A 144,179-nucleotide genomic window follows, 5' to 3' on the forward strand; every position below is an offset into this window, starting at 1 on the left:
TGTCTTTCCATCAGTGACATTCTTCAGCTAATTCCCACCCCAAGTCACAGGTGCTGGCAATGAATGTGGGACTCGAGTCTGGAGCTGGATGCAGACGGACATCTACACCTGACCGTCACTGTAGACACAATCCCTAATGTAGATGACCTGTGCTGCCACTCCAGACACAGGAAAGGGTTACTCTCTAGTAAGAAAGGCTCCATGCTAGGAACAGAGCACCCCTGGGGTGTGATTCTCTTAAGCAGCCCAAACTAGAAGAAAATATTTGAATTAAACTCTTGGTTAATAAAGATTATATTTTTTAAAATTACAAATATTTTTAATGCTAAATGACACCAAACTTGATGACATCTGTTTAAGCACACTACTTCCTAGCAGTCCCAAAGTAATTTTCCCAATCAGCATTATGATTCTTTTTAATCTCTTTCCTACCAATAAATAAGCCACCAGTCATTTGATCCCCAAAGAGTAAAATTAAGTTGGAATTTCTCATTAGATGAAGTTCTAGATATTTTCAGTATGCTGTGGGTGTTTTGTTCTGCTTTCCTATCCTCCTTGGGGTATCTATTAAAAAAAAAAAAAAAAAAAAAAAAAAAGCAAAAAAACCCCCCAAACATGTAAGCCCTGTAATTGCTAAGTGTCTGTTAAGCTGTGACCACTGCTCATCATGCTGTGGTTTCCTGCCAGACCTAGACTGTGAGCTGGACACTTTCTGTGTTGTGTATTTGTACAGTGGTAATCCCTATTCATGATGAGGCCTCAAAGGTCTTCCATGATAAAGATAATAACTATGAATAACGAGATGTTTCCTAAAGCATGCAAAAAGTGCCTGCTGGACTAGAATTAACGAATACCTGTAGATGATTTTGAAAATGCATGTGCCATGTCAATATCTGCTGCTATTCTGTCCCTCACTGGAAAACACAGAAATACAATTCTAAAACCATGTACAAAAGTGATATTTTAAATTTAGAGCTCCCCCCGTCTTACAGCCTACATATTTTGAGCATCTTTGTTGGATTTTTAACGCAGGTACTGGTATAAAGGCCAGATTCTGACAGACTGACTACAGAAATATTTACACAGATATCAGTATGAACATTTGTAGGGATAAAATGATTAAAACTTTGAAGTTCTTTGGGCACTGAATTGCTACTAGTTTCAATGGGAAGCACCAAAATAGCTTCGATGTTCCAGACCTAGGGCATTATTCAACATAAATTTAAGTCATTGAAATCAGGGGCCAAAACTCATTTGCTGATATCTATTACTCTGCCAGAAAAAAAAAGGTAGAAACTGGCAGTTGCAAATTATATACTAATTTTGGTCTTGTACATAAGTTACTTCCTCATGAATCCTTGTCAAAACCACAATTATTTCAAAATTGTGACATGCCTGACTCATTGAGGGAGGGTATGGAAAACAAATTACTCATGTGAAATTTTCTATTAGTGCCCATCTTGGTTTCTCACCAAAATCGCGAGACACCGCACTGTGAAGATTCTTCATGCGCTTTACAGGAAGGCCCGTAAGTAACACTTTATAGAATCATAGAATCATTAAGGTTGGAAAAGATCTCTAAGATCACCTGGTCCAAACATCCACCTACCACCAGTATTGCCCACTTTAGAGTTCATATGAAGTTACGGTGGATGCTAAATGTGGACTGAGTTAGCTCTTCTGAAGTAGAGGAACTTGCCCTAAGTTAGTTGTTATCACCTTACTGATTGGACTTTTCCTAAGGCTCATGAAACAATTCAGTTTCATGAACTTATGAATCTTATGAACTTATGAACCCAAAAATTATGTATAGAGCTATTATATGTAGGAGAAGGGACAATGTAATGTTCTGTAACAGTGGCACTTTCTATGTTTTGCAGAGTAGTTTTTGTCAATATGCAAACTACTATTTGAGTTTCTGAAACTGTGCCCTCATTCCTGCTGGTGATTTAAGTGAAAGACATCTGTGGGTCTGCTCTATCAGAACATAAAAATATAACACTGTCCACAGCAATATTAGAAAAGTGGCTTCTTGCTCTGTGTTCTTTCCATGGCTGCCCAGTTTCTACATCTGCCAATGGTATGTTCATTGTGTCCTGTTCTGAGTACCTGTGCCTACAATGGAGACACTTAGAGGGAAGTTCATCTCACCCGACTTTGAATAGGTGTCTCTGAGCAATCCGGAGTCTTTTCATAGTAAATATGAAGTCAAAGCTCTCATAGGATGCAATTAATCTCATGCAACGATAAACTTCTAAAACAGGTCTGAAGTATGCCCCTGGGAAGCTGCACTTTCCTCCTCATTGACGTAAAGACAGGTAGTTGAGATGTTGACATTACAATATAGATATCTGATATTAGGTGAGATCTAACTGACTTGTAGAATCCTAAAGACTTGGTAATATCTTGCGATGTTCAAAATTTTCCTGAGACAATATTTAAAAGAATTAAAAAAAGAGATCTTGATCAGTTATTATTTTTACTTGGGTTGTTATATTTTGTTGTTAATGGCGGTGGTAGTTTGGCCATATATTTTGGCCATATATCTTAGTCCTTGTATGCATTTATTTTGCTTTATAGCATTTACTCTCCTTCCCTCTGCAGTCAAAAACAAAGAATGTGAACACAAGCAATGACAGGGGTCTAACAAAGCCCTGGGATAGTTGCCCTAATGATGATGGATTTTTGATTGGGCTTTTATTTCTTAGCTGAATGCCTTGCATTGACTAAAAGAAATAATGTGGGTCTCCCTCCGGTATTTTTTTTTCTTACTAAACTGTAGCTCACCACTGTATTTTTCCAATGTATCCAAAAAAGGGAAGTAATTCTCTTACACTTCAATGTAAGTGATCCAGGCTGGGAAAGAAGGCTGATGAAACAGCCAAAAAAGGAAATATTTGTTTTTATATTCTTATTGTGTGCTTTCTCTTCTTTAATTTTTGTATAAAATCCAAATCAGATTTATGAGGCAAAGATCACCGTGTAGCTGAATCTTTACCATCAGCAGGATATGTTTCCCATTTCACCTAGTGGCTCTCTGGATCTAATTTTTGTGAAGGTCAGTGCACAGCGCGGGGCACAGGGCCTGCCACGTGGCCATGCTCCTCCTGAGCTCTGCTCAAGTAACGGGCTGCCTGGTGAAAAGACTCCATGCAAGGGTGCAAAAATGGGGTGGTACTCATCAGTCCTAACTCAATGTGACCTGTGGTCCCAAGGGTTTGTCTGGGTTAGGCCTGCGGCAAAATAGGAAGAAGGCTGAAATATGCGACTCTGTTTGTCATACTTTGCCAAATCAGCTGTGTCCCTACTGTCTACCTTCACTTATAATTTGCATCAACCTTCCAAGATACTTCATGAAAGCTAATAAATTCATAAATCTCATTTATTTATTTATTTTTAATTAGTAAATACAATCTTAGTAGATCCCATCTTAAAATAGTAAATCTTCTTTTTTGTTGTTGTTTTCTTTCTTTTTTTTCTTTTTTTTTTTTCTTTAAATTACTAAATCCCATCTATACATTTTTTAGGAGGAGGACATTATATTCCATTATATTAAAACTTGGATAAGGGTTTGCATTGGTGGATAATCCATATACTAGAAATTTACATCAAGTAATAACCTCTAATCAAGCAGAAGATAGAGTTTCAGACATACTCCCTGAAAATACGAGGATTGCCTATGTAACTGTAGCAAGTAATAGGCAGAGCAAGGAGCTAGGGCAGGACCAAACTGACAGTGAAGATGGCCATGCTGCTAGGACAATGACTATGAAAAAGTACCCATAGCAGGCAAGGAAAAAAATCATACATGGCATGAACAAGTGCTGTATGAAAATGACACAGCTCTAACAGAAAGCTTGTGGGTGAGCTGGAAAGATATTTTCTAGCGACTCTCAATGCCATGCACTTATCTTCTACTTAAAAACTGTAGCCAGTATCTGAAATAAAATAAGTATGATCTTTTTATCTCAGATCACTATTTTATCAAATCTCTTTTATCCCTACATATTTATTTATCTGAAATATAGTAAGTATGATCCTCTTTAAAATTCTCCTCTTTAATTTTAAAATGAATCTAGAAAAGGCATCTCTTAATTATATTGCATTAATCTCATTACAAGCCTTAAGAAGTATGGACCAAACTTCTTGCTGAAAATAATTTGTTTTGATAATTACTCCTGCCAGCATGCCATATGGTAGATGAACATCATGCTTCCAGATCTGAGTAAGCATTTCCTAGAAAGGGAAACTAAGGCTCAGAGATGGTTTCCCACAGGCCCTACAGAAAAATCAGATTCAAAGGCAGAGCTGGGGCTCAAGAATTTCCAGCTCCCCTATGTGGTGTACATCACAAGAAACTGTGGTGGAAAGACACTGACACTTAAGAACAAGAAACTGCTTTCCAAGACTCATTCTTTCTTTATGCTACATTAATAGTGGTAGCAGCTGCCACATTAGTACATGTTATGGGACAGAAGAAAAAATGCTTTGTTTCAGACTGCAATTGAAATTAAATTATTTTTTTTTCTTGTCACCTTCCTGATGGAATTTGTATCTACACCTAGCAGCTTCTGGAGAGCTTTTGTGAGTTATGTTTTCAAAAGGAATCATTCCAGAAGGCTCTCAAGGTTTACTCTTTCTTGAAGAATTAGCCTCTTTAGCTGAGCAAAAGATTTTATTTCTAACTCTGAGCCAGAATTTTATTTCCCCTTCCAAAGTACTCACAGCTGTTTAAGTGCATGCTGATACAAGAATTTTTGGTCTCCACAGTTTTTAAACCTCCTGTTTTCAACCTCTGTGTTCTTCTGTGCTTAGTATCTACTTCTGTTGCTGATGTCTTAGGGGGGAAAGAGGTACCAGAAAAGCCAGGAGATGTGTGCTGTGAGTCAGGACTCTGAACCTGTAGTTACTGAGCTCAGGAATGGGCTCTGCAGGGGTCAGGAAAATTTATAACCTTCAGTTATCATGCAAAAGCACCTGAGCATCTAGCTCCAAGAATCAGTGGCTCCTTATGATGCTTTTTCTGCATTAAAAATTTGGGTTCAGGCAGGTTAGGGACAAACCTACCACATTTTTGCTGAGTAGTGCAGTCATCCCTTATGCAAGTGTGTAACAGGACTAAATCCATCTATTAAAGGAGGCTTTTTGAATACTTTCAAATTCTATCCATCTTTTGCCAGTCTCCAGCTTCCTGGTCCAGCAGTATGGCTTTCGTTAATTCTGCAGCTTTGTTCTCAACTCTTTTTTGTCAGTTCTTAGAAGCAGTCATGTCAAACTCTGTCACAATTTGCAGCCTATTTACCATATGCTTATAAACATTGACAGGAATAAACAATAACCATACATACAAACACACAAGACCATGCAGAAACTATACTTGAGAACAGCTGTGAAATCAATGCTGCAAAACAAAACTAGTAATGTGTGATTTTCTCACACAGAAGTCTTTGCATAACGTTACATAAATGCTAGGGTTTTTGCAGTTGATTTTTTTAAGACCTGTTAAATCAAGAATTCACTGTCGAGGGTTACTTTCCTTTGACCTACAAGAAGACCCAGCAGCAGGCAGCGTTTAAGGATCCTGCAAAGTCGTAGTCCAGCGTCTTGTGTGCTACCTCCCCTCCCCACATTACCTTCCCAAAGAGGTGGTGACTTCTACCTACAGCTGCCTGAATACTTTGTGGACATTAATTAACTAATTTGTCTCCTGAGAAGGAGCTGCTAATTGCTGTTATTTACAGCCAAGGCCCTGGAGGGAAGCAATTTCCTTAGTCTTCCCAAACAGTGGCAGTGCCAGGGACTGAGACCACTCTACTGCTGCCCACCTTCTATCCCTGCAGAAACTATTAAGCACCAAAACCACCACAGAGCATCTTCCAGTACAGCCCTCAGCACTAGGGAGGATCTGCCTGGTCCAATCACCCTTCCCTCCTGTTGCATGCAGATCTGACAATAACAACAAAACAAAACAAATAAATAACAATAAAGAGAGGAAGGGGGAAATGGTACAGTGAATGCTAGCAGAATTCATGAAGTCAAATGCCAGGAAAACACAGTATGTGTATTAAATAATAGTTTAGTTCCTGGCTACCTGCTGTGTTCAAGCTAAACAAAAGACAAAGTAATATCTTCAGGATGTATTTGCGAAGACAACTGTTCCTTATTACAGGGCAAAATTGCAACAGTTTATTTTTTTTAATTAGTATTTTATTTGTTCTAGTATGTTAAAAGGCTAATATGCATACAAATTAGTCTAGCATATTTGGAAAGAAAAATTGCCTTATAAATATGTTGTAAAAGAAGAAGGAAAGATGTGAGGATGGGGCAAATACTGTCTTCAATCAAACTGAATAAATTTCCAGTATGGGCATGCTGGTAGGCAGGAAAAAAGGTGACAAGAACGAGCAATTAGAGTTAACCATGTATATGGGTCAATTCGTAGCTGTGCTATCCCAGGAGAGACCCAGTGAAGGAATGATGCTTCTGAGACACTATTTTCCCTCTGTACTGACCTACCTCCAGACGAAGGAGACCTTCATTCCCTGTCCCTGGGCAGCGTTCATATGCTGCTCTCCCCATTTTGCTGCTCCCCAAAGTTTCAAGCCACGTTGCCCTGCATGGGGTTTTATAGGGAGATTCTCCTATGGGGAGTTTCCACGCTCCCCTTTCTGTCTTTCTGGTGCTGCTGTGAAGCAAAGCAAGCATCTGAGGGGAAGCACTGAGGGCTGAGGTAGGCTAGGTAACCTAAAATTACAAAAACACTTTGAAAAGATAGAATAACTTTTATAATCATCTCTTGATGTATTTACATATGTGATACCGAGGACTAAGATTTGGGACTCATGTGGGGCAGTTCAGCACCCACATGAGTCAGACCTACATTTTTTGTAACGTGAAGCAGTCAGTCAGTTAAATGCACTTTATCAATAGTGTCACCCTGTAACTAACAGTATTTTCGTCTTCCTTTCTTTCCAGGTTCGGCCACTACAGTGTCAGCCACTACCAGAAGGAGATGCAAGCACTTGTCTCAACAGCCCAGGATGCCTGGAGAGTTTTTGTATCAGAAAGGAAGCCAGGCTGGAAGTATCTGACACAGCTCTTTGCTGTTTGCTCTGCAGTTGGCTTCCTTTCAAGCCTTCTCTTCTTCCTTGGCATCCGCTTCTCCCTGGCTCACCAGCCTCTGGGTCCCTTACTGGTTTCTGGCCTCATCTGGATCTCGCTTTCTGTCGCGCTCTGCTGTTTCAAGCACCTGCGCTGCTTCAGTGCCCTGTTCCTTCTCTCCTGTGGGCTGCGAGAAGGAAGAAACGCCCTTATTACTGCTGGTACAGGTGTCGTGGTGGCTGGCAATATCCAAAATATTTTTCACAACCTGAAGGTTCTGGCAGACAGTATAACCTGCCATTTAGAGTTTGAGCAATTTCAGTTGATAAAATATTATGTTGAGGCAATAAAATGGATTTATGAGGAGGCCAAGCGTTCCACTAAACTGCCTAAAGATATACTGTTGCTAAATCATGAGTTTACAACATCTAATTCAATTTCAGATGATGCATTGAAACAAGAGCTAAATGACACAAAACAAGAAATACAAAGAGTTGCTAACGAGATATCTTTTATGCTGACTATATTGCCCTATATAGGCCAGAAAGTACTGCCTATAGTAGGGATTTTTCTAGTTTCTTTTGGAACTGCTCTTTTTATCAAAAAATTTGTGGGCCCTCATGGTGTCAAGTTTAAGAATACTTATATCACAAAACAGTTCATTGCATTTGATGAGCTTCAAAAGCAACAGCAAAGACCAGGCCTTCTGCCACTTAACAAAAAAGAAAGAAAAGATTATGTGACAATCCCATCTTTCTGCCTCACAAGGAAGGAGAGAAAACACATACAGTATTTTTTTCTCCCTGTAATTGTTCATCTTTGCATCTGGCTTCTGTTTGCTGCAGTAGATTATTTGTTTTATTGGCTAATTATTTCTGTGAATAAACATCTCCAAGAACTACCAGATCTGGAGATTCAGATCAACCTCTTCCAGCAAGTAAGTACTTATCAGTACTTTGTATTTCTCAGTTTAACTTAGTGCTAAACATTTCTCCTTCATTTTCAGCAGCTGCGGGAGCAAAAGCACAGCCAACAAACTGTCATTTCTTCCACTGCACTGTAACTCATACATTTGTTTCAAAAAGGGCCATTGCCTTTATAGATATGTATATTGGATATAACCAGACAAGTCTCTGCACTCTTGAAAGTGTCATCATATTTCTCGAGAATGGTTAATATGGGAAGAATGGATTTAATATTTATATATGTGCAGAGAAAACAAGAAACATAAAATTGGAAGCTCACAATGATGATATTTGTGAAGTACCACTTTTAAAGTCAAAATACCACTCTAGCATTGATGTAAGAGATGACTGCCTTTCCTTAGCTGAGCAATGTGAGGAGATCATCACTTCAGAAGGCATGGCTGCATACACACAAAATAATAACAGATTGTCGAATCTGAAGATTTTTTTTAGGAGGAACAGCAGTGGCATGGATAACCATAATTAGGTTAGAAGGGATATCTGGAGGACATGTAGACCAACCTCCTGCTCAAAACAGGGCCAATCTCAGAGTAAGATCATATTGCTCAGGATCCTGTCTGGTCCAGCTCTGAATACCTCCAAGGCAGGAAATTCCAGCACTGGAGTGGGTGACGTGTGTGGTGCTGCATGGGCCCAGAAAAGTTGCCCCCTTTGAGAGCTTGCAAGTTCAGGTTTAAAGTATTTCCCAAAGGCATATGCATAATGCATTGTGATATATGTTTTTTTATTCTATCAATCTTTTCTTACATAGCATATTCTACTACCTCCTCTTAGACCTCATAATAACAAGAATGCATTCTCATTTCTCCCCATCCCCCAAAAATTCATCTGCCAAAAGCAGATCCAGAAAATAAGATTCCTAAGGTGCTAAATGAAATAAGGGCATATCTCAAAATTACAAGTTAGCAGAACAGTCCATTGGCAGAGAGATTCCCCTCCTCACTTTTGCATATGTGATTTTTTGTGTCTCTGAGCTGGCTTCCTCACACAGACCACTTTTTCTGTGACACACAGCTAAACCATTCCAGGCTTTGCTTTCTGTGTTGTGGCAGTCTGTTGGTCCTGTTGTGTTCATCTGGTTGGGACTGAACCATGAAGCAGAAGGAAGCCTGAGGCATGGGAGCACTTCAGGCAAACATGACTTGCTGAAATGAGTTGAAATGAAGTCAGATCTTTGGCCAGATTCTGTCGTAATTCAGACATTGACATTTTTTATGACATATCAAAATATCAAACATTCCCATGGGATAGAAGTTAAATTATTGAACAGTTCTACATTAACAAATAGTGGAGAAATTCAGAATTTGTGTGGCAGACATAAGCCAAAAGTTCCCAAGTTGTAACAGTGGAAAACCACTTGCTTCCAAAAGGACAGAGATTGCTAACTTCTAATTGATACCCAGACTTTCTTTAAAGAAAGTAGGTGCAAAACTATTGGATCGACTTTAGCTGTTTGATCAGCATGTGTAGGTCAGACCCAACCTGAAGAGGTCAGATGACCATGCAAAGCAGAGAAGCTTTCATCACTTCCTCAGTCAGTCTAATGTGAGATGTATTGTAAGGACAGACTGCTATGCATGCTAAGGGGGATGTACCCTTCATACAAACCCTGCTGCTACACAGCAGCTGTGCTCTCACATCACCAAACCAGATGTAGGAAATGGTCCTGGTCTCCTGGGATATGTTCCTTAAGAGAAGAAGGGTCCAGGAGAGCTCATTGATATTCAAAATCCACCTCCTCCAAGCTCAAGAATGGTCCATCCTGACAAGCAGGTAATCAAGCCCCTGACAAAACTCTAATGTATAAAAGAAGCATAGAAGATTTGGAAGCAGGAGCAGGAAACCCAAGAGGAATACAGAAACATGGTCTGATTGTGAAGGAATGGGGTCAGGAAAGCCAAAGCCCACCTGGAGCTGAAAGAGGTAAGGCAGGTAAAGGGCAGCATGAAGGATTTGTAGGTCTAGCAGCAGAAGAAGAAAGAGTAGGGGAAATGTAGGCCAACTCATAACTGCAGTAGGGATCCCAGTAACAAAGGACGTGGAAAAGGCCAAGGTATTTGATGCCTTCTTCAGCTCTGCCTTTAGTGGGAGGATCCCAGGCCTCCGAGACCAGAGAAGGGAAGTCTGGAGCAGCAAAGAACAGCGTATTATGCATTTAGTAAGGCTTTCAACACTGTCTTTCACAATACCCTCACTGACAAACTGATGAAGCATGCTGTAGATAAGTGGATAGTGAGTCAGGTGGACTGAAAACTGGCTGAACTTCTGGGTTCAAGTTTCCAGTTACTGGTACAAAGCCACTAGTGGTGCTCCCCAGAGCATGATACTGGGACCTGTACTGCTAAACCTCTTCATTAATGACCTAAATGGAGGGACAAAGCATAGTCACAGATATCTGCAGATAAAATTAAACTTGGAGGAAGTACTAAAACACCAGAAGGTTCTGCTGCCACTTCTGGAAAGGCTAGAAAAATGGGCCAACAGGGACAGCACAAAATTCAGCAAAGGCAAATGCCATGTCTTGCATTCCTTGGGGAGGAACAACCCAATGCATGAGTACATACTGCAGGCGAACTGGTTGGGAAGTAGCTTTGCAGAAAACCTTCCTGGTGGTCCTAGCAGGCACCGGGTTGACGACAAGCTCATAAAGTGCCCCTATAGAAGAGAAAGGGCTATCCTGTGCTGCACTGCAAAGTGCTTCCAGCAGGTTGAGGGAGGTGGTCCTTTACCGCAGCTCAGCCCTGGTAAGACCTTTCTGGAGTGCTGTGAACAGTGCTGGGCTCCCCAGTACAAGAGAAACGTGCATATACAGGGGTGATTTAAGAGTCGTGAAGATGATTAAAGGACAGGAGTATCTGTGGTACAAGGGCAGGCTGAAAGACCTGGGGCTGCTCAGCCTGCAGAAGAGGAGGCTCAGGGGAAACTTACCATGTGTCTAAATACTTAATGGAGTTTGCGCATAGAGAAGAGGGAGCTAGGCTTTTCTCAGTGGTGTCCAGTGAAAGAACAAGAAGCAATGTGCACAAATTAAAGGAAATTTCATTTCAAAGTAAGAATAAACCTTTTTATTGTACAGGTGATCAGACACTTGACCAGATTGATGAGAGATGTTGTAGAGTCTCCATCCCTGGATATATTCAAACCAACTGAATAGAGCCTTAAGCAGCTTACTGTAGCCTCAACTATCTTCCATGTATTTCTGTATGTGTTTTCACTTGTGTTTCTGTCCTTACCTGGAGGACAGTCCATTATCATGAGCTGCCTTGAGGGTAATCCAAGTCAGGGCTAAGAAGGAACTGATTCCCACCACTCATTGATTTAGGGCTCAATCCTGACCCTGCCGGGCTGATTCATGAGTTCTGTACCATGAATTTGCTCCATGTGCAGTGCTCACTCATGTGGAGAACTGCTTGACTATCTCTAAATCCAGAAAATTATGCCATCATCAGATAGTTTCTAGTTCCCCATTGAAAGCTAGTCACACTGAAAAATAAAATTTAATCTTCACAGATTTGTTATAACAAGCCTCAGGGTTACTGATTTCAGAGGAAGAGCCTAAAATGCTGCCTGGGTGAGCAGGACAGACTCAGCAGTGTCTTGAGATATTTATTATAGGTACAAAGAGTTAAGATCTGCACGTATTTGTACTCTGCTTCATATTGAGTTCCTAAAGCAGTTTTTCTTTGCTTATACATTGATTTAGTTAAGGAATGCAAGGGAATGAGATAGATTGGAACAAGACATGGCCTATTTCCCCTTAATTTTCCACCAGAAAGACATGGGTGGCATACTTTTGGGTACTGGTTTATCTAACAATTTTCTAACAAAAGTATGCGGCCTCTGTGAGATGGTTAGAGAAGCCACAGGGAAGAGCTATGTATACCCTCGATATAGTCAGAGGAGAGGTCTGGATGACTCAGGGTTCTTACTCACTGAGCAGAAAGCCACCTGCCAGTATGAAATCCCGGTCCCAGCAGCAATATTTAGTCCCTCTCATTCAGCATTTCAGTCTATAAGCAGTGCCAGTCATCAGCTCTTCTGAGCAAAGGCACCTAATAGCAGATGAGAAGTGGCTTTGTTTGTGTGATGACCCTGTAGTCAGAGCACCTATATAGGTAGATGTGGAAGGACTGCTGATCAAACACTGAGCCACAACCAAAGGAATGAACATGCTCTATGCTGCTATTTTACTTAGTAGGAGCAAAGGAAGAAGGAATGACCCTCTAACAGAGGATCTGAGCAGATTCATGAGTAGGAACATATTCATAAAACCGTAGAATCGCAGAATGGTTTGAGTTGGAAGGGACCTTAAAGATCTAGTTCCAACCCCCCAGCCATGGGCAGGGACACTTTCCACTAGACCAGGTTGCTCAAATATTAATATAAAATATAAAAATACAGAAAAATAAAAATAAAAAATGTTAAGCCACTACAACCAGATAAAGTTCTTTTTTCTGCCAGATCCACTGAGAAGGTAAGTTCTTAACAGTCCAAACAATGTGCCAAGAAAAATGGTGAAAAAGCAGTCTGAAACATTTTAAAAATAGCTAATATATTATTATGACCAGTCCTTCATAGACAATGGATGTACTAAACAATTAATGGTCCTTTGGAAATCTGAATATCCAATAGGAGAAATATGAAAAAAGGAGGGAACCTGTACTATAATCAACTCTCTTTTTTACCTTTTCTTGTACAGAGGAATGAGAACAACTTCATCATTGGGGTGAGAGAGTTTATTGTAAAGAACGATCCTTTCAAGATCTCCCTGTTTAAGCATGACTGCATCCCTCAGCCAGAGCTCTATCTTTCCACGACATGGATCCAGCTTGGAATCATCATCATTTTCTTAATAATTTCTGGGTTATTCTCTGGCCTCCTGACCCAATTTAAAATACTTGTGTCAACCTCGTTCTATCCTGATGCTGAGATAAAACGGATACATTATTTGCATGCAAAATTACTCAAGAAAAGAGCAAAGCTACAAGAGAAAACTGCAAAGAATGTGTTTGCTAGAACGGTAAGCCATCAGCATGAGGGAAAAAAGTCTCCCTCGCTCAGTATTATAGCCAGATTCATACCCAGGAAGTACTTAAACACTTCTTAAGTTCAGTTACGTTCTAATAGACTTTTTCCAGTGCTTGCCTGCAGAGGCCAGAGGCAAGAGATGGCTTGCCTATCCATAAGCTTATATCCCATGGTTGTTTGGTTCTGCCCTTCAGTACACATGTAACAGACACAAAATGGATGCACCCAAATGGCCATGAGCTGGCAAGAAAATACTCCTCAGACTTAGAGCTCTCCAGAGGATAAACTTGATTTTCATGAATGTTAAGCACCTCCAGCACAAAGTATGTTCCTACAGTCTAGTTAGGAAATGTTAGGCATTTGTGGGAAGCCCCTTAATGTTGAGAAAGTTGCAGTTATTTAGCAAAATGAAAGATATTATATAATATTTTGCCTGCAAAAACATTCACCCCATACATATATGTACATATGCAGTAATGGAAACATAAATACGCATGCATATATTTATGGTAAATCCAGGCAAACACCTGCAGACACATACATATTTTTTGTTTTATTTCTTTTTAATAGATTTCAATACTGACTATACAGGATGTTAGTGTCTGGGTGATCTCTAACTCAGTAATACTATGTCTTAGCATTGTACTTCTGTCTTTTCAGGTCAACTTTTGGTTTCCAATACTCAAGGCAAGAGAGGCTGTGAGGAAGAAAGAAAGGACTATGGTACATGACAATGTGGTGTGAAAGAGACAAAGTGAATCTTTTGATAAAGCTGAGATGCTGGAGCTCCACAGGGTCCTGTGCATTGCACCTATCATTCCTGAAAGTATTTTCCTGAAGTATTTCAATCTTAGAGCATAAAAATAGGATCACAGGCTAATGGTCAGCAGTGTTTTGGAAAAGAAGCCACAGGAGATAGCATGCTCTCTACCACAGAGAGCTCTGGGTTGCATAAATAGTCATTTCTCAGCTTGGGATTTGCATTGTCTGGTTCTTTAGATAGCCATAGAGGGTTTGTGTTTTTGTGCAGAAGGAATTGGAAGCTTGGAATGAACTGAGCTTGGAACTTTTAGGACTACAGAACAAACCTCTTTTGTTTGAGCTAACAGAGGACATGATGGAAGCAGCAGGTTTGTCTCCACACTTGCCAGACACTGAAAATGGAAGACAAAGCAGAGGCTATCCACTTGCTTTTGGGCTGGCTGAGAACTTCACCTAGTGGACTTACATGTTTCTTTCCCATCCCTGGCTTTATACACTTGTTCCAGACACTGTGGCTGTCTCTTCCACAGGGCCAATGCTCTATGCCCCGTCAGTCTCCTACCTCAGCTGAACTCTTCCCCCTACCTCAGCTCCCCCATTTAATTTTTCCTATTTTTCTCTCAGAAGTTTCTAACTCTAGTTTCCAACCCCTCTGACTTCCTCACTTCGTCTTATCTCCAACTTTCACATGTTGGTAGACTGTAGCACTAGTGCAGCTTGTCCCATATCTTTGATCATTATGAGAGAGGTAATGTGGCATGGGCAGAAGCAAGAAAGCTCATAAGGGTGAGAATACAAAGGAATCGGGTGCAGTGGATGCAAACAAGCTTGTTTTGAGTTGTAAGGACATACAAGCAGAGTTGAGCAACCCTTTGAATCTTGCAGTCTGGAGGAATTTGCAGAAGTGACAAAAACTGGCTTAATAATGGTGCTAAAGGCACCATTGATTTCAGAGAAACAAAACTGAGTCCTTTGCCTTTTAAACTACCATTGTTGATGTAACCTTCATATGGCATAAAAATAGAAAATCATAAAGGCGTAGGAATAGTTTACTGAAATGGTACCAGAGTTTTAATGTAAAACTAAAAATCCCCCCAAGATATAGTGTATTCTTGATTTCCAGCCACTGCCAACTTCCTTCTTTAGGTTGCATAAGATTAGCAAACTCTGTTCCTCTGTAATAAGTACACGGTCCCAAGACAGCCATTGATAGACATTTCTATTGTCTGAATGAATAAAGGCTTTAAAACTTTCTAGCAGCAAGTGTCAGAAGTTATTTTCTACATGAAAAACTGAAAAACACAAAATCTGGAGCAAAGCAGACTCGCTGTCAGTGGAAGATGATCAGGTGAGAGAGCACTTAAACTGGACACGCTTAAGTCCATAGGACCTGCTAGGATGCACCCATGGGTGTTGAGGGAGCTGGCTGGTGTCATTGTGATGCCTCTCTCAGTTATCTTTGAAAGGTTGTGGTGATCTGCAAGAAGTACTGGACGAAAGAAAATGACACTCCAGTCTTCAAGAAGGGCAAGGAGGAGGATCTGTGAAAAAAATGATTGTTCAGCCTCACCTCATCCCCTAGTAATTCAATGGAGCCACTTCCCCTGGAAGCTATTTCCAAATATAACAGTGAGGAAGATGACTGGTACATCACCTAAGCATAATAAAAAGAATTTTACTTTCAGAGTGGTCAAACACTGGACAGGGTGTCCAGCGAGGTTATGGAGTCTCCATCCTTGGAGATGGTCAGAACACAACTGGAATGGCCCTAAGCAACTCAGAGCAATGGGGCTGCAGCATATGATCCCCAGAGGTGGCTGCCAACCTCAGCGCTCTCTGACTCTGCAACTGTAACAGAAACCACTGCAGAAACATCTGTTAATTTGTGAATGTTCTGTGCCGGCACTAACACGCCATCTCAGAAATATAACCATCACACTCATATTGGAGTTATGCACTCGAGTAGCCTAATGTACTGTTTGCCTCAGTGAGCATACATGTGAGTAGACACCTGTGTGCTGAAGGTGAGCTGCATGGCAGGCAAAGGAGGTAAGTTTGCTCTTCTCTGTCTCCCTAAACCTGGGGTACCAGGAAAAATGGTGTATTCTAAATCAAATTTGCTTTCAGGGCCTTGAAGACATTCGGATTCATCTCAGTGGTAGAACAGTTCTTGCCCTGACCTACAGCACTAAGTCTATTCCTTCAGCTGCTCTGTGGTGGAGAAGAGAGAAAGAAATACCCACTAAGCTGAGGTCCTCAAGTTGTGCAGATGAAAATGCAGGCCTGTCTTTCCCCTGGCATTACACACAGACATACTTCTCATCCTCTATGGACCTTAAAAAGTTTTTTCCTCCCATTTGTTTCTGTCTTCTGAGCTTGAGAAGTTCAGTGTCTTGTTTATTTTCAGTTGCCTCCTCTGCATGTTGCTCAGCTATTCCCTTCAGCCTCTTTGTTTACCATAATCCTAAACCACATGATTACATTGCTCATTTTTCTTCTTAAAAAAAAAGAAAAAAAAAAGGCTACAAGTTACAATAAAAAGACAGTATTCCATCCACAATTATTTCAGTTCCGCAATTATTTCTGTTCCTCTTCTTGCCTACCTTCTCCTCACATTTCCTGCATCTTATTTTGGCTCTGTTCCCCTGTCTTCATCATTCAGAGTCCTCTTTCCTCTTTTGCCATGTTCTCTTCTGCTGCAGTAGATCATTGTTTTCCACAGATAAAAAGCATATATATTTTTTTTTCTTTCTGCTGAGAAAAAGTGAACTACAGGTACATTTGAAATTAAGGGCTTTATTTATTCATTTATAGGCTTAATGGAAAATTTTGACATCTTTCCTCTTACTGGGCAGTCTCTCTAACCACTGTAGGGCTTGTCAGAAATGTATCACACACCACCAGCACTCAAAAGTCCGAGGAGAAGTCTGGAGTTGACTTTTGACTCATTTATCCCTCTCCTTCCCCCAGCTCACAGCAGAACTCAACTTCCTTTTAAAACACCATTCACTAGTGTAGACCTTGTTTGATTTACTGTGAAAAATCTGCCAATTGGATCAAATCTGGTTTGCAAAATTAATGAAGGGCTGACCTGATTGTCTTGTGAAGATAATTCAGAGAGACATGCTAGCACTCCTGACCCTCCTGATGCACAACACAGACAAGGCCATTTCCTATCAACCTCTGTGCTTATGGAACTCTCCTCATTACCACCCCATACCCCGAATTTGGCTTCCTTCATAGCTAAGATGAAAGTGTAAAGGCTTTTTTTTTTTTTTTTTTTTTTTCCCATGCTGGGATTTTGTTGCAGCATTTCATGTGTGCAGCTGGGTGTGTGCTAAATCAGAGGCTGCATCAGAGGCTGCTGGATTTATGACTGCTTTCACCGTGGTCCCTGCCCTGTCAATATTGTGACATTGATTCACTTGGTTTTCATCATACAACAAATAAGAAAAGAACAGTCAAACCCTTTCTTCTAGTTCTGTTTTACGTCGCAAAAGGGGGAAAGTGAGGATCAAAGGATCACTGTTTGCTCCTGATGAAATAAAGCCTGATAATGAGGATGCTACTGCCTACTTAATGACCACAGACTTCAAAATATGCGAATAGGCTTCATGCATGCTGTACATAAGGGTAGCTTTCTCCTTGTGTCATTTCTGATACATAATACCAGCCCTGCCCTCCAGCGGCCCAGTAAAGCTACGCCTCAATATTTTTGCTGCTGTCTGCAGCAATCTGCCCGTGCTTCAGGCAGGAGTGAGATGTGCTGCAGGTGCTTGTGCTACAGACAGGAGCTCTTCCAGCCATGCAAGGACAGCCAGCAGAGAAGCAGGCAATAAACCCGTGCTGGCCATAGGAGGATTTCTGGAAAACTGTGGGGATGAAAACAATGTCAGCTATGCCAGTATCAAATCTCATTAAGTGCTATTTCCACCCTGAGAATCATTACTAGAGAGAATGGGGTACGGAAGATTTCTGGCTGGCTGGGGAGAGTGACAAAAAATAATAATTAAAATAAATAAATAAATAAATAAATATACATACTTGTAAAGGGAAATATATATATATATATAATATTTTTTTCCCTTTACAAAGTATTTGAATCTTAATCTTTCTGTACAAGAACAGAGAGAAACCACCAGAATCCCAATGAGAAGTGCCAAGCAGGGACAAGGTTGTTCTGTATTTCAGCCTTAGCAAAACAGATCCCCAGCTCCTCTATCTTGAGATCTAATGTTTCAGAGAAAAGGGGTTTTAAGGCAGCAATGCCACCTCTCAAAGCAATCAGAGATAATCTATTTTAGCTGAGTGACCAAGGGACGGAAAGAAGGATAAAAGAAATCAAACATTTTTCTCAGTAATGGCTGAAGACAGCTGAGGAATGTGCCTAAATGAGGCAGGATTCAAACATCTGCAGGAAAGCAATTGTTTTACTTCTCTGTAAAGGCCCGAGGAAACTGTGTGGGCTGCAGAAGTCATCTCTAAACCAGCTCTCCAAGCCACTGTGGTGCAGTCTTAGGAGAACAGTTACAGCACAGACCCAGCACAATTTTGTGCAAATGTAATTTGCAAGTGATAGCTGAGATGGGGTTGTAGGACAAATTCAGAAGCCTTGAGAGGGTACAGAAACTGAGGCAGGACTGAGAAACTATTCAGTACTCCTTCCACTGCTTCAGTTTGTACTGGGTCTGGCTGGAATGTTAACTTTCCCGGCAGCAGCCCATACAGTGCCGTACTCTGTACTTGTAGCTGGAACAGCAGTGTTATCACACCAGTGTTGTGTCTACTGCTGAGCAGCAGTGGCACAGCATTGGGCCTTTCTCTAACCCTCCTAGGGGGTGGGCAAAAAGTGAGGAGAGAAACATCACTAGGGCAGCTGACCTAAACCAATCAAAGGGATATTCCATACCATGTGGTGTCACACTCAGCAATAAAAGGTGGAAACAGGAAGAAGAGGGGAGGGGTGGGCTCTCGTTGAGAAGACGTCGGTCCTCCTCTCGAGCACCGGCTGCGTGCGTTGAGGCCTTGCTTCAAGGACGTGGTCAATCATCGCTCATTTGTGGGAAGTAGAGAGTAATTTCTTTCCTCTGCACTTCCATATAGCTTTCATTTATTTTGTTTGTTTGTTTTCCTCCCTTTTTCCCCTTTTCCCTTTTACTTCCCCTTAATTAAATTGTTTAGTTCATGGTAGTCTTTATTTAATTATTATAATTATTTCCCTTTAATTAAATTATCCTTATCTCAACCCGTGAGTTGTTCTTTGCTTTACTTCTCCCCCTCCTCATCTAAAGGAGGGGGAGTGAGAGAGCAGTTGTGGGGTTTAGCTGCCCAGCACGGTAAAACCACCACACAGTTAAGGAACTGTGCTGACATAAATGTGTTTAATAATCATATTTCATCCCAAATTAACTTGATACCTACCAGGAAAAAAAAATCTTCTACTATTCTGGCTCTGCTGTCAACCATTGCTGGTGTCTTGGGGATACAGACCTGGGGAGTTCCAAAATTATATCCCAGTGAAGATCCCACCATTATAGTGTGCCCATCATATGTGGAAAAAGAACAAAGACTGCAGGGATTTGAAGTGTGACAGTCTTAACTTTGGTAGTAGTGTCTGGATAGCACAACTGAAATTCTTCTGATATCACATTTTTTCTTAAGGGCTATTACTAGGCATCTTATTGCAAATGGCAGAATTCATGTACTAGGGCCAGCATGTGCCATCTGAAAATAAATGCTCATGCATTTCACAAACCTGACTGGCATCAGTAACTTTTTATGCTCAAGGATGTGTAGATAAAACAGATGCTTTGGTGTAAGTTCAGTACACATTGCACCAGTATTTTTTTCCACACCTGAACAATAATTAAAACAGTCATTGTATTTGAATAGTAGGCATTTGTTAAGAACAAAATCCAAAGGATTCTCCCTATAAGGAGTATAAAGCATGACACAGAGCAGAAAATAACAACTCTTTGCTAATGGTACAGGGAGAAGTTTTCTCATTTCTTATCTAATAAAAATGTGTAGGAAACCTTAATAGATTATGTACTTGTTCCATGGTTAATATACTTTCATGATTTAGAAAGCTCAGTTTACATAGTGGGTGTTTATATAACTCATAAAACTACTTGCTGCTATCATACTGTGAAAACATCCGTTTTTAGAAAAATCGCTACCTTTGTTCCTTTGGGCTGTAATGATTTGCAGTTTTTTGTATCACTTTCATCTCAGTAGAAGTCCCAAGAGCCAAAGGACATTTAAAAGTCCTGGGCACATCCACAGTATCCAAAGGGCTGGCAGCCTTTACTCCTGGGTTTCATTTCTGTGATAATTGAGTCATTGTTGCCTTGAGCAACACACTTAAGCCAACACTGGATGTTAAAACAACAGGCAACTACACATTTTCAACTTCCTGAGTGATTTCAGAGCTCTGAGCATGCATAGTTCTCATCAGTGGGCAATTATTATATTTATTTGTCTCACAGGTATACTATGCAATTGCAAGGCTCTAATAATTGTTAAACACTGGAAAGACTGCATACACATTTAAATTACCACTAGAAGTAGAAATGTATTTTTTCTCCTACCTGATTTTTCCCCTTTTCTCTTCTCAAATTTCTTGCACTCTTGATGAAACAAAACATATGCCAGGCATCCTTCTTACCAGAAAGTTTCAGTTCTGAGAGGCAAAGAGGAGGTGAATGAAAGGCAGCTGCAGGGTAGACATCTGCAGATCACTCATGCTGTATCCTCTTTGTAATCAGCGGAGACAAATTGGCATTGCAAGAAAACTACTCATCTCGTCCCAAAGGAGAACAACTCTGAACAGGTTCCTCTAGTCTGTTTTAGATCTTGCTGCAGGGATGAGTAGTGCAACACCTCGTTCTCTTTGTTGATTACAAAGAGAGTCTAGACAACAAACTCGGACAAAAGCCATTGCATTGCAGAAGTCTACACCAAGCAGTGAACCCCACTGCATTGTAACAGTCATTGTGATTGTGTTGCATGCCCAGTTCTGCTGTTCTGTCACCCCAAAGAATTGGGAACCTGTGGTAGCTCTTCCTGATCATCTCCACAATTATCCTCCATCATCATACAAATAAAAGTCTCTTTTGCTATTTAGAGGAACAAGAAATACTGAGATACAGTAGGAGTTTGTTTCTTTTTCAAGTTCATACATCATTGTATGCCTATAGATCTAGAAAGAACTACAAGTCTGCCTTCCACTGCCAAATTAAAAAAAATAATAGTGATTATCATATGCTTTCTGTGTATGTCTTACAAAGATGAATTTCCTTCTGTGCCTGTTTACTTTATGGGTTACACAGAAGTACAGTATAGTGCTGTGGTCCTAGGCATGAACCTAGGGATAACACTTCTACATATTGAACAATAAAATCCCTGTACAGATGTTTTTCTGTTCACCCCATTTCTCTCTTAAATATTTCTCAGGGACAGCTGCTTAAAAATAAGGGCTCTTGCATGTGAAAGTGCAACTTTAAACAGAATTTGAGGTTTCAAAACCTGTCTAGACATGGTAACATGCAGGTTAAGAAGATAAATTAATTTTTTTTTATTTGTTTGTTTGTTTGTTTGTTTTTCATCAAGAATCCTACCATAGGATTACCAAAAAAAAAAAGAATAAAAAAAAAAGAAAAAAAAAAAGAAAACAGACCCCCACAAAGTACGATTTACATTGGGAATAAACTCACTTTTTCAATAAAAATAAATAAATAAATCAAAATGCATTATTTTCTGGCCATGGTAACCTAACTTCATAAACCTTTAACTTATGAATGTGAGTCCTCCATAAAAGCCAGAACATGAGTTCACCAGTGTGGTTAGTATAGATTTAACCACACAGGTATAACAAAGTAAACGACCATAATAATAAACACGTGGCTGTATAGTTGGCAGTATTCAGAACTCCTTTAAAGACAGGGGCAGGGAGATGTAACAGCAGCTCTGAAAGAGTGACAGTTTCCCTGAATCAACATTTTACTGTTCCTGATCCCTTCCAGAATGGGGAAAAGAAAAATCAAATCCAGTATCTGGTATGAGAATTCTCTGCATCTCTAAATACAGAGATCTTCCTAATAAATGAATTACAGAATTAACATTCATGTCCTGTGAGCTAACAAAGCAAAAATGTCAGCAATATATTTAAAGGACACTGCTCATTGCTTTTATTTTATAAGTTAACCGATGCCCTCTAAAGACAAATATTAAGTAGAACTGCCCCCAAATCTACACAGTTTTAAGAACCTACAGACATGCTGCCACATTATAACTGTAATTATTATTTTACTTTTACGCCATTTTCTATAAAGAGCTTCTCAGCTCCAATAATAAAGTTTCTTTTAAAGAGAAATTGCAAGGCAACATTCATGCAGGAAGCCCAGTATGTTTATTGGTTACTGATGTTTCATGCTGGCTCTTGTGAAGTTGATTGTGAGCTGACTGTTGGAACCAGCATGCACTGCTTTGGTGAGGACAGCAGGGTCATTTTCATTTGCTTTTATCTACAGAGAAGAAAAAGACAATATGATATAATCTTTCAAAAGAAAATCTCTGCTTTGCAATTTGTCACTCAGAGAGGTAATAATAGAGAAAGAGTGCTAGGAGCTAGAAAGAATGATTATTTCTCCCTCACTCTATTGCAGCTTTAGCCTTTAGTCCTCTCTATTACAAAAGCTTTCTCCCTTATGACAGAGGAAAACAAATAGCACGCTGCACTCTGTTGCTGCTACTGATGCTCTAGATGAATTTCCCTGTGAGGGTGCTTTAAAATAATAATACAATGAAATGTGGAAAAGCTAATTTCACCCTCCCAGCACTGCAGATTTGTTCCTGTCCTCATTAATTAAGAACAGACCAAGAACAGACCCATTTTATGTGAGGTGAGAACTGGAGCTTTACATCCATCTACTGGGAATTTATTTCTCAAGCTAGCTGATCTCACTGTTGGTATTTATATACACACAAAAATTCAGACCGGATTTTGTCATGCTTACTGCCACTCACCATACCCCCGACCCATATAATCAACCCCCTTACCGTAGCAGAAAAATATTTCAGCTGCAGTTGGCATACAGCAGCATCATGCCCCAGTTGTGCTTTCTGAAGGTCGTACCTGTCTGTTTTTTTTTTTTTACTGAGGCTTTTCTGCAGCTTGTAAACAGTTAAAGAGTGAGATGCTGTTGCCCAGCCCTTCTCACTAGCTGCCTTTTGCCACCCATGTGTTGCTCAGCACTGGTCCTTGCTAGGTTTTTCTACGAGACAGTTCAATTCACTATGCCAACAGAAATCTAACCCAGAAAAAGGAAGTTAATTGTTTTCTGTTGGGTTATCAAGTAAATCAACTCAGAGAAGGATCAACCAAGCACCAGGGCTTACACATTTGAGGGAATGTCAATAACCAGGCTGTGCACTGTGGACACTGGTGAGAAGGGAGGGGGTGATGCTGGGTGTTACTGCACTGTTACCAGCTCTGAGCCTTATAGCAGCTCAGCCATCCATCAGATCACAGCTGGCTTTGACTGCAGCACCTCTACTGCATGAAGACAGATGTTGTCCTTGCAATACCAATCTCTCAGCTTACCCCAAACAGCTCAATTGATGGAGATTTATTGTCTGTAAGAAAGGAACACTAGAGAATATAATTTTTTACATCAAACTCTTTCTGGCTTTTCTGTAAAACTGTAAGCCTAAGGCTTGTACTTTTACTCCTGCTGTTTCAAAAAGGATGGCCTAACTGAGCTCAGCTTTTCTGTGGGCCTTCATACCCGCTTCTCAGTTTCACAGTTAAAATTCATTTGTGCTCTCAGTGGAAAGTTTTATATGGGGTTCCAGTTGGAAAGAGGCTTTCTATACCTGAGCTGCCACTCATTTTTATGAGAGGGCTCATTTCAGACAAGCCTGTCACATGTCAGAAGGCCTGCTGCACTTTTCTTGAAATTTCAGAGAAGCATTAAGTAGTTTTCACTAATCAAAATAGACAGTTACCTGCAAGAACCAAACCTTGGGAACACAGCTATTATTTTGGTGTGACGGGTGTAATTGAGACCAGACCTGTATATGGTGCTCTCTTAACAGGAACCGGCTGACAGACCTGCAATAAAGCATTTCAAACCTTTCAGTATTATATTGTCTTCTTGTAATTGCTAACTCTACACAATAAAAATAGCAATCCTGATATAACCCAGCTTTGAATGTTATGCTACCCAACGATTCCATCAAAATTTTCTTTTGAAAATGTTCCTTACACTCAAACTAAAATGTTCAGTTCTCATCTTTCATCAGGAGGCAGGTGGTTCAGTCTGTTCACTGTAACAAAAGAACACTAAAACCATTTTTCTAACGAGTAACGGACCATGTTTCACCTCATACTGTTGATGCTTCTGCCTCCCTTCATTCAATCATTTCTTGGAGCAGCAAAATCCCAGAGATTACGCCATATAAATATATTAAAACAAAACAAAACAAAACAAAACAAAAACACTTATCTGCAGTATTTGCTTCTTTCCATATATATGTATATATATATATTAATTTGGCTACTCATCAGGGGATCCCAGGGGGAAGAGGTACAGAGCAAGCTCTCCAGAATAGCTGACTCACTGCCCATTCACACTCTAAGCCTGTTCTTCATTAAGGTAATCATATTTCCCAGTGATGCTCTTAGTACAGATAAGAGAGTTAAATGAACATCAATGAAACAAAGCCACTCCTATCTTCCATCCACCACCCCAGCTGCTGACTACAGGAGGTTGAGCTGGTTGAAAAGTCACTTCTGAAAACATTTTGCACTTGATGTTTTGGTTATGGAAAAATTCTCCCTAGCTTTTATCAGAAATAGAAATGACAACATCCACTGAAGACTTTTAGAATTCTATGATTGCCAAACTCATCTTAAATTTTAGTTTAGTTTTGGTACTAATCTTCTCGCATGGGATATGATGCCTCAGCAGAGATGCCAGGGTCTGGAGTCACAACATAGCTATGCTTGAGGAAGCACCTAATTATCATTTAAGAACTGCATCATGTTCTCTTACATGAAAAGGAATGTCCTAACATTTTGCTGAAGTAATGCCAGTACAAATCTGGTTTCAATAGCTAGCTTCTGTTACCATTACATGGAATTTATTTTGCATTTAAAGTTAAAGGGACCAACATTGCACAACAAAGAAAGTGCAATAATAATAAGCATCCCTCATTAACAAAGTACCAAACATTTTTAATGCCTGGTGGATTAAACAGATTCACAGTCACATTGAACTTCGTGTATGACAGATCCCACTGAAGACAGACTCAATGGGTGAGAGGAATATAACAACAAGAATCTATCCAGATTAAAAATGCAGAATAATTCTACTGTAGAGGAGGAGTTCTCACTGTTTAGCTTGTGACAATCTTATCCTGAAGCTGGCCATGGAACTGTATGGCCTTTGGAGCAATTGTTTCAATTCAACCAAATGTCTCATGGAAAGGGAAGATCTTTTCTCCAGAAAAATTCACAGTTTGGGGTACTGGTTCACTCATGCAGTAGGCCTGGAAAGTCCAGGATTTTCTTTCATTTCTCCCACAAACATGAACCTTCTTTCACACTGAAAAAGTGTGACAGATTTAAATGAGAAATTTGGTTTCATAATAAAAGTTAATGTATAATCAATATAGTCAGATGCTGACCAAATGCAAGTGAAAATGCCTCCAATTTGTCTAACTTACACTGATTGGTACTGGTTCAAAAATGTATTCTTTTATGCTTGGAAAGCCCAAATATGCAATCATCTGTTTTCTGTTCTAAGTTCCCAGGGAAAAACTGCATGCTCATGAACAGACTTCCCTGCCTATCCACTGAAGTGTATTATGCCTATCATCTTGCAGACAGCCCCCACCAGCTACTGGGAAAGTGCTGTCTTTGGAGGAAAGCCTCAGCCATTTTGACATGTCTTTTGTAGTCCAACAAGACAACAAAGGGATGTAATGCACAGTATTATCTTAGAAGTATCTTAAAGAGCCAGATCTCACATGAATGCTTGTCTAATTCAACTTTTGGATCCTGCAGTGAATTCTACTGATTCAAGTTGTGACTTTCAGATTTTGTCTGGGTGCTTTGGAAAATCCTACCCATAATAAGCAACACTAAGGCCTCAGAAATATTATTCACATGGCAAATAGGCACTGGAAATTCAATCTGCATGTCTTTTGCAAAATTTCTCTTCAAAAAGAGATTGAAAAACAGTTTGAACAGCAAACTTGGTCCAGCACTTTGCACACGTTCAGCTTTTAACACATTGTTGCTGGAACACAGCCAAATGTTCAGCATTCTACAGGGTTTAGCTCTAAATATCTGCTCCATGGAAGAGTTAGAAAACTATTGATCTCTTCCTCCAGTTTAAGTTTTATCCCTGAGCATGACGCTGAGCCTCTCTGATTTGCAGTGAAATCAGTGATTAAATCTAGCAGGTAGTCAGATTACCCATGAGCAAAATATTTTGTCCAACGTTATTGCAAGTGGGACTTATTTTTAAAAGTACCCAGACTTTGTCTACAAGCTGTACCAGATACCCTGAGAGCAGGAACTAGTCTATGATATTTCTCTGTAATATGAAGAGCAATAAAAATTGAGTCCCCTTAGTTTCATTTCCTCCCACCTTGGCAGATTTTGATTAGTAAGGGAAATTACCATTGAATTCCCTAACCTCTGTTCCCAAGAGCTAGTTATCCTCATGTTCTAGAAAGCATTACAGAGATTTATTAGTTTAATTAACCTTCTCCCGCTGCCTGACTCGTTTGTAGACATATGGAGAGAATGGTGGACGGGAGACGTATTTGCCTTCTCCTGCTGTGACTTTGACAACTCCGCCTTCATAAACCACTTTGCCTCTTGAAACTGTTGCAACGCAGACTCCATGGCAGACCATTCCTTCAAATATATTGAAGTCATTGGCCTGGTGATGAGTCTTTGCAGATATTGTCCTGTGTTTACAAAAAACAAAAAACAAAAAAAAAAAAAACAACAACAAAAAAGGAAATTACTACAATCTTCACATTGTACTCCATTACGAAATTTTAAGAAATTGATAGAGGAAGAAAATTTAGCAGCATTATTAAACTACGACATTGTAGAGTACATCATGGAACAGCTGTAAAAATAGAATAGAGCATTAACATTTCATTGAACAGTAATTGCATTTCAAAAGAATGAAGAGAGAGTCAAAAGGACAGAACTTTGTAGCCTTGAAACACAAAATTTTTCACTACAAAAAGACTAGCAAAAAAAAAAATCAGGTTATAATATTTATTTGAATAAAATGATTGTATTCTGCCTTGTCAAGCAAATATCTATGTACAATAAGCCCAGAAAAACCTCTAACCCTTTAGCTAGAGTTACCTGCAATTTCAAGTTTGGAAAGCATGGTTGCAGTGTTTCAAAGATTGTAACTCATAAACAAGACAAAGACTATTTCACTGGAAAGTTGATAGATTGTAATGAATTTTGGTAACTTTTAAAGTGAATTGGACTGATCCAGTGACTGACAGCCCAAATATCTCTATGCTGTCAAATAATAATGACAACATGACACTTCTCCATACTTTCCAAGAGTACTAGGGAAATTATAGTTTTAGACCTCAACAGTACTAATTTGAGCTATGGTATCATTTCTTTGTTTATGCATAGATCTCATTCTTTATGTTCACCATTTTTCTGGCAAATTTCTCCAACCCTAAGTGGCTACATTAAAAGCAATTAATACTAGAACTGATATTAGCATTTGGAAGTGCAGACTGCATATACTTCCTTTACTATTTTCCCTACTGAGCTACTTACTATGTACTGTATCTAAAATGTGTCACAAGATTTTGAAATTTAATTAATTTCATTAGCTTCCTGTTTCTAATTTATTTATTTATTTTAATTTGGAAAGTTTATATTTCTATTACTATCTGTAACTTCTGAAAGGAAGGATTTTTTTTTTTTTTTTTTTTTTTTGTGAGCAGTCAGTATTTTCCAGAATAGGGATATGTGCACATGGTAAAAAAACTATCATTAATGTATAGTGCTAACATTATTCCAGTGATTACATCTTTAGAAAAAAAAAATTTCAAAGTAAAACTAATATGAAATATTAATAGATCAAAATATCGATCTATTAGATAATAAAATATTGATATATTTGGATAAGAATTATTAAAAACTTTAATTAACATCTTTATTAAAATGAAAAAAAAAAAAACAAAACACGGCAAAATCTTTATCTTTCTTGAAGTACACCATTTTCAAAGGTAATCAAGTATCAAATATTTCAAGTGATTAGTTATAATTATTGGAAAGATATATATTTTGCCTTTTATACCATTACGTTAAACTAAGGCAAATTTAAATTTAAGTTAAGTACATTTAAATCTCAGTGGCAACTAACTTCAAACGCTGTATATCTAAAAATGTTCTCTATGGCCAATCTGCCCATAGGAATAAAAACTTCCTTTTTCAGAACAGCTTGGACAGAAAACTTATGCCTGCCTGCTCTCCAGTATCAGCATCATCTTGTAGAGTCACAGTGGAAAGAGTGAGCAATGGAAGTCAGACCTCTCTTGTATTCACTAGTCCTATGAATACTGTTGAACAAGTTTATCCATGGGTGTTATAATAGCTCTGCAAAGAGCTGGTGAACATATTTCTCCAGCTTATTGCATTACACTTATGGGTCCAATTGCTAGAACAGTAAGAAAGAACAACTGTAATATAATTATCTTGAGCATTCTCTGGGTATACATCATATCTATTTGCACACAAGCACTGGGATGCAAAAAGGAAAATGGAAAAAGTACTTTGAGCAAATGTATAGAAAAATAAGCAAGATTCTTCAGCTCAACGTGTGAGCTGTTTAAATGTGCTATAGCAGGATCACTGGTGGTAAACATGCCTCAGAGGTAAGTATATCCTTCATAAAAACATACAAAACTAATGGAAGTTAATGCATTTAAAAGAGACATCCATATTTACAGGTAAGCCCTACAATATGATAAAAGAGATTTCCCATTGCTTGTTTCAACAACCAACTTGTATAGAACCCATTTATAACTCTTCTGTTGAACAAAGGCTTAGATCTTGCTGCTCTTTCTGAAGGTGAAGTGCAGTCTCCCTGATGGAGCTCACCAAAACTAATCTGCATTTAGGTTTTTAGCAATTTTATTTAACATTATCAATGGCAGGGAAAGTATCAAGAAGGAAGTGAGAATTAAAAGAGTTAAAACAAAGAGAGTATGCTTGGGTCTGGAGCTCACAACTCAACAACCTTATGCCACATAAGGTTTACTGCTCTATCAGCCATTTCAATAACAGGCAGCCTGTCGGGAAGCTTAGTGAAAGTCCAGTGTTTGCTCTGAAAGTTTGAATACTATTAACCCTCAATTAATGGCAAGAATGCTAGCAACTATTTATAATCTGAGAAAGTAAGACTGACACCGTAGTGAAGTAGAACATAAGAGTTGCCTCTAACATCCTAAGCGATGTCTGACATAATGGGTTACTTAACATGAGAAAGCAGATTCTGACTCCAGCTTTCAAAAACCCGAATGACGTTTTTTTTTGATATATTTTCTAAAATCCTCTGATTCTCATGATAAACTACAGAGACTCTTGTTCCAAACAGCCCTTCCTCAAATGAAAACAGATCAGAATGATAACTTGAATATTTGAAAGAAAACTCTATATGAGGAGGATATTGCAGAGACATCAGGCTCTATTTTGTTCTTACTTATCTCAGTGTTTTCATTTAATTCACTTCAGCTGCTTTTGATACACCTGTCTGGCAAAGAGATTTCAGGCTATCAATAAAAAAATTGATACTACCCTAGTACAAAAGAAGACATGCTTCTGAGATTGTCCTTTTTTTTTTTTTTTTTTTTTCTCTCACTCCAGTGCATTCACTGTCCAACTATTTAACTATTTGCAGTCAAGAAGCAATTATTTTATAGTCAAAGATCAATTATCAAATTTTCTTTGTGTGCGTGACAATTCAGTGACTGGTAATCTTGCATTTATTTATTCTGTATGTGACAAAAGACTTTACAGCCAATCCTAGGATATTATATCTAAATAAACTACAAACTGACATTTAAAATTTAGAAAAGAGCATCATATTAGACTAATGCAGAAAACTGTAGGGTGAAATTCAAGGCAGTACAAGTGATCAGCTCAAAAGATTGGCCCTTGGTAAGCCCTGAATCTTTGTAAAGAGTTAGGGGTATTAGATTACATTTCAAGTCAAACACAACCTAGGAGCATCACAAACACATCTATGCCCCAGTCAGAGACTGAAATACTATACAGTAAGTTATAGTCAGGCAAGAGGGGCAACTGGATGAAGGGAAGCAATCTTGACATTACAAGGTATCTTCTGTCCCTCATAATGCATAGGAAATGAAGCTAAATCAGCCCACTGAAGGTGGAGCTGTCAGACTAGATTGAGCTCTAGGACCTAAACTTTGACTGCTGTGAGGATTCGATGACTGTAATTTTCAAGAGGGGCATATGAAATTGAAGAACTTAATTACTTTTAATGGGAACTGGACGCATACTTCACGCAGTTTTCTTTAAAAATTCCAGGCACAGGAATATGAAGGGATCCTGTAGTCAACAGCCCTTAGGCAAGAATAGCTGTTGAACATCTCAGTAGAGGGAGGACACAGATTTTATAATTACTTAATTAAGTGAAAACATAGGAATAAAGGCAGCTAAAATGACCCGAGTCCATTGCTGAAAACAACTGCTTTGCAGACAGTTGCTATAGAAAACCAACTTATGTAAGAGTGAGAATTTCAGATGTAAGCAACTTCTCCAAGTGCTTACAATGCAGTATCTAAGTTTTTCAGAGCTGGGGGCAGGTGAGAAAAGCCAGTTTGCTGAGGTTAATATCAGCCTTTGTGAGCTGCCCCTTCTTCTTTTCATCTGTCTTTGCATCCTCCATTATTGTTAACCTGCTTTTCTAAACTCTAGACAAAAATAAATCTCTGGTTCACCTTCCTGTGCTGTCCTGAGACACCACTCATTTATAAAGATAATTAAGTTGGACTTTGTTAAAGAGACAGAAGTATTAAAAAGAAAAGGGAATGAGAGGAATAAAGAGAAGAAAAAGAAGAAACAAAAAACCTGAAAATCTATGTGCAAACTGCTTGTTAAAAGCCTGTGATGTGGATTAAAAAGCCCACGGCCTACTTTATAATTAATGAATTGTTATAACTGCACATACCAACTTATGTAGGCAACTATTAGTAAAGTGGTATCCCTAACCTCTTAAAAATATGCTTAAATAAGCATTGTCTTTGAGTAGCTATCTGAAGTGAGGGGATTTGTGGACAAAACAACAGTTACAAGAGGCAGGATGTTAGTATCTAGGAGCTCCTTGTCAGAGAGACATATCTAAGGGATAGGATCTTTAATGCATTCATATCTCCTAAGATACATCATGTTAAGATGGGCAGAGAATGACAACAGAATGATTTTTCTGATTATGGTAAGCAACTCATTTATCAACAATACCATCAGTTTGTTCCTATCAATCACTACAAGTTGATATGGGATGGAAGTAGAAACTGTCAAACTATATAAAGGGCAGGAGGGAAAACAGTAATGAGAAAGTAAGCTTGTAGGAAAGGATAGAGAAGAAAATACAAATGAGTATTCAATGACTAAAGAAGATCTGGAAGTAATCACAGGGGAGAAAAAGGTAAGCATACATAAGGAGAAAATAAGAAAGAATCTTTTTTTTTTTCTTTTTTTTTTTTTTTTTTTTTTCTTGTTGGTAACATTTCTAAGATTCAGTTCTCTAAAGAGAGCAGCTGACATTTTGTGAGACAGCAAGTTACTAGGGAAACGTACATCATGCTCTCTCATAGAGACTTATTTTGTTACAGTTCACAGAACCACAGAGGCACTGAAATTGGAAAGCATCTCTGGAGATCATCTATTCCAACCTCCTGCTCTGGCCAGGGTCTGGCACAGCAGGGGTGTGCCCAGGCAGGATGTAAATACTTCCAAGGATGGAGACTCCACCATCTCTTTTGGCAACCTTTTCCAGTGTATGATCACACTCACAGGAAAAATATATATATATCTTTCTTATGTTTAAATGGATTTTCCTGCATTTTAGTTTGTGCCTTATATCTGAAATAACAGGTTTTTGACAGGAACTCCATGATTTTAGTGAAATAGCATATATTCATGCATACGCAGGCTTGTATTTGTGCAAAAGAAGAGCTACTGAAAATGCCAGAACTTACTAGTCCTATGCACACATATTTGTATGCCACATTATTTCATTTTCCCTAATTGAGTCTAGATGCAGTTATCCATATACTCAGTATTCAATATCATGCTCATTCATCAAAAGAGTAGGACAGTCACAGCATTATTCATTCTAATCATCTGCTAACAACATTTTTATTTTTTTTCCTCTTGCGTTGTATGAAAAATTACAGGCAGTTGCTTGGCATAGAGTCTTTAAATGTTGTAACTTGTCACCACTTAAGCTTCTGAGGCTGAAGACCTGATTGCAAATGAGACAAGAGGGCCCAAGAGGGTCACCCCAGAGGAGCCAAAAGAGGATGAGGTGAGAGACTGCTACCTGCATAGGCAACTCTGCCTTGACATTCAAAGGTAGCTTATTTTTAGGCTATATTTGGTAAATGGAAAATAAATGGTAAATAGGACTTCTAAGGCAGCATATTGTTATAAAGAATTGGCATGATAATTTAACTGGACTTAGACAGTTAAATCCCATTTGAGAATTTTTTTCTATGCCTGTGGATGTTTTCAAATTTTGTTCTGATTCTACCTTTAAGGCTTTATCCACAGCTTATTTGCAAGGCTCTGGACAGGCTACAGTGAGTCTATTGAGTCCTAATAACAGCCAGGAGCTGAACGTCTCTTCTGAGATGTTTAGTGCCTTCTGTCCCTACTTTACAAGGGATGTTCAGCTCTTTCCACAGTATGAATTGGGCACTACAGCATTTAGATTCCTTGCCGAGCATTTCTGAAACAAACCCTAGAGATTTTGTATTCTTACTTGATTTCAAATAGCCAAAGATATCAGCTATAGAGGACACTGACTTGCTGATATATTTTTCCAAGGAGTTCTCACAAAACAGTCCTTTGTGCACAGGCTGTACTTGGAATGCTGTGAGTATTGTGGTCTGCAAGGTGATGTTTAGTAACACATGGATGCAAAATAACAACTGGTCTCTTCAGAATGTGTGTTCTTAAATAAATATGCAATGACTATAAGGAAGCTGAGAAATAGACCTAACCTCTCAGAACACATAACCCATCTTTTATAATGCAATTTCTAATGAATTTATACATTTGAAGTGTTTCTTTCCAACACTTCTTGCTTTCATGTGGACATCCTAAAACCAGTATTTGGAAGCCCTGAAATACACTAGTAATTTTTCATGCAATTGTTCATACATTATTTTCTGTGAAAATTACCAGCAAAGCCTACAGAAATAGGCCAGTCAGTGAAGATAAGCTATATAAATAAAACCTCAGCAAAAGCAGCAGAATGCTGGAATTGGAACCTTGAATAGCAACTGCTCCCAGATTGAAGGGCTGAATTCACTAGGCTTTTGCCATGTTGAAAGGGAACACCCTGAATGCTCAGACAGTACCCATCATGTTTTAATTGTGCAATGATGTTGAAGGAGAAATGCAACTGATTTTGCAGTGATTTAAGTTTTTGCATTTTGAAGAGCTTCACTATCTTACAGAATGACTTTAGAATCTTCCCTATAGACTTTCTCTGCCAGACTGTGGTAATATCAGTTCTACACAACAATACTTCAGCAATTGCCTAATTCTTTAAGCTACTATCAGACAGCATTTTAAGACTGCAGCAACAGAGCCTCAAGCCAGAACTAGAAAACTACATTATCCTCTCTTAGAAGATTTAGATTTACAAACAAGAAAAATAGTCACGCTCAAAACAGGAAGGAGTTTGCAAGACAGATGAACAAGCCTATCATGATATCGAAAATTACTACCCAGATGCAACAACAGCATACAAGGCTGCACTTTGTGTAATATCTTAAATGGTTGAAGTCTGTTAGCTAGATCTGTTTTTTCTGCTGGACTGTTTGTGCCCTCTTCAGGATTTATAGTGAAATGAATAGACAAGGACTTGATTTATTTATACTTACTCATATAGTTCACAGAATTGTACCTGAACAGTGGCTTGTTCCCAGCAAAGCCAAAGGGATAAACAATGGGAACAGTACCAGATCAGAAAGAGGAAAAAAAGTATCAGTTCAACTTAAAATCAGCTTGCTCAGTAAGAAAATACAGTTTATTCTGAAAAAATATTTAAAGAAAAACTGCATCTTCACAGCTGCAGTGGGCAAAAGGCCATGATAGTACTTAGGAGAAAGTGAAGGGAGGCAGAAGGAATGCCTGGGAGGGAAAAGGATAAAGAATTTTAAGAGCTGACAAAGCACCTTGAGAATAATGTCAGAACTCTGCTATCCTACTAGTTTCATTTGTCCTCAGGCAAAGCAGAAGTGAGTTCAGAAAAAAATCCTTGTTTTTTTTTTTTTTTTTTTTTTTTTTTTAATCTGAGTTCATAGCTCCACTGTCCGGAAATAGCTCATTGCTAGTATCTCAAAATATGCTTGCTCAACATGCCAGAAGGCATAATACACATGAACCATTCAATACCCAGCAGCAAAATCTCTCAAATCTCTCTGATCCAGCACTAGGCAGGCCTCTGTGTTGATTGGGGTTGACAATCCTGAAACTTCTTTTGCTGGTATTGTCTTTTTTTTTTTTGGTGATACTTCTGCAAAGCAAGTTCTATGTCCTCAAGCTTTGCCGCTTAAAACACAGGATGCTTTTTCCTGTCACTTTACATGCTTTTGCTACTCATGAGCGTGCTGAAAAGAGTGAAAATTTCATTATGAAAAATTCAAGATCTAGCAGATTGGTGAGGAAAATTTCATTTGTGTAAGGTAAATCTAGGAAAAGGGCTTTTTATCTCCATTTGGTTTCTGAGCCTCAGATTTGCCCAGTTATGTTTCCAAACTTTCCTCTACCATCGGAGGAGTCTTCAATTCTGTTTTAAAATCAAAGGCTGAAAATCTAGTGCCATCTAAGAGTTACAACAGCTCAAAGTTTTAGGAACACCAAACACTGTGATATCTCAGTGAAAGCTGGTTATGCTGTCTTCATGCTCAGCACCCCACAAAGTGTTGAGCTTTGCGATTTGTGACTGCTTTCTTATATGGATTGTACCCACTGTTTAGATGACACCAGTGAGGTAATTTCAACTGGCAGAGTCAGTGCGTGCCTTCAGAGCAGTCGTATGCTCACAATGCTTGCTAGAACTAAGCCTGAGACCAAAGCACCAGCCTGGCACACCTCCTGACCTGCTGCTGGCAGGTGCAGGGCTGACTGTGGTCAGGTTGGACACAGCTGTTTAATGCCTGCAGATTTAAGGTGATCTACTTGGAGGTCAAACAGTGGACGTGTACATGCGCATAGGTATCTCAGCTGATAAAAGCACCTTCCCCAGTGAGTGTTCTCTGTGACAGCCTGCTCTCAAACTATTTCCATGCAGTTTACACAAGACCAGGATAGCTATAAGAGCCAGAGGAATACCCAAGAGAGATTCCTGAGATATTTATAGTGGCCTGATTATGGATCTGGCTGATGGTGTGAATATACCTGAAGACAGGAATCAGCTGTAGTGCACTGTGTGCTGTATGAGTTCAGGCTCACAAAGAGACAGTGCATGTCCTTTGTAGCACAAATATACCACGGCATCAGGTCACGTAGAGTGACAGATCAGCATAACTTTTGTGCACATGTTGTTGGTGTGACAAGCTCTACTCTAGGCTGTGCACAAATCCAGAAAACTCCTTAAATAAAAGTGTAAGCAAGTACAGCTTCAGACCTAAGCTCACTCATGGCTCACTCTACTAGGAAGAAATGTCAGAAGGTCAGGACCCCACACTTTCACCAACCATACTGACTACCTTTGAATATGTTTGAAGTAGCTCTAAGCTCAAAATGCAAGATTGTAATGGGTCACTCTTCAGGAACACATGCTCCTCTCCTTGCTTTTTGCAGTGGAAGGAAGCTGAACATACTCAAACACTTAGCAGAGTTACTCTAAGATCCTAAAGTGGCTATTTTTACTGTTAGGATACCAAGCACTGGTAGTATAATGTATGGATCTTGCTATTTTTGCACTTAGTGAGCAATTCAGGTGATTTATTTATTTATTTTTAAATCCATCTAGAGGTCAAGGATCTCTACTTACATGCACTATTGTAGGAGCCAAACAAATAACCTGTAAATAATTCACATCAAATGCTGTTGAAAAACACCATAAACTCTCCCTAAAGGCTTATTGCTATACAAATGCTTTGAGATATTGTTTCCTACAGAGGGGTTGGATGGAAGGAAACAACTACGCATACATACCTGGTAGCTTTGGGATCCCAAATTACGATGTCAGCATCAGAACCCACAGCAATTCTCCCCTTCTTTGGGTAAAGGTTAAAGATTTTTGCTGCATTTGTGCTGGTAACAGCTACAAATTTGTTTTCATCCATTTTTCCACTGTGCTGAAGAAGAGTACACAGAAGTAAACTCATTACTTTTTAGAATAAGGGAAGAAAAAATGCTTTATTGTTGAAAAAGCTGAGATGAGTGACAGCTTTCTGCCAAAATCACAACACATCAATTTATTAAAGAGATTAAAAGAAAAATATCTGTCTCTGATGCACCTTCTGCAATGTACTGTCACTGAATACTAACTTTATACTAGTTTACCTCATAACAAAAGCAGAAAAAAAAGACAACATTACAGCTGTGAATATAGTTAAAAGTCAACTGGAATTGAATTTATTTAGCTGGCTTTTACTCTGTAGTCCTGTTCAGCAGTTTCCTCAGGAGACATAACATTTCATGAATATCGTGTTTTTGGAAAATGGTGATACAGTAATTAAGAAACGCAGACATCAGACTGACTAATAATGTGGATGTGAAAACTTGGAAGGGAGAGGCAAGACATGGTGTGTAATATAGAAAAGGAGATTTTCAAATCCTCTGCAGCAATAATGCAGAGGGTAGTTCTCTTCAGTAAATATTTGAGATCGAGAAGTACAAAAGACAGATTTGTGAGTGAGACACATCACCGAAATGGCAAACAAGAATGGATACACATGTTTCAAGACTGGTCACTGCTACATAACTACCTCATCTGTGACTGTTGTTTGCTTAGAAAGCCAGCTACATTGGCAGTAATGGTGTGTATAGGCCAGTATAGGAATTTGAATGTCATAAAACCATGTTTGCATGGTTGCCTGTGAGCAGTCTTTGAAGAAGAAAAACATAAAGAAGCTGGTGAACATCATTATTCTAAATAACAGTGAGTGGGAAGGGAGGGAATCTTTCCAGACAAATTCTCACAGCTGTATAGTATTTTACAAATAAGAAAACAGAGGATATTACTGACTGAAGAACTCTTTGAAAAAATTACCTTGCCCAACAGGACAAACCGTTCAAAAGTAGCACTGATGTACATATTTAAGTCTTATATTCACACTAACCACAGATCAGATTAAATTACAGTTTACACCACAAAAGAAAAAATCTCACTAGAGATATGCCAAAGGTGAAGACAGGCAGATGTCTTCTTTGTACACACAAATTGGAGCTGAATTCTAAATAGAGATAAATAAGAGAGATTCTGAAACATGTCCTTACCAACTGTGTAAGGTAGATAATTTTACTATGACAAGTAAATATACTTTGTAGTGCATAACTAGAATACTTCCCTGCTGTGAGAGAACTTAATTAAAAAAGTTTAACAGGAGTCTCCAGAACTTGAGGGTATTGTGTCAGCCAGAGCAATCATAACACCCAGTACATGGCAGATCCCTCATCAGATTAGCCCACACCCTCCCCCAAGAGACTACCCCATATCCAAAAATCCTGGCCACAGGCCTTCATATTTATATTTGTTTAGAGGCTAAAGGACATTGTCCTGGGAAGCACTGAGTGTTCTCACGATGGCCCTGAAATTTTGAAGTCACTAGAACTTGAAGGTGCTCATCTCATCACACCACATGACTGAGACATAAGAGAAGCATTTCATATCTCTAGCTTGTTTCCTCTGCTTAAAAACACAAAATAGAAGTTGTCAGGCAGACACCCACTGTGGAAACTTCTCCAACCGCTGTGCCCTAACACTGAAACAACAGCAGTCCTTTGCTGGTAAACAACAGAAATGATTCTCACATGCTATTTGTTTAGCAGCAAGAATCCTTTTCCATCTCCCAGGACCATAAAGCGTGAGTGAGGACCCTGTTATGGTCTCTGATCAAGGAGTTACCCTGTAATAAATACATTTGATAAAACTAAAGAGCTGATTCTGCTGAAAGACTATATTTTGTTGGAGATACAAATTACCTCCTTGTTCAGATATCTTGATATACTTACAACGCCTTTTTCCCATACGACTGACATCCTATCTTCCACACCATTCACTCCATTAGGGATTTTAGTGAAATCATCCTTTCCCAGAGCTTTCTGGCATATGTCAAAAGTGCAATTGTCAGTCGCTGTCACAGACAGGTCAGCACTATGGAGAAACAAAGTACATTATGAACTGGATCATGTACCAAACACACAGGAAAATCTGTTGGGTAGATCCAGCCATCCTTTCTGCAAGGAAAAAACTGTTAATACCATGTAAGCCAGTCTTCTGTTCCAACCTCTAAGAGTAGTTTAACAGTGACAGCCAATTTCTCTTCAGAAAGCCTGCAGAAGACACTAAGCACCAAAACCACACTTAATTTGGATGTGTCAAAGGTGTCCCACAAATGCAGAACTGTCCCACTTTGCCCAGAGCAAAAGACTCAATGTCATCCTCAGTTAGAGCAATTTTGGATTGTGTCACTCCCTGTGAAGTTAACCCAGATTTGTACTACCACCAGTCAAACTGTGTTCAGGCATATATTCAAAGACTCTTAGGTCAAATTCAGCTCTTCTGTGGAGTTAGGGTTTATTGGTAAGTGAAATGCCAGCAAAACACATTTCATTAACTGCAGATATCTGAAGGAGACTTCTGTTCATAATTCCTTCTGAAGCAGATAGTATGAAGTGGACAAGACATATCTGTCTTCAGAAGACAGAGGGCTTAGTTTCTATGTAGCATCCAAATTTCAAGTGAAAAACGGAGTTGACAACAAAAACCAGAACCTCTAGCTGTGACCACTTTTTACAAATTTCCCACCAACATACAGCCTTACTATCCCCCTTGTTATTTTTCAATTTTTGCTGCAGAACTAGCAAGGCAAGGCTTATTGATTAAAATCATGTGGGGAAAGAAGGCCACAAGAGTTCAGAGAAACTAAATCCGAACATTTTCTAATTTCTGTAACAAAAATGTTTTTATCTCTTGTTTCACCTTCCATTTCTCCTTCCTGATAAGACAACATTCTGTACTTAGAAAATCTCCAGGGCATCAACCTGCTATTATACACTTAGAAAAAAATTGCTGAGTATTTGGGCATCAGCTGTCACTGTTTGTTCATCTGCTTACTTGGCCAGTAAGTTCATGAGGAAACCAGGAGTAGAAGGATCTGGTCTTAGTGGAGGTCCCATGACATGTGCTGCAGCATGAGCCCAGTCTTTATTCCAGTAGTTGGTACCATCGGTGCCAAGACAAGCAGCAATAGTCTCCCCATAAACCACCTTTCCTGAAAAATGCAAAGGAATAGTATCATCATCAAGTAACATAAAAATGCATATCTTGTATTTTTCCCATTTCAGATCTTTTTGGTTGTAATGGGTTTGAATTTAAACGAATGTTTCAAATTAAACACCAACATATGGAGGGACATAATAAACTAAGCTATAACACAGCATCTCTGTTCTGAATATTCTGCTGGTGATTTCCCAATATATTTTCTCATAAGAGCATTGCTTTGGCAAGCTTTTTAATTAAATTGTTGACAGATATATTATAATGGGTTTTACACATTGTTTACTAGGTGTGTGATTGAAATTTCAAAAGGAACACAGTCCTCAGTTGCATTAATTACATTCAAGATCCATATATTTCTTGGTAGCACCTGTTTGATGTTCTGAAATTATTGATGATGTAACAATGTGAGTCAGTATATACAGCAAACAGACTTTTATAACTGTCAGGCTATAATTGCAGGCATGCTAACTAGGAAAAAAATGTGGCACCAGACATAAATCTAAAGAGTGTAAAAACATTTCCAAAATAAAAAAAATAAATAAATACTTAAATTTTACAAGTTATTTCCTGAACTTTAATTCCACGTGGCACAGTACTCTAGATTTCTCAGAAGAGGACCCCAGTCAAAACCAACTGTTAGCTTTTGGATAGAGCTAGTTCTATATGTGAGAGAAGAGAGTGCCAACTAACCGTGATGGTCTCCAAAGAACCAGAGCAAGCTAGGACCTCACACAACCATGCATAGGCTGCTTGGTGCTTATTAAAGGCAGTCTCTGCTGGATTCTAGCAGGAGCTTTCTCCTGCCCCCGCTCTCTGCAAACAGTGTGCATCTTACGATGGATCTCAGATTTCACTCTAGTGACCACAGACCATTTTTATTAAAATTATTACATTACCCCAACTGGACATTGCTTGGTACTACTAGACAGCATTTTTTTTTCTGTCTGAGTGTAAGTTAGGTATTCACCTGTACTGTTGGAAAACAACAAAGCAAAACATTGCAGATTCTTGCTGTGCATTAGGTTCTGGTATTTCTGTGAGCTGCTACACTTGCATAGGTAGCTTCGGAGAAGCTCAGCTCTTGTAAAAATGTTTCTCAGTGTGATACTGTCATTTCTTAAATCTTCTGTGCTAGACTTGTAAGAAGGCCTCATACCCATTTCTGAAGACTATATTAAATTCTATAGTTCTACTGTTATTTCTCCAAGGTTTCAAGACCTGCTCTGACATTACCATACATTGCATTTACTCCAAGTAGTACATAGTACAACTTCTACCACAACCTAGAGACTCCCTATTAGCATTATTAATTTGCTCTAACGCTCTCAGCATGCTCTGACATACTGAACCAATGTACCTGTGCTGATGCCTTGGCTTGGGGTATTTTAAGCTTCCAGTACCACTTATCTGCATACATTACAGATTTACACTTGGACTAAGAGGGAGGCTACCACCAGTTTTTGGTCTCAAAATAATGACTTAGGCAGGCATTTGCCTTTTTTTTTTTTTTTTTTTTGCTTTTTTCTTTTTATCTTATTTTCAAAACCTAAAGCACTGAATACAAGGCTATCCCTTTAAGTGATATGGACACTCAGTGAATAAGTCAGATTAGTATTTTTCTAATCCAGAGCTGCAGCAGAAGGGGAACCTTGGCCTTCCTTGGGCAACTCCAAATACAGTATTTGAAGAAAGGCTGCCATAAGCCTAGATAGATACAGAAAAAGTTCTGCATGCATACACAGTATCTCCTCTATTTTCCTGTTAGGCTTTTGACAGATTTTAATGAGCAAAGTCAGTGGAAAGGAGGGTATGTCTGTGTGTGCAGTCTTTCCTAAATGCATCTGAACAAGCTAAAGAAACTTCCATACAATGCAAACCTGAACTGTATATCATTAGGGCATAACTATACATGTCAAAAGTTATAATGGTAGGAAGAGAATAAATGTTTAGTTTCCATAAATAATTTCTTACTTCAGTTTCATGACATAAAAAATAAAAGATACTCTTCAAATTCATAGCTGTATATGCTGAATTGATTCTAACTCAGGCTCTGCAGGTGATGACGATATTTCTGCAGTCAGAATTTGACCTGAACAGCCCCTCTTGTTCCCATGAGTGGGAAAGAGTACAAGGCATTTCCACAAGTGACTTTGAGTATGAACACTGCAACTTCAACGGACTATATCTGGACATTCTGCTAACTGTGCAATTTCTTGCACTTCATTTGGGCCATGACTAGTCAGACTGAAGGGCACAATAATATTAAGATTCTGTTTTAATCCAAATAACAAGGAAATTCCACTTTAGAGCTCTTTTAGCTCAGTTGGCTTCTGTCTGCTAACTCTGGCGTAAAATTGGAGTAATGTGCTAATAAATCAGGTCTTTCCATTTGTCATGTTTTCCTGCATTCAACAAAAATATTAAGCAGAAAGTGTTCTTCTGTTTGGTCTTTCTGACATCTCTGAGCTTCTGGGAAATAACTGTAGATTTGGTGACTTCTTCATTACACATGAAACTGACTGGCAAGAGCTATATTCATATAAATTGTTTTATAACAAAGAAAAACACAAATCTCATCTGTGTTGAGTAGAAGGGAAGAATCACTTCTCTCCATCTGCTGGCAATACTTCGCCAGTTTTATTTATATCATTTATACAGTACTTTGAGAATTTTATTTATTTTTTTTTTTGTCTGAAACTCTTCATTTCAAAATACTACCTTTAACTGAAAAATGGAAATAACTTTCTGAAATTTATAATAGTGGACAGCAAACACAGATCAGTCTCACTAAAGCCTATAACTATTTTTACCTATCTCTGTTGTACATTAGCTCTCCCTTCAAATTTCTTAATCAATCCTAGACTTCTATTTCCTAAGATATATACTCCCATGAGAATAGAAATTAATTATGGTAAGATGTTATGTGTTGTGATGCATAAATGCAAGCATTTGACAATTTTGACTGTATGAACCCAGGAAGCTATTAAATGCAATTTGCAAAACAATAAGTGTAAGTTGTTTCAATTTCTTTTTAAACACTGAAGAAGCATACTGATACAAAGTCATTTATCATACTGGCACTGCAGACTATTCCTATGCCTAACAATATTTTACAGTATTTACTATCAACATAGAATTTTTTACATGATTACTGTGTTATAAATCACCACCTCCTGTCTTAGGTATTTTATGTTCACAGCCAGTGTTTTCTCTTTATCTGAGTAATTTTAAGTGTTGTTACAGCTTCTTGTAATTAACGTCACCACACCTATGGATGTACAAAGAACTGTAAACGTATGGATACAATCCACAGTACCAGCAGCACTGTCATCTAGTGGAGAAATCTAACATAGCACAGTACCAAAAAATGTGCTTTTAAACAATATGCTGGTGATTATTTTATAAACTTGAAACCGAAAAATCTTAGTATAAAAGTCATGATCAATACGTATTCCACATAAATGTATTCATCTATTTTAGCACAATAATGTCAGGCTGGTGTTGATAGCACTTTTGTCCAAGACCTCAGACTCTGCATTTTAGTATTAATAATCTATGCTGCTAGCAAAAGTATTATCTAAAGTCAAGAAATGAGGAAACTGAGGTCTGTATGCATTTCATATAAGGTCAGATGAAAAGACAACAGGGACAGATAACCCATAAGGACTCCGGCCCCCTAAATCACGTCTTCTGTCCTACTTATTCCACTCACCTAATGTCCCTTCACAGTGCTGTTGTTCCACAGGCAGCTCTGGGTGAACTTACAGATAGATGAGCATGTAGAAAAACCTGAATCCCTACAGCCCACAGACTGCTTTTAGCCTGCCCGACAGCTGGCCGAGAGAGTCAGGCTCCCTTGGCTGGCAGAACTATTTGTGAACCCTGCAGTTTATGACCGGAGAAACCATTCCCTGGAGGGAATTAAGACTTTTGAACACTGTCAACATCACCATGATTTCTGTTGCAGAACTTCTCACCTAAATGGCTGGTAAAGGCCTGAAGACTATAACTCAAGGGAGAGAAATAGCAATGCATATATTGTCTTGGACTGGTCATATAATTTTTAATGCAATGTTGTCTTGTCCATCACTGCAACTGTGGAGATATAGCATGAAGGACAAAAAAGCTTGTTCTGGGAAGGAAAGGCTCAATCCCATTTGCTGTTCTGCCACACTGCTTAGCTCCACTTGGGCCTCAAAATATATGCAGTTTAGACATCCTGTTCCAAGTACACCGATGTTTTGAGGTTTAAGGCACCCATGCTAAGTAGGACATTAATGCCCCTTCCTCTAATGCCATGGTCAAAGCATAAATGAATTAGGACTTTTACCTTCTCTTCGTGCACTGGCTAGCACCCTTGCTGCAGATTTACTCATTACATGGACAACAAAAAGGGGACAGTTTACAGCATTTGCTATGGTAATTGCTCTCTGCGTTGCTTCAGCTTCGACTTCCTCTGGACGTGAGAGAATATGCCCTTCAGGACCAGTTATTCCCATTGACAGCAACTTCTTAGAATTCTGGACATAAAAAACATTCAAGAGTCAGTTAAAGTGCAACCATGGTGTCATGAACATGTAGCCAGCCAAATGAATCCTAGACCAGACACTATAGTTAGTTTGAGAAAGAACAAGTCAGTTAGAATATTTTCAATTTCAGAGGAGTTATTGTTGTGTCACCTGAAATACACTATATCTTTCAATAAACAAAGATTTCAGAATAACTAAGACTTGAGAGAACATGGTCCACTGGCTTTCAGTGGTAAATCACTGCTTTTGAAAATCCTAATTCTGTATCAATTTGTGTATCAGAAATGATCATAGCTAGTAACTGAGATGACAATACTAACCCCTCTTTAGAAAAAAAATTGAAAGATCCTTACTAAGTACACAGCTATACATCAAGAGCCTCTTGAATGAGGCTCTGAGGTTTAAAGAAACATAAGATTTTGTTCCTATATTATTACAGGAGTTTATGCTTGACTGATTTGGGATTACTTAGCAATAAATTCATTTCTGTTATGGGACATGGTCAGAGTCAAAGCACTTTTAACTAGAATAGTTGAAAAAACTCAAAGATATCAGACTGTACATGTACTCCAAGTGCCTCTACTTATCAGTGAGATATCAGCATCAAGTACGAAGTGAGGCTATCCGTGCACAAAGAGACCTTGAACTTTTGTGCCCAGAGAAGCTTCCTCTGTACTTCTGGATTTGGTCCTTTTAGATGAGATGACCATGTTTGGAGAGACCAGGTATAAGACCAGGTATCATACACCTGACATGTAAATGCTTGTCCAAGTGTTCCCCCTTCAACCTGGCCCATGGTCAGTCTCTGATGCTTTCTTCATCAGCCAAATATATATATTATATTGCAAGTATGTATGTTATTCTGCAAGCATAACTCTCATTAGAACAGGTCCATTTGTTTCCTGTCTGTCCTGAACCCAGTACTCCAGCTTAAAATTTCTTGGCCCACCACAAGCATCATTTGGGATTTTGGCCGAGATGTTTGTCTTTAGTTCCATGGAAGTTAAATAGGGGAAAAAGTCTTTCCCTATATTACAATGATCTATTGAAGTGCTTAGATAACTAGTTATATTCCTGAATTAGATGGATAAAATGATAAATACTTACCTGTGCAATTAGGTCACCGTTCTCTGCATGGACTTGAGCAACTGCTCCAAGTTCCCTACAGTAGGAAAAGGCTTCATATAATTCCTCATCATTGAGCATGTACACATCTTTATAGGCCATAAACATCTTGAAGGAGTTGACACCCTTGTTCTCAACAAGACTTTTCATTTCTTCCTTCACCTGAAAGACAGTCAGCAATTCTCACAAAACAGCAATATAAAATTTTACCTGTTAACTTTCTACAAAGAAATTGAAAGTATGAACCTACAAGCCTTTGAATTCTACAAGCCTTTGCAGAATCACAGAATCACAGAATTGTAGGGGTTGGAAGGAATCTCCAGAGATCATTGGGTCCAACCCCCCTGCCAAAGCAGGTTCCCTAGAGCAGGTTGCCCAGGTAGGCATCCAGATGGGCCTTGAATATATTGAAAGAAGGAGACTACACAACCTCCCTGGGCATCCTGTTCCAGTGCTCTGTCACCCTCACCGTGAAGAAGTTCTTTCACATGTTGGTGCAGAACTTCCTGTGATCCATTTTGTGGCCATTGCCCCTTGTCCTGTCCCCACAAACCACTGAAAAGAGGTTGGCCAAATCCCGTTGTCTCCTACACTTTAGGTATATATAAACATTGATAAAATCCCCCCTCTCAGTCTTCTTTTCTCCAGGCTGAACAGACCCAGGTCTCTCAGCCTTTCCTCATAGGAAAGATACTCCAGGCACAGTATCATCTTTGTGGCCCTCTGCTGGGCTCTTTCCAGGAGATCCCTGTCTTTTTTGTACTGGGGAGCCCAGAACTGAACACAGTACTCCAGGTGAGGCCTGACCGGGGCAGAGGGAGGATCACCTCCCTTGACCTGCTGGCCACACTCCTTTTAATGCATGCCAGGATCCCATTGGCCCTCTTGGCTACAAGGGCACACTGCTGGCTCATGGTCAACCTGTCATCCACCAGGACCCCAGGTCCTTCTCCTCAGAGCTCCTCTCCAGCAGGTCATCCCCCAGCCTGTGCTGGTACATCTGGTTGTTCCTTCCCAGGTGCAGAACTCTACACTTGCTCTTGTTAAACCTCATTTGGTTTCTTCCTGCCCATCTCTCCAGTCAGTCCAGGTCTCGCTGAATGGCAGCACAGCCTTCTGGCGTGTCAGCCACTCCTCCCAGCTTTGTGTCATTGGTGTGCTTGCTGTGGGTGGGCACTATTCCCTCATCAAGGCCATCGATGAAGATGTTGAACAGGACCAGACCCAGCACTGACCTCTGGGGAACACTGCTAGTCACAGGTCTCCAGCCAGACACTGCACTGCTGATCACCACCCTCTGAGCTCGGCCAGTCAGCCAGTTCTCAACCCACCTTACTGACCATTCATCTATCCCACACTTTCTCAGCTTGCTTAGCAGGATGTTGTGGGAGACAGCATCAAAAGCCTTGCTAAAGTCAAGGTAGATGACATCCACTGCTCTCCCCCCATCTACCCAGGTGGTTATGCCATCATAGAAATCAACGAGGTTGGTCAGGCATGATTTCCCCTTGGTGAATCCATGCTGACTACTCCTCATAAACTTCTTCTCTTCCAATTGCTTGGAGATGGCATCCAGAACAAGCTGTTCCATCACCTTTCCAGGGACAGAGGTGAGACTGACTGGCCCATAGTTTCCTGGATCCTCCTTCTTGCCCTTTTTGAAGACTAAAATGACAATGGCTATCCTCCAGTCTTCAGGCACCTCTCCTTTACTCACCCCTCAAACATATATTCAGTCCTAAAAGTCCAAGTTGCACATTTAAAGGCTGATTTATACTATTCCTCTTGTATTAAATTGCTTCTCAAAGTATACAAACGAGCCCAACTATAGTGCAGATATTGGAGGTACAAACTGATTGGAAGGGAATGCTTTTTAAAAAAGACAGCTAAGTATAATTTCATTCCAATGAAAACCTCCTGATATTGAAAACACTTTATCCAATATCAACATCTATGTATCCAACCTATAACACAAAGCATGGAGATATGTAAAAATTTGATTTTCAAAATTAAATCCTAACAGTCTCCTGGCAAATCGCAGTGACAGAAAGGTTCTCATCTTCTAGAGCTGTGTTCTAATGCTAAATGACACACACACTGCCCTTTGAAATATTTTGTCCCTAAACCAAACAGCTCCAAAACTCTATATGCAAGCCTGCTTTCTTTCCTATATGCACTTCTTGATAAGATTCCCTGCTTCTTCTCAAGTTTGTGAAACAAAATTGTATATCCCGTGGAAGCAAGAAAGATAGAGATTTTACCCAAAGGTTTCTTGTGCAGTTAGTTAGGTAGAACTATCTATTAACTAACTTTGGCTCTTCCTTCCCATCAAAATGATGGCGACAGTACTTGGTGTGCATCTACGATGCTCTTACAGTTTCCACGTGATTTTTTTGAAAAAGTAAAATGTTGTATTTAATCTTTTCTCAAATAATATGTTGGGATCTTCCCAAGAAAGGTGAGAGATTAATAAAAATAAATAAATAAATAAAAGAAAGAAAAATGTGGGGATTCACCTGGGAGAGGGGTGGGAGCATTAGCTTTAGTGGAAATTCTCAAAAAAGTAAATACTGGACATAAGACCCTACTCTGGCATAAATGTGGAAGCAAAAAACATTTCTTTTTCATGTATTTTCTTTATCACAAATTACTAATACTAAAGGAAGGCATTCTACAGAATGTATGATTATAACCAAGACTCCAAAGCCTGAGGATTTAGTAGCAAATGGGAAGGGTATGATATACCAAACTCCTCAACTACTTTATCCAGGTCTTTTATGGCTACAAAACATCAGAACTTTTTATTTTTTCAGTCTTGGCTTTAAAAAGCAGAAGTTAAACTTCTTAACACAAAACAGAGCATTTCGCTGATTTACACTTCCCTAGTTTGACTAGAATTTTCAGTGTAATTCCACTTTTCTCTAGTAAGGCTATTTCAAATGCTTATTCCTCAGACTTCATTGGAGAATTTATTGCATGCCTTTGCTTTAAGCTAGAACTTGGAGTCAGTCTGTTTAGTGTTTAGCGCACAGAATACCAAAGATGGAGTGTTTGCAGAGTGAAGGCTTTGGTTTACGTATTTTAAAAATAAAAAATTAGAGGAAGTACTCATACTTCATACTTAAAAATGGAATTTACTAAGTATATTTCTGACCGATGCAAGTTCTCTAAGTGGTCTTATATAACATCAGTCAAGTACATGAAAAGTTCATTTCCTCAGTAGAGCTTTCAGGCAATCAGCATTCACACAATGAGGATGATTCTCTCATACTTAAGTTCCAAAAAGATTTTCTGGATATTCTCACATTTAAGAAATTCTTGCCTCTGATTCTGTTTTACTTTAAGGAAGTATTACTGCATACACTCAGGAATAAAATTCTTCCTTTGCAAATAAAGTTAATTGCCACATTTTTCATATATACCCTTATTAATACACCGTCCCTACCCCGAACCCGAGACTTAACATGAAGGTAGCTTATTGAGTACTCAGGTAAAATAAAAACAAAAACCCTCTTGTCCTTTTTGGTCTGGCTGGTCTTAACTTTGCACAACTTGCTTCCTTTTCCTTTAACCTCATGTAATATTATCCACAGATGTAGGTTATCTGCAGACTTTTCTTTTCAAATACACATACTTTTTATAAAGTGTGAACTATTCGAAATGTAGTTTGCGCATACAAAAACAGGTTGACTATAACACTGTAGGCAACTAAATTTACCACCTGAGGACTTATTCAAGGCAGATGTGGTATGAATTCAGAGAATAGAAAACCAGTGTTTGTATCTACCTTGTTGCTCCACCATGTAACTGCCACATGCAATGAATAATCACAGCAGACTTTCGGGTCTGCCCAGCTTTTCCACAAATCAAAAGCTTCAATAAGAGAGGAGCCTTTCTGAGGAATGGCAAAGTCGATGATCATAGTGGTGCCTCCTGCTACAGCAGCCTGAAAGTAAAATAGTTAATATTTAGCAATCAGTGAAAAAAATGCATAGTTCCTCCTACCCTTTCTGATTCCCTGTCTAACAGTTACATATTGATACATCGAAAAGCCAGAAGTCAATGCAGTTTTCTTGAGTGAAGTCTGAACTTGCAAAATGATTGTTGACATTAATTTTGGTTCCTTTGAGAAGGATGTTCATTTGAGAAGGAAGTTTTTGCACTTATAATCCTATCAAAGATTTAGAAATGCATAAGCAGCATGCATCAGTGAGTATTCTTAAAAGGATGAGATCACAGAGAAAGAGCACCAAAAGACCACAAACAACTTGAGATATGCTTACTCAGAGTCTACTTAGTTGAAAAAACAAGCCCGTGTAACAGAAAAGCATTAAGGAACAGGTACACAATGGAAAAAGTAGTTTAAAAATCCAGTATGAGAATCCCCAAACTCCTGAACTCCTAATTACTAAACTCCTAACACCAGAAGGATTTAAAAAGTGTTTTGAAATTATTTTTTTTTACTGCAGGGTACTGTTTTGGAAAACTGAACAGCAGATTTCCAAAAAGGCCAAGATATTTACAGTTTCCATATAGATATATGCAAGTATATAAAATCTTATTTTACATTAGTTATGAGGATAAAATTGCTTTTGAATGAAGAACTTTCATTCTTCACAGGCAACTGAATACCTCGTTTTCTTTCTTTGAAGGCACTCTGGTAGTCACTGTCAGAAACCACATCCTGGGCTAGGGAAAATGGATACAATAAGGCAATTTCTTTGCTGTAATTGTTGCTCTCTTCCAAATTAGTCAGAGAAATTGTCTTATTGCTCTGAACAACATCCCTTTGCAAAACAGGCACAATGTATTCAGATCAAAACACACACAGTTTAAATTCATGATACTTTATTCTATTTCTAAATCAATCCTTCTTTCTCTAAAAGACGTTTGGCTCTGTCTCATTAAAGCTCATAAATCCTTCCTTATAAAGTTCTAATATTTCTTTTAATTAAGAAAAAAATATTTGGCTTGCCCCCATGCAAGTGATTTATTTATTTATTTATTTATTGGTAACAAATTGTTTTGTATATTTCAGAAGAGATTGGACTGTGAACTTAGGCACATGGTCTGAACTTTTGGGTAGACCTGTGTGGTGTCAAGAGTTGGACTTGATGATCCTTAAGGGTCCCTTCCAACTCAGGATATTCTATGATTCTATGATTCTATGAAATAATTGTCTTAGCAATCAGGAGTGAAATTGTAAATATGTCAGTATATTTAGAAAAAAAAATGGAGAATGACAAATATTTGTGATTCTGTGATGAATTCAACAATACATTGCCTCCAAGAAAAGTTGTTCAAACTGCAATCTTTTTATTTTATTATTTTTTTTTCCAATAAAACATCTTGGTTTCTTAATTTTTAAATGGGATTTAAACTTCAAGAGTATTTGTAAGCTTACAGGAAAAAAAAAAAAAGTCACAGGTTCCACAACTCCTACCAAAGTATCGTTTTTCTTGTAACATTTATAAATAGAAGCATTTCATGCCTTTATTTATTCAACCGAATGGACAAATCTTAGCTTATCACTGTGTTCATTTCTGTAATAGCTGGAACACAACTTTGTCTCTATGATTTTCCTGCCAAGATATTTTTTAGATAACAACCTTAGGTAAACAACTCTGAACACTTTCCACACTTTGACCTGGGTCAAAAATCTAATCCAATATCTAACTTTGTGACATCTGATCACTAGATTAGATCTAGAATCTTCCATTAGTCACCCAAGTGACTAGAGACATACTGTTTTGTGTATGCAGGCTGTGTTTTAGAGCTTCTGTGCCAAATGCCTTCAGTGGAAATAATTATTCAGAAAAAAACTACATGCTAATTCAAATTATTACCTTCTTTTTGCAAGTTAGCAAGGAATTCATCTCCCCTAATTTGGGATTTCATAGCATAGGCACCTAAATTTGAGTTAGTCCGAATCTTTGATTCTCTTAATGTCAATGGAGGCACATTAAAGAATGGTCTTCAAAGAGAAATAAAGGATTGTTGCACAATAAATAAATAAATAAATAAATAAATAAATAAATAAAATTATATATTTCTGAACTGTAAATCATGTAAAGTAAGTATTCCAGAAATCTAATTCTGCACAGAATTCAGCCAGGAAACCTAAGTTGTGATGTCTGTAGACAAGCAGAACAGACATTGTGGATTTGGGGTTTCTTTCTATCCATTTATCACAAAAAGCAGTGTGAAGACCAAAATCTGATTGTGGAAGCCCTTTCAATAACTAAAATGTGTTGTGAGGCCCATATAATAGATTCCCTTGTTTCTACCAGATAGCTAAGGAAGATACTAAATGCGGGGAACAAAACTGCAATGATCATTTTTAAAATCCTTTTCCAGCTATCAGTTCTGGAGGTGGAGATTCAGTGGTGTATTTTCTACCTCATTTTATGTTTGACTTGGAGAGACATGGTATGTTTGGCAGAGAAGCCATTTACCTATGGTAGAAAAGATCTGCTGTGATGGACAAAATATTTTTTGTCTAAGTTTTGCTGAATAATTACACCCTATTTAAATGAGTTACCATAACTTCCCTGTGCATTCAGAATAACAATTCTAGTCCTTAAAGCTATGCAGTGCAAAATATTTCTATTCCAAATAACAGCAGCTACATCAGCAGATCTATCTTGAATTGGAGTAAATACTGTTATTGAAAGAAGCATGACAGCAATTTAAGGATAATATACACGTCAATTGTATTTCTCCCTCCAGTACTGGGTGGCACATCAAAAAAAAAAAAAAATCCTTGTTAGAGCATGAAAATATACAATTAATCCACTTAGACAGTCCAGCTCAAACCCTTATAACATGACAGGGCAGGAAAGAAATGAAATCTCCTGTGGAAGAATAGGGTCAATCTAAGCAGGACTGCAAAAGGCTTGGAAGGCTTTAGTGGTTTCCATATCACACCATTCATTAAAGTGAGTTGAATTTAACTTATTTCAACTATTTTAAAGAGGCACATAAGTATTTTGCACAACAGAAAAAGATCAGTGAAAACTATTTAGTTAAAAGGGACACACTTTTTTCTCATTCTTATCAAACCTCAGTTCTGCCATGAGAGGGGCAGGTTATAACAGGCTCTCTGAGGATGCTGGCTAACAGACAAGCCATTTAACATGGCAATGTGGTCCCTTCTGTGGGCAAAGGATTTCAGCCTGTACAGCAAAGCACTTAAAAATAGCTTACAAATTTCAGGGAGCTCTTTATGAGTATCTTTACTGTATAGAGATGATGCTTTATTAATACTATTAACTAATATACTGCAGGTAACATAATGAGATCAGCTAAAAATTTGAGAAAAGAACTCTAAGCACTTAAGTGGGAGAAATTAAATACTTTTAGAAAGCATATTTGAACTGGATGTTCAATGAGACAGTAAGTAGAGAAGTGAATGAGAGATGAAAAACTCGCATTCCCCCAAGCTAACAGAGGAGAAAGATCAGATTACCACAGAAGTGTTCCCAGCACACCGGGGGAGTTAAACTGTTGCTTTAGGTTAACCTTTGATCAGAAAAGTATGAAGCTCCTATGAAGGCATGTTGTATTTGGCATGGTGACAGCCAAGGTAAATGAGTGTTCTTTACACTTGCTACCTGCAGATAGCAAGGTCTCTGAAGGAACCCAAATAACATGCTGGTGGAAGGTGGACCTCTGGGTACCCTGACAACAGCCCAGGACAGCAAAAATTGCCTGTGCTTGATGGATACTCTTTTCTCTCTGTTAGCATTAATATACATAATCAGCAGATACATGTACATCTCCAAGAAAGCCCAGATGCACACATAGACATGCATATGTGCACTAACATAGTTACACACACCCACCTTTGTGCCTGTATGGAAGTCATCTTTTGACTTGCTACCCATAAAAGGGAACTGCATGTGTGTATGAGTATCGATGCCTCCAGGGATCACCAGCTTGTCAGTTGCATCCAGCACAGTGAGTCCAGTGGGTGGCTCGGGGTTTAGGTTTGGTCCCACTTGCTGCACAATTCCGTCCTCCACGTACACATCAGCCTCCACAGATTGGTCATCATTCACAACTTTTCCTCCTTTGATGAGAAGCCTCTGCTTTGACATAGGAGCCTAGAAGGTGGTGATAAGACTCAGCTCAGAAAATTGCTCTTGCCAGAGAGCACCTCACTGCCCACCCTTCTCACAGAGCTGTGTGCTATCTGAAAATGGCCCTAAGCACACAACACACAGGGTTATTTAAACAGAAATCAGAGGAATTGCTCCCTTGGCCTTTGGCAGCTCCACCTACCTACTGCCTTTGGGGAGGCACCAGTGACCAGTGGCGTGCAGTGAGCTGAAGCAGCCAGCCTGCTTCTGGCCATTTCTGCTGTAGTTCTCTTTACATGAAGGGGGAGGCAGGCTTTCGGGAGAGTCCAGCTGGTTTCTCATGGCAATGGCTTGCAGCCCTGCCCTGTGCACGTTTGAAACATGATGGGCCATTTGGGAAATCTGGCAGTTCACGGATTTGTGATGCCCAAAGGTGACTGTAGCTCTATGCGGTGGTGTTTGAGCACCCAAGGGTGACATGAGATCTCTGGCTGGGGAGCCCAAGGGTGACTAGAGCTCTCCATGGAGGTGGCTGAGGAGCCTGTGGGACTGAGCAGAGGGGCCTTGAGAGCCCAGGGCAGCAGGGACCAAGCTTCACTTGAGTTGCCACAGCCCAATGTGCTGGGGGCCACCTGAGTCCCCTCCAGAGGGCATAAGCCATCAGCAGCCGCTCCCAAATCATGTTTTAGAAGATACTTTAGGGGACGGGCCCGCAACCCTGGGGACCCAAGCACAGCTCCCCCCCCCAGATGCCGGTACTCAAACACAACGGTCATTAGCAGGGGAAGAGGGCAGCCTTGGGGGGGGGTTCTGGGCACCGAGGCCTCTCCTCACCTCGATCGCTGGGGGTGCTTGGCCGCCGTCAAAGGACCACATGAAAACCATCTTCCGGTAGCTGTTGCCTTGCGCCATCGTCCTTGCTTCCCCTGTTGTCCCTGCTTCCCCTGTTGTCCCCAGTGTCCCCACCGGCTGCGCTCAGAGTGGCCGCTCCGTGCTCTCCCCCCACCCACCCTGCATTGTTGCCCGTACAACCGCCAGCGGGCCCCGCCCGGCCATGGACCACGGCCCCATCCTCTGGGCCCCGTAACTGGACCTCAGCCAGGGCACGGGGGTGGTGGTGGCCCCTTGGGCTGGGAGGGCCACAGGAGGAGGGAAAGAGAGACTTTGGCAGAGGGTTTTTGGGAAAAAGGGCTGTCATGAGCCCAGCTGGGAGGACAGCTTATGCCTTGGCCCAGAGGAAGAGGCGAGAAAGTGAAAGTAAGGTGGGGCAAAATGATCTTAAAACTTGGACAAAGAGAAAAGGAAAGAACCACAATGTACCTATTTACAAATGCTGTTACTGCCTTACAATTGTTTTGCATCTCATGCTTGTTTTGTTTTTAATTTCCTGTTTCCCATGGACAAAACACTGCCTTCCCCGTACCACTCTGGATGCAGTACCCTCCCTGCACCTTAGCTTTCTCTGCCCCTCGTTTTCAGCTTGCATCCTTCCTTCTGTCCTCAGCACAAGATAAATTCAAATGTACACAACGGGAGAGGCACAGTCCTGAGGACACCTTGGAAGAGGGCAGGAGCTTATCTCTAGCATGGCCTGTCCTGCACTGCCCCAGGGACACCTGCTGTATGGGCCTTCCCACTTCTCCAGTAACACAGGGTGGCTTACTTAGCAGCAATGCTGCTTCACTGTGTCCCTGAGCTGGCTGAGCACGAGCATCTTCATCCCTTTGACCTCCTTCAGGCCAACGATGATGCCTTCAAAAGACAGAATATTGTCTATGAGGGCCATGCACACATATGCTACCAAAAAGATTAGACAAATGAAATGCGATTTGGCACGCTACAAAGTGCTCACCTTCCCATTGGCATGACACCTTCCTTCTCCCAAGTGGGTAGGAGAGCAGTACCAGAAGTTTGCTTTTGTACCTGCTTGTCCCAAAATGTCTCCTCTTGTGCCTCACCTTTGTGCTTTCAGGACAGACACCATAGGGGTTCACTGCATCACACAGCAATAGTAAAGGCTAAAACTCATTCAGAAAAGCAGAGCAGAGAATAAGAACAATAGAAAGGGAAATTCCCCAAGACTCCTGGGGCTACCTGTAGAGCATCAAATGGGCAGGAAAGGGTAACCTGCATCGACCATGTCATCTGTATTTAAAGCTGGTAAAATGGCAGTGATGAGAATTCAGACAGCAACACTGGCTCAATAATTATAATGATATCAATGATCCAGGAACCTTTTGAGTTTCTGCTATATGATTAGTCAGGTGAAGAACAAGGGAAGAAAGGCCCAGGAAGAAGTCACGTTATGGTCCTCTAAGGCAGAAGCTGTGACTACTCGAGAGTAAGGAAAGAAAGTATGTCCAGGTGGGCACTGAAGTGGGATAATGGGTATAATTTGAATCTCTGCTGCTGCTGAGACAGCAAACCCATTTCTCCCACTGTGCAGATGGGCACCTGAATAATTGGGTTGCAGGGGATCTGATGGATGCCTCTCAGATACAACAGTTTCACTTTACATAAATGCAGTGACATTTGTTAACCAAGGGCAGAGGGTTGCAAAGACAGAGGTTCATTCCTTGGGTGCAGCAGTCAAGCTCCCATGCCTGCCCCACTGAATAGTTAATGATTTTGAATGGAACAGTGTCAACAAGTTAAGCATTTATTGGCATAAACTTCATGCAGAATGTCTCCACTCAGTGCCCAAACAACCAATTGAATATGGTCAATTTTCCTAGTATTTCTCCCTGGCCAAAGAATATTTAGTTATTTCTACAAAATGAATTTCTACATGATAGAAGTGGTTCATCACCTCCAAGTCTGCTTGTGGGGTAGTGGTACTGGTGAGCTGTTCCTGCTTGAATTCTTCCAGACAGAGCAGAGGGAAATTTGAAGACAGGCCCACCACATCACAGCATGCTGTGGTAAGCTTTCAAGATATTTGGCTCCCTTTTTTTGTGTGTGTTGTGCAGGGAAGAGCTGAGGACACCTAGAAGCATAGCTCGAAATCTTACTCAACTCTAGAGCTCCAACTCTTGAGCTCCACTTCCTCTCCTGAGATTTACCCCTGGCTAATTTAGGCTTTGTGGATCCTGCTCTTAAGCGTAGAAACCTTCCTACCTGTAACTCCAAGTCTAGCTCAGAGCTGCTGATCACACAAACTGGCAAGGAAATTAAGAGTCAAGACCTTATACTGCTGTGCATAAGAAAACTGAATCTATCCCATAGGTGGTTTTGAACACATTAAATAGATAATGACATTCTGTCTAAGCAGTCCTTTTATTTTGTCCATTTGGACAAACAAGATAATCTTGCTTCAGCTGCATTTATGTAAATTTGGTAAATATTTGATATTTCAGAGCTCATCTGTCCCTGGACAGAATGGCCTGAAATATCGCTTGTGGGATAGAAATAATTCCTGTAACACTGTGAGAAGACAACTGGCTGTGTATTCTTAGTTATCATTGAGTACTTGCTGCTGCAACAGGGACTTAGGCCCCTGATTGGCATTGCAACCTTCACCCACAAAACATTTTATTCTTACTGCCCTTCACTTTGCACAGTTCAATACAAATCTCTATTTTTTAGTCAGTGCCCAACTCCGCACTATGCAGAGGAGCTTCCTGTTAAGTAATGTTTGCTCATCCTAAAATACCACATAGTAATTCAGTCATTTGAGAGACTTTGCAAAAAGCCATCCATTGCAACCTTGAACTTACATCTTAGGCTAATGTTTTTGTGGTCTGCAGCAAAGCAAATAATCCTGTAAAACTCTACAGGGGAATGAATGTCCTGATTAGAGTGGCTATTATAAAAGTATGATCAAAGAGACTTAAGTAACCTAATAATTAATTTAATTAAGATAAAGAACCCTGAAGAAAATCAGTCCTTGTCTATTATTTAGTAAATAATTCAGCAAATTAAAGAATAGGTTTGCAAGAAACAGACAACTGAGATTGTGAACTTCCAGAAGACTTACAGGATGTCACCTACAAGTCGTTTATAATAAAGACAATCTATTCTAAATCTTCTGAGACATACACTTCTTCCCATGGAGACTTTTAACTTCTACCTCCCAGCATTACTTATTCATTTCTATGTTCTGGTGTAATTACCCTATCTTACTTTTATCCTCTCTCTGTTTTCACATCCTTCCTATGATAACCTATGTCTGAAAAGCGCTCTTACCTTCATGCACTCTTTATCTCTTTCTTAACCCCAAAATTTTTACTGTCATTGAGCTTCAAATAAAAGATGGCAAAGCAGAGATGTATCTCAAAATACAAGAGATACAAACAGAATTTGGGACAAACAGTGAAGATGCTTTGTTAAGGGAACTAGAGACTGATGTTGAGTAGTGGACAAGCCCAGCTAATGAAGATTATTGATAGTATTTTCCATTTTTGGCAACTTCCCTCCATTGAGAGCAGACTGGATCATGAACCAGATTTTCAATGCAAGAAAATTAACAGAAAGGATATCACTTTCAGTGAACTTTACCAGCTGTTCTTACTCAATCTTCTACACCTTGAGAAACACCAAAAAATTATTTCTGCATTTATGTTGACAGACTTTCAGAAGCATGACTATTTTGTCACAAAAGTATGAATTCTGTTAATTATTCTGCCATACCTCTGTAACATCACAAGTGAACAACGCTGTGACAAAATCTGAGATTGCTGCTCTGAACTCAGACACCTGACCCTGCTGTGTAACACCTACAAACATATTCTTACTTTGTGGATCTTTTTTCTTACTCTTTTAAACTAGCTTCATTTATCCTTTACATTTTGCATAAGAAAACATTATTTGCTAGGAGGGCCCCACTGAACCAGAACACTTATTCTGCTTTATTTTGGGCTGGTCTGTGTGTTTTCTGCCATTGCTCATCTCCAATTACAACCACATTGCATAACATTACAGATTATAAATATTCCTTTAGACATTCTGGCCATTCAAAATCAAAATACAGTGACTTACCTCTTCATATTTATTTTTCACCTCCAGCCTTCAACCCCTTTACCTCTCACAGAAGCAGTGTACAGGGTGACTATAATAATCTTTCAAGCAAAGCAAGTGAAGAAAAGTTCTTTCAGATTGTATGTTTTCTGTTGACTTGGACAATTTCATGCAATGTGGTCACATGGAGGACCTAGTGCTGAGAGCTAAGTTCTTCTACAAGATTTCGCAGGGGAAGATATTAGAAAATCAGTACTGTATTAATCAGAGATTTGATCACTCCCTTTAAAATCACTACGAAAAAAATCACTGCAACAAATTAGCCTCATACAAATATGGATTTTATTTACAATTCTCGAAATTCTCAATTAAATCCAACTTCAGTTTAATGTGTAGCATTTATCCTTTAAAACAAATCAAACATTGTATTCTTTTTACATCTGCAATATGGAGTCCATAGGTACATGCTATTTGGGGTATCTAATGGAACCACTTTAGATCACTTTACATATGTATGTAAGGTATTCTGTGAAGACTTCTTCAAAATGCATCTGCCTCAGTGACAAACATTCCTGTAACCACTTTCTAATGATAATTCGTTAGGAAGGTTTAAAAACCCAGTATTTTATACCAGGACATACTGTTCACATGTATTTCAGGGTGTATTACCATGTTCATATTGCAAAATTGCCTGCTCCATAAGCAATGCCACTGAAATCAGACTAAAGATTACCCACAGATTTAGATATTATTCAATGTGAATAAAAATGGCCATTGATGACTTTTACTTGGGTATGTGGAATTATGGGCCAATCTGTACCTGAACTGGTACCAGCGTGATGTGATCTGTTCTGAAACTTGAAACCGCATGGGTTATTATAATAAAATCTTTTACAACTGTATTGCACATAAGCTCCTCAAAAGCACAAATCTACATAACTGTGTCCTGAACTCAGATTTTACCTACTAACTCTTGTGAATTAAATCAATCAGATGGTAAAATTACTTATTTTTCTCATCCCAGTGTCTGTGAATGAAGAGAAGAGGGAGAAGATATATACACTTTGGAATCCATTCGGTTATTTGTTTTTTCTGCATGTGATTTGTACTTCAGAGATGAGGATTTTTAAAAAGTAAAATAAAAAGCCAGACAGACCTCGGATTTATCTTTAAAAGTACCTCAAAAACATAACAAAAATTCAATTTAATTTTGATACGTATTAAAACATTTTAGTCAGTTCTGCCTGACAGTATAACACGACAGAAATGCACAAGACTTTAAACATGCTTTAAAATGACATTCAACAAAGTATTTAAAATTTAATAAATAGCATACAATCACACACAAATACATTTCATACTGGATCTTTAAGCCTACTAAAAACAGACTGGCAAAGAATAAATAAAACAGTAGTTGACATTTTTGTTTTTAAAAGGTGTAGATTCTCGTTGTCAAGCCAGTAGCCACATATTAACCTGCTTATCACAAAATTGGAAGTTATGAGCTTTTTCCATTGATCTGTTTTGCTCCAACATGTAGTATCATAAAAAAAATACACTGAAAGGGATTTTTTTTTTTTAAACAACCAGTCTGCAACCAAGTAAACCAGTTTTTTAAATACAATGAATAAATAGGGAATTAGTAAAGCAAATTCGATTGCAACAAAAATGCAACACCCCAAGAAAAGAGCCATGGGAAATATATAGCCATTGCAATATTAGACAATAATAGTACTTAAAGTGATAGTGCTTGTGCACTAAGCTCATTTAGAGACCTTAATATGATTTTAGTGCAAATCCCTTGAGTCCAAACAAGCTTTATACCCTACAGTATTAGGGAAAGATCTATTACCAGTTGGAACTTACTCTGTAGTGTATTTGTACATATCGGATATTTAAGGAACTAACACATATTGTAATATCTTCGGCCCTTTTTTACTTCAAATTGGAAAGACTAACGACTGGGGATTTTACATACTAATTGGCTGTACCATATTAGACTGCAGTTTAGGAAAGTCAGTGCTATAAAAGCTTTTGCCATCAGTTTATCTATTGTATCTAAATTTCACAAATCATTGCATTTTGTACTTCTGAAAAAATGTTCCTGGAGAAAGTTTCTCCTCCCTTTAAATAAGTTCACATTATAATGAAATTCAAGAATATTTAGACAAAATGTATAAACTCAAAGAAAAGTACATATTTTACATTAACAATCCTTACCAGCATTTAGTATATTAAGTTACAAGTATGTTGGCAATAATACAACAGAGTCAATTCCTAAAGGAAAATAATTCTGTACAAATTCACCTGTTAATATGGGGTTAAACAGGCAGCCAAATAAGTCTTGAGCGGCCATGTTTCTGTTTTGAACTACAGTACCAGGATAAACTAAATTTGAAACTAACTGGGATAACTTCAGTTTAAAGAGTAATCAGATTATACTGGATACACATACTGTGTATTCAGAGCCATTAAACGTTCACTCTAATAGTTCCATAAAGTCATCCAGTATAAGAAATGTTTAATCAACCACACAGTTGCTAAAATAGTTTTAACATAACGTTGTCCTGGATTTTTTTTAAACTAAAAACTAGTTTTAACTGTGAAGTACAAAACAATGACAGATATTGCTCCAACTTGTACACAATCTTTCCTAAACAAACCGTACCTAGCAGAGTAATAATGCCTCATCGTCACTAGTTTCATTTTTCACTGTTGCTTCTAAGCAAGTGTCAGGTATCTGGGCAGTGTGTACGATGCCACAGCTCTCACAGGGGCCATCTCGATTGCATGACCTTACACCGTGATGTGTTGCACTGTAAGGCTGTCTAAGCCCTGGTCCTTGATCTGAGCTGAGATCAAGTAGAGGTCTTGAACAGTCATTCATGTCAAAGTCTGATGCTACATCAGAGACTGGAATTAACATTTCAACATCATCATCCTCTTCTCTTCCACTTACCCCATTATCAAGCTGTCTCAAAGGACTTTGGTTCTGATTCACTGAGCTCGATCTCCCTAACGTAAAGCGTACCCAGCGTAAGCCTTGAGTCATACGACTTAGCGCACTAGTGAGCTGGTGACGTGCAGGACTTGTGCTTGGGGGCTCTACACTTGCTGCTTCTCTTCCGCTATCCGTGTTACCACTACTGCCACTCTGAGCAGAGGAGCTCCCACATGCTCCTACTGTTGCTTCTATTGCTGTTGCAGGCGGGACTTTCTGAGGCAAGGTGGCAGCAACACCACCGACTGCTCCTGCTGTGTCTCTTCTTTCATTTTCTGTATCTGTATCATCAGATTCAACTGAAAACAGGCTTCTGTGAGTATTACTTCTTTCAGCTTCTCTGCTAGTACTTTGACTGGCAACATCATCTCCATCTGCTGAGACCAGTGCCAGTGATCCAGAATGACGTGACCTTGCAAAATTAAAAATTCGATTCCAAATGTTACTTGATCTGCCAGCAATAGGAAGTCTGATGGAGGTAAATCCAAGTTGAGATCGCACTGCCAGTCTCAGGTTTTCCAGAACCGAAGCCTAAATGAGAAGACAAACAACAATGAAGTGTTGACAATACACTGTCACTGTTCACGCAAAAGAAGAATGACAACTGTTGTGCCCAATGGCATATTATCACAAAGGTTAAATGTAGAGACTTAAATATTAAAAAAAAAAAAATAAATCAGTCTTTAATATTAAAAATCTGGTATATGTAGCAATAGTTTATTTAGGTTATTTGAAACATAAAGTGGGTTTGAAAGAAGCCTAGATTCTCTTGAGGAGAAAACATTATGGCTACGGAAATTAAGAGGAAATATGTACAGAAGAAAAAGAGGAATAAAAAAGAAATGAAGTATATTAGGTACATTTTTGTCCAAATCAATGACCTCTAAAGAAAGGCAAAGTGAAAAAAGATGCACTATAACCTGGATATGGAACACTGATTACAGAATAGTAGAGCCACAAATCCAGTGCAGTAAGTATGGTACAGCAGGTATGCAAGATCCTTTACATACAGTCTTATCAAGAAGATAAAGTAGTCTCTGTGGACTTCAGAGAAAGTATGTATTAAAATGCCTCAAGAAGTTTGGGATTTAAAGAAGAAATCCTCCAGAAACTCCTCAAGATTTAACAGATGTGACCATTTGTTGCCAACTATCATGGGGCAGCTTAGAGTAAAGATTAAATTAAATATCCTCTCCAGCAGAGATGCTTGTAGTTTTTTTCCCCCATTCTTGCATAATCATTTAATTCCAGTTTCAAGATGCTTTCATGCTTCCATTTAATTAAAATTATCTTATGTGTTCTAAATCACACATTTCTCAATTTTGGTATAAATTTTCTAGTCAGTTACGGAACAATACGTGCCCGCATTTTTCTGCTTTAAATCTTGTGCAACTTCTAAGTTGTACGGTAACATGATCATACTAACATCTTACTCAAAATTAGAGAAAATAATGCCTCAGCTAAGTAGCTCATTTCTCAGAAACATTAGGGCAGAAAATCTGCCAGATGTCCACGACTCTGGAAGTACTCATTGCTGCATTGAATTACAGGATAAAATCCATATTCACATCTTTTTAATGAAGATTATTGGAAAAAAAAAAAAAGAATATTAATCGGAATAGCTTTTTTTTTTTTAATATATAATCTTAACTTAAAATATATGTATGCATTTCACTTTGTTTACAATGAACTTCAGTGTCTGACACCATCTTCAACTCCCTTCCATAGTCCTTCAGATGCCACAGGCCATACAACAGTATCCAAATAACACTTTCACATACTTTCATCTGCCTCTTCCCTTCCAGTAATTCATAGAATGACATTTGCATTCAAGCATGTAAATATATATGTTCAGTAGCCTTACTTTCAAAAGGTACTGGAGAGACTGCTCCTCACCCTTGAAAATCCAGTGCTGAAGGCACTCATCAGCTTTATACACAAAGCATTATATACAAATCAAAACAACCAAGGAACTTACTTTCTTTCATTGTTCAAAACTCTTGTACATGCATCAGTATTTTTAAGGAGTATGAAATCATGGTGACATTGAAAGTCTAAGAAGCAACTACATTTTGTTATGTGTTACTATGGAAGATGGTCACTAATTCCATTACATTTGAATTAAAAAAACGAAACAAAAAACTATACCCAGAACAATAATGACTAGCTAATTCAATTTAACTTGACTGAAGATAAAAGAAAGTTTCTGTAACTGCATAGCTTTTTAAAAGTTTCAGTAACAACCTCTGACTTATAGCCACTACGTCTGATTTTTCAGAATTGTCTTTCCTATCAGGAGATTTGATTTCAGTAAAAACCAAGATATTTAGGCAATCATTGTGGGGTTTCATGATGAAAAACAGGTTTGAGTAAACTAAGTTTGGATTATTCTTAAAAGATTCTTATTATTCTGAAAGTCTGGATTATTCTTAAATATGTTCACATACACCAAATCTGAAAAACCCATACAGGGTAGGCATGTGCAGGAAACATGGTATTGTTCCAAGTTGCCTGTACCAGAGGTATTATGTATCTGGACATAGTGTAAATGCTATCTTAACAGACTGTCTTGGCCTAGCCCTACTTTAGGAGACTTGTGAGAATAGCTGCATCTCAAACTAGTGAAGTTTAATTTCTTTTGAAAAAAAGTTCTTTGAAAAGTTGTTTTTTTTTTTTTTTTTTTTTTTTGTTAAGTCACCTTTAAGTATTTAAAGGCTGCAATGAAGTCTGCCTAGAGCCTTTTCTTCACCAGGCTGAACATCCCCAGCTCTCTCAGACTTTCTCTATAGGAGAGGTGCTCCAGCCCTCTGAGCATCTTTGTGGCCCTCCTCTGGACCTGCTCTAACATCCCCACTTCCTTCTTGTGCTTGCACTCCAGGTGGGGCCTCATGAGGGCAGAGTAGAGGAGGACAATCATCTTCCTCCCCTGCTGGTCACTCTGTTGATGTAGCCCAGGATGCAGTTGGACTTCTGGGCTGCAAGCACACACTGCTGGCTCATGTCAAGCTTTTTGTCCACCAGAACCTTCTCAATGACTTCTTCTCCCAGTCTGTCCTCATGTCTGGGATTGCCCTGACCCAGGTGCAGCACCTTGCACTTGGCCCTGTTGAACCTCATTAGGTTCACATGGGCCCACTTCTCAAGCTTGCCCATGTCCCTTTGGATGGCATCCCTTCCTTCTGTTATATCAACTGCACCACTTAGCTTGGTGTCATCTGCAAACTTGCTGAGGGTGCACTCCATCCCATTGTCTGCCACATTGATAAAGATATTAAACAGCACTGGTCCCAAAATAGACAGCTGAGGGACACCCTTAATTTCAGAAAAAGAAGACAGCAAGCCAAATCTGTAAGAGTACAGAATTTGTTTTAAGCAGAAACATGATAACCCATCCAGTAAGAATCAGTGATTCTATAGCATACGTTATTAGCATTTCTTACAAAGCTCATGTTCTTACAAAAACATTTCAGTTAGCCCTAGAAAGAAGAGCTTGTCTTCCATCCAAATGACCTTTCTATTGCCAATTTAGCTACTGAGAAATCTTCACAGTGTCTTGTTTTGGATCTGCTTTCAAAGTCTCTCATACCAACTGCAATTTTTTTTTCTTCTTTTCCTGCATAAAATCATTTGTGAAGGATTACAATCCCCAATTTGTGCCACTTACCTAAGCAGTGGAGTAATAGCAAATGTACAATAGGGTAATGCAATTTAACTTTGAAGAAATTTTTAATTAAAACGTTAAGATCATATAGATGGAGTAAGAAGAGAAATGTAGGCATGAAATGAAGATAACGGTAGAAAAGATAAAAGAATAGCATGTATCTTCATTAGTGGAAAATCAGTACAATCACATACAGCTTCCCTAGACACCTACTTCATAAAAAGAACAGACTACAACAATAACCGCAACAAGGCAAAAAAAAGTCAGTCAGTCAAGTAAGAAAAAACAGAGGTGGGACAAGGTAAGGAGGCAAAAGACTATGATCACGCACATCCCAAAGTTTACAGAAGGCACACAGAACAGCACATGGTCACCGATCAGAAAAAACACAGGGCATGTGATGAGGACACAAACTGGTGGAAGCTCTGTATCACCAGAAGCAATCCTTGCAAGACTACTTGGTTACAAACATCCTGCTGCTTGTGAACATGTGTGCATGAAATAATAAGTGAAATCTACGGCAGAGTAAGTGTAATGAAACCAGCCAAATAGATATTGGCCAAATAAATATATAGCCAAATAAATTTGTGCTAATGCTACCTATGAGTATCAAGAAGGCTAGATATGATTAACTCCTATTTACTCACTTTTGATACTTTGCCATTAATTTTACATAACAGCCTTGCCTTTTCCATCATTTTTTCTATGCATAGTAGGCTTGATCATAACTAAACACATATGCAGTGTGGATGTGCGCATAATGGTTTTGCATACTCAAATCTTTCTCGAATTTCCAAGTACTAGCTTGCAATCTTAACTTCCACAACATAATACAAAACACACAACTTGGTCTATCCCTCTATACTAACTTTTCTGGCAAGAATGACTCTATACTGTGCATTACTGTCCTTCAACAACAAAAAATTCTGTAAGGTAAACCGTGTGGTGCTACTGTTACTAAGATTTGCCCAACAGCTAATCTTTAGTATAATACTACTGGCATGAAAGGAAGAAAATGCTATATAACAAACAAAAAAGGACAAGGAATGCAAAATATCGTGGTTTTAGTATCCTTAAATTTTGAGTAGTCTGCCTGATTTTTGGAATCTTACCTGGTTTGGTGAACAAACAGGAAAATCTTCAACTGGTGGAATTAAACCCTGGGCAATTAACTGTCCGTAAGACGGAGGAGCTTCTCTTCTTAACAGTTCAGCCTCAACCCTTGACAAGTGAGTTTCAAATGATCTTTCAAAGAGAAAAGAAATTTCATAATACATAAAACTATGATAAAGATTTAAATCTGAGGGTAAAACTACATCAGACTATTCTAAATAAAAACATAATAAATAAAAAAATATAATAAATAAAAAAATAAAATTCTATTCGCCATTTGCCGAGGCGATCGGCTCCGGGGCAGACGCGTTCTGCAGCGGAGCGGGGGATCGGGCCAGGCAGGGCTAATTTTTTCCAGCATCGAGCCTACTGGAGGGAGCCGCCAGGACCCGGCAGCCCTCGTGAGGGAGGCTGACGAGGTGAAGGCGGAGCCAGCAGCGCCCCCTCCCCAGCCATTCAAAAGCTGCCCCTAGGGAGCGCGGCGAACAGGGCGGGCAAACAGGGCGGGCAAACAGGGCGTGGCGCGTCAGAAGGCAGTTAGCGCGGCAGTTCGCGCAGGCAGGGCGCGCAGGAAGGGCAGAGAGCTCCCCCTACACACAAACAACACCTCCTTAACAACAGCCGTAACTAGGCGATAATGGTCGCCACCAGGCACGGCGCGCTCTCCAGGAAGTCAGTACACACGCAGACCGACTACCCGTTAAAAAATGCCGCAGTTCAGGTCACCGGATGCAAGGAGTGTCTGAGCCTGTTGCTGCCATCGGCGGGAGGCAGAGAAACTGCGTGCGTGAGGTGCGAGCAGGTGGATGACCTGGTCCGCATGGTGGCGGAGCTCAAGGAGGAAGTGGAGAGGTTGAGGGCCATCAGGGAGTGTGAGCGAGAGATAGACTTCTGGAGTAACTCCCTGCAGGGCCTCAAGGGGAGGTGCCGAGGTGAGACTCCTCAAATGGGGGCGGACCCCCTGCCCTGTCCCCGTCGGGCAGAGGGAGGGGATCAGGAACGGTCTGTCCCCACGTGCCCAAAGACGAGCTGGCGGGGAAGAAGACCGGCCTGGCTCAACAGAGAATTGTGGCTTGATCTTAGGAGGAAAAAGAGGGTTTATAAGCTTTGGAAAAGTGGGCAGGCCACTAAGGAGGACTTTAAAGAAGTAGCGAGGCTGTGCAGGGACAAAATTAGGAAGGCCAAAGCTCATCTGGAGCTCAATCTGGCTACTGCCGTTAAAGATAACAAAAAACGTTTCTATAAATACATCAACACAAAAAGGAGGACTAAGGAGAATCTCCATCCTTTACTGGATGCAGGGGGAAACTTAGTTACAAGAGATGAGGAAAAGGCGGAGGTGCTCAATGCCTTCTTTGCCTCAGTCTTTAGCGGCAATACCGGATGTTCTCTGGATACTCAGTACCCTGAGCTGGTGGAAGGGGATGGGGAGCAGGATGTGGCCCTCATTATCCACGAAGAACTGATTGGTGACCTGCTACGGCACTTAGATGTGCACAAGTCGATGGGGCCGGATGGGATCCACCCAAGGGTACTGAGGGAACTGGCAGAGGAGCTGGCCAAGCCACTATCCATCATTTATCAGCAGTCCTGGCTACCGGGGGAGGTCCCAATCGACTGTCGGCTAGCAAACGTGACGCCCATCTACAAGAAGGGCCGGAGGGCAGACCCGGGAAACTACAGGCCTGTCAGTTTGACCTCAGTGCCAGGAAAGCTCATGGAGCAGATCCTCCTGAGAGTCATCATGCAGCACTTGCAGGGGAAGCAGGCGATCAGGCCCAGTCAGCATGGCTTTATGAAAGGCAGGTCATGCCTGACGAACCTGATCTCCTTCTATGACAGAGTGACGCGCTGGGTGGATGAGAGAAAGGCTGTGGATGTGGTCTACCTTGACTTCAGCAAGGCTTTTGACACCGTCTCCCACAGCATTCTCCTCAAGAAACTGGCTGCTCTTGGCTTGGATTGGCGCACGCTTCGCTGGGTTAGAAACTGGCTGGATAGCCGGGCCCAAAGAGTTGTGGTGAATGGAGCCAAGTCCAGTTGGAGGCCAGTCACTAGTGGCGTCCCCCAGGGCTCGGTGCTGGGGCCGGTCCTCTTTAATATCTTCATCGATGATCTGGACGAGGGCATCGAGTGCACCCTCAGTAAGTTCGCAGATGACACCAAGTTAGGTGCGTGTGTCGATCTGCTTGAGGGTAGGAAAGCTCTGCAGGAGGATCTGGATAGGCTGCACCGATGGGCTGAGGTCAACTGCATGAAGTTCAACAAGGCCAAGTGCCGGGTCCTGCACCTGGGGCGCAATAACCCCAAGCAGAGCTACAGGCTGGGAGAGGAATGGTTGGAGAGCTGCCAGGCAGAGAAGGACCTGGGAGTGATGGTGGATAGTCGGCTGAATATGAGCCAGCAGTGTGCTCAGGTAGCCAAGAAGGCCAATGGCATCCTGGCTTGTATCAGGAACAGCGTGACCAGCAGGGCTAGGGAGGTGATCGTCCCCCTGTACTCAGCTCTGGTGAGGCCGCACCTCGAGTACTGTGTTCAGTTTTGGGCCCCTCGCTACAAGAAGGACATCGAGGTGCTTGAGCGGGTGCAGAGAAGGGCGACGAAGCTGGTGAGGGGCCTGGAGAACAAGTCCTACGAGGAGCGGCTGAGGGAGCTGGGCTTGTTCAGCCTGGAGAAGAGGAGGCTCAGGGGTGACCTTATCGCTCTTTTTAGGTACCTCAAGGGAGGCTGTAGCGAGGTGGGGGTTGGTCTGTTCTCCCACGTGCCTGGTGACAGGACGAGGGGGAATGGGCTTAAGTTGAGCCAGGGGAGTTTTAGGTTAGATGTTAGGAAGAACTTCTTCACTGAAAGGGTTGTGAGGCACTGGAACAGGCTGCCCAGGGAAGTGGTGGAGTCACCATCCCTGGAAGTCTTCAAAAGACGTAGAGCTTAGGGATATGGTTTAGTGGAGGGCTGTTAGCGTTAGGTTGGAGGTTGGACTCGATGACCTTGAGGTCTCTTCCAACCTAGAAATTCTGTGATTCTGTGATTCTGTAAAGTAACAGTTTTCAGCAGATTTTATTATTTTAATTGAAATTTAATTTAGAAAACATCAATTTAATTTGTTCAAAATATAGTCCTTGCAGTCATTCCCATGGGTCTGTCCAGATCATAAAAGAAAAAAACCCCACCCCTGCAACAATAAATTCCTAGGAAAAAGCATTGACTAAATATAAAAGACACCATTATAGATGCTAAAAAAATTTTTAACAAGTGAAGAGTGAGCAATCATGGCACAAGAGAGTCTACAACAGAAGAAACATTGTTAGACAGAATTGAAATATTAACTGCAAAAATGAAGCTTTGCTACATTTTCTTTTGGGTAATAACATGTGAAAACAGTTAAGTGATCAGAATACTTCTATTCCCTTTCAACTAACCTCTTACTGTCAAAGAGAAGAGAAAACCTTTAGAAATCACATGAAAAAATAATTGTATGTGAATAAAAGTGTTTCAAGCAATGTTTCAACAAAAGATATGAAAGCATTTTAAAAATTTAAGTACCCGAGTCCATCTGTTCTACTTACCTTCGCTCAAACATCCTGAGTGAGTACAATTTACAAGTACATCCCAGTGCAATGACAAGCAGCAGTCCGCAAATAAGACTCCCAATGACAGCTGCAGTTATTACTCTAGTGGGCACAATGACCGGGCAATTCTCTTCATCACTGCCATCACCACAGTCATCTTGAGAATCACAAACCCAACTCTCAAATACACAGCGGTTATTTTTACAATGAAAATTTCCTGGCTGACAGAAGAAACAATTTTTTTCATCTGAACCATTAGGGCAATGATTCTGGTAGTTACAGCGATCTGAACGAGGGTAGCAAACACCATTTCGAGAACAGGGAAACTCATCTCTTTGGCACATGGTGCAGTTGGTTTCATCCCTTCCATTTGGACAGTGCCAGTAGCCATCACAGCGTTGCTGCTCTGTGTAGCAACCCCAATTTCCACCACATGGAATTTCCCAGGGCAAACAGAAGCCATCCACTTGATAGGTGGCATTGAATCCTCTTGCAGCATTCACTTTGTCAGCACAAAAATGCACTCTTATCTGTCCTGAGGATGAAACAACCGTGAGGGGAGCATGAGAGTCAAATGCTGTTAGCACACGCAACAGCCTCCGTGGATTCTCTTCTAATCCATCGTATATTTTGACATAGTCTCCATAGCCTGTACCATCAAGTTTAAAATCTGTGAATCGCAAAATTACTTTGCGATGATCACCAGTGTCTATCAGCCAGGTGCAGTTGCTTCCAGGTGGATAGAAGTCAGGATAGTTGGGAGAACTGAAAGTACCATAAAAGTATTTTAACCACTGCCCGCATGTTGGCACATCACAGTCTATTTCGTCTCCTAGGTCAAGACAATCGATGTTACCATCACATTTTAAAGATTCTGGAAGGCAAGTGTAAAGCTTGGTGAAGCGAGAAAGACACTGGAACTGATTGTTAGCACAAGGTTGAAAGGAAGAAGCTGTTGGAGGATTAGCTTTGGCACAGATTTCTTCGTCAGAGTTGTCTCCACATTCATCCATATTATTACACTTCCATGCTTCTGGAATACACTTCCCATTAGCGCAATGAAACTGGTCACAATCACAATTTGGTTCATCAGACTTTCCTGGGGAAGGGAAAAAGAGTTATAAAAACATTAAATTCTAAAGAAAGAGAATGATTTATGGTTTCTGTTGCATATTTATTTGCTGCATCAAGTAGATCACAATGGCAAAACAACTATTTAAAATATCCGTAAATCATCACAGCTTTTACTGTTTCAAGATAAAGCAGCTTTTGAAGTCTTTGTTCTGTGAGCACATCAGCATGAGTGTCGCTCTTAGCTACATTCAGTTAACCTATGCAACTTTAACCTATGCAAGAAAACAATGCTCTTTCACAGTGACTGAAACACCTGGCTTCTCAGGTGAAAAAAGTAAGTTTGGAAAAGACCATTTCTCTTCTCATACACACTAAATACAGAAACATTTTGTCCTGTAGTTACCTCCTCAAATTCCTTCTCCTAAAAGCAGTTAGTCCTCTCTGCCATTTTCACAGGTTCCTACTTTATACCTTGTACATAAGGATCTATAGCAAGAGAGAAGCTGACAGTTGAAGGTCACATATTACCCCCAACCTAGAACAGAAATTTTTCTCCTCACTCTCTTCCCACTGTCTCCTCTTGGCTCTCCTCCAGCAATCAAGAAAGAAGATTGCACTGAAAAGCACAAACATATACTTGGCTAAGCACACAATTATGCTTTAAATGTTAAGGATGCAAGTAGTGCTCCAGAAGACATGGATTTATTTATTTATTTATTTTTAATTCTGAGAAAAGTTAAGACACACCTTTATTTATGAAAATGCGGTCTAGTGGTTACTACCACATTTGTAAACAATATTTTTTTGCCAGGATTCATTTATTAAGGTTCCATCCATGTTTAACACTGAAGCAAACCTCAGAAGCAATTTATTTAGTCTCTGTAACAACTTAGCTCATTCAAATAACCCGTATCATTTAAAATCACTAAATTTCTAAAGATGATGATACAGACTGTAAAATAGGCTATAAAACAAATTGCCATGGTCAATCCTCCAAAAAAGCATTAAAAAAAATCTGCAATGCAGATGGTCCTACACAGCAGTAATTCAAGAAATAATTTAGACAGATACATACTAAATCTAGGTAACACTGTGCTTAGGGTTTTAAAAAAGAAACAGGACAAGGACAACGATGAACTTACTGAAATGCAGACTTCCCCAGGAAAAGCAGGTTCTAGCTTGCTTTACAACAAAGCAATTCATATTGGAAAGGATCTCTGGACGTCACCTAATCAAATAATCTGCTCTTAAGAAGACTAAGTGAAATTTGATTGGGTTGTTCAGGGCCTTATCCGATCAAGTATTTTCAAGGTTCCAATGCTGAACCACTCAAAGTGATAAGACTCCTCATACTCAAGTCCTGACTTCCCTTGCTGCAACTAATCTGCTGTGATGGGTCAAGTCACATCACATCTCTTTTTTTTCCCCACTACTTCAGTATCTTGGAAAGCATTAAAAAGAAATACGCTACCTTAAAAGAATTAATTAAAAAATAGAAAAGATGCAGTATCATTTGAAACATCTCAAAAATGCTAAGGCTTTTAAAAAATGAGTACAGGAAAATGTGTAACCAACAAGGGTGATAAATGTTAAGATCAATGCTCAAGAGTATTTAAGTCAACAAATTCACTGAGTGTGAAAGGAAAGTAAATAGAAGAGCATGCACTGCTGGTGATTAAGTTTTTAAAAAATTGTTATTTCATAAAAAACCAACAAAACCACACAAGAACAGATCTAGTATAAATGATATGATCTTCTTGTTCTGATACACACGCAGCATACATAATATTAGCACGGCAAATACTCAGGATGATTCTGGGCTTTGAATGTGTAACTTGTACACATGAACTCACTCCTAGACTGATCATGACAGGCCTATTGCTGTGGGCCATAGGTGAAGGGCAATATAGTATCGTACGCATAAGAGTTGGTGAACTTGTTCAAGTACTGATTATGGTCTAGTTCACCATTTCTACCTTGCAGAACCCTGAAAAATACTGAATAGAAAGATGTAACATGGAGCTGTAAACATTCACGGCAATACCGTAGTAATGAAATAGGATACAATTTCAACCTAAACACTTCTTATGTAAGCTTTCCAGAAAAGAGCTGCCTACCTGACCCCGAGTTATCATTTTTAATTAATGATTCTGAAGTCATTAATTACATTTTTAGTAACTTTATTTTTCACTATACATCAACGACTATTAGTAATCTCTAACCCATTATGATACCCATAATGTAGACAGAGGGAAGACAAGTAAAGTGATCACAAAATTTTACCTTATGGTCAAGTATGTTTCCAACTTGGAATTTTTTGTCGTTGTATTGTCTTTTTAAAATGAAATATTTTCCAAGGCTATTTTCCAAGAAGGTATTATCTACTTTAAATCAGAATTAATTCAAGTAATTCACATTGTCTTCCACACCAGATTTAAAATGCAGGGCTCCCTAATGGTCCTTTTTAGGCCTGTGATCTGTATCATTTCTATCATTTCAGTACAAGTAAATCTAAATAGCATCTGTGCAACTCAAATAATACTATTTATCCCCCTTTTTCTTCAATCACATGCCACCTTTAAGAATCACCTTAGAAACATTAAATAGTCTGGTGAGGTGTAAACTGAGCACTACCGCGTGATAATAGTGAGAAGATATCAAAAACCACAAAGCACAACAGAACATATAGCAAAAATGTTGCTGGTATTTCAGGAGTCTCCTTTTCACACTGGAAAGCAGAGGCAATCAGAAGATTATTCAAGCGGATTTTCCAACTGTTCTCCTACACACAGGGTACTTCACAGTTTTAGAAGACCACCCTGATCTCTGAAACACAATACTACCACCTCAAATATAAAAATACTTACCAAATATCATTATCAAGCATACAGACCAAGATTAAGCCAGTTTCAGTATGTTCAATTTTAAAAATATACATTAAAACACTTGAAAAGTCCTTCAGAATCAGTGAATTAAATTATCTGCTGAGGAGTTAAGCTGAGTAGTACTGCATGATGCTACCAAAAAGAAATCAAGTAACATAAGAAAAAAATGCTCGTTGTTGAAATGTTATAGTTTCTTCCAAAAGGTGGTTACACAGTGAAATTGTTTCAAGATTAGAGGAAAAGACAGGAAAGGATTTTCAAAAAAAACTCCATTAAGCCTGTGGCTTGCCTCCCCCACCCAATCCACACCCCTATCCAAAATGTTCGTTTTGCTCCCAACCCTCCAGGCAGGAATTCTACCTTTCCTCTGAGCCACCAAGTACTCACTGGGATTAAGTGAGTACCCACTGAGAAAAGTGGGGCAGAAGCCAATGCTCAACATAGGCACCTGTGGGCAGTTAGCAGAAACAGTAGTGAGGGATTACTGATTAAGCAGTAACTTTTTCTTCTGGTCATGTTTTTTGATGAGACAGTAAGCAAAAAATCCTAGTGGAATATTGTCCTGAAAACTGAGTCAGCATCAAAAGCACGGCTGTATTACTTCGCCCCAGCCTTGCTGAACTGCAAGGAGCTGAAGCATAGAAGAAACTTTTTCACAGGCTTCAAAACATGTGATAGAGGGATAAGCCCTCCTGGGAACTTTAGGATTGAAAAAGAGCTCCGACAGGGTGAAGAAAGCCATTAGGAAGAGTGCAGAATACAGAACAGAAGCAAACCTGGGTTAGAGAACAAAAGATCAGTGCTTTTACCCAGGCTTGGTGGAGTAGTTTTGAACATGGGAGTCAGTGGATAGGTATAAGAGAATATGAATTGTTTTACATAGGACAAGAATTGAATGCAGGTGTGCAGAGATCTGTAGCACTCCAGAGAATGGAGTATAAACATATATGAACAAGAGAACACAAAACCATTACAAAAGCAAAGAAGAATCTAATCTGGTGTTTTTGATGAAGACTCAGAACACCATGATCATGCTATTAAAAAATTCTAGAACCCCATAAGGCCAGAAAACAGTTTTGAACTAGTCTTTATTCATGACTGGCTTCTTCCTGTCTCTCTGGTCAACAGCTACGAGAGCAAAAATTGCACACGAAACAAGTCTCGAGGTATTACTGTTGGTAACTAACTCACGTTGCATGCTTGAATTATTCAAGAAAAAAGTACAAAACCATGTCTGTAATTGGCTAAAGTTATCACAAATATAATTTATTTTTATATTTAAAGAGATTATATATACCAGAGACAGGAAAAAAAGACAATTTATGTGAGAAATGTAAATAAACAAATCAAACAAAAAAAATACATAGCCAACCACGCTATTTCTTCCCTCTCTTGCCATACTTATGCTACTAAGAAGTCTACCCAACTATTTAACAAACTCATTTATTCTGATGGAGGAAAAAAAATCAAATCGTAGGCTATGTGTAAAAAAAAACAAACAACATATTCCATTTACCTAGTATTAACTGTTTTTTTTTTCCCCCAAAAATCATTGTTTATTAATTCTGAATATTACTGTAAATTTTATAATTCCAACTTTGAATACTCAAATTGTGATGGGATTACAATACTTCACACAATGTATATTTTCCCTGATTTCAATAAGGCCTGAACTGACTACAGGAAATGCATATACTACACCCTACTACAAGGAAATAGGTCTTAAACCAGAAAAGAAAACCCATGAAACTGTAAAGTTGTACTAGGTATCACTTGAAACATACCAGCAAAGTAGGCTAATCTGAAGCCTTTTCTGGAGATGCTGTCATCTGAATGAAATCTGATCCAAACATGATCCTGTGAAGAGATGTATGGGGAAGGAATGGAGGAGCCACATGCTCTGTAGCCTTCAATATTCTTGTAGCTTCCAATTGTCAACCAATCTGAGCTGCATCGGCGTGATCCCTGAACATCAAAATCTTGAAAGCTGAAAGAGAAGAGAGGTCATAATTGCTACTGAACTTGGCTCTTCACCCAACCAAGCTAATGAAGTACTATACATAAAAATGGAAAGTAGCTGTAGTACTCTTCTGGTCTGAAATAAAAATAACAATACCTTTTAATATTACCTTTTCTATCCGGGTAAGAATACACTTCAACCTTGTGGTGTTAACACTCTTATGTTATAAGGGTTGCAAGAATCCATTCTGTCAACCACAATATTGCATTAAAAGCTCGGTTTTGCTTAAATAAATAAATAATCTTTCACTTTAATATTTTAAATAATTCTATTCATGAAATTGCATTTTGAACCTCATTTAATGATTTTCATATGCAACTAAGTGATTTTATTTAAACTAAATTTCAGCAGAACTTTAGCTAATACTACACTTTGCCAATGACATGACTTGACATTGCAAGTCCAGCTAAATTGTTCAAAACTACTATTTAAGATAAGAGTTGCCCTCAGTTGCACTATTCAGTTACCCAATGGATATGTCATGGAAGATATTACCCAAGCTTTGACTACAGCTATATAAAGGCATGCTGCCATGGTAATGAAGTGCAAAGGGGAAATAGTCTAGGCAAAGCAGGTCAGCACAGACAACAGAGCTGTAAACCAGAAATGAAATGTGAAATGTATGCTAGGAAGATGAGTGGAAAAAAACAAGGTGCGAGAAAAAAGAAGTTTTATTAAAAATAAATTGTATGAAAGATTTTAGAAAGCATTCTAATAGATGTGCACTTCTACCTACTCTACATCGTGTTAATGACAGTTTAACATTTAGTAGAAAAATTGTTTAAATTAAAAAAAAAAATTAAAGGAGTAACTGATGTCGAAGCAGATACTTCCTAATGAAGATCTTCTTCTTACTCAGCAGGTCTGTATAAGAAATAATTTCATAATCAGGAGTATGAGCTGCCTATGAAGCAGTACCAACTTGTATCCTGATGCTAGAACAAACCTAGATTTCTGTTGTGGCATTAATGGAGAATGAACTGATGAGAACTTGCACAATTTTTTTTTTTTTTTATATTACTTCTTTCCAAATGTTACAAGGTACCTGAAACTGTTGTGAGTCAGCACTTCCAAAACCACATTTGTTACCTATTGGTTTATTATTTATTCCCTGTTACTTTTAAGCACATCATGAGATTTTGTAGTAATGAAGCATTAGAGAATTGCCCATACACATTTTTGAATAAAAGATTCTTATATTTCAGAGAAATTAAAGAGGTCAAATAAATGAGCATACAGAACATACTTACTCTGGTTTTCAACTCTGCAGTTTTGAAAATATACTTAGGATGGGAAGGAATGGGCATGACAACACCCAACTTAGCAAGAAAATGATCAACTTTAGCTTTATAACATATCTTTTAATACTGACAGTTACAATACATCACAATACAAGTAATAAAATATATATGAGCATTTCGACTATAGTCTTTTAAAATTAAGAAAAAAAAGCCAGACTCATTAACTTATGTAAATTTAGAAGCATATTTTTAGAAGCACTCATTTGTCCCAGCTTTACTATTATTTGGAAAGAGTTAGCTCTTGCTTCCATACTACTGAATGGAAATGGATGCTAATTTCAATCATTTCAATAGCTCTTACTACTTTCAACAGAAGTTGTGAGTTGTCATAATTTGAAAAAAAAATAAAAATCTAATTTTTATCCCTGTACATAGAAGCATAGAAGGTTCAGAAAACAAATGTTACATGGCTATGTAAGAGTAACTCAAACTTAAAAGTAAAAAAAGGGACAAAATGGAAATCCTACATTTACAAGGAAGATAGAGGAAATTACTACATACAAGAGACCAGTCAAAAATACCCAGTCAGTACTTCTTCAGTCCATGCAGTTAATACAGGAACCACCATTACCTGATAGTGATGATCTCCCCTGGGTTTGCATGGATGTACCAACTACAGTTGATTCGGGCAGGATACTCAGAAGGCCACCCTGGACTTGTGATTGTCCCACTCGGTGATCGAATTTGTTCTGGAATATCTCCACAAGCTAAAAAATATGCATATAGAAAGCACACAGAAAGTAATATGATTAATTTTTAAACGGCAGTAGGACAAAATCAATCATCAGCACTTATCAGGGAAAATATCACAATGACTTAGATGAGGTAGCAATAAAAACAAATGTCTAAAGTAGCTGCTAATGGACAAAGGCCATAATATGACAGTTGGAAGATGTCCTCCAATGTTTCCAGTGCAGAAGCTTGTATTAATATCAGTTAGCATACCACATATTATTACATTTTTTTTTTTTTTAATATTAACACACACTGATTTTTGACATCTTTATTCTGCGAAATATTCACTATTTCCTAATCTTATTTTTCAGCCTTCACAAAAATTTGATTCAATGTAACTGAATGCATTTACACCTTAAACAAATGAATTGGAAAGTGAAAAATAAATTAAAGCAAAATAATCCAGTAGCTGAAATTTCCTGACATACAAAGACCCAGTGCCCAGCCAGCCTTTATTTAAATACTGCCTTCCAGACCTTGACATGGAAGTGATCTTCACTCACAAGATTCCCAGTGCTTGGATGGCAAACAGCACTTATTGCAACATACTGTGTTTATAAACATTAAGTTAGGCTTACAGGAATTTATTTTTAACAGGGGCTTGCATAACTACATTTCTGGTAATGAACTGGGAAGTTTATATTTATAGGACGAATTCTATGCAACCGGAGTAACTGAACCATTTGTATTTTTACTTTATTATAGGAGTATCTTTCTGCAATGGCCTTAACTCAGCTGCTTGTTTCTTTCACTGGAGTGTTCTTAGTGCTGCTAATTTCATTTGAAGTAATGTTCTTATTAATATTTTTTTTCCCCTCCTTAACAGCCTTATACTAAACAGTTGTCATGTACCATATTCACAACAGTCACATAGATAGGAAGACCAGAATGCTCTCACTACAGGGCTTGAAATGATGACCCTGTTAAGTCTGAGAGGTCAGAAAACATATTCAAAATAATTGCCCACCTTTCTTTTATCTTAAACTTTCATCATCGCTTGTCCAAAACTTGTGGGCTCTGTAAGTTTACTGGGAAAGCCAACAGTTACACACAGAAGTAGTTTAAACACAAACTGTTACAAATTGGGAGGCATTTTCATCATTGTCTGTTGAACAAAAACTTTAGAATGTTTAAAATTTTGGATATGTTTGATTAAAATGACAAATCAGAAACTGGCACCGTGAAAAAATACGTGTAAGAATAAATTGCACCTGTAAAGACATAATTACTAAAATTATGTTGCAATAATGTAAACAAGTTATTCCTTTTGTTTTCCTATTTTAATCCACAATCAAGCCTTTAGATAATTTTTAAAGAGTACAGGGATCTGAAATTATTGAACAACTCTAATACAAGGTAATACGAAGTTATATTCTTATATGATTGTTATCACAAATATTTTAATGTAGCATAACTAACATTTCTAAAAATAGGTTTGAAAGGATTAAAACACAAAAATACTGTCATATGCCAATATTTTCTGCATTAGCTTGAATATATAAAGTTAGAAACACAAATTAAACAACATTGCTTTTAAAAGTTTTTCAAACATTCCTTATTACAGCATAATTCATGCTGCACAATGAAGTATTAACGTACTTCAGCCACAAAACATAGGAACCATCAAAATACCTTGGAAAGAAAAAGTCTCGAAATACAGAAAGATATAATTTTATTTTAATAGTTAATTAACTATTTGCTCGAAGATTTTTTGTTTTAGTTTCCAGGAGGCCCTATAGGTGGTGCTCGAACACCACGGTATTTTGGAACGCTGCCCTTGCACGAGCAACCTGGATACATTTTGCATCTGTTCAGACAATAAATGGAAGGACTGGAAAGAAAAACTTCACAATCGAATGTTGCAATAAAAATCAATTTTTCATCGGTATGAAACTAAAACACATGCAAAAAAAAAAAAGTTAAAGCATGTGTAAAATGTTTTGTACCAAGCTTACAGATGTTGGCAAGCAATTCCACACACTATTTGGTTGGTACTGATATAGAGCTCAGCTTAAAATAAACTGCCTTCAGGTGAAATTTATATTATTAGAGCATTCATCTGGTTTTGGATGTTTACGCACTGACATGTTAGATTTTGCTATCAAAAACCTCTCAGGAAGCTTTTAAATTTGCCTGACAACACAAGAGAGGATAACCTCATACTAGAACATTAAAATAATCCACTCAACATATGTTCATTCAATTTTACAACGCTCACCTCCAAAGACTTCAGCATGCTATAAATATATGTATAGCATGTGTTTGCTGAATAGAAACCTCCAAACACAGCTATCAACTGTAAATTACTATGCAATTAGTTTTGCAACTTGCTACGCTGGCACAGCGCTGACAGCTACCACGTCTCAGTCCAGTCCCTGCAGTAGTACAAGCAGAAACTTTTACTTGTTACACAAGCTTGGAAGAAATTCCACAGGGAAAGCCTGTATAACCAAGCTGGTGTTTTCAAAGCACCCTGAAAAGTTCTAGTTTTCCTAATATTCAAGCTTTTGTCCCCCTGCACCCACCTTTTTTTTTTTTTTTTTTTTTTTCAGTACCAGCTGTCTCCCTATACTTTCTGTATTTTCACCTAAGATGGCTTCCCCTCTCTTTCCACCAAAGCTACCACTAAGAGCTGAGGGCAAAACATGACCATTTCCAGCCTTGTCTAATATTGGAAGAGAAGCAGAACACGGATGGCATGAGGAAGCAAGGACTAACACAAGCACTAAAACACAGGGTGAAATGAACAATATGCTGAGACAGAGAAGTCGAACTGAAGAGTGTGCATACGACAAAGTGGGGGTCCAAGAAATAAAATGAAATGGGCTTGAAAAGGGAACTGCATCTACCTGAACTGAAGGTTCACATAAGCTCAATGGCTCAATGTATCTCCATATCTGATATACATTCATGCACTAAAATCTCTTTCTTACAACGAAGGAGACATCAGAAATCTCCCATTTGCTTGAAAACTTCATAGAAGTCATATATATGTACGTGTATATATATATATATATACACACATATATATGTATATATACACACACACACACACATATGTATGTATGTGTGTATATATATATATACACACATACATACATATGTGTGTGTGTATATATACACACACATACATATGTGTGTGTGTGCGTATGTGTATGTGTTAAGGTAGAAGCTGCACTTCAGAAGTGCTGTCATCTTGAGAGCATAATTTCTCAGGAAGATTTAAAATCAAATACAACCTTCTGAAATAAAACAGTTGTAAAGGGCATCTACTTTATAAAGATAATATCAAGCCTTTTAAATCAATTGCTAAGCCTCTGCTTAACTAGAATGTTTCTTCTAAATCTTTTGACAAAAATATAAATTAACATATATTTTATTAATCTGTTTGTAGCTATGAAAAATGTGAAGAACATCAAGAAGGCCAGGGACTCAAAAAAACAATTCAGGTGATGTCACATAAGGCTAGACTTTTTACCCTAAATTGTGGAGATTTTGCACTTCTAATTTCCATTGCTAGCAGCCTCGAGTATTTAAAGATTACAGGCAAACAGACCAGCTTTTAAAGCATTTAAAATATGTAACAAAACAACAATATGAACATTAGAGTCAGAAAAAAAGGAGATGAAGACCTAACCAGGACAGAAGTACAATACAAACCGAGAAGGCTCAGAGGATGCACAGCAATTTAAGCCCAGGATGTTTCTAAATCTCCCCATGCTGGTGGCTACAAGGCTTTGGGTGAGACTGACTCCCTTCTGTACAACATGTTTCTACGTGGGTGTTACCTCTGCCTACGTTCCTCTCAATTCCCCTGACACCACTGCATTCTTTCGTACAAGTCTCCTACCTGTTTTAAATTCTTTCCTTTGTCAGCCTTTATTTTATTAACAAAATATTTGTGATTTTGTTTGTTACTTTTCCCACCTCTGTTCAGCAGATTGCAGTAATTTACTTAGGACTGAAGACGCTTCACAAACAAGAGTGCAAAATAATGGTCAAAAATACTGCTGAGAGGATAGATTCTGCACGTGGTTTTCTGGTGTATGTATGTAGATTTTCTTGTAGAGTTTTTTTTATTATTATTATTATTATTTATTTTTATACGTGTTTTACAAAAGGTTTCCTTACTCCCTTCTTCTTGAAACGTGTTCACCACCCTGGGTTACAGAACACAGAACATACCTATAAACCACCTACGGGATGTTGACTGGTAAACAAAAGAGAGCCAATGAAAACTTTATGGTACAGAACTCAAATTTCAAGTTGTAACAAGAAAATAATTAAGAAAGTTATCCAAAAATTCTGTAGCCAAGAGAGGTAAAGTACCTGTAGCAACAGTGAACAACATGTCAAAGAAAAAAGTCACTTCAGAAAAGCAGGGAGAGGGAGATTAGGGATTTATCTTCACAGTAATGCCAGGAGATTAGTTGAAAAGATAAAAGAATTAGCTTTCAATGTGAACCACAAGATGATAAGGCATGCATTATATTGGACATGGTAAGGACATGAATGCAGCTGGATAAATGATCTGAAGGTGTTTAAAACAGCTTAGAGTAAAAAGAGAATAATGTTATGATAAAGTCTAAACCATGAATAGGGAGGATAATTATTGCATTTGTAACTCTCGGGAGCCACTGAAAGTCTTATTTGGAGAACTACAGGGGAAGCAGGCATAGGAATCCTTGCCTCCAGGTCACGCTGAAAAACCTCTAATTTAAAATGCCCTTTGCTCTGCAACACAGGGACACAATAGATAAAAAGGAATCGTTATGAATTTACTTTATTTTATTATTGTCGTGAACAAGTTTTTTCTTCAGTACAGAAAGCCTTTCAAACGGAGGTGGGGGAATATAATTTTGCACTTGTGAAAATTATGGTGCCACATACCACAAAGACAGACCTGAAAATATTTTTCAAATTTTCAGATTTTAAAGGCATTAACACTTGTTCAGTAGTGACAGCTTATACACGAGAGACAGCATTCCATTACTGCTGTTGGTAGAAAAAGTGTGCTCATATATTAGAGGTTTACCTGCAACTTGGCAGATATAATATACAGCAGAAGCATAAATACCAAAGACCACAGAAGTCTCTGCTATTAAAACATAATTTAGTGAGGTAGGTCATGTAGCTTTACAGCAGCAGCACAACAGGAAATCTACCATCAAGACGATCATTTCATTTAAAATTCCTTCCCAGCAGCAACTGTCCAAGAAAATCTCCTGCCTGGTTTCAAAACCAAGTTAGAGTTGGAATTAGAAAGATCAAAGGCCAGCTGTCTTTGGTTCTATTTTACAGAAACTCTTTGTTTAAAATTGTTTTGCTAAATGTAAAACTGCCCAGGTATGCTTGATGAAATGTAAAATCTCCAAGTCCAAACACATTTGGGAAACCCAAATTGTTTCAAAGGAACCCAACAATTATGCAAGTACAGCCTCACCTTTTATACCTAGACTATGGACTTACATTTTCAGATGTATATACATGTGACCATAAGGGAAATGCCACTGTGTCTGCCTGCATGCTTGCTTTGTATGTTCACTAACAGAATCCCCCAGCTATCTCAAAATTCTCCAGGGTAATTTTTTTCATTTTACTCTTAAAATTTGTATCTTAACGTATGATATATTTTTATACATCCATAGATAAAAAGCCGTTTTTCAAAACCCAGTACTGCCCAAACTATTTTTTTTTTTAAACATGTTTTATTTTAAAGGAAAGCCCTCGCTGGATCTTTCTTCCAAGGACCTAAAGGTCTCTCTAGCAGCTGTTGTTATCTTGCATAGAAAGTACGTTGTGTTCTCCTCTTCTTGGCACAGCCTGTTTGTGCCTGCTGGCCAAAGGACTGAAAGCAGAGTCAAAAATTCCATTCACCTCTTGCCCAGCAGATGCTTTTCTGCCTGTATTGTGACTAATGACAGGTCTGTTGCAGTAAATCTAAGTGTGAAATGTTGTTAAAACCTATGCAGCTTTCAGTATATCTCATACAATCAATTTCAGCAACAATTGCTCCTAGAGCAGCAAGTACCCGTGCTGTTATTTGTGTGCCATAAACGTACTATATATGATTCTTGGTGCACTATTACTGTTGAAAAACATCAACATTCTTGACGATGCAGCACAAGAACGGATAGCAAAGATCCTCTGTAATTAGCCTCTTAATAGTGTTTGTGTAGCAAGCCATGGAAGGGGGAAGAAGGTTGTACACTTAACAGAGACCATCAACTGAATTATATTCATCTAAAAATTTAACTGCATACACAAATACAAACAGCAAAATATGCAACCTGTTGTCATTAAATGAGTTTGCATTTTGACTTTTATTTTAGGAGAACGGTGTCAAAATCACTTTGATTTACAAGGATTAGTGGCAGCTTTCCTATGTAAAGAATCAGGCTTATACTCTTCTATCCACTGAAGGAAGGTGGTCATCTCCTTAGTTGCTCATATTCTGAATGTCTGCATCACTTAAGTGTAAAATACGACCAATAGGTCAGCTGACACTGAGGACCAAAAAATGTACACTGGGACCACCTAACGGCTTCACAGCCATACAGACACATCACTAATACAGGTCCCACCTGTAGCTGCTGCCCAGAAGAGGCCCAAAACTGACTTACAGGAAAAGAATGAAGCAACCTTTGAGCAACGTTTGCTGCTATTATGCCCTGTACTCTCCCGGCATCTCATCAGTTTCTCAGTTTCATGAGTTCTAAAATTTTTTTCTTCTATTAAAGAAAATGTGCAGTCAAGTGTACAGTAGTTTCAGTTACTGCTTCAATCTAATCAGGTGAAACGCATAACTCCTGGATTTATATTATTTGATAGAAGCAGTGTCCAAAATTACATTTCAATAAATTTCATTTCACAAAAACTTTACTGTGGAAAGAAAATATCAATTCAACTTAAACCAACTTTTCTCTTAGTTCAATGTTTGTATGGAAAAATAATTAAGCAGTCCACTTAGAAAGGCATAATCTGTTCATGAGCATGCAGGTATCAATTTTATCTTATGAGAATTTTTCCATGTTCCAGTTGCTTCATTCCTTATTACATGCTGCAAAAGGCAGTAATAATTTTTATAGCCAAATATCTCTTCATAAGATACCAGGTGGCTTTCAATATTTACTATTTAAGTCATGCATGAAATTTAAACATTACAAAAAATGACTTACCCGTTGACACTCCTGAAATATGCACATTTTCAGAATGTTCTGCAAGAGCACCATTTCCTAAAATTAAACATAATGAATAAGCTAATTTCCAAGATAAAATTTGTAAAAATTCTTCAGATACCCTTTTACAGAACAGAAAGAACAAAACCTAAGTTATTTTAATTAATATTAAACATTACAGGGCCTGGGTTCATTTTATGATAAAAGTTAAAGAGGAAAAAACGGAGGAAAAAGTTATTACACAACAAAAATAAAAACAAGCATCACTAATGTCTTAGGAACAATTACACATATTAGAAAGTTAAGAAAGGAAAGAAATTATAGGAGCAGAGTTTTGAGAAACTTCAGACATTTTAAATGGCAGATTTTATGCTATTTTTCCACCATTTTCCTCTCAAGAAAGGTTTATTCCAATGCTCCTTCCCCATCCCTTCCTGGAGAGAAGTAAATGCTATACAAATAAAGCCAGCCATAGGAAGATATGCGTCCAATTTTTTCCTGCCTGTGGCCCATACCCCTTCACAGAAAGATGTTTCAGATACAGCCAAGAACTAACTACCGTCACAAAATCCCCATCAACGTTCTTTAAAACTGTACTTGCAAAGATGACCAACAGCAAAACCCATGTGCTCATCAGGAGTTAAAGACAACATTTGTTCCCCCAAATCTCATACTACTACATCCTTCTGCAAAGAATCTGCTAAAGCAAATACATTTACTGACAGGTGGTAGCCAGATTACAAGATGTGACAGATCAAGTTATATTTGTGCATTTTTCTCCCTCTGAACAGCTCCCATTCTCCTCTTTTACTCTGCATCTTTTCTTTTAACCTTTATTATTTTTTTAATCTTCCAGGTATTTCAGGAGAAGAGCAGCTTTCATACATAGACTGTTTTGAACACAGCCTGTGAATCTAAAAGTTTAAATACATCAACTAAACAACTTTTAACACCATGCCATAGTCTCGAAATTTTGTTCTGTTGTAGATGTTTTTTATCACTGTTGTTTTCAAACATGCAAAATCAGCTGTTCTACCAGCAGTGAAATGTGTGTGTGATAACAAGAACCAGAAACACATAAAGAAAACTCTAGCTCCTCTTATATCAAACTTAAAGATTGTTAGAGTTGACTTTGAACATACACATTTATGTAAGACTCTCAAAGCTCCTCAGCTGCAGTTGTTATAAATAAATTGCTCCTGAAATTACTCCTGTGGTTGACAGCAAACACACAAAGACACAGTTTTCACTTCCCAAAGACACAACACAATTAGAAGACTGGTGATCAAACTTGGTAGAAAAATACCAAGTCTCCTTTTTCTTCTTTTTCAACCCAAATCCCTGGGTTTTTCAAAGTGATGTTTTGTTTTGTTTTTTTTTTCCCCCGTATTTTTACATACTAATTTCACTACAGATATTTGCATACCAAATTTTTTTTTGGTCTCAATTAAAAGAAGTCAACATTGTAAAATTCCCCTCTATGTTCAAAAGGAAGAAGTACTTTAGAACAACAAAAAAAACCCTTCAAATACTGTATTAGCGAGCAACTATTTTCCAATAATTTTTTTTTTCGAAACTAAAATACACCTGTAAGTTTTAGAAAGCTATTCTCCAAATACTTTCTCCCTTTTGTATATAAATTAACGTGCCAAGGAATGTTTCTCACTCTGACGTCATGTCTTCATAATACTTAGCTCTAAACTTACAAAATAAACACCAGCTTTGGTATAAAGTAATTTTACTTGTAACTGATTCCATAGAAGCATACTTCTGATCATTTTTTTTCCTATTACATCAATTAATATTAAGAAAAATATTGCCCTTATCTCAAGACCTTTAGTTTTAACTTAAAAACCTCTTATATTTCAAGTTACAGCAATTATTCACCAGTTCTGTATTTTCTAAAAGGACTTACTAATACGTACAAAATGGATATACAAAAGATCCTGAGAAAAAATAAACTATCAGTAATAACCAGAAGCATATTAAAATGGGAACTCACGCTCAAATCCTGTACACATTCGCTTAGAATTGGAAGAATAACAAAAGCAACTTATGTCAATATGCAAAATGGAGCACTTCAATATTTTCCTTTGAAATATGCTTTATGATAAAACAGCGTAACTTGACAGTGATGTCACATTTATTTTCAAGCTAGCTGCAGTGATTAGTCAGAAGCAATAATGTGTGATGATAAATTCAACTCCAATCCAAGCACTGTAATACTAAAAGTTCTTTTTTCATTCCCAATAATCTTTCATGAAATGAAAGATGAACCTTAGAAACTTCCCAAATTATTATTTTCTTCCTCTTTTATTGGAAACTGTCATTGAAATACTGTGTGGAGATACCCTTGCTAACTGCTGGCAACTCTGTAACATTTTTAGGCAATGACCCTTCTAAGATCTCAACAATTATGTCCCAGTTCCATATAGACTGAGTGCACTAGAATATTGATATATCAGATAATAGAGCAGTAATTTTCACTAAGATATGGTAACATAATTATCTTTGAAAATCCTTTTAGTCTATTTAATACAGCAGAGTTCGAGCATATAAAAATCTTCTTGTCGCCAATAAGCTTTTGTATTTCTTCACGTTTTAAAGAAATATTCAGTCCCTCTTCATTCCCATTTGAGCCTGAAGATTGAAATTGAAGCAGCTGCTATTAACAAAACTTGATAAAAGTTTGTCCACACCAGCTACAAGAGCTGGTAAAAGATGTGTGACAAGCTCAGTGCTGGAAGAAAGACACAAAGAAGCTCAGGCACTAGTTCAGTCTGCCTGCAAGAAATCAAATTGCTTTTCAAAACCTGACATTTTTCATCACTTTTTTGTCTGTTGTTGATTCCTTAAAAAAAAAAAAAAATCACTTGTGTAATCTGTACTTTTTTTCTTTTAATAAATATGATGAAAGGACAAGAGCTTTTTAATGCCGTTGCAGTGCTGTTAAACAAATGCAAGACAAATTTAGTCCTGCACATTAAGATATGGGCAGCAACCACATTTAAGTTAAAAAAAAAATAAAAATCATCAAACTAACAAGGCTCAAGATTAAACAGAAGCACCCCACATGGTTTTTAATTTTCCTTTGTTTGCTTGATTTTAAATCAAAATAAAATCTTTGCAGCGTATGAGATGCATTAAACCACAAGTAAAAGGCTGAACAAATGCACAGAAAGCACTTCCAAGGGCTTTCTAGACAAGTGCACACGTGCTTGTTGTTATCACTGCTGATGATAGCTCTAAAGATCCCTTGACTGCAATCAAAAATCAGCCAGTTAGTTATTAAATGAGTTAAGACTGTTTACAGGGTACATTTACAGAATGGAAAAGGTTTCAATTTCAGAGGTAAATTTCTGTCTCAACTAACTCTAAAAATCCCTTACATGTCCACAATATGGTTATGGCCTAAGTATGGATTGACTACTGATTCTCATGGACTCCTCCTGAAAATTCTATTTCATTTTCAAAGCACAAAACCCCATCCCTGTGACCTCAGTTTCTCTCTATCCCACTCCAATGCCCTGAGCTGAGATGCTGCCTTGTCTTCCCAGCAGGCAGAAACACAACAAGGAGCTCCAACAACACAGGAATTAATTCCTTCTGATTTCTCTCACACTTGACTGGCCACAGAAAGCAGGCAAGACAACACGAGGTTTACCTGCACGTTTTTCAGCCCTTGGGGCATCTCTCCCCTGTTGGTCTATATGAAACCATGCTGCATGCATCCTCTCCACCACTCACACCCACAAAAAAAAAAATTAATCCAATACCCTTACAATGTCACTTCCTAAAAACCTGGTCAAATAACCATGAGCCCTTTACTCCGATATGGAGAGGAAAGCAAAACTAGATGGAAGATAACAGCCAGCCTTGGACAGTATTTGACTCATTAGTGTCACCTGAATTTCATCAGAGACAGGGAAGTAAATATAGGCTGGAGGGTGGGGCTGGGAATTTATCCAACCAAACTGCAGAGGGCAACAAAGGGGAAAAACTTTGAAAAAAGCAATGCTTTAACACCTGAAAAGCATGCTATGGTTGGAAAAAAAATAGCTACAGGGTTCCATCTATTTGATAGCCACACAGTAGATGCGGTGCTCAGATTACACGGAGCCTATCCATAATGCAGCAGCCTTCATCTTACAAGGTCAGACCCCTACGAGCCTCCTGCCCGATGGCATGCTTGGTACATCTCTCTCAAAATGGAAATATCAGGTTCAAATGGTTGACTGCAGATAATTTCACAGCATAAAACGAAGCCTGCAGTACTGAAATGAACTTCACTAAGTTTTACTCTAACGCCTGCAGTTTTCAAGGAGAGCCAAACAGCCCCAGCCCCCAGTAACAACGACCCTCTTAGTCAAAACTTTCAGATTAAACGAGAGAAGCTTCTGCATTCTAGATAAACAAACTCATAGGCTTCAGACAAAGAGTATCAAGTTTATTTTTTTATTTTTTATCAAGTTACTGCCCTATTTGAGATAGCAAATAATCACTCTTAATTTAAAACCTTGTCTTAATTTGACTAAAACTACTAATATGAATGCACACAATTGATAAGTGTTGTGGAAGTGCACCCTAAAAACCTGCTGTGTGTGAATTTGTCCACTGTGGTTGTAAAACTTAATTCTAAAAACTCAGTTTGGAACAGGAACATGGATCTTGGGACTGAATTAAATCCCAACTATGTTCTAGAGAGAAATTACCTTGAATGTTGAAATGAAAAATGGGGAAAAAAATCCATAGTGGAAACAACCACACTGAAGTTACCTTTGCTGTTTCTGTTAAACCAGGTAGTTGCTGTCCACAAAAAACATCATGCAATCATATCTGTCTTGACACTAAATTCTCCTAGGTCAAGATTAAGCCACTTCCATTTGCTTTTACAGCCCTATTACAACCCCTATAATTAGAATTGCATAAAATGAGGAACTGCTGTAACCACATGGCTATGAAGAGAGAGCGTTTTTCTAAACCACCTGAAGTTAAAGAACCATGTGGTGTATAATGAGTGCTACACAAGCAGGCTGGACTGAGTTATTTCTCTTGCACTACAATTACCAGGGACAACATATCATACCCGCTTCCTGTAGGTCAGGTGCTTCCAAATACCTTTCATTATGGTACGCGTTCAACTTGCTTTAACTTAGACAGTACATGATTAAACTTCCTTTCTTCATCCTGCTTCCAGAATTCGTGTCCCTCTTGTATCTTAGAAAGAATAAACTCGGCCTGGTTATCCTGACTTTCCAGATGAGGTTACCTTGCACCAACCTTCACCAAAATTTACATCTAACTGGCAAAGCATGGACAATGCCAACAAAATATGCAACTTACAATACACTTCCATAAACAAACTATTGGTGCCTTACACTAAAAAGCCCTGTAGCAAGGGTCCTATAACTCCCTGGTCCAAAAACGACAATATCCTTCCAGATCTAGTTCTGGGAGCTAGAAACAGCCACGATGTCTCTATTATTCCAGCATGCTTCTTCAGAGCATGAGCACTTTCTGCAAGCACCCTGTGTGCTAATCACAGGCAGCTGCCATCCCACTCCCCACTTCCTGCCAGTACCTAAGCAGGGTTTTGCAGAACTAAGCTCTGGCAGAAAATGCTGACAGCGGGCTGAACCAGAGCAGTGCTGCTCTGCTGAGCCTTTGGGAGAGCAGTGCAAAGGCTACCTGCGTGGCTCACACGACCAGGAGCACAGCTATGGTTAAGTGGGATGAAGTGAGATGTTGTGTCTCACAGCAGAGCACGGGGGAGACCAGCAGAAAAGCCTACTACTACTCTCCTCCAGATAAAACATTTGTTCAGTATGTCACCAAACCCATAATATTCGATTATTTATATATCCATATATGTCACATGCAGTTAATACACAGAAATTAGGCAGGATCCTCCTCGATCTTTTGGCTCACCTTTTACAATCCCTTATCTCCTGAGCACTCTGCACTTATATTTCTTAAGCTAGTGTACATTTAGAATTAACGCATGAGGTGCCGGGATTTAATCCTGTAACAACAGCAAAGAGCTCCATATCCACAGGCATATGGCCGAAATGCTGCCAAACTCTCCTGTGATTCTGGAGGAGTAGCACACGCTGAATTGAGATTATGCAATTGAGAAAACATTTTCTGTAATCTAAAACGAATGTGAGGATATAAAATGGACTGAAGATGTTATATTTCACCCTTTAAAATCTATAATTGTCTCAAAATATTCTGATTTCCCTTGTTCTTTTTCTTCTGTCTATGCAAAACATGTTCTCTTACCACTGTAAAACTGTGTGTGAGAAATTCAGAATTTGTCTGCCGAAGAAGACAGGAACAGAGCTACATCTGAAACTTCAACACCATAAGGAACTGAAAGCTGAACAAATAGAGAGAGGAAAAAAGTACACTCTAAGCGTTCGAAACTTACCCTCCCAGAACAGTTCATGAAATAAACAGTATTATTGCTACAGGGAATGCTTCAAATTAAGGTGCGGCTGAGCTCAGAGTACACAGTCCACTGAAGCCCGGCAGCGTTCATTGTGTCCCTGCGTTCATAACAAGGTGAAGCAGCAGTGTCATTCCCACATTCCTACAGAAGCCAGTCACCGCCTGCACAGGTGACACCACCGTACTATTTCCTGCCTTGTGATGACCAAGCTTGCAACCACAGCATCCTTCTCATTAGGGGTGGAATGATGTTGGGGCATTGATACGTATTTGGATTAACTGCTCAAGGTCAGATTAGTGATCTCCAGTCACTTCCTATCCTCATGTCTTTGTAACTGCTCTTTACATAGTGCTTTGCATCTCTGAAGTTTTTGTCACGTACACAGCTGCAGCTTACTTCCTTGAAAAAAGGGCATTTCTGCACAAGTTTATATGTTTAATGACAAAAGACAATTAAAAAAGCATCAAGAGAAACGACAAGACCTACTTTTAGGCATTAACTGATTAATAATCTCCAGTTTATCTGAATAATTTTTGCAAGAATTATTGATTTTATTATTTTTAATGAACAGTTTGGTGTTAATTAGTCACGTGCAGTTCTTTAACATATTTCCTTAGGGATAAGTACTGGATTCACAGGAATTTCAGCTGGTCGTTTGTAAAATGCCATTAAACTGTGCAGTAAGATGTTAATTAGCCTTCCAGGTAAGGGAAGGATTAAACATCCCTTTGTTTTAATATGAAATTACACATGTAATATGACAGAAGCATTAAGACAAAGCCTTAGTGCTGCACAGACATCAGCTGAAATCTTCTACTAAAAGCAAGCTGAGCAGGGTGACAAGATTTATTCCATATGCCTGTAACAGAAGAACATCTGCTACAAAGAAGATACAGTAAATATATCCAAAATTTCAAACAGTGCAAGTGAATGTTCTTCTGAAATGAGAAAGTGTTGTATACTCCAATAGTGTAATTAATTTCTTTAATTAAGGAAAGAATAAAAATGACTAGCAGATGAAACTATATTGAAATAGTGTCTTATTTAAATGTATTTATGACACAAAAGCACAAAATAAGCACATAAAAATTTCACTGTAAAAACAAAAGATAAAGCACCGCATTTGTTTACAATAATGCTGCTATTTTATGATGCATCTTTTTTATTTTAGGCTACGATGCTGCTTATTTAAAAAAATAAGACAAGAACTGGATAATCAATTCTGCAATGGAGTTGCTGTATGTAGGACTTCGATTTTATATATATGCTTTTTACAGCATCTGCTATCTGGATTCCTATTAGAGGACACTAACCTGGACGACACACTCCTACTGGTTATGGGTCTCTGGGCCATACTTTCCAAAGAAAGCCCTTCAGAAATGTGTATGATGTGTACATCAAATATTCAGTATAGCTTGTTTTGCTCCACAAATCTGCTTCTGCGAGGTCATAGGACTTGTGAATGCAGTCACCCTTCAAACTACCCAACACCAGAAGCGTCCTCTTTGCTCACAGCAGCTTCAGCTCTGTCAGTGAGGCTCCATCTCAAAGCCACGCATCATCTTCAGATTCTCCCTGGTCTTTCAGTATGAACAGCACAAGTTCTTTTTTGGACTCATTAAACACAGCACACACTCCTGACTAATATTACACCAGTTGTGAATGCTGTCGCAAGACTCAAAATAAAATAAAGCATTTATAAAATTCCATATAAACCATAGTAAGAGATCTGTAATCCTTTACCACTATTACCTTTTGTTGCCAGCCAGATGATGCTGGAGCTTCCAAATACAGCCCCCAGCACCACTGGGCTGCATCAAGGAACCATCTGGAAGATGCTGTAGTCTACAAAGCGAGCTCACACGTTCCTACTCTAAAGGTAAGGCCTCTCTGCCACTTTCTACTCTTCTTTCTTTCTTCTACTGGAAGCCACAGCTCTCTGCTGCTGCCAATCAAAGATACAAAGCAAGCAGCAGTTCTGCACTTGGCTGTTTTAATGCAGCACAAGCCTAATCTCCGGGTGTACCAGCAGGAGAGACTTGCACAAGAGGCAGAACAGGAAACACTGTTGAAAGAGATCTCTGCACACCAAATTACCAAGATAACCCGAGGTTCCTTTATACCAGGCCCCAAAAGAGAAGCTAGAGTAGTAACTATAGCAACTCCAATTTAATGCCGCAGGTGGGAAAAGAAAAAAACATTTGGTACTTTTTACATAATATTATGTACAAAAGCACCTGTGAATTCCACAATACATTTTTAATTGAGTACACACAATTAAAACACACAACTTTAAGTCAAGTTGTTTTAGTTATTAATTTAAGAGGACATTTGTATTCAAGTTTCAGCAAAAACAATTAAAACTCATCAGCTGTAGTTAGAAAAGGTGGGGACAGAAGAGAGGCAGATTTTTTATTTGTATTTATTTAATTCTCACTCAAAAATGCCACAAACTATTTATAGTCAGCTCTAATATACTTGGCAGCAAGTAGTGGAAATTGGAAATCTAGCAGAGACGCTGGCTCAGCTTCAGCAAGATTCCTGATTTTAAGCACATAAGTAGTTCTACTCACGTCAAACCCCACACTTCTGCTCAGCCAGGTACGCAGTTGGATACTTGACTGACACCACAGCCTGTGAGTTTTACTTGCCCTCGGGTGGTAATCTAGGGCAGCATTTTGCATTAGCCAAATGGGGAGTTGGATTAAAAAAAAAAAAAAAAAAAAAGGAACTCTAAAAACAATTTAACACTTCAAACAGTGAATTTACAGCTAAATCTCAAGTAATTAAAAAAAAAAAAAGTCAGGAAATCAGAGGAGAAGGGGATAAAACAGAAACTGGGGGAAAAAAAGAGAACATACTGCCTACCCATCCTTAACTAAATTATCTCCTTGATAAGGTTTTAGAACAGGCTTCAGCACCTACTCTTAACTGATTAGGCCCTATTATGAATGCAAATTAGCTATTTACCCTCTTATTCAAAAACATGCCACTGCCTTATTACTTACAAACCTTGAAAAAGCCAGAGTCTCTCTGCTATTTAAAAAAGCTATGCTTAAAAATAATAAAGCTCAATTATTTTAACAAAGGGCTGTTCAGAGCCTTTGTACACGTGCAATTGCAGTAACTATTCTTTCCTTCTGAAATCCCATTTCAGAAACTAAAAGTATTTCTCATTTGAGAAGTGCTAGACTAGGGGAAAAATTTGATGTGTGGGCTGCATAGTGCTTATATAGTAGGGGGAAAAAGCATTTCAGATTTGATTCATACTCTCCACATGCTTCATACTTTTATCTACTACAGTTTCTTTATATTGTTGCAGCAGTAAAATACCTGGTTCTGCTTTTGCTCCATGCAGGTTTAGATTGATTTCCCTTCTTAATTCCTTGCAACAATAGGAACACATGGTAGTAGGCAACTGTCTATACATACAGCTGGTATATTATATATAAAAATAAATCTAAAAACCATCTACAGTCAACCAGAAGATTTCAGAGCTCTGTCAGACATTAGATGTTAAAAGCAGAGCTTCGGGTCATATATTCTTAAGATGTAATACAGCTGGATACCCTGTCTTTTTTCAATGTCTTGATTCTGTTCTGTCTTGAAAAAGTACTAACAGAAGAAATGAAATCATTATTCATAAACTAATACAGAAACCATCATAAATCTAACGTAAGCTTGCAGAAATGAAAACATTATCTGCCATTACCCCAAGAATCCCTACCAGGAACCCTCAAAACATCTAAGCTTCTGGTTACAGATGACAGCATGACTCAGATTTACAACTGATTTTTTCCAAAAAAGACTTCAGTAGTGTAGGAGTACATTCTACTGGGGGAAGGAGGGGGGCGAAGAGAATCACGAGGATTATTAAAGAAAAGGAAAACACTGCTTCACTGCTATTTCTTTATTAGGGGCCTACATCACATGTGACCAATAGCTCAAAACAAAAGAGAAAAAGGAAAATACTGGAAACTAGTCATGTTCACTAAAACCAAACAAAAAAACACAATTAATTGCCTCAAAATCCAGAAAACATTAAACCTGTTGGTTTCATACAATAAAGCCAATTGAAATAATTATTTTTAAGCCTTTACGCAACAGATGGGCTAAGATATTACAATTCAGGCAGAAATCAAGAAGGAAATTTCATACATTTGACAGGCACAAAAGTAGAGGATTGATAAACCTGACTTCTGAGTTAGCTGGCGTCCTAGTGAACGAACATCAGCCTGAGCAAACATGGGAATGTCCGAGTTAAACAGTAGATTCCCACTCAGCTTCAACTCTGGCTTTACGAAGGTAAAAACAATAAATACAAATTAACTGAAAAACAACCCACCCTCATTCACTAACCGAACTGAATGCAAACTCTTTACTGGAAAGGATAGTGAAGCAACATTGTATTTACATGCACAAACATCCAATACAAAAAACATAGAAGTACAGCAGTTCATTGCATCTATGAAAAATATTCTCATTTGAAAGATAAAACTGTTTTCTTCCCTTCCTGCTACTTATTACTAGAAATAAACCTTTGACTTAGATAACCTTTTATACTCCTTCATGTGTTTGATTTTCTTTCTGATAGAATTATAAAGCACTGCAAAGTTCCCAAGATTGTTTTCTTTAATTTACAAAAAAAAAAAAAGTTCACAGAAACCACAGACCTTGCAAATACTGTGCAGACTTGTTTATGCAATGTCTGCCAAAGGGAGTTTTTAGACCCCTAGCACCTATTCAGACTGAAACTGAGCTTACACAAAATGTCACGCAGTCTGCCCAGCTATCTTCCAATACACAGGACAGAACCTCTGTCCCTTATTAATGCTTCACTGAAGCTATTGGAGTGTAGAAGTAACACTGCATAGCGTAGCTCAGCACACCCCTGTTCACACGAACTGCAACAACATGGTAAAAAGCACAGGCAAAGCAGGGAAAAACCCCGCAGGGAACACACTTCTTGCTTGTGCCTCCAACCCCAGTAGAGCAAGGCTTTTTGTTAATTTTGTGCAAACACCCACATGCAAAATTCATGCATTACATATTATGAATAATTTGATCTGCTCTAGTTATAGCAGATAGAAATGGAGATGTCACTGAGTTTCGAGGGAACTACAACACGTAGACATTTCTATTCTCACTAATAAGAAGACATTCAATTCACGCAGTTGCTCCTCTACAGTTGTCAGTTTCAAAATCTCAATAGCTATGACAGAAAAGGCTATTAAATAGCTACAATAATTTTCTAGACTTGCCTAAACTATGCTGTTTATTAAATATCCTCAGGAGTTAGGAAGAGCTGAATTTGCTGCAGGTTGCCAGTCATAACATGCTGCATTCCTCAAAACTCACCGTGAATTGCTTCTATTCAAAAAGAAGACATTAGTTAGATCGTTTAGTTAGACAGATTGCCTACAATACATGAAATTCATTTTCTTAAGATCTTTAATAGCCAAGGCACATTCCTGGTACAAACACGTGTGCACACACTTGCACGAGTATGTGCACCACCCATAGAAGAAATCTGTACATGGCAGCCTTGCTATTTTTTCATTCTTTTTGTTGAAAGCACGTTAGTTTCATAAAAACAAACAAATAACAAGGCAAATATCCAGTAAAATTTACGATCCAGTAAGGCTTATTTTCTCTCCTATGTTTTAAGCAAGACCCACATATACTTGCACTAAAAATCTCAGTTACAGCACAAGTCATTGATCCTAAAATAGTAAATTTCAGGAGCTCAATGAATATTTTCAAAAGGCTAGAATTAGACTACATGTATTTATCTAATTAAAGAACAATAGAGAACATGTATAAAACTCCAAGACTCAAACCAGTATTTATTTCCCTGTCTTTGGAATGCAAGTTTTTTTTTTTCCCCTCCTATGTTATCTGCTGTTAAAATTGTGATTCTTGTCCTGCAAGAAAGATGCTCGTGTTGTACTTTGCACATTATGAAACAGTGTTTAACACTTTTGATTTCAGACATTGGGTGTCTGAAATGACATCTGCAAAAGTGAATTTGCAAGAAGTTTAGATTCTCCCCTACTTAGCTCATAGTAGCTGTAAAACACAATGATATACTGCTCTTTTTTTTTTATTTATTTTTTCCTAAAAGCGCAAGTAAGCATTTATCGTCATTATAACTTTACTGTCAGAAGCAAGACACAAACACAAAAAGCAACTATTGCTCCACAGAGCTCCCTGCTTTGTGAGAACAGTGTATGTTACAGCTTACCAGCTAAAGGAACAGACAGTAAGAGAGAACAATATATAAAACAATTGGAAATCCCAGCCCATGAGGTGCCAAAACATAACGGTGGTGCTTTATAGGAACCACAGCAGCGGCCGGAATGTTTGAAGAAAGCAAGTGTGACAGCTTTGTGCATCTCATGTAGACATCTACCCAGGTGGTGGGAAGCACAAAAGGAAAAATGGACAAACCTGAGTAGTGTTAATAAGTGCGAAAGCTATCAGCAAAGAACCACTGCAGACCAACAGGATGGTAAAACCAAGTGAAGCAGAACTTTGATTAAGAGCTACTCGGTGCTTAGATCCCTCATTCTCCCTCGCCTTCCCTCTTTCTCCCAAATAACCCAAATCAAAGTTCAGACTTCTGCACACCAAATGTAAAGGTCTGTCCCTTGGAAACTTTGGGAAGCATTTAGGAAAGTCTGAACTATTTTGTGTTAGAGGTAGCTATAGAGACAGGAGGAGATGTGACATGAAAACAGCTGTAAAATAGTACTTGCAATATAAAGAGATGGTTAACACGGCCACCTCTATATGCAATGAAAAGAAGTGCATGCGACAGCCAGAGTACTTCTTTTTCTCATTGGAAAGAACTGCAGGGTACTGGAGCCTCTCGCCACGGGGATTCACAGTAATTAAAAAAGATAAACAATCTTCTACTATCAGGACCTAGAAACAAGAGACTGTTGGATAGCACAATTGCAAAATGAAGCAAAGAAATCCTTTCTGTAGGGTTGAATAAGCATTTGACTTGACAGCCAGTGTAGGCAGCCGCAATTCAGAGTATACAGCAAGATTTCAAGACAGCCACAGCATATGTAACTTCATTGAAAAGGGCAGACCTAAGTTTGTTTCAAAACACTTGTGTAAAATGTCCCAAGAATGCAGTTTCACAGCGGGGAAAGAGAAATTACTACTGGAAAACTTGGGGTTTTTTTGAAAGACTATTACTTCTTACAGAAATTAAGTGATCACAATGACTTGTAGATTGCCAAAGTATACAATGAAGGCCCTCTGTAAGACCCTAAATGCACCTTCTGTGCTTACTCTCAATAGAGGCAGTAAGAAAAGCCCTACATTGTATGGGTCACAAAATCCCATGTTTTATTATATTACAGCAACTCTAAGCATGCAAAAGAAGTCCCGCAACCTTCAGCTTTACACAGCTATGTCCGTAATGCAGAATTCAAACGACATCCTTTTTTCCTCTGCATCATTCAAACATGTAAAGATGCACCTCTGCCAAGCACGTAAGTGTACCTCAGTGCAGCACAATCATGATTTGAATCTGAGCGTTTTGCAAGAAATTGGAAATGTCTAGAAAATTTATGACATGTTTATTTGTTTATCTGTCAAATAACGCCAATTTTGGTGTCTCACGGCACACTGAACCTTCATGTTTCAAATATAAGTTCACGGTGATTCGAAAGATCAGATTTTAAGAAGTCAGGGACAACCTTGAAATAGACAGGCACATTTGCAGAGCTGTGAACTGGACCATTCACTTCCACCTAACGTTACCATCTTAACGAAAAAGCTCTACGGAGATGGATGGCCAAGAAGTAAGTTGCTTCCTTTAACTGAAGCAGATCTCATAATCGTGGCCATACCTGAGGCTACACCATCCCTCTCAGCTCCAGCACTGCGTGAGGCTGCTGAATTGCGATGTTCCTGTTCTTGGGCTGATGCGCACAAGGGGAGAAGTATAAATGAGGGTTCACACACTCACAGTGCTCCCCCTCCCCTCCAGACCCTGGGATGTTCACAAAAAAAGCACAGCAAGCCTCACACCACAGTACACTTGAGAACCTTACCAAAGGCCCAGCTCCCCTGGGGAGGTGAAGGCAGAGCAGCAGGAGTGAACATACCCCAACCCACACACTCTAGGAGAGAGTTCCTATGACAAAAGCCCAAGTAGGCTTGAACATAATCAGAGGAATGAATGCCTCTGTGAGGAGAATGTGCTCTAACAGGTATTTCCAAAATCCTTATCACCATTTACTCTGACATTCAGACTCATAATTACTTTCCAGCACGTTATCCCTACACCTAGTACGCCATTTCTCCATTTTTGTCTCGACACAAACTCTTTCAGCTCTTATTTTTCCCGTCTTGACTGAAAAACGTTCCCACACATTTATGTAAGACATTAACTTCCTTTCTGCTAAGAGCTTTAACAACTTACGATTTTTTTTCTGCAGTCCAGTTACAGTATTTAAAAAAAAAATCATAGAATCAGTGAATATCCGAGTTGGAAGGGACCCACAAAGATCACTGAGTCCAACTCCTGGGTCCCCAGTGGCCCACCATCAAAAAAAATCTTATTAAAGATATAGGATACTATATCAAAATGTTTCTACTCTTCCTCAGAAAATTCCTGCCAGAACCATTCAGAGGAGTACTAGGTGGCTGAAGGTCAAGTAATGCAATTACTGCCCAACCCACCATCCACCCAGTTCACAACCTGATACTCCCAAAGCCACTTGGAGTTGTTCAGTTTACTCATTCTCACTCTTATCTGGCTGAGTATCAACTTGAGACTATTTTTCAATTGATCACATAGTATAAGTGCAATTGTGTGCATCTCTACACCCATTTCTCAATACTTTGGCCTATTTCTACCACATTTGGCAGAAGGGTAACAGTCCCCAAAATCCAGTTTTAATTTCATTACAATGTGTATTTCTACTTGTGTTCAAAAATGTTTCGCTGCAAAATTACCTGTTACTAAATGGGTAACACATAATGGGAAACTCCACACAGAACGCTATAATTCTTGAGAAGAAACGTTTGTACTTTCCTGCTTCCAGTAAAATGGCTCGTCTGAAGGAGGTCTCTATCCAGCAGCAGCAGATCATCACTGAACTGCATCCACTCACTTAACAAAGAGTAGCTTAAATATACAGTGGGCCTTACTCCTTACGAGCAGAAGAGGACTAGCATTTTGGGGACGAGAGAAATGAGTTGGTACTTACAGTTTTAAAAACAGACAGGATAGGAGCTGGAGTTACAAATACAGTGGTAACAGACACACTGCTCTCAAGGCAGCCTCCTTCCAGTTAAACTAAAATTCAGCGATTGCATCCTTCCCAAAAGGGTGCCATTTGCATTTAAATGCTTTAGGACCACTCTTCACCCTTTATCTTCCCTCCTCTGAGTGGGCAATTTTCCAGGTGCGAAGCCAGCCTCCAAGATACATGTACTTAGTACACTTCAGGACTTGCACGCTACTGAGCTTCAGGCATTTAAGTAATCAGACTCGTCTGCCTACACTGAGAAGTGAGAAAAAGAGACTTCTCTGAAGACAGGTTCAGATCAGTAAGTCACATTCCTGTTGCCTCTCATTCCTTTAATAAACTTGCCTTTTCCCACATTGACTCTGCCTTAAGCTAAGCCAAACTGATACTCCCCACTGTACGCACAAAATCAGAAATGACAGGAAATGGGAAATAGCAGACTCTATTCACGAACAATTATGGAGCAGCTTTTTATTTTCTGTGCTTCAACTTCTACCCTGTAAACAAGAATACTTCACAGGAACGCTATTAGTGTGAGGGGTTATTAGGCCATCTTAATGCTTAATCCGTAGATAATAAAGAGCTTTTAGACAACTGCACAAAAAAAATATTCTAAAATAAAAGTGTTCTTTGAAGATTTCTTTCCAAGCAGGTCATATCAGTAAAGCACAGAAAACTTAGGTGTCAGTTAGGTTGATGGTATCCTTCCAGCGTAAGCCTATTTTTAAGAAAGCTTAACACCAGGAAGTCATTGTTTGATACACAAGTGCCCTCTTACAAAGAGATGCTCCGTATGAAGGAACAGTCAACTAGGGAAAAAACCTTAAACAGCAGCTATTTGTTGGGACACTCAAATTCAACCACTGTTCGAGTGAAACAAACTGCCTTATGAAGAATGGGATGAAGAAAGCTTTGGAAAATAGCCATGTGCAGACATACTAGTACTTTAGGTTAATACCATTAACCAAATTTGACAGGCAGTTGTATTCTTTCAGATGTAGCTTCTTTTCAATTTGCATAACAAGCATTGTTAGACTTGTGCATTGATGAAAGCAGATTACATCCCATACAATTCCTACTGGCAACTCTGCCCAATGAATAATAATAAGCCACAATTTAAGGACATGGGTTTCGCTGTGCATTTGCTGTTCAAAAAAAAAAAAAAAAAAAAAAAAAAAAAGGGAAGAGGGCATACACAAAGTATGGTTCTGGGAAAGAAGTATAAAGGAAGTATGGAATATTTCATGGTATGAGTTTGTCATTCTTCATCTTGTGTGCGTATATACTACAAATACATTACTTTCTAAAATTAGGAAGTACTTTGAAGTTGGTATATATTGCAAAACTGAAGAGTACGACTTATTTGTGATAAGTGCCAACTGTGAAGACAGAATACTTGCAAATTCTTGCACTGTTTATACTCCACCACTGATTGTTATCCACTTGACTACTTACTTGATTTTTCCTTTCAGGATCACCTACAGACATACACAGAGGCTAAGCACTGACTTTTACACAGTTTCTGTTATTACCAGTGTTGGAACACAGTAAGACAACGTGGTTTCTCAAGAGGTCTGTATATACACTCTTAGAAGCATTTTATCCAGTTCAGTCCCCAGACTGTTAGGCTTGCTGCAGCTAAGAGTGAATGTGCAACTCATTCATGTTAGCTTTTATCCTCTCAGGATCTGCATAGCTTTCTGAAGTGGATCACCTAAACCAGAGATGAATATCCTACAATAACCCTGGCTGGGTAAAATTTACCAATGCAGCTTTTAATAAAGATAGTTTTGAATTAATAAACATGCCAGTGAAAATTCCTAAGGTCTAAAGTCAATTTCCTTGCTTATAGTTATGAAACTGCAGGTAACAATTTTACCTGGTTTTTAAAAGCAGTTCATTTTGATTTGACTTCAGTCTTACTGATGCCAGCAGCAGTAAAATTTACACTGATCACAACAATGCACAGCAAAGTCAAGGCTGAGCTTAGATTAAAAGTCCACACCCTTTCCCCCTCCAAATAGGTATATGCATAATCAAAATAGCCAGAAAATTCATTAGCACTTACACAAAGTTATATGCACATCAGAAAACCAGAGGTTTACCTCAATGTTGTCAATTTCCATTAGCAGAATTACAGATGAAGTCAATAACTAACTTCACTACGAAAAGGCTAAGGCAGCGGTTCAGTATGTGGTAACACTAATAAATAAACACATCATGACCATGCTTCACTCTATTTCCACAGAGCAGTTCTAAGGCTTGGATTTCCTTTCTAAGGAATATAGCTTGATAAGGAAAATCGGTAAATTAGGCTTCAAAGCACTAATTCTGCTGTAGAATAAATAGTTAAAAATTACATATACAGGCAGACATTTCACTCTATTAAAAGCCAACCTGCTAACAAAATTCAGCACTTGCTCCTACACCCTTTTGAAAGAAAAGCATAGAATTTTAAAATAGCAAGAAATATGACACAGCATGGTGACAAGTAGAAGATCGATGTCAGACATAATGCCTACATGTTCAAATTTCTATTTATCCACTTTTATGTAATAACAAAGCGTATCTCTCAGTTAAGCACACATCCCTTCTCTTCAATAGCAGATTTCCAGATATAGGGAAAAGAGCAGGCCCAGAACAAGGGAACCTCATGAACTGCAAAACACAAACCCCGATTACATGTCTAAGTAAAATAAAACATCTTCAGACACTTCAAAAACATATCAAAGTATACAGCACTTCAGTGCAGGCATGAAGGAGATGCTTAATAAGGATCTGATGCCATAATCCTTACATATATACAGCAATAATTTATAAATTGTGCGCAGCAACTCTCAACTTTAAAGCTATTTCAGCTCTCCTCATCAGAATACGTCATCCTCCCTTGGAAAAAAAGCTACTGTTTGATGTGATCGTTTTACTTAAGTAACATGCATGCATGAGAAAGTGTGGATGTTTATTTCAAATTAAGTGCTTTGAGCAATTTATAGGCTCCCAAACGTACGCTACGGTCAGCAAGCAGGGTCTCAGATTAAAAATTTAAATTCTGACTTACTTTGGTTATTAATAATTTCTAAAAGCTACTGCATTTTATGGCGAATTCCTTCATGTGCAAAGCCGAAACAGCTACCCAGAGTTCAGGTCTGTCTCCTTTGCAGAACCAGAAACTAGGGTGAGTTCTAGAAAACTAGTAAGAGCGATTCAAACACACTCACTTCGTCCCTGCATATATATTCCTGGCCTCCATGGTTTTAATTGACATTTTGAGACAGATGTACTGCTGTATCTTTCACGATAGTGCTTCTAGAAAGTCAGCATTGAGCACTAACTTTTTGTTAGTTGAGAGTGCAGAGAGGGGTCTCACTCCCCATCCATGAGGAGTGAGACACTCTAGGCAGCCTGACTTCAAAGGGATTCACCCCAGGAGACACCATTACACTGTACAGTTTGCAGCACTGCTGCTCCTTCTAACCTGCACATCTGGAATACCGCATCTCCTGTTCCAGGAAAACTCCTCATGGACCCAAAGGCACCACAGACAAGCTGTGTGGCTCCAACAGACAGCAGGGAAAGCGGACTGTGCTCCTCACTACAGCAAGAAGACAAAGATATGCTCCTTTTGCCAAGTCTTATACATTCACGGTATTAAGGCAAAAGGGCTCTACAGGTCCCAGATACTGTTCACAGATTTCCACAGCTGAAGAACAGAAATTTAGTATTGTGGACTTCACAAGAGAGTGGTAACACTATCACTCAGCCTTGGTATGCTGGGTTACTCTTTACTTTAGGACTGTGGTAGCACTGAAGCTTCGCTGCAGTGTGCTCAGACACAACAGACGACTTCACATCAGGGAGGGGAGCGAGACAGCCAGACAACATCAGGCACTGCGAAGCGCTGCAGCTGGATCAGCCGCGACAGGGAGGTCAGCAGTAACTACACTCGAGGAGCGCGCGGCGCCGAGACGCAGCCAGCAGCGAAGCACAAAGCCCAAACGCCCTGTCAGCAAGAAGAGGAACACACGCCAGGGTCACAAAAAAAGGATGTTTCAAAATGCTGACAAAAGCCATACGCTGTGCTACAGAAATCCTCTAATATCTCTGCTCATTCACTTATCTCTTCTGAAGTACAGGTAAGAAGCAGGAATCTCAAGTTTCTGTGACATCCCGCTGCCTGAGCATACTCCTGAGACCTGAGAGACAGACCACGTGGAGAGACGGACTCACATGCAAGACCAGCTGCACTCCAATCCTTTTTCTCGACTGCTGATTATTCCCAAAAGTAACAACTTAGACTGATTAGATGCTCACACAGTCACCATAACACCCCTTAAAATAAAAAGACTGTTCCCCTTACTGCCATTTTCACAGCCTCTTAAGTAACAGCTGTTCTCCCTGAGAGCTTGCACTTCCCCTTCCGTATTAAAGCATGGTTCTGCCACTGTTAGACATGAACATGTCTTCTCCAGTCTTTCCTTCTTTGCTGTCCCAACTTTCCAGTCTCCATAAGCATCTCTAGCCACGGAACTGGTCATTCTATTCAAACCTTAGGGTAGGAAACATATAAGCAACAGAAAGGCACACAGATGGGAGCTCAGTTTCTACTAATTACCCAACTACCCAAATCAGTCCCAAGCAGTACATCCAGCTGCACATCAGTATGATCACTGGTGTCTGACAATTTTATCATTCATCTTCCTGACTTGCCAACAGGCATCTCTTTGGGAATATTTAAACTGGTGTTTGCATCATGGAAAGGAGAAATGTTGCATCTCCATACTTAATAATTATAAATTGGAAAAAAAAAAAAAAAAATAGGAACTCTCCCAAGTCCAGTTACAAATATTTCCATACTGTTTAGACACGCATTTGGAGTTAAATCCCTGTGCACTGTCTCTGAGCACTTCTTTAGAAGAGAGTAAATGGAAAAGTGTAATTGCTTAGCAGTATGAAGAACAAACTGCAGTAAATACATGAATGCAACGAATAAGGCAGCATGTTAATTAGGACTCTAGAATCGTTCACTCTTTGGAAAGGGCTTCCTTCAGCAGGAAAACAAGGGGAGTGCTAAGGCCTCCACTTAAAGCTATGCATTTTTATATATGGGGATTTGTTTACTAAATGAAGTGACCCTAGCATGCTCAGTTCCAGTTACTACAATATCCCTAACTGAAGCTTTTACTTTCTTCTACTTGCAGTCAAATACCCAATGAGGGTATACTAACTCATTCTTGGATTCTAATATGCTTAATGAAAATTCACATACAGGTAAAGGCTAGGAGCCAGAACACATGAACACAAGCACGTGCTTTCCCCTCGCCGAGATGCATCAACGAGACATCCAATTTCTGTTCTCAATTTGCTCGCTTCTGAAAACTTTCAGAATGACAAAGTTATTCTGAAAGGAACAATTCCTTAAATGAATAAGCTCATCAATTTTTTTAAGAGACGTTGAATAGAACAAACTTATTTCTAGTAAGATAGTATAGATGTATAGATTAGAGGAAAAGTAATCTTGTTCAGGAGAGACCTGTTCCCGCAGTCTGTAGTTTTAGAGGGACCTGTCTCCCAGTAGGTTCACACAAAGCTAGAATCATAAAACCAAGTTACAGGAACCTCTACCGAGTGTTTTGTTCCTAAGTTTTGAACACCATAGTCTTCCACCACATACCAGTGTGCTCACACTGCTCGTTAGAGGATCACTTTCCTGTTTTCTGTCTGCAACTGACCTAAACACTGCTCTGAACTGCTACACAAAGTCGGTCCCGGGGACTTCCACTTGGCAGAGGAAACATCTCGGTTAGGGGAAGGATGGTCACGAATTACAGACACACAATCAGGTGCGTGCAAACATGTAAATCACAGCCTGAAAACATAGCTCAAGCTTACTTTCACCTTCCACAGAAATGCAAATAGTGCACTTTCATTGCTTTGCAGAAAGTTTGCAACTCTCGGTAAGTTAAGTTCAGCTTTCTTGCATGTCAAGCAAATTTCCCTAACCAACTAGAAAGTACCTATAAATCACAAGATGCTTATGTGAAAAGAGAGACTACCTTATGACAACCGCAGCTACTAAGCCAAATGTTTCTGTATGGCCATCAACTCCCTCCCCCCAGAATGCACTCCATTTAAAGGAGTTATTTTATTTTTATCACTGCTTTCTGATTTTTGTTCCAGTAACAAGTTAGGGCAAAAACAGATTAACACCTTTTCCTGCCTACTTCCAGAAAGTTGTTCCTCAAGAAACTGCTGAGCAACTTATCACCAATGCCCTCATGACCTAAGATTCAAACTGTAAGATTAGAGGGGGAAAAAATCGAATGGATCACTACTAAATATATTTGCCTTGCTAAAAAGCCTTTATTTCAACAACAGGTTAACAGTGTAGAAAGTGGCAGTGTATCCAAGTTTAAAGCATCTGGTCAGAGCACCAAGTCACAACCAAGTCCAGAAGAGTGCCTGTGGAAGTATTTGCACTCACCTGTCAGTCACACTCATAGTAGTAGTTTAAGCCTAGATATTCATGAGAATCAGTGCTATGTATTTCAATGCAATTGTGAATTTTAATTGTAATGAAATATTATTAAAGGAACAACTATGTCAAAAAGTCAAGGGTAGAAAATGCCACAAAATGTAGTCAGAAGAACACAACTTTTCAGAGCACAGTATCACAGAGCCTGCTATATAAACCACTGGGAGCACTGCTTGCTACTGACAGGATAAACACAGGAACTTGGATCTACAGCCATCTCCCATGCTATTAAACACATTGCTACCCAATGTTTTCTTAAAGCCACGTCAACTAAGCAGGCTGAATCTTAGTGACCACTTGACACCTCAGTATAATTGGCACCACAAAATGTTCGAGCTAGCAATTCTGCCCTGCATACAAGTGCGACTGTGTGAACTGTGAGACAGCAAAAATAAAAATAAAAATCCAAGCTTGTTAACACATCACACTCTCAATTAGTGCCTTGCTAGATATCTTAGCTGTTCCAGTGCTCAGCATCACTATTAACTATCTGCGACAATATAAATGGAGCACTACCCCTGGAAAATGCAGAGCCATCTCAAAAAAAAAAAACAAAAAGAGACTATGTATGCAGTACAAACAGTACTCATGAATAAAAAAAATAAGGGAATGAATCTCCTACTTAACAAGGATGAAAAAAATGCCTTCCACAGCTTGGAAAGCTAGGGCAAAATAAAAGCTATGGTAAAAGGTAAATGTGTGCAGAGGCACTTCTGTAACTAACATATCAAAATATTAACTTTAAGAATTTGAGATCTGTTAATGAACCATAAGACTGATCATAATTGTAAGTCTTAATAAGGAGAAATATAAAACAATATATACTGTGCTCAGTTAAAAAAAAATACAGATGTGGTACCCATCTATCTGATATTGAAATAGGATCCAGCAAAACAAAGGAGTCACACAGATTCACCCGTAGGGCCCTTCCAACCCAGCAGTGCTCTTCTCCTCCTAGCAATGTCAGAAGAAAGCTGGAAAAGCCAAGCTAATTATACATTTTGCTCTGATGACAGTAATGGAATCAGGTGGTTTCTGTCCTGATTCCAGCTACAAGTACCTCTCTGTTCATCCTCTGGCTGAAGGTGTTCTCATTTAGCGTGTACTTAAAATCACCCCAATTACCTTAGATTAAAATTTTCAAACTCTTTTTTTGCTACGAGGTTGTCTAGGATCTGCTTTTTTCTTCTCCTCTCAGACAAACACTCAAAGCATTATCCACATGACCTCACAGGTACTCTGATTACAGACCTAACTGTGGCTCTGAACAGCCAGTTGAGTATGTACTTACATAACTTGACAGATGATAAACTTCTTAGACAATAGAAATTGCTATGCCATTAAAATTAGGCCATTTTCTCTTTAAGGACTACAAAACCTTTCTAATATGTTAAACACAGCAGTTTTGCCAATAATATGATTTACTTCCTAGCAAAATATATTTGTCCAATGTATCCCAGAAGTATCACTAAAAAGTGACATTTAAGAGTTTAAGGTACAATGGTTTATTAAGCCAAGCCATTCCTTTATGACAGTGCGTTCTAGCTTTATAGCACAACTTCTTTAGAAAATGAAATAAATTGGCTGGCAGACTTTACTTGCTTACTGGATTCAAGCTATTCTTTCAAATAAGAATGAAGGCAATTTTATTTTTCCTCATGCCATTGTCAGCAAACTGACATGAAACTAAAATTTGGGTCCAGACTAGTTAACTTTTTTAACTATTTGACCTGCCTGATCTTAAAACCATGAAAAAACAAATGAATGATGGATTATGTGTGATCTCATTGTAACCTCAATCAACGTTTGTACTACAGAAACCTGGGATGGTACTAATCCAGAACTAAGCGTTTTAAAGCCTGTATGTCTCTTCTTTTCATGGGCCAGAATAATGTCGATAGCACTGCAGTCTCAGTGGTAACATGCAACATTGCTTCAATTATGATTTCTGGGAATAACAATTTTCAGACCTCTTCTAATGATTCTCATTCATCAGCACTTAAGTAAAGCCCCAAACCCATCCTGTAGATATGGAGAAGTAAGACCGATCTCTATCATGCCACAAAGTTCTGCCCTCGAGCTGTTTCAGTGACACAGTCCCACTTCTGTAAATACTTTTCTTTTATACGTATTACGTCCGGTGAAGGCAGAAGTAGGGTAATTAGCCTACTGTACCTCGGGATTGATCACTACCAACTCTACAACATGCAATAAAATCTGCTGTAGTTTTCTGTTGAGTGGGACAGAAATTCTTACTACATGGTGTGATGACAGGTACAGTTAAGACAAAAAGTTGGACTCTGCAGCAGTCTGAAAAAGGTGAGTATCCACATCTCCACACCACATCCAAAGGGCAAACAAAAGCATGCCTTTGTTTTTGCACCGTGCCACTCCAGAGACTTTTCATAACTTGAACTCTGCTCACCAGTCTCTCCCTAACTGGTCTTGAAAACACTGCATTACAGCACCTGTAAGATATAAACCATCATCCTGCCAAGGGTTAAATAAAAATCTAATGTAATAGGAATTCAGTTCTCAAATCCAAGCTGATGTTTTAACAAGAAAACAAAACTCATTTGATTTCCAGCTAATCAATCATCAAACTCTGTTTTGAAAAATCCTGCCCTCAAGAGAATACGACCAATTTCTCAAATGATGTTTTTCCCCTACAGAAATCACTTAATGCAATATACAGCTTTGTTTTGAAAACAGGCAACTCTTAGGGCCTTTGAGATATGCAGAAATATCTTCACGCTTATCCTGTTAAAAGCCATGCCAGAACTGTATAGAGAAATGTATAATAAAGTATTTATTGGATAGAAAATTTCCAAGTCAACAGGAAGGCCAGTTATATTAAAAAGTGAATACTGCTGCCCAATATCCTACCAAGCTAAAATTCTTGTTAGTCAGTGCTATTCCAATATTTCACACATCAGTATTCCTCCTTCTCAATTTTTTATAATTACAGTCATCATCAGAAGGAAGGTTTGAAAAAAAAATGACTAACTACAGGGAAACAGAGAAACATTCTCTGGAGAGCTCAAGGCCCACATATCAACCTCCATGAATTTAGTATTTTAATTAGTGGAAAATTCTAGATATAGCTGTGCAACTGCATAATGGAAGTAAACCAAAGCAATGCACTACCGCTTCTCCAAGTATGTGTTTACCCTGAGCACTGCCTACTGAATTCAAAGCCATAACACACAGTACCATAACGATATCTGCAAGACTCTGCTCAGGATCAACACTGCTGTCCAGAGCTCTGCTGTCAGCAGCGCCTTGATCAAAGTTCATGGTGACATTATTTTAGTTTGGAAGAACTAAAAGCAGCTGTACAGGAAGGTAAGAGGCTTTAATGGGGAATATTTCCCACTCCCACTTCCATCTCCCCAGAGAAATGAACAAGACAAATCAAAATGAGTACTAGAGATAGGGCTTCGCTACATAGCAAATGATTGTTCTCCTCTTGGATGCTCTAGTGTGGGAAGAATAAAGTTCCCTTCCTTTGAGCTGTGAAATTGCTCAGAACTTCAGACATTTATAACAAGAAGTTGTAGGGAGAAATTAATCCTTCAAGAGGATGAGGCAGCAGACTGACAAAGTGGACGCTGCCTTCCCTTCGCATCAATGATGACAATGAACAGCAACGGGTTTCTCAGCGAGGCAAAGAGTTATGGAGCCTTCCTCGTACTTGATTGAACTTTGGAAAACCTAGAGTAAAGGTCCATAAAAGATGTTATTCCGCATGTATTTTACTTAGTTGTTAAAACAAACAACCAAAAAACACGCCCACACTCTCTCAACAGAGGATTGTGCTTGTTGTTTAAGTTTTACAGTGGAAATGCTGACAACAGTGCCAAATCTATAGCACCACAGCCTGAAACTATCTACTGAAGTTTGGCTGGTGAGGCTTGTCACAAAAAATTAGCAATTTCACTTTTTATTTCAGTTGTGGAGATTATAAGAGAATAATATAGACTTTGTTAAAAAACCTCTGCACAGAAGTTACATTTCTCAAGCGCATTAAGTACATAAACGTAAGGATAACTTAACATCTCCAGAACTGAGATTTTCTTCACCATTTCCTGCTCACCACAAGCCAACTCCTTTCCATTTGTGCTTTCACTTTAGCTTTTGACATATGATTTTTTACCAGCCTACATAAAGACTCTCTTCTTTGGCATTGTGTGCATTTAAAAGGTTGGTCAGCACCTTGCCTTGCTTATCCAAGGGGGCTCACTTAAAAATTAAACTATGCTAGTGTAACTATTCAGTTACAGACACTGGTGTAACCATAGTTCTACGTGAAGAAGCCTATCTTACTTTTACTCACTTAAATATATATTAATCAATGAAATGGGAAGCATTCTTAAAAGTTTATGCGGAGTATCTACAGTCAAGGCACCGCTATTCGCAGCACAGGCACACACTGGACAAAGCCCTTTGCACAGACAAAACCTGAGTGTATCAACCCCCTGGCCTCCAGTTTGTTTTACTGAACAGTTAAACAGATTCTAACTTAATATGCCCAATCCCATGTTCAAAGTAAAGGCACCAACTTCAGAATTGGCTAACCCATGGCCGCTGTTGACGTCCCCCTGAGAGCGAGACACATGCCCAGCTCCACGCCAGCCGGCTGCTCCTCACGTCGGGGCCCAGCGGCAGAGCCTGCACTCAAGTTTGTAAAACAAACACAACTCCGGGAGGGAAAGCGAGACAACACTCGCCGCAAAGCATCTGGGGTTTGCCCTATTACATGCCACCGGGCTACCTACACACCATAAAGCAGCAGCGTAAACACAGCCGCTCACGCAATCATTATGTATTTTTTGTGAGCAGCTTTGTTTAAAGACGGGTTCATAGCCAGCCACGAAATGCCATTTTGGCAGGGGCTGCGGGCGCACTGAACAAAAGCGGAGGTCCGAGGCCTGCGCTGGCCGTGCCACAAACTCCTGGCCCGACAGCAGCGCCTCGACACCCCCTCGGCACCCCTCAGTGGGAGCATCCTGCGTGGCCTCCGTCCCAACCTGGCTGGCGTAAAACATCTCCCCGGCATCGTCTCGCCGCCCAGAGCCGGCGCTGACTCGTGACTCAGAGGATTTGGGGTTTGTTTTGTTTGTGCAGTCGCGCACCAACTCCGGAGTTCCCAGCCGCGCGGACATCTGCGGGAGATAAAGGCGAGGGCAGCCGGGCCAAATCCCAGCCTCCGCCTGCAGGACCTCCCTGAGGAAGATTTCCACCCACGTCCCCCAAGCGGGGTTGGGGGAAAAAAATCAAGAAGAAATCACAAAGAGCGAGCCGTGGAGCGGCCGGGCTCGGCGGCTGGGGGAAGGGAAGGGAAGGGAAGGGAAGGGAAGGGAAGGGGAAGCCCGGGGCCGGCCGGCAGGACGGGGGCGGTCCAGGGGGGTGCCCCCGGGCCCTGCCCCCGGGCTGAGGGACCCCGGGCCCGCCGCCCAAAGGCCGCTTTGTTCGCCCCCCACCCCCCCACCCCGGGCGGCGTCGCTGCCCCGGTACCTACCGCAGCAGGAGACGACGAGGAGCAGGAGCTGCGCTGACCTCCATGCCGGGGAGCCTCCTGCGCTCCCCCAAGGGGCCATAACCCCGGCCCGCGGCGAGGCGACGAGCAGCAGCCGGTCCTGCCACCGCCGCGCCCCCGACACGCAGCCGGAGCCGCCAAGCGAGAGGAGGCTGAAGGAGGGGGGGGGGGGGGGGGAGAGAACCGGCCTCGCCTCGCCCCCCCGCCGGAGCTGCGGCCTCGGGGAGCGCTAGCGGCCCGCACTCGCCCTCCTCATCCGCCCGCCCGCGGAGCCATGAGCCGCCGCCGCTGCCTCCGCCGGCCTCGGCCTCCTTCCCTCCGCCCCGCAAACGCTTCCTCCTCCCGGCTGGGCTCCGCCGCGGCTGCGCACTGCCCCGCCGAGCGCATGGAGGCGCCGCCGGCAGCCGCGGGGCGGAGCGGAGCCGAGCGGGGCGGCGGGGGAGGGCCCGGCCTCGGCCCGGCACCTCCCGGCCCGCCCCGCCGCGGGGAGGCCGCGACCTCTGAGGGGAAGGGCCCGAAGTGGGCTCCGAGGGGCTGGGAGGGGGAAAGCAGCCCCCCTGGTGCAGGCCTGATCCGGTACCCTGAAAACGTGTGTGTGAAATGCAGCCCGCTCGGCGAAGCACCGAGACGCCAGGCAGCCCCTCGCCGAGGCGTTTCTGGCCTCCAAATCTGCGTTTCACAAATAAGACCTGAAAAGGAATGTGTAAACAAAAAAGTTAAACTCTGCGGTGGATGTGTTGCATCCGGATTTACGGACCTACACGTGTAGCTTCGACACGGAACATTTCTGTTAACATACGATTAGCCACCCTTCACCGTGCATTTCTGTTAACGTACAATGAACCATCCTTCACCGTATGTTTCTGTTAATGTACAATTAACCATCCTTCACCTTTTAATGACCTTATTTTTTCACAGTTTCTATCACTCTCCATTGTTTGAGTATCAAAAGCAAGTAGGATTCACAGTGCAATCTCTATCTAGAATTTTGCAGCGTCAGTTGCAGACTTAGAGAAGTGTTTATTGCCCGAAAGCTCCTCAGCTCTACTAGATGTGCTGATTTATTAGGAAAATAAATTATTACCATTTCTTAAAAGAACAAAAATCACACAGGTCAGGCTTCATTGCTACATCATGAGAACAGATGTTCTGGATCCGACCAGAGCTCTGGCTCCATGAAAGTTGATGGTTGTGGCAATTGCTCTATTTCTCCTTACTTTTTTTTTTTTTTTTCACTGCTCTTCCCTGATTCCTCCCCTGTTTATTTCCCACCCACCGTTTCATTTCAGAAGGAAAAGAAGTATATTGGGGGATATGTCTTTTTTGGAGGTGTGTAGGGGAAATAGGTTGTTATATGGATGAGCATCTTGAAGTAGATAAAGTATCAGTGATAGTCACTAAAGAAGGAAGACAAACCAGACAAGCCTGAATGTTCCCTTACTCTCTGGGAAGTTGTGGCTCAGGAACACCCTGAATTATAGATGATATCATTGAGTTTAATAACTCTCAATGGATTAGTCTTTGGTAAATTTATCCAGTCACAGTTTGAACCTATGAGCGACATGACTTCAACTCTCAGAAGCCATAACTATGCATACAAAAAATAGCACTTAAAGGGAGAAAAAAACACAACCTCTATTTGCAGGTTTATACAAATAAATTCACAGTGTCTTAGTAAACTTTTTCTTTCTTTTTCTTTTTTTTTTTTCTTTTTTTTTTTTCAAACTTGCAAGTTTGAACAACTTCTTCACTGAAACCTCGCATGCCCTATATTTCCACCCAGTGTATCCCATTCCCTTTTTTGTTGTTAATTATTAACGGGGGATCGGTGGAAAGATGCTCAGGAAGTCTGCTGCTGGGAAAGATACTGCTGCCTTTATGAACAGATGCAGCACAGAACCTGTGCCCACACAGAGACTTCTAACCCTCCCACAGTAATTGCAGCTGTACTCGCTGGGTGCAAGTCCTTACTGGAACTCATTAAACTCTCTGCTGTAGAGATAGGTCAACATTAAACAAACAAATCAGTACATAATCCATAACCTTTCTCTGCTCCTCCCAAAGTTATTTTTGTCTGTCTAGTTCAACCCAATTTCTACCACCCAGTTGCATGTTATTGAGAGATGTGATATGATTCTCTTTCCAGAGACTTCAGTTGCACAACAAAGAAAACACTAATTATCTTTTCAGATTAAATGCTATTCCAAACATCCCTATTGGCAAAACTGCTTTCAGTCACTCACACAAACAAGTGGTTACCCTTTATCGTTTACCCAGGTTGATCATTCAAGGCAGTGGAGAGCAAAGCATCAACCCCTGGCATCATGTGCTTAATTTTAACACTGTTCTCAAAGATGCAAAGCAAAGGATGATATGTAAAAGACTCCTTCCTCTGTACTAAATGAGCTTGGCAAGCAAAAGGTGAGATAGTGATGTAATGACCTAAGGAACAACCTCTGAAGCTCTGGTTTGCCTACTTATGATGAACTGGATTTTTTAAGTCTAAGGAGGAGAATGTGTTAGGTCCAGACAAGATGCTCATGATATCAGGTAACATCTTTCCAGTAGTCCTCTTAGCAAGCTCACCAAATTTATGAACTTTGACATACTTAGAAAGATTCCTTTCCTGGCAAAGTTATCTGAGAAAAAATCTTACTCCTATTTTGCTGCTCCTTCTGTTGGCCTCTGCCAAGAGCTGTCTGTCTTAATCTCTTTGATGTTTGGGCGAAAAGTATCATTTTCCTTTTGTCTGAAAAGTGCCTAGTAAATCTTAACTGTGTATACATAAAATTCTAATAATGACTGCATGGATTTTTTTACTCTTATCTGAAGATGACAAATAAAATTTTATCAGTAGAAGTAATTTTTAAGCAGCACGGAAGTTGACACTGTCTTTCTTTTGGATTTTAAGGCAGGTAAAGACAAATTATCCTGAAATTGCACACATGATTGACCTTGAACCAAACCAAGAGTTTCATAACAGTCAGTTGTTCTTCTGCTTGAAGTTCAAGGTTGGCGTGTGAATCTACTGAAGCAGCTTCAGTAAGAATTATCAGGAACCCACTGATGATATCGACTTACTACTTTATCACCCTGCAGTTTTACTTTCCACATTGCTTTCTTTTCAGTGATTGTCTTTTTACAGTCACTTCAGCTTTACTTCATTGCCTGTCACGTGTTTCATTCTCTCCATCCTTGCTCTTTTTTTTTTTTTTTTTTCTCTTCCTACACCTTCCTCACCAGTTCACCCTTTCTTTTTGTCCCTTCAGACTATGCTGTTAGCAAATGCCACCCACAGATGTAACAGCACTTTTACAAGCCATTGTAAAAGTTCTCCCCAGTTCATTCCCTTCTCTGTACTCTTCCTCTGACTGTCTGTAAAATTGCAGGGGGCAATCTTACATCATGTCTCCCTAATGCCAACTTCTGGTGGGGACATCTTGGCACCATTTTAATACATAATAAGAAAGGGAACAATTCAAGATATTGACTAGATCTCAGCTTAATGAAGTAAAAAATAACTTTCCTCTACCAGTTTCAATACTTTCTGTCTCAGAAACTCCCTTCCGGTGAGGGCATAAGAAATCTTGATATTTTCAGTGTCAGATTGTAATTTGGGGTGAGATCTCTACCACGTCTGAATTTACTGCATCTTCTTTTTGCAGAAGAATTCAAGGATTTTATCATAAAAGAGACATCAGTGGAATTCTAAATGTGTTTATTTTATGGTAGTATTTTTTCCAAATCAATTATTTATAAACCTAAAGTAGAAAAAAGTAGGCAGCAGAGGAAGTGAATGTCTCTCCCAGATTTTCATTTGTTCTGCAGCACAGTATATGAACATAGACTGGGACAAAAATGATTTGTTTCATTTTTTCATTTCCTTTTTTTTTTCATATATATATATATTTAGTTTTTGACAAACAAACAGATGTTTGCCCAGCACTTGTCTGAAGGGTGCTAAAAGACTTGATTTTTTATTCAACATTAATTTTAATACTAGACCACAGCTACCTCAAGTCTAGAGTACCCTACATAACTTTGCTGCAAAGTGATGAAAGACAATAGAAGATGGTGCCAGAAATGTCTGGATCAAGTCCACTGTGTTAAAAATATATTGCATAGATCAGAATCTGCTTGCATTGTGCAGGAGTACATATTAATATTGCTGTTGCATGCTGGAGAAAATGCATCAAAGGTGTTATGTGATCATTTACTTCCCTGATATTTATAATTAGTATCGCTACTGTCTAGAGGCCAATCAAGGGTAGGGTCCCATTATGCTTAGGACTGTACAAATATAGGACATGCTGTACAATGTGCAGTGGAAAACAGTCCAAATAGTTAGCTTGGCTAACTGCAAATGAAGTGTGTCTGGAGCCAGTGACAGTGTAGCTGCATCATCATGACGTTGCACTCAACCTGATTCTGTAGGGCATATTCGTTTAAGCACCGTGCCCCACTAAGTGACTCTGGGATCCACTTGGTTTTTTTTCAAACTACCACAAAGCACTTGAAATAAGTCAGGGCTCTTTTTCCATGTTTTATCATCTGGGAACTGTAGGTTTGCAGGCAGTTTGTGAGCTCTTTTACCTAAAGTCTAAATGGAGCAACTGGATCCCCAGCAGGGAAAAGGAATTTGTATATAAGCAAGTTTTAAAAACTGCCTGCAAAATTTGTTAGCTTGTTTAAAAGTAATTCATGTCCCTAATGTAATAGTAATTTTTTTTCTTTTTTTTTTTTTCTTTTTTTCTTTTTTTTTTTTCCCATGTATTAGATATTATGCTTTAAATATTACAGGCATGTTATGTTCAACTAACTGCTCAGATTAAGTCATGAGTTGTTATCACAGGCTCTGTAGTTTCCCTGACAATAATAGCACCTCTGTCATATGCTGCGTGAATGGCTATTGACTAATTATTTAGTTTTAGACAGTTCTGGAAAAGCTGCCCAAGCTTGTTCATTTATTAAAGTGTGTTGCTGCTGCAAAGACAATCCAACGGAAGTAGCTTCAGTTTGGAATAAACCTTGTGACAAAGTGTGGCCTAATTCAGTCTGTAATTACAGTGAGTAACATAATGCTTAGATGAGTACCTACAACATGTTAACAACAATGGTGTTAAAACTGCTTTTGTTATTTCCTTATTGTCAACTAAAGCAGTTTGAGTCTTATTGTAGCAATGTGGACCTTGATGGCAGGCAAATATCAACAAGCTTCGTGATACTTTCATTCCTCTGTCTGTATCCTTAATACCAGACCCAGAAAAAGGCGTGAGAATCACTGTATTAGTATAATTTTACTATAGAATTACCAGTGTATTAGACAAGCATCTGTGGTTATCTAAACTGGCTGAATAGCATCAAAAGATAGTAGAGAATCTGAGCCTGTAGTCACATCACATCTCAGAAGAAAATCTTGTCTTTTGCTTCAGTCTTTAGAGACTTAAGGCTGCACTTAGCAGCCTGCACTTAGCAGCCGTTCCCTTACCTTTGGATTTAGCTTCTCAGGAGTAAGGAACAGAATCTGCCAGAATCTGCTTGCTGAAACCTGAAAGAAACTTCTGTCACTAAAATCTCTTACAAAAACCTTTGTGGTTTCTATTTTGTTGTTGTTTGCTTTTTTTTTTTTTTTTTTTTTCCCCATCTATAAACACTTTTTTTTTTTAGAAAACATTGTCATGAAGCCATAAAAAAGCCTGAGTTTAAGTTCTAGGTAAAGCAATGAATTTATAGGCAAAGACATTTGTATAAAACAGTCAAATAATTTTGAATAATTAGCCAGTCACAGAAAGAGAGCAACTGTTCAGACATGGACAGAATGAAGAACTAAACTATTAATGTTATTTCAATTTTAGAGCAGACAAGCCTAAAGACCAAGGGGAAAAGGAAAGAAAGAAACAAAACAAAACAACATCAACAACCAAACACCTGAATATTCCAAAAGAGAGAAAAAAACAAAACAGAAGACTTCATGATTAGAAAGAACATCAAAAATCTCCTTACTACAAACAGAACATTTCATAAGCAATTTTCAAAACCTAAAAGGCTAATTACCTCCTGTAAAATGAGCTATTAAAAACATACTTTTTAAAAATTATTTTTGGCTACATTTTTTATTTCTAAATTCAATTTATTTTTTCTTACACCCAATTTTTGAAGCAATTATCTTTTCAAGCTGCTTACTGACACTAGTAATATTCTTGATTTTCTAATTAGGTTAAATTAGAACCTCCTGTATCTGGCCTGCATTTATACATCATGTCCCCACTGGTCAAAGAGCCAGCATGAAGTCTGAAGAACCCACAGAGCCAGCATGAAGTCTGAAGTAGTGAACTACTTCTAAAATATAGCCCAAGTTAAAAGAAGTGGAGAAAAGTCTAGTTTTATAGTCATAGCAATGTTCTGCATGTAGACAAACATAACTTGTAAACATAACAAGGAAAATGCAATCAACATCGAGTGTTAATATTTTGCCCAGGTAACTTTTTTTTTATCTTTTCATGAGTACAGTTAATCTTTAGCTATGGATCCAGATCACATGTTTTTCTTGTGGACCCGTGACATCCAAGTGTCAGAGGACAGCCAGAGGAGTTCTGCATCCCTTTATCTCTCTCAGAAACTTACTCAGTCTCCTCAGTATTGATAAATCTGATTTCTACAGTTCTCCAGAAGCAGGAATGTAGTACGTTGTTTTTCTTTCATAATAGCAGTTGGGTTGTCTTTTAAAATTCTTAACAGATTTTGCTTGGCATAGCCATACGTGCCATTTCATAGATGTGAGTTGCAATTTGGGGAATAGTACATGGCGTAAACTTGTAGAGGAGGGCATGTTTGTGACCACTCTGCAGGATAGCTCCTAGCTTTGGAGGGAGGAACCCTACAAGAACCAGACAGTTGGAGGATTACATTACTTCATTGTTACCCTGCCTTTCCACTGTCCCATCCAGTAGAAACCAACGTGCAGTCATAATTTGGCTCATAACACATGAGTGAAACTGATTTCACAACAGAAAGTCTACTCTTAAATCCAAAAATTATGATACCTCTTAGGTGAAGGTTAGTGAGAACTGAGTCAGATCATCTAACTAACTGCAGACCTCAACATAATTCATAGGTTAGTCAAAGTTAGAGAAGGGGTTTCTAAGATACACTCTCGGCTGCTAAAACCAGCAGTAATTGACAACTGCTTTTTTAAGCAAAAGCTTTCCAAGGACTATTACATGTTTCCACTTAAACTTCTGAATATGACAATTACTCTGTCAAAGGTCCAAAATGTGAAGAAACGTGTATATGTATTGTATTTATATAAATAATAAACATTAATATGAATAATACAAATAATAAATTCTTACCTAGGCACCTTAATTTTAGTAGTGCCAGTTCCAAACAGCCTAGGAGTCATTTTAGGTCTTGTCTTCCCTTTCCCCAAATCACATGCTTACTTAAAAATCGTAAGACTCTGAATAAGACTTTGCATATGACTTGACTCATAAAACTTGGCAGTACCATTATATGCTCACCCATTTAAGCTAAGTCAAACACCATGTGGCGCTATGTTAAGAGTGCCAGGCATTTGCAATGCTCTACAAGTCTAAAAGATGAACATGAACATTTTAGTTGTGAAGTGTGTGCAAAATACATATGCAAATTAGAACGTAAGGCAGTTTATGTATCTTTTTAACACGTACAAAGGTATTTTATAGAGCATTGTAGTCTACTACAATGTAAACAACCTTTATTTGAAATCTACTGTATAAACTTAGCTTTATTTGTAAAATCAAACCTGTATGAAACTGCATAGAAGATAAAGTGCATTTCAGAACTTTTTAAAATACACAAAAATATGAAAGGAAAACGACATTCACATTTTGTCACCTACACTTCAGAAAATATACCAACAGTACATTTTATGTCCAGTCATTAGAGCTACAGGAGTAAATTAAGACCTGTGTGTCCTAATCCAATTTACATCTCAGTGCATCTGCTGTAAGTGAGAATGGGAGATCCATGGCAGAAGAGACCTCCTTGTATTCCCCATTCCTCTGTAGCCACAGAGATCAGGGTGTTAGGGTTAGTGTGGAACATCAGGGAAGCCTTTCAGCATACTACAAAATGTCTTTAGGACTAGATTCAGTTGATTTACATGTTAGTTTTCCACTGTGCCAGACAGTTTTGCACTTCATTTTTCCCTTTCAAGCTTTAGTCCTACTATGTTACATTACTTATTTATTGTAAATGATGTTTTCAATATATTCCTGTCAGGCTAGTAGAAGTCTTTGACACACTCCAACTGAGCAATAGCACTGTAACACTGACATATTTTTGTGGCAGTACTGAGAGTTTTTAGACCTAGAGGCTGTATCATGAACTGCAGGAATTAGCACTGTTCCTGAAGTAAATGAAACAACACTAACATGAAGGTTTCCTGAAACCATTCTTGGATCAAGCTCCAGATTTTCCATTTGTAAAAAGTGCAACCATTTGTTGGAGTTTTGCTTGTCTGCAAACAGTCAGCTGGCTTTTTCTACCCACTGGGGGGGGGAAAAAAAAAAAAAAAAAAGATTAACAGCTAATAGACAAAAGGTTTTGTTTGTTTGTTTGTTACAAAACAGCTGCTTCTAATCTACCTTTGACTTGCACTAGTATTACAGTATCAAGGAGAATGTGAGCAAACAAACAAGAGGACAATGAGATCCTGAAGGGCAGATTTCCTACACCAGAAAAAACACTGGTAGTGGATTCAGATGTAATCTGATGCAATAGCAGTGTAGTTTCCTGCAGTCATTTATTATATTGTCCTTTAGCTCCAAATGTGCAGAATATTTTTCTACTGAGCCTGCATAATTGTATTGCAGGAGATATCTAGGACTCCTGGAAATTCTGGCAGCTGGGATCATTGTCTTCTGAACTAGCATGTGAGGCTCTTAAAATTCAGAAAAGCATTTTGTTATTTTTTACAGTGTTCAAATTTTACTTGTTTATTCACGACTGTCCAGGGCAAAAGGATAAAGACAAAGCCTCTGTCAATAATAAACCCTTCATCATTATCTGCAATCCTGTCCCTGATGACTGGTCCATGTCACAGAAACCCAGCTAGCTGACAATGCAACACCCGTCTCTTATTTCATTCCCCAGTGCCACTCTCCCTCCCCATTCATCACAGATCTAGAGCAGGAAGGATAAAAACTGAAGGGAAGCCAATATTTCCTCACACTTAATCTGTGTGTCCAGAGACAGTATACACTCGGGCCATGCTGTTAATCTCTAAATCCCGTAAACAGATAAAGCTTTCTAGAGAAACTGTTGTAGACACTGAGGAGATGATAAAACTCACTTGGTTACTTCCTGGGAAGACTTCAACTTCCTAGCCTGAATGTGAACATAAAATACAGGAACAAATCCCTGTCTTGGTCTAGTAATTTCCTCCTGTAGGAGGAGATAAAACCTGCTGAATTTAGGGGCAGAACTATGAAACTTCATTCCAACAATCTAGGACATCAAGAAACCTATTAAAACAACTTCCAGCTTGGCTGCTGCTTGTGGTGACCCTGCTGGCTTCCCCTTGTGGAGCTTGGTACAGGCACAACGCTTCTTGCTCTGGGGATGAAGTGTTCCTGACAAAGGAAAGGCTGTTAAAATCTCCACATAGTGCTACAACTTTCCTGTGGACTCTGGAGCTCTGCTCATTAGTTACCTATTTTCTGCTCTTCCAACCAGCAGCACAGAGAAGTGAAACATATCCCATATATTTTGATTTGCTGCCTACTTCAACTACCCATTAAACAAACCCAGACAAAATTCTCACCCTCAGTACAGACAGTTCTGCACAGGATGGTCCAACCTGCCTGTAAGACCTATTTTTCTCTGTGACATTTAGGCTTTGCCAGAAGGGGAAAAAAAAAAGGTCAAGAATAATTCGAGATTGGAGTGCTGCTAACAGGAGGACTTCCAGAGGAGGTGGCACAAACTGATCTTGTTCAGACTGTTATCAGATAACATTTTGACTCTGCCACAGTTATGCTCAGCGACTATTAAAAAAAAAAAAAAAAAAAAAAAAGAAGAAAAAACAAAACAAAACAAAAAACTCTTTCTGAGTCTAGTTTCCAACATAAAGAATGATAATGCTCATTTGCCCATCTTTTCAAATTAACTGAGAAGATTTGGATGGTGGATGTCTCAAAGCATGAACTCATGGCGCCAATAGTTCAAGGATTCTGATTTCAAGCGTGCTGTAATATGTATAGTAAACTCAATTAAAGAACTACCTCTATAAAACAAGTACAATCATGAAATGGATGTCAGGAAATTCAGCAGGCTGTTATTGTAACTCATTAATAGAAAGCTTATTCATCTGTTTTCTTTTCAAAAAACTGAGGACAGTGCAAAAGCAAAAGACACATCCATGAAGATTCACAAAGAGTAGGGATGCAAATACCCTGCATCAAGATAAGGCTTCTGATTCATTTTAATGCAGCCATCAAGCTTCATTTCCTCAGAAATGTTCCCCATGTATAGGCATACACTAAGCACCTGGAATTCTCTTGAGTAAAATTTATAGCTGCTGGTGCAAATTGCTTGCAAATTAGGCTTCATTCAAATTTCAAGCTTCCCCTCCTCCCCCCTTCTCTCCAAGAAAACCCCCAACACACATAAGGAACATACAAACATTTTTGATATACATATATATATGCATGTATAATTTATATGTGAAGGGAAAAAAGTACTTTGAATTACAGTACTTTCAAAAGTGAATAAATGTAAGCAGTGGATGCACTTATAGTCTTCATTCTGTCATTATGCTTGTTCATTACATAGTATCCTCCAAATAATAAATGCGTATTTATTCTGCTACTGTTCTTCTCAGACGGCCAGCAGATAATATTCCCAGTGTCAAATGGCTTGTTTTTTAAGCTCGTTGCTAATCTGTTCAAGAGACTTTGTTTGGAAGCTATATGTCTGGGGTAGAAACCCCTTGACTAATAATTATAATTAAGTAATGAAGATTATGTCACTATATCTGGTGATCTGGCAGGTAAGGGAATACACGATAAAACAGAATATAGAAAGATGAGCAAGTCTAGAAGATATGCACTTTATATTCTTCAGGGTATTAACTAATAAAATTACTGAATGACTTGTAATTATATTTTGTAAGCTAAGGGAGAGCCAGAAACATATCTGAGGAACTGGAAATAAAAAGATGGACTGATGAAAATTATTGTAATATATAAAGAAATAGTAGTAAATACAATTTGCTAAACATATCTTGAACTATAGTAAATGTAATTGAGGTAATAAATAAGAAAATCTGTATGTACCTACATTATTTTACCTATTAGTGAGGACTAGTAACAACAAGCCAGAGAATGCAGATGCAAAGATATATGGCACCTTACTATTTTAGTTCAGATTTTGATCAGATAACTCTTAGATACAGGTATAAAATCTCATAGGGCTTTAGGAGTCTTGGGGAGATGACCAGTTTCATGCTCCGTAGTGATGTGAGTTTGGTGTTCCTCTCTAGTCAGACAATATAACAATAAACAGTAAAATCCAAACTTGCCTTGTTAAATAAGGAGAAAGCCTTCTTTTAGAAGAAAAAAAATATCTAATTTTCATATAAATGTTCAAGAAAATGTTCCAATTACCTTGAAATAACATGAGTAGAATTCAGGATGTATTTGAAGTCAACAACAAAATACCTATGAACTCCTCTGGGGGCTGACAGTATTTCATACTATTTCATTCGGCATGCCTTTTAATACTGCATTTATTGCCAGGGTCTCTGAGTATCTTGTAGGGATACTCATGCAACTATGATCAACTACCACATATGTATTCTCAGCTGCTCCCTTGGGACAGAAGTACATGTGGGCTGGGTGGCATGCTTTGTTCTGGACGTGAAACGGGAATATCTTGCCAGGTAACTCAATTGCTTCTTTACCAAAACAAAACAAAAGAAACAAACAACAAACAAAAAAAAAAACCCTGCAATGTATGTGAATGCAGGAGATGAAGTATATCTGGAATCAGGCACATATGCCATCCAGGTTTGGCCACTGTAGTGAACTATATGATTATGCCAATGTACAGAGGCTGCCAAGCAAAAGGTCTGAGCCCATACTTGTACCTCTCCTCACTAGCTTGACTGTACATGCGCTTATATTCTGGTCTGGGCAATGCTAGCAAATAGCAGCTGCAAGAAAAAGGAAATTTATGATTTTATTTCACTTTCACAGCATTACACTGTCAATCGAAAGGCTGCCAGGTTATCTGACCTATAATTAATCCTCTTCAAAGTAACTTAATTTGTGAGAATCTCCCTCTGTACATTTTTAATTCAGAAGAGTAGCTGGTACTGTTAATACTACAGGACCTCTGAGTTTTACCACAGGTAGAAGGACTATCGCATTTGCTTAGCTTGCTCAGCAAACAGTCCTTTAAAAGAAATTACTAACAAATTTAAGAAGTCAAGTTACTTGTTACACTATTACAAAGGAATCGTACAATGTCTTAATCAGAAAAACAAAACAAAACAAAACAAAACTGTTTTAAACAAGACATCATCAAAGAACAGTAAATTGAAAATGTAAAGCAGCTGTTAGATAACCAATTTACCATTTTGTCTACTGTCATAATTCTTAAAACAAAACCCAAAGTACTGCTGTTGCTGCTCACTGGTGTAATACAGAAGATAGAATGTCAGCAGAGATAACATAAAATGATATATAATAAATGAAATACATATAAAGAAATAACATAAAATATAAATAAATATCAAATAAATAAATAAATAAAATGCCAATATCTTAATTTCAATAGACTCTAAAGGTATCCAAATGAAAATCTCTCAATGTCTTTCTCATAATTATTCAGTTTAAATTGTGTACTTACAGATTATCTCTCTAGCTCTGCAGAGCATTGAAATAACAGATCGGTCATCTTATGTTTTACAAATCTGAAGAGTACTGATAATAGATCTGGTGTAGCATTTCCTCAAATGCTGTTTTTCATTGATCTAAATACAAAGAAGGCAGGCATAATTTCTTCCAGTGTAGCAGGCAACATTTTACAAAAGAATTAACACACTAAACAGTCAACAAAGTCTCATTACAAATGCAAGAATATTAAACACCATCATATTTAGTTGTTACAATTATTAAAACATTTGGCTTGTGTGTCTTGAACTCCCTGTAGGAAAAAACAAGTTCAGTATCATGTAAACAACAGCAGTATTCTTAGCAGTGGAAAAACTCTAGGGAAAGTCACACCATGAAATTTTTCAGTGTAAAAGAACTAGCAAGGTTGTCTTCTTCACTCCACTAATAAATTGTGTTTTAAAACTCAATATTTTCCATACTAGAAGCTACAGTGAAATCATAGTTACTATATTAAAATAATAGATAACTGCAGTATCACAGATATAACTCAGTCTGTTAACTACTATGGATAACTCTTCCAGTTGCAAAAATTTCTGTGTTATAAATACATGATGGCAACAGTCCCAGAATTAAAATATTCTCAAAACAACATTATAGATAGGATTTTAATTTAAATTCAGTCGGAGACTGTAATCACTTCCTTCTACAAACAGTAATAGGTTAAATGCTACCAACTTAAAAACAATAATAATGAATGAATGAATAATAAAAAATGTTTGTAAGTATAGTACATCAGTATTATTGCCAAGTAAGCTATTTTCTTTGATTCTCGTTTTGCTGTTTTCTTATATTCTCTTCAACAGAGATCTCTTTCCTTCTCTAAGCAATCTTCACACTTATATCTTCTTTAAATTTCACAGTATTTTTTCTAAAGTGATCCAATTGTGCTTTTAAAAATCAGGATCTAAAAGTCTTTTGCATAAAATCAAATAGGCCAAGCTCCTGTGTTTTGTATCTTGGATAATTCAGACCTGTGAGCAGTAGTGGTTCATGCCAAAGCTTTGGCTTTGACTTGGGACAACCACATTTCTTCCCAAACTTGGTGTACATATTCATTTCTTAATACATATGTGAAAAAAGGATTCCACTTTTCATTTTGAGGGGATGCATTGTGTAATGTAGATATAAATATATATTAACAAATTCAACAAACACATCAATTGGAGTATTATCCTTTTCATATCCTTTCTGCAGATAAAATTCATAGGATAATACATGCTAAAAGAAACAAACGCTGCCCATGCTGAAGTTATGAAATTTTAGGAGGAAGATATTTGTACCATTGTGCTAGAAGAAGCTTGTGTTTGTCTTTAGCACCCAGACTGTGTCGACCAGCAGGCAAATGTCCTTTGTCCCTGCTAAAGGAAGAAGCAATTAAATCTGAAGCTAAAGGCCAGGAGCAGCATGGCAAACTGAGGCACAGCTAAACCCCATGGAGCCAGAGGCTGGCTGACAGTAGATCTGTGCATCTGCTGATCAAAGGCACCAGGGAACAAGAATAGGGGGGTGAAGCAGCCATGGTTGAGATTGTCAGGGAAGGAGCACACTGAGCTCCCAAGGTGAAACTCTCTGGGAAGGACAGCTTAGAAAATGTGAGGAAGTGAACTGCCTGCTGCTATGTTTTCCTAGCATGGTCACACAAGCAGGATGCTGTGCAGATTTCTCTGTAAATAAACTGAATTTCACTAAAGAAAAACCTTATTGTAAAGACCAATTTTCCCTACCAGCAAAGTAATTGGGCATAGCTCTGAATAGTGGCTAAGCACTTGAGTCAAAAAGCAACAAGATAAAGCTTTGAGCCTGATAGAAAAGTTACTACAAGAATCTTTTTGAGCCTATTCTGGAACATTACAAAACTAATTTCTCCTCCAGCCTTAGCCCCAGCATTCACTGCCACTGCTTCTCAGAGGTTCCTTTCTTACTGCAAGTAGGTGAAAAGCATAAACTCTAGAGATAGCCTGCCTTCTTACAGGAGCTGTCTTTCATGCCTGTCAGGTTTCAAAGCAAAGTCCAACAGCAGCTGATGTGGGAAAATGAACCCTAACAAACAGGAAATAGATTGCAAAGAAATGGGAGGAGGCATAAAAGGAAAGGTTATATCTTAACAAGGTTTATTTATATTTGCATCAGTGTGGACGCCATGTATGGGTCCTGATTTTTTTTTAAAAAGAGATGTTCTAAGAGGATGTTCTCTTAGAAGAGAAGAGTGAAAAATCAGGGCAGATCACAGGTAAACAACTACGGGACTTGTTACCAGCTTGTTTCCTCCAGTTCTCAACCCACCCGAAATTGTCCCTTCACACTGTCTGACAGTATGCAAAAGCATAAAGCATAGCACTTATCTTCTGTAAAACCCCAGCACACAATTAGCCTGGGGAACTTGGATGCTGTGTTTTTGCTTTTTGATAAAGCCATATACTCAGAATATATTGCTAAAGGAATATTAATATTCAGTACACCCGTGTTTCTTTGTGCTTATTCTAAGATTAAGCAGACTATCATGCAACAGTCAAAAGAGTACATTATCACCTGAATACATGAGGATTTAATAGGAGAAAAGATCTCACTCACACAGATGTGAACACTGAGTAACTTTGCCAATTGTAGTGAGATTACTTGCCGTTTCTTAGGGCAGTTTGTGTTCTCAGGTGTTCAAATCTAAGGATGTATCTTCAGTATTGAGACAATTGGTCAATAATATCAAACTTTCTTTGTGCTGTATGTTGTTCAATTGTTACATGAAAGTATATTTCATTATTGGAAGGGTTCTTTTTCTTTAGCAACACATTAAGTTTAGGGCAGTAGGTATATAATACATAGTATATATGCAAACCAAATAAAAGTAACATTTGCACTGTGAATTATTTTCTTCTCCCTCTTGCTGGAAACATTACCTCTATCCCTGCTAGTAACCATAAATCTTTTTTTCTGTAATGCTCTGCTAGCTTTAATAACTACAGCACAGTAGCCAGTGCTGGTTTTCACTTACTGTAGCTGAATGTTAAGCAGCATTGCAAAATGTTAAGTTGCGAGATAACTGACTAGTTTTCTTAAGACTCTTTAGGGAGATTGGGAATTAACAATGCTTCTCACCTCCCTCTTCACACTCCAATAGAAAAATGCTAATTTACTATTAACCTAGTCACAGCTGTCTCCCATTCCATTTTCTCTGTTTCACAATTCAGACAGGAACATATGTGCTGGCACTGTGCGTCTTTTGATAGAAAAACAGTTGGAATTCCTTTCAGCAAAGATTCTGCTCACAATACTGCATGCAAGAGAGACGGGAAACTTACAATATTCAGGGTATAAAAATATACATTGGAATTACAGTGCTTTCTCATATGATCTTGTCGATAACGTCCTTGTGCTTTACGGCTAGGTTCCTCACTACAGCTGTCTACCACGTGAATCCTGAAAAATGAAAAAGTGAATTTAGTTCTTTTAATACTGACTATGGCAATATGTACCAAGCGGGCATGTTTGTGCTGTTAGACTGAATTTCTTGTAGGAGCCCTAGCCTGCCAGTCACACATACTGCCTAGATGTTGATAAGTCTGTAAGAAGTTTGGAGACAGGCAGGTGGTTACACCACATCCACCGTCACAGCACACCACTGGATTCCAATGTGATTCTTGACTGCCCCCCAAGGTATCCTGTGTCCCCTCCCCATGCCTATGCCTAGTGCTGTGACATATGCTGATGGTACGGGTGGCTCTCCCCTCCTCACATCCACTCTAACAGCAGCAGAGGTGGTGAAGATGAGCACTGGTTTTCTACTCTTCTGTGATTCTCTTCATAGAATCACACAATATCCTGAGTTGGAAGGGACCCATACAGATCATCGAGTCCAACTCATGACTCCACACAGGACCACCCAAAAATCAGACCACATGTCAGAGAGCTTTGTCCAAACACTTCTTGAACTCTGGCAGGCTCAGTGCTGTGACCACTGTCCTGGGGAGCCTGTCCCAGTGCCCGAACACCCTCTCAGTGCAGAACCTTTTTCTAACATCCAATCTGAATGTTCGATTACAGTGCCCATAAGCACAGATCAGGAAAGTGTTTCACTTCAAAATGGTACAAAAAGAAAAGGACAAGGGGCAATGGTCTTAGTACAAGGAGCAATGGTCTTAAACTAAAAGAGGATAGATTTAGACTAGACATGGGAGGAAATTCTTCACTGTAAGGGTAGCAAGCCAGTGGCACAGGCTGCCTACAGAAGCTGTGGATGCCCCATCCCTGGAGGTGCTCAAGGCCAGGCTGGATGGGGCTTTGGGCAACCTGGTCTGGTGGGAGGTGTCCCTGCCCATGGCAGGGGGTTGGAGTTAGATGATCTTTAAGGTCCCTTTCAACTGAGTCATTCTATGATTCTATAAAATAAAACTTCCATGTGAAACATGCTCATTCCCTTGACAAAGATTATCATTTGTCTACAACTTCCTTGTGAGGGGGAGTGGAGGGGCAGGCAGTGACCTATTCTCCTTAATCACCAGTGACAGGACCCGTGGCAATGCTGTCAAGCTGAGGCAGGGGAGGTTTAGGCTAGACGTCGGTAACAGGTTCTTCATTGAGAGGGTGCTTGCACACTGGAACAGGCTTCCCAGTGAGGTAGTCACTGCACTAAGCCTGTCTGAATTTAAGAAGAGTTTGGACTGTGCACTTAGTCACATGGTCTAAAATTTTGGGTAGACCTGTGTGCTGCTAGGAGTTGGACTCAACAATCCTTATGTGTCCCTTCCATCTTGGGATATTCCGTGATTCTATGATCAGTCTGATGTGGAGCAGCCTAGCAGATTTACCCTTTCTATATATAAAGCTGGGCAAGATCCTTTACAAAGAGGCTATCACCAAGCCAGATGATGTGTCTTGTCAAAGCCAGTTTAGAAGACACAAGGTGCACACTTATTTTTCAAGCCCTGTCCAAGGCCACTGCAGGGACACCTTTCCCTCCCTTCAAGGGAAGTCAGAGCTAAGATGCCTGACGCAGCTGAAGACTGAAGGGAAGACATTGCTATGTGTAGGGAAGGGATGTGCTCTGCACATCCCGCCTTATGGATGGCAGGCACTAGCAGCCAGATAGTAGGCAGACCTGAGTGCCTGGACCACTGAGCCTGTAGTAATTATAACACTCCAGACTAGACCAGTTTTTGTCCAGTGTGAGCCAAAGTGGTGCAGAGCAGGTATACTGCACTGCTACTCTATTAGTTTCAAATGCCCATTTAACTTCTTAGTAAGGCATATGAGGAAGCCACAGGTTCTCCAGCCACATGTACGTAGGTCAGGAAGCTATGACAGACAGTAGGCTAGTACCATTAGCATGGTGTCATGAAGGACACAGCTATCTGGCAACAGTACACACTGGGAGCCGCCCAGCTGGAAAACAGCTCTGCATAAAAGGACCTAGGAGTCCTGGTGTACACCAAATTGAACATGAGTCAGCATTATGTCTTTGCTGCTAGGAAGGCTAATGGTATTCTGGGCTGCATTAGGCAAAGTAACACCAGCAGGTCAACAGAGGTGGTCCTTCCCCTCTATTCAATATAGGTGAGGCCACACATGGAGTACTGTGCCCAGTTCTGGACCCCCCATTACAAGAGAGACACAGACATACTGGAAAGAATCCAGCAGAGGGCCATCAAGATGATGAAAGGCCTGGAGCACCTCTTCTATGACAACAGGCTGAGAGAGCTGGGACTGTTCAGCCTGGATAAGAGGAGGCTCAGGGGGATCTTATTCACGTGTCACCACCTCTGAAAGAAGAATGCAAAGGTGGACAGAGCCAGGCTTTTCAGTGGTGCCCAAGTGCCAGGACAAGAGGCAACAGATACAAACTGGAACACAAAAGGCTTTGTCTGAACATCAGGAAGCACATCTTTACTACGTGGGTGATGAAGCACTGGTGCAGGTTGCCAAGAGAGATTGTGGAGTCTCCTCCTTGGAAATCTTCAGAAGCCACCTGGGCATGGTCCAGGGCACCCTGCTCTGGGTGTTCCTGCTTTAACAGGAGGGTTGGACCAGATTGCCTCCAGAGGTCCCTTCCAACCTTAACCATTCTGTGGTTCTGTGATCTCTGCCAGGCTCTCAGTATTGCAACCTGAGGCCAGAGTACTCCAGGCAAATCTCCTGGGACAAGGTCTGCAAAGGAATGAGCCAGCCTCAGCAAAGCAATGTGAGTAGTGGTCTGTCACGAGCCTGACTTTTAGCCAAGAGTCTGCCCTTTCCTCTTTTTCCAGTGTATTGAGATACAGAGGAGAGTGAAAATTTGCTCCTGGGAGACTTATTTGAAGCTCCAAGTACAGGCTCAACCTGGCATGAAATATGGGACATGAGAAATAATAACATCAATGCCAGGTTTCTGTCTGTGATTCTGTTAAACTGTCTGTAATCAGAAAAGATGCATTACAGCATGTTCATGGCTTCTGTAGCCCACAGCCATCATGTCCCTGTGGTAGCTGTCATGAAGAAGAGTACTCACACCCAGAGGATGGGGAGAAACAGAGCATTTGGGCCTTTTCAGGATCTGAATGGATAACAGGGCATACTCAGCCATACTCAGCCATACAGACCATACTCAGGTCTGAAAATCATGGACCTGATTTCCACAGGGAATATTTTAAAAGATTTCCAGGCCAAGAAGGAAAGAGGAGGATAATGAGATTTTTGCCTTTTGGGTATAGGTACCTCAAAAAGAACAGTTAAAAAGCACATGTCCCTGTGGATATCACCATTGTCCTAAGAGGGACAGATACATCCTCTATGTGACATAAAAGAAGTTTATCTTCTGCCACTAATTACACAGTTGCCCTGTTTTGCTGAACAGGAACTGAAGACTGATCTTACATTGGGCAGGCTTTTTCTGATACCATTTTAGCTCAGTGCTTGAGATCATGGCCTGTCTCAATCTCCCCTTCTCCAAGGGTGCCACAGATATCCTGTTTGGTATGGGAATAGAGGACTGAAGGCATCTGCTCTTTTTTTTTTTCTATGGGAGTTGGCTCCTGGCAGAAAGAAGACAGGACTTTTTCCTCTTCTTGAGGTTTTGTGGACACCATGGGCTGTGTCAGATGTGGCAGGACAAGTGGTCTTACCAGTGCATTTTGGTTTCCCTACTCATTAACTGCCATAAACAAATGGGACACTGGCCCATCCTTGACTGGAAACTTTGGCCAAATACATTACAAACTGTAAGTGTTTGGGACTGTTCCAAAGTCAATATAAGGTGCAAAAATAGGTCAAAGTCTGCACGTGCTTGTCCACTCGTTGCATGAGCTAAGTGACAAATAAAGCTGTAGCAAGCTGTAGCAACAGCAAAAAAAAAAAAAAAAAAAAAAAAAATATATATATATATATATATATATATGTATATATATAGGTCCTGACATTTATATGCAGAGGGGAAAGCATTCTGTAACGGCACATGTTCAGTTCTGCTATCTGTGTAGTCACAAGCCAAAAAAATAAATGATGCTAATAAATAGTGGTGGCTCTGCTTGATGCAGAGGAGTGTGTGTGGTTTAGTACATGGTCCTAGCAGCACCTGGTGGTGTCTCATGACACAATGGCACTTCTGCCCAGGGATGGCTCTCCGGAGCTGCAGCCATGACTTCATAGAGTGGGCAGAAGAAGGCTGGCAGGTGCCACAACCACTGTTAATTCCCTTTGACGCTGGGGTAAAGGTAAATGTAGACGAACTGGGAGCAGGCATTGTATGGCCTTCCAGTCCCTGGTCTCACATGACTTGCTGTCAGCTATGGGAGCACTAGGCAACATGGTATGCAGGCAATGTGTGGTGAAGGGCCAGATAATGTGATCTGTGGTGACTGTGACCTGTGGGTAAGGCTGGAATGCAGGTAGAACTCACAAAGTATGTAATAGGCAGCCTGTAAGCTTCAAAGGTCTGTGGGACACACGAGCACCCCAATGTGTCCCAAGTGATACAGACACAGAAGGCTGAGGTACCAGAAATGAGTGTCCACAGCAAAGATTAAAGGTGGGCCTAGAGAAATGGTGTTACCATCTAAGACAGCAGACATACACTGTACTTATGTTTCAGGCTCCACATATACCAGTCCCACCGTCTCTAAAAGTTAAAAAATGGGTAATTTGATTAATGCTTGACTACAAGCTTAGCAAGGCTTCTAGGCTGTGGGCAAATATTAAATAGCATAGTCCCCTACCCCCATGCACACACAATTGCTTCCTCTGACACATAAAATAAACACAGGCTGGGGATCTTAGCAGGCTTCAACAGCTTGGTTTGTAACATCAAATTTCCTCAGATACAATAGGTAATTTCACTCAGATTCAAATTTTCCTGGTGCAAAGGAAATATTTAATTGCTGACATGTATTTTAATGGTTCTGTTTTTAACTGGCAACTCTATTCATGTCAGAATATTATAAAGACAAACAAAATGATTTTACAAGAAATCATTAGTCATTAAAATGCCTGAAGACAATTCTCTAAAACACAAATAGAAGTTTTTAATTTCCCCAAAATCCTGAACTCTCCCAGTTTACAAGACTGGAGACACACTATTTTAGTGAGCTTGAAAATAACATTAATTATGTTACAAACTGTAATACTTGACTTGCTGACACACACATATATCTTGTCAATGCCTCTATTTTTCCTGTATTAAAGGCTGAATTCATATCTTAATTGTATTTACAATATTATCATTTAATCTTATTATTATATTTAAAATGCCTACTTTAAATGTTTTGGACTGTTATATAACTAAAGCCAAATAATAACTGTTAAGCAAACAACAAAATAATTTTAAGAATGCAATGAGAATCAAACGAAGTTGCAGCAGGTTTCCTGCTGTGGCTGTAATTCAATTTCTCACTGAGCGTGATCAGCTCTTCCTCTCTTGGCAAGGAGCGTGGCAGACAGGACCTGTCATTTGCTCTGTTACCAGATGTAGGGCTGGTGGGGCAAATTGGTTCTGGTGATGACTGCTTTGGCTCACCAAAGATATTAGGACACAGTAATTGGTTGGTTACAGAAACAGTGAATCATTGCGCTGGTGGTCCTTTCTCCTGCATTAGAGAGAGTATACCAGTAAAACCACCAGTTGTTAATTCCCATGGCTGCATTATACAGCCATGTGGATGAAGGCAGCAAAGCCTTCATCTCTCAACCTCAAGTTGTAAGATAATTAAATATACAACAAGGTAAATCCTTCCCTGCTAGAGGGAGAGGTAAGGGCAGTGGAATGGCCAGAGGTGGGCCAGAGGTGCACAAGAGGTGGGCAGTCAAGCTGTCTTTTCTCAGTGTCAAACATCATTCAGTTGTAAAACAAACACCTTTGTATTTCTTTTCTATTTCCTTTTGTAGAGATTCAGAGAAACCAGTAGCTTACAGCAAAAACTTGGAGAGCAAGACAGTAAGTTAAGGCTTGCTTATCAGGGTCACTTCTCATGAAGACTTTCAGCACTTTCTGAAAGAGTTTTCTTGTACCCCTGTAGTAGTTATTTTCCATCCACAGAAGAAAATGTCGAACTTGTCCCCAAAAGCAGAAAATGCACAAACAGCACTTGAAAGGATGCAGCTTACAATAGGCTACATCTTCGTGACTGAGTTTGACAGGATTTTTTTTTTTTTCTGTTAAAAGTGTAGCTTCTACTCCATAAAACACACTTTAATGATACCACTTTGGATCTTTGTGGCTTCAGAGGAGAAAGGAGTATTCAGAAGAGATTCAAGGAGTACAGGGCAATACAATATAAGATGTGACTGCAGTATCTTTGAAGAGAGGGATACACTATAGATGGAAGCTGCCTTGTAAACACAGTTGATAGGATGATGCAAAATGAGGTAAGGTAAACAGAACTTGTTAGGAAGTTTCAAGATGGGAAAAGGGAAAAAAACTCAGTGATATGATGAAAAGGGAGACCAGCTTCAGATGGATGCGGAGGTGGCTGCTTTTAGTCTGTGCCAGAGGGAAGACATAGAAAGCTCAAGAAGCTCAAGCTGTAGGAAAGCTACCATAGTCAGGATGGGAGATTATGAGCACCTATAAATACATAATGATTTAAGAACTGCCTAATAGGATGTGAAGGGTGAAGTGAGAGCTTGATTCCAATTCAGTTGGAAAACTTTCAGATTGCAGTAATAACTCCGAAATCCACTTTAGAACTGAAGTGCAAATGGAGCAATACATTATTCATTTCCTTCTTTTCTGTATTTCTTTTCTTTTCTTCCACTGTGCTGCCAGTGTTTGTTATTTCACTTTTGGTGCACCCTTCTTGTCCAACAATGATTCTTCTATTTCAATATTCGTTCTTTCTCTTTAATTCTCCCAGGCTCTTTCCTTCCTCCTGTCTTTTCTAGCTTCCTGCCTTTAATATTTTATTTACTTTCCCCTATTCCCCTGCTTAGTCCCATGCTTCTTTCAACCAGTTCAGTTCTAGTGACTGAGTTAAAAAACATATGCTGGATTCATCACTGACTACTCTTGTTTGTAAATGCAGCTTTTCTGATTTCAGCAGCCAGCAGCATTTCATTGACATGATGCTAGAACAGCAGCACAGGCAGGGAAGGGAATTGGACTCCCACATTTACAGTGGCTGAAATCACAGATTCAGTAAAGCTCAAAAGGAGCTGAAACTGAATAAACCCTGCTTCATGCCTTTACACACATGGAGGTGTCTTTCCTCTCAGCCATACCTCTGGCAAATGGGGCCAAGGTGCAGGAGGAATGCTGCTGCTCACAGCTGGGAGGACATGGATGGCACTATGAGACATAAAGAATGACTGGTTTTGCTTACTGGGTGTGCCAAATCTTTCTCAGCACTACGCTACAATCAGGGAGTAAATCAGGACACCCCTGACTGTGAGCAAGGCTACCAAATGCCTGGGTTTTGCCCAGACTTGTCTTCTTTCCAGCCCTCAAGATATTTCTGGGTGAATTTCTGGCATATAGAAACCCTTTGATGATAAAATTGTTGGTCCTACTGTACTTTGTTGTCACAAAGTGTCATTGGACTGATGCTTCTTTTGTTGGCTGATACACAGCAAAAAGGTCACATTCTCTGTGTTTGGCAACACAGTTCCTAATCCTAATCTTAACAATCGTTTATCAATTTTCTTCATTGGACAAAAGACTAAGCGTTGAATGCAGTGGTTAACAAAGAGGAAAATGAAAATGATCCAGCTGTAAACTGGGGATGGGTGTACAGCTGGACCGAGGATAACCTCAGGCTGCTATTTGGATTATCCAACAGCTCTGGGCAGTGCCACAACCCTACTTCTGGATGTATTATATCATCCTGGTACAGGAGCTACCCTTGAACTACTGTTAAACTAAATGCAGATCAGTAGTCAAGGATTAGTCAACCTGATCTAACATTTTTGTAGATGGTCCCAGTGTTGAAATCATTAAAACCACTGTGTATGCCCTGAACACTCACAGCACATCTGAACATTAAAGTAAAATGAGAGAGCAACTGCCCCAAACACAGGGTCTGCCTACAACACATTGATAAGCCCTCTGTTTGGCACTAAGGGGCACACAGTGACAAGAGACTGCTACGTAGCTGGGGAGCATGCCATTTATCCACATAGAGGAGGAAACCCTTGAAAAACCTTATATACAGCCAGCAAAATAAACACTGTAGGGTTTTAAACTATCAACATTTTTTTTTTCTGGTTGCACTGCAAGCATGTTTCTTGGAATTATTAGTACCAGGACACTAAGGCAGAATGTGTCAATATACCTGTTCTTGCATAGTAAGGACTGCCAGTAAATATAATTTCTACATAAACAAATCTTATGGAAAAAGGGGTAATTTTGTCCTCTCCCTTGGTTATGATCATTTGCACCAACGGCTACAGCATTTTAAAAAATGTCTTTCTTTTATTATTATGTTGTGCTAGACATAACACTGTCAAAAATGTGGTTTAAATTAGGCATCCCATTTTCAAGTCCAGATACTTAAACTTCATTGTACAAATAGGACTGAGGTCAGCAAAACTTCTCACTGGCCCCAGTCAATTAGCATCAGTGATGATGAGAAATATCAGTTCTCCAGAAAATTATGGCTCCATCAAAATCATCCAGATTTGTCACTAATTAAAAATGGCAATGGTTGTTTTAATGCTTTGATTTCTGAACGTTAAAGCAATATAAATGAGATATTTGCAGAACTATTACTCAGTACTTAATTAGCACTAGGCTGCTGTCCATCAGTTTACTATTTTATTAATAATTACCACATGCATAATTAGAGTTAAAAATTTATCTCTACATTTGCAGCTTTGTCTTGGGTTTGATAAACTGATTTACAAAAGGCCCATAGCATATCATCAGTGTAAAAGCCTCCTATGCCCTAAGCTCAGTGAGATTATTTTTAAACCCCTGAGAGCTTTTGTTGGTTAGCTGTGAGAGAGTGTGGGAGGACAGGACCAAGTGTACAATTTTGGAGAATACAGCTGCCATTAGTTAAGCACAGAGCATGAATTAAAGTGTCTGCACTGCTGAAAATGTTCAGAGCCTTTAAAAAAAGCCTCCATTTTATATCAGTCAATTTAAATACATTAGTTTTGAGATTTTTTCGGCAATTTTTCATCACAGGAACTCAAGATATTTTATGCTCTTTCATATAGAAAAAACATTGGAATATGCTAAATATGTTTTATATTTATATATATTCTATATAAAAGCTATCTTCAGAATACATAGACTGCAAAAACAGCCAAAGTTAAATGTGTCTGCACGACCTCTTGCATATTCATTACATGTAGGCTTTTTGAACACTTACTTTCATGCAACTGCCTATGGAATATTTTAAACCTGTTTTCACTAGAAAAGCCTCTCTGTTATATAGGAACAACCACCCTAAAATAAGCTTTATCCATTTTTGCAAATCAGCCCTGCAGGTTGAATGTGCTGTCATTTTCCCAGCTGTTTATTGCCTGATCTTTGCTGGGAGCTGTTGCCATCCCCATTTTAAAGGTAGGAAAAACAGGGAATCCTCTCCTCTGCTTGCTTCCAGAATGGGCAGTGGATTCAGTCCCCCCAGGGCTCCATTTCAGCACATTCAGCTGGAGCAGAACTGGAGGCATGGTTCCTGTCACCTGCAAGGGGACAGACAAATGATGAGCAGCTTGGGGACAATAATATCTGCAGTAAGTACATCCCAGCTTGGACAAGGATGGCTGTCCACAGCCTCGCTTACACCAGCAAAATAGTATTTTTGCTGATGTGGTTGCTACCAATTCCCAGAACAGAATTAAGGAGTGCAAAACTTGTTCATCTGCTTTCTTTCCTTTTTTTTTTTTTTTTTTTTAACCTCATCTATCCTTGGAGTCTTTGCCTGTATGAAACAAAAAATGACAGAGAAATACCAAGAGATTTAAGATCGAGACCTGACATTAGACCTTTTGCCTTGAAGAGCATTCAGAATTTTGAAAGGGATTACCATATAGATCACAGGTCTGCATTTAATAATCAGTCCTTCTCAGAAGCAGTGATAAAGATGTGGATCACAGGCCTGCACGTAATAGTAAATTCTGTTAAAAAAAAAAGAAGAAAAAAAAAAAGAAAAAAAAAAGTCTAGTCATGAGGCAAAGCTAACAATTTACTTCTTGTACTTTGACATGATGGGTATTCATTTTCGTCCCATATAGCGTCCTGGGAGTGCACATGCTTCCTTTGATTACCACTTTAAAGATATGGTCTGCAGAGTTGTGTGGTGTAAGCAGCATCCCAGAAAAATTGCAGTTCCCATATCTGAGATTCTCTTAGTAAAATTCTTAGACCATGTTTAATAGCAGAGTCAAGAGCTAGAAATCACACACTTGGTATCATTTTTTACCCCAGTGACTTGAGTGATTAGCTTTCATAGTAGATAGGCATACCACAAATCTTTTCATATTTCTAATATTAATGTTCTTTACAGTCAATAAGTTCACCTTCCACAATTCTGAGTCATTATATTCACCTCTTCATAAAGAATGACTCAAATTAGATAGTATGGTTCTGTAGTTTGATACCTACATTAAGAAGGTAGACAACCCTCGTTCTTCCATCATAACAATTTTTTATTTGAGACATATGTGAACAACTTTGAATAAATCTTTATCTCCTGACCTTGATTATAGGACAAAAAATATATGTATATATATATAACCAGCTACTCCTCTGTGACCCATTATAATCATTTTCAGCTTGGCTAATGTTGGTTGCTCACCTTGAATGTACATTTCCACTGCTCCAATAGACATTGTATCCTCAGGGAATTAAAACTTCTCTTTAGGTAAGAAGAAAAATTCTCATTCAGATTTTCTGCAAATTCCTCGCTGCCTTGACAGATGCAAGGACAAACGCTTTTGGAAAGTAAAATATTAGAGTCCCAGCATGCCTGCTCCATCCTTCCAACCTTTCAGTCATTTCCATGAGAGACAGAGGAATTTGATCTCCACAATCTATCCATATTTTGTCCTTTCTTTGGAGCCGGCCAGCAAACTGGGTAAATTAACATAAATGGCAAGAGAGGCTGGACATCTGGGGAATGACACTAAATTCATTTTACGTAAACTCCAAGTAACCAGATGGCAAATGATTCAAAGGCCTATCTTCAAGAACCAGCTGTATAGTCCAGTTACTAGACTGGTGTTACAAGTCAGCTTTGCAGCAAGAAATTACACCTACAACATTGCCAAAGATCTTGCATTAAAAATAAGTTAAAATGAGGATTGCCACACTATAGGAAATTTATAAGGAGCTTATCTGTTAATTAGGTATAGGCTATCAACAGTTAATTGTACAAAGATAGTACTTAACAAGAAACTGGTTACTACAGTGTACATATGTTACTCACCTGTGCAGTCTGTATATTCAAAACAGATTAATGTTAATTAAATGGTCCATCAAACTGGAGTGTGCAAAATCAATGAGCACTGACAGCAATATAATAGAGATAAATCTAAAACAGTGCCAGCTATGGAAGAAGTTTAGACATCACATAGAAGCCATGGCACCCAAACTTTGATTTGGACCTCCTCACAGATTTAGTGCTTACTTTGTTCACTCCGTAGATGATGAAGACCAATTTTCAATGTTGGTGGCTTCCAGACAGATAACACACCATCTCTACTGCTCTCACACAAATTTAGGCTGATCCACCTCTCCCTTCCCATAAAGTTAGATGAAGTGTGGCTCTTATAAAGGGATATAAACCCCATGCAAAAGATTTCTGCTGAACATCTACACTAAAGTCAAAGTGACATTTGACTAAGCAACCCCCATTGCTTAGTAAATTGTTATTTCAGCTTCTTTGCAGAATCTAAAAATTTCATTAGCCCTGTTTTTATGGCATAACATTGTTCTGTTCCTAAAGAAGGAATCTTGGTCCTTCTGGAACTTCCCCTCCCCGTTCTTTGTATTAATAAATGCATTAAAATGTCTTGAAACAGAGCAATATTTTAAATGAAAACGTCATGGAGTATTAACTCCATACTTTATGAGATGCCAGTGTTTTACTTGTGTCTATTTAATGTTGGTCTAACCCAGAAATCCTATCTAACAGTCTCATTTCATTTTCCTCAGAAATTCTTGACAACAGAATGTCAAAACAGAGAGGAGACAAAGTAGCATTCATAAACCAGCTCCTACCCAATATTAACTCTTTTCTTTCTGTAGCAAACCTGCTCCAAAGGTAGTACTGCGGCATAAGCAAAAAGCAGAACATCCCTTGATCATGTATTGAGATAGCTACAAGACAGGGTGGAGAGAAGTAGATCAGTTATATTCAATGTGGATTTCGAATTACTTTTATTCCATTGAAACTTTCCAACCAGTTCTGCCATAAGGTAGCTGGAAACTTTGGCAAACAGCAAGAACCCAAACTTTTCACAGAGACATTTCTCTGTCAGGTCCTTAATCCAGGTTTAGAACTTGCCTCTTTGAATGAATGACTGCCGTTAGGCAGAGGGGAAGAGAAAGCTCCTAAAACTTTACAGATACTGAAATGATTGATGTCTGGTTTGTGAATCAATTCTGTTTTACGTATTTAGAGAGGTGCAAGCTCATCTGAAGCTTCTTTGTACAGGTCATTTGTGTATCATCCCTCTGCTGTTAATTACCCAATGTCTAAAAGGGAATGAGCTCACCTGATATCTTTTCCTGGGGGTTTTTATAGTATCTCTTTCCTCTGTCCAGTCACCTATGGTCACAATGTAATTACCTACGAGGGCTGATTTCCACAAGGACAATGAGCTCAAATGTGATTAAGAAGAGAATCCACATCTATATACGCTTGCACAAAAGCAATATGATTTCATTTCTATGACAAGCCAAAAAATGAAGCACTTTTTAGATATTGGTCGTACAGTCAGAATCTGAGGGAAATGTTAGCCAGCTAATTTCAATTGACTGCTTTAACTGCTTTGATCACCAAAATGAAATAAATAAATCTATATATTTTCTCAAGAAACACAATTCAATAAGGTGTTAGAGGAAGATTTATGGAAGTACATCTACATCGTGGAAACAAGTAGCACATCCTAGACAAAAGGATAAGAAAAGATTATTTTAGTCACTCAGTCTCATCAATGACACTATACATGACAAGCAGTTCTCTGTCATTCACATAAAAGCCTGATATAGCTTGTGTACCCAACATTTCAAGGTGCCATCACTGTCTTTTGGGATTTTCTCTTTCTTTCTTTGTCTTCCTGAGCATCTTTTCTTCCTTTTAGGATGTTCAGAGACTCCCATGACTATTCATTCAAAGGTTTTCTAAGCCCCAATATTTTTGTTAGTTTTGTTCCATGAACAGACTAAATACCAAAACATTTTGAGAAATTGTTTGAAATGTTTTGGAATATCAAAAAAGGTCTTTTTTTTTTTTTTTTTTTTTTCCCCTCAAACCAGAATGAAATATTTCAGCATTTTCATAAAGACACATTTCATTTTATTTCATTAAACTGAACTGAATATAGTTTATTGAAGGCCACATGATGTTGCAGCTAACATAATGCTGAAGCACCTCTTGGGACCTGTCATTAAAGAGCCCTCCCTCTTGCCTTAGGCTTAGGCAGCCTTTCCTGCAGCATAGGATTGCCGTGACAGTGTGCCATAATACATCATGGGAGAGATGCAGAAGAAGCTCAGACCACAGAGGAGAGGAGTGCCACAAAACATTTGCAGAAATCCATGAAACCATCCATAACACTTGGAGGCTGAACTGACTTCAGTGAAAAAGTTTTAATGCAGTTCAGAAAATTTTAATTTACATCAGATGTATTCCAGACAAGGTCATTTTTAGGTTTCTTAAAAAACTGAAGTAGTGGCGTTTGAAAAGTGATGGTTTTGAGGAGAAATACAACTGTGGCTATTCCTCTACTATGCACAGAAATACGATCTGGGGAACAGGACTTGCTGACAGGCAGTCCATACATTCACATGGCTGGAAGGAAGATTTCTGTAACAGGTTTGCCTCTAAATTCTGCTCTGCTATGGCTGCACATGGCAGCAAGCCCTTCTGGGATTGAATCAAACAAAAACTTTTCTATTCACCCTTAAAGCTCACAAAAGCCTGCACTGTACCTGAATAGAGGTGTCAAGATACTTTGTATGTGAAGCTTATTTTTGAGTCAACTGTTCTGAGATTCACATAAAAAATACAACACATCTGTCCTTAGTTCCCAAGTTTGGCAGCTTGTGATGCTTCAAAAGGCCAATGTCAATTGTGACTACGTTTAACTGAGCCTGTAAAGGGCAATGATGGAAATTTTTCTTAGGATAGTCCCGGTTAAAGTTGCAAGTTCTTGCCTCCAGTCCAGCAACATTTTTTCTGCCTGCATCACATGAACTAATGCCACCTCTGACCATTTCCATTAATTGGGGATGTGCTTACAGCATGCATCTACCAGCCGTGACTTCCAACACACCTTCAGTTGGCAGTGGACCAAAAAGACCAGCACAGAATTTAACCACTTGGCACCTTCAATGACTTATCTCCAAGACAGACCGCAGCTGTACGACTGGGAGGCATGAAAGGAAGGGGAGTGCTGCTGCAGAGGGGTGCTGATGTACACCCACCTGACAGGAGGGCCCTGGGACAACAGGAGAGCAGAGGGGGATGAGAATTGTCAACAGAGGGAGATGGGGCAGTGAGGGGCAGTATAGGGGGCTGGGAGGCCTGGCTCAGGGAGGCTGCAAAGGGAGCAAGATTATTGTGTCTCCTTTTTATCTCTCTGTCACATCTGGAAAATAAATCACATGAACAAATAAAGGCTGAATTTAACTGACAGTGCTGTGCTAGAACTGTCGAAATTGCTAAGAAACAGAGGACTGTAAATCCCAATCAATCAGGCTCCCCATGCAACCAGACAGCTCATATCAGAGGTCCAGGATGCTGCTTGCATGGACTAATGTGCCAGCTTGCTCTCCTTCCTGCAGCACTGGAAGGAAGCTGAGTTTGAGTTATTCACACTCACAAAATACGGAATTAAAGATCCTTTCAATTCCTAGGAATAACAACAAGATATAATCCTTAGGATATGAAGCTGAAACATGATCATCTATGCAACAGACAAATTCCT

General features: G+C 39.2%; 3 protein-coding genes across 3 annotated transcripts; 1 reads left to right on the forward strand and 2 right to left on the reverse strand.

The window, feature by feature from the left end:
• Window positions 1–7,012: 7,012 nt before the first annotated feature.
• Window positions 7,013–13,866, forward strand: DCSTAMP (dendrocyte expressed seven transmembrane protein; the record flags this gene model as incomplete). Its single annotated transcript, XM_084282858.1, has 3 exons — window positions 7,013–8,038; window positions 12,787–13,107; window positions 13,776–13,866. 3 exons carry the CDS (start codon window positions 7,013–7,015, stop codon window positions 13,857–13,859), a joined length of 1,431 nt encoding a protein of 476 aa, XP_084138984.1. The 3' UTR covers window positions 13,860–13,866.
• Window positions 13,867–23,916: 10,050 nt separating this feature from the next.
• Window positions 23,917–54,302, reverse strand: DPYS (dihydropyrimidinase; the record flags this gene model as incomplete). Its single annotated transcript, XM_084281911.1, has 10 exons — window positions 23,917–23,991; window positions 26,654–26,861; window positions 36,364–36,506; window positions 38,386–38,527; window positions 39,491–39,647; window positions 43,986–44,175; window positions 45,292–45,471; window positions 49,097–49,255; window positions 53,154–53,414; window positions 54,225–54,302. The coding sequence occupies 10 exons, from the start codon at window positions 54,300–54,302 to the stop codon at window positions 23,917–23,919; spliced, it is 1,593 nt and encodes a 530-aa protein (XP_084138037.1).
• A 4,372-nt stretch (window positions 54,303–58,674) lies between these two features.
• On the reverse strand, window positions 58,675–113,032 carry LRP12 (LDL receptor related protein 12). The gene is made up of 7 exons (XM_084282306.1): window positions 112,663–113,032; window positions 84,884–84,940; window positions 77,542–77,677; window positions 75,434–75,636; window positions 69,688–70,789; window positions 66,121–66,253; window positions 58,675–61,878 (listed from the first exon to the last, which is right to left on the reverse strand). Exons 1-7 carry the CDS (start codon window positions 112,739–112,741, stop codon window positions 61,015–61,017), a joined length of 2,574 nt encoding a protein of 857 aa, XP_084138432.1. The 5' UTR covers window positions 112,742–113,032; the 3' UTR covers window positions 58,675–61,014.
• Window positions 113,033–144,179: the final 31,147 nt, after the last annotated feature.

This window comes from Netta rufina (genome assembly GCF_964035555.1).
Source record: "Netta rufina genome assembly, chromosome: 2".
NCBI lineage: Eukaryota > Metazoa > Chordata > Aves > Anseriformes > Anatidae > Netta > Netta rufina.

Excerpts from the sequence above, each read along its gene's own strand:
- LRP12 (XM_084282306.1), bottom strand. The coding sequence starts at position 112,741 with ATGGCCCCTTGGGGGAGCGCAGGAGGCTCCCCGGCATGGAGGTCAGCG. Across the intron at positions 77,678-84,883 it reads TATTTCAGGAGTGTCAACGG|CTTGTGGAGATATTCCAGAA; the intron begins GTAAGTCATTTT and ends CATATTTTTTAG. Across the intron at positions 61,879-66,120 it reads CTGTTTGTTCACCAAACCAG|GCTTCGGTTCTGGAAAACCT; the intron begins GTAAGATTCCAA and ends CTTCTCATTTAG.